This window comes from Saccopteryx leptura, chromosome 1, assembly GCF_036850995.1.
Source record: "Saccopteryx leptura isolate mSacLep1 chromosome 1, mSacLep1_pri_phased_curated, whole genome shotgun sequence".
Classification (NCBI taxonomy): domain Eukaryota; kingdom Metazoa; phylum Chordata; class Mammalia; order Chiroptera; family Emballonuridae; genus Saccopteryx; species Saccopteryx leptura.
The window spans coordinates 78,984,236-79,128,414 of NC_089503.1; the positions used below are offsets into that span (position 1 = coordinate 78,984,236).

The 144,179-nt window shown below is 45.5% G+C and overlaps 1 protein-coding gene and 1 long non-coding RNA gene across 4 annotated transcripts; both read right to left on the reverse strand.

The window, feature by feature from the left end:
* Positions 1-6,348: 6,348 nt before the first annotated feature.
* On the reverse strand, positions 6,349-87,726 carry SMCO4 (single-pass membrane protein with coiled-coil domains 4). Of its 3 annotated transcripts, none has more exons than XM_066370609.1 (3): positions 87,511-87,726; positions 40,403-40,479; positions 6,349-7,113 (listed from the first exon to the last, which is right to left on the reverse strand). In XM_066370609.1, the coding sequence occupies exon 3, from the start codon at positions 7,028-7,030 to the stop codon at positions 6,851-6,853; it is 180 nt and encodes a 59-aa protein (XP_066226706.1). In that variant the 5' UTR covers positions 7,031-7,113; positions 40,403-40,479; positions 87,511-87,726; the 3' UTR covers positions 6,349-6,850. The 3 variants fall into 3 exon arrangements, with proteins under 3 accessions (XP_066226706.1, XP_066226717.1, XP_066226727.1); XM_066370620.1 differs by having other exon boundaries at positions 6,349-7,111; positions 40,400-40,479; XM_066370630.1 differs by lacking the exon at positions 87,511-87,726 and adding an exon at positions 85,657-85,794 and having other exon boundaries at positions 6,349-7,111; positions 40,400-40,479.
* A 51,850-nt stretch (positions 87,727-139,576) lies between these two features.
* LOC136395637 (uncharacterized) lies at positions 139,577-144,175 on the reverse strand. Its single transcript, XR_010749366.1, has 3 exons — positions 144,050-144,175; positions 143,536-143,726; positions 139,577-140,068 (listed from the first exon to the last, which is right to left on the reverse strand). It is a non-coding gene; the product is annotated as an uncharacterized lncRNA (long non-coding RNA).
* Between the last annotated feature and the right edge of the window lie 4 nt (positions 144,176-144,179).

The following is a 144,179-nucleotide window of genomic DNA, read 5'->3' on the forward strand; positions in this document are numbered from 1 at the left end:
ATGAACTTGACTTGATGGATGTGGGGCAGCTGCTGCTCAGATTCTGGAGCTTGACTGAGGTCATCTGGCTAGAAAGTGGCTGAGTTAGGATTCCCCTGTGTCTTTGATTCCCAAAGTTCATGCTCTTCTCACACCATGCCCAAAATGTCCTGTGCATGCCTACCAGGGGGGAATGCTCTGCCCATTTGGGGTGTTGCTCTGTTGCAACCAGAGCCATTCTAGCACCTGAGGCAGAGGCCATGGGGCCATCCTTATTGCCCGGGGTGGCTTTGCTCCGGTGGAGCCTTGGCTGCAGGAGGGGAAGAGAGAGAAAGAGAGGAAGAAGAGGGGGAGGGGAGAAGTAGATGGGCGCTTCTTCTGTGTGCTCTGACTGGGAATCGAACCCGGGAATCCTGCACACCAGGCCAATGCTCTACCACTGAGCCAACCGGCCAGGGCCTAGGAATGCCCTTGTTGATCAAGCTACCCAAAAGAAAATTATATGAAGCAACCATGACAGACCGAGCAAGTCAGTCTCATACTATTCATCACCAGAACGCTGCAGCCCGGTGTAAAACAGTACGGCAGATTAGGAAATCCTGTCCAAGGGGTCCTATACTGCCCCTTCCTTTGGAGTTAACCCTCAAGGACCCCTACCAGGACAACTTTGGCAGATGGATGTTACTCATATACCTTCATTTGGCAAACAGTCATATGTCCACATTACAGTGGATACATATTCCGGATCTATAGTAACCTCTGTCAGAACAGGAGAGGCTGCTAAGCATGCTATAGCTCAGGGGTCCCCAAACTTTTTTCACAGGGGGCCAGTTCACTGTGCCTCAGACCATTGGAGGGCCGGACTATAAAAAAAACTATGAACAAATCCCTATGCACACTGCACATATCTTATTTTAAAGTAAAAAGACAAAACTGAAATAAATACAATATTTAAAATAAAGAACAAGTAAATTTAAATCAACAAACTGACCAGTATTTCAATGGGAACTATGCTCCTCTCACTGACCACCAATGAAAGAGGTGCCCCTTCCAGAAGTGCGGTGGGGGCCGGATAAATGGACTCAGGGGGCCGCATGCAGCCCGTGGGCCGTAGTTTGGAGACCCCTGCTATAGCTCATTGTCTGTATGCACTGTTCTATTATTGGATTTCCTAAACTGGCTAAAATGAAAATGCTCCTGCATATGGAGCAAAAGCATTTACTGTATTTTGTCATGCTTACAATCTTTAAAGTTAAGGTATTATTAAAGTGTACTCAGCAAACATTTTAAGGTCAATTAAAAAAAAAATTTAAGAGGGGGTAGTCATATCCTGGAACTCCTACGGGTCTACCATATTATGTTTTTTACTTAAAAAATTTTTTTTTACATTTCTTTGGAATGCTGATGAACAGGAGACGCTAAATCTTTTTCGCCTGCAAACTACTACCTTCTTTATTTGATCCAGCTAATAACACTGTTTTGTCTTTTTCCACATAGTTCCAGATATATGGAAAAGATTTATATAGGCAGATGGGGATCCTCAAACCCCTCAGCGAGATCTTCTGAGCATGGCTTTTAAGATACCTAGAGGCAGAAAAAGCCCAATAGAGATCAGGGGAACTACCAGCTTTTAGGATACACCCTTAAAGGCTTCAACGCCCCAAAAGGGTCTCATAGGATGCCATCTGGGTCCTGCTTCAATAGTGGAAAGGAAGGTCATTGAGCTAAAGCCTGCCAGACTTACATGCCTCTGCTGTGAGGAAACAGGGACACTGGAAGGTAGGGTTCCTCTAAGCGAGGCTCCTCTAAGGGAGGGTTCAGTCTCTTCCAGCCCTGCTCCAGCCACCTATGACCTAACCTTGCCCAGAATGCTGAGGTTTGCCACTGAAGGCTGAAGGTGCCCAGGGCCGTCGGCCCCATCTACGACACAGTGGAAGAGCCTAGGGTATTTCTTCCAAGAAGCAGGTAAACTGATCTCATTTGCACGAGGGCCACTTAACTATGTTTTGCCTGAATAGTCAGGTTTTTTATTCTTCCCTCAAAGATCTCTGTTGTGGGTGTTGATAGTCCTATTTGCTGCTGCTTTCCTTAATATATAGTGTTTCCTTTATCCCTCCTACCTCAATGCCCCGCTCATATTTCAGGCTGGGACCTATTCCTAATTTAGAGCTCTCTTTCCCCCTTTTGCCAACTTCTATTATGAATCTACTTTTGCCACCCAGCTTAGTGTATCCCAAGGTTCTCTTTACCATGCTACAGTTGCAGAGCTCCAGGGAAAAGCAACCTGGTCTCATCTCTCCAGGCAGAGGAGAACAGAAACTCCGTATCCACGCATGCTGCAAATGGCTTTTCCAGTCTACCTGAACCATTACCAGCTAGAAGCAGCGGTCATTGGGACTTGGACATGAGCTGCAAAGTATAGAATGGTGACAACAATTCCAGTGCCATGCGGACTTTTCCTGGATGTGGACGTTTCCTGGACTCCTGCTCCCTGTGACAGCTCCTAACGGACTGAACTGTGGTTGGGTTGCATTTTTCAGGAATTTTGCATGGTGATGGGGCCAACTTGGACTTGGTGAACATGTTAAGGACACTACTCTTTTATGGATTCTTGCTGTATTGGCCAAGAGTTTGCTTAAAGGCTCTTAATCGCTGTAAAAAAAAAAAATAGAAGACTGGATAAAGAAGATGGGACACATATACACCATGGTATACTATTCAGCTAGAAGAAATGATGACATCGGATCACTTACAGGAGAATGGTGGAATCTTGATAACATTATGCAGAGTGAAACAAGTGAATCAGAAAAAAACAAGAACTGCAGGATTCCATACATTGGTGGGACATAAAAGCAAGACTAAGAGACATGGACAGGAGTGTGGTGGATAAAAGGGGTGGGCGTATGGAAGGAGGGAGAGGGGGAGGGGTACAAAGAAAACTGGAGAGAGGGTGATGGAGGATGATCTCTCTTTGGGTGATGGGTATGCAACAGAACTAAATGACAAGATAACCTGGAAATGTTTTCTTTGAATATATGTACCCTGATTTATTGATGTCACCCCATTAAAATAAAAATTTATTTATATATAAAAAAAAAAGAATACCCAAATGTTACCTTCAGTAGCCAGGGGGAACAGATCCTCCTCCATGATGGCTGTAAGGCTGTGGCTCCTCTCCTACAGAGCGAGCATCAGAGTGGGCAGGATGTTAAGATAGTGGGGGACAGGGGTAAACCTGTAGTCACAGTCTGTTTGGCAAAAGATGGAGTCTAAGGTTGTTTATATCCACTGTTAGCAGGTGGGGGCTGTTCACTCACCCCTATGGTGGGCCTTAGGGAAGCAACCAAACAGCTTCGTGGTTGGCCCACCATGAAAACTGGAATGGCCCACTATTGGGCTGGAGGGACCAGGTTGACCAGCACTGCAAAAGTGGGTGGTTTTTATAAATAGGTTCGTCATCACGGTTCTAGGAGGAGCCCATGAGAGAGGAGAGCAGAGTAAGGCCATGTGGAGGAGAGAAGCAGCGGCCAAGATGGCGGAGTGCTGAAAGAGAAGCGAGTTTGTGCAGAGAGACGGAGATGGGAAACAGAGGTAAATAAGGCTAGTGAGCTAGAAACCTTTGATTCTAAGAAAACTCAGATAAGTCAGTAGCTTTGTGAGCACTGAATGAGTGGGTTTTGGAGCCCAGTGTGTGCTTTTACTTGCCCGTCGGGTGCAAGCTAGGATTAAAGATGATGGCCCACCAGTTCTTGGCTCCGTTGTTTCTTTACCTACTGTCCAAATCTAATACGAATCTGCATGGGCCAGGCGGCTGTGATGGTGGCTGTACCTACTGGCTTTACAATAGGTGATTTAAATGACCCAGGGCAGGGGTCCCTGCGGCACCGAGGCCATTTATCGGCCCCCACTGCACTTCCGGAAGGGGCACCTTTCATTGGTGGTCAGTGAGAGGAGTACTGTATGTGGTGGCGCCACAAAGCGTGGCATCGCTCATGTTACAGTACTACTTCCAGTGATGCGGGATGCATGCCTCACGGCTCTGGAAGTGCGTCATATCACTTGTTACGGCTAGCAGTGACAAAAATGGAACCAGACATTGACCATCTCATTAGCCAAAGCAGGCCCATAGTTCCCATTGAAATACTGGTCAGTTTGTTGATTTAAATTTCCTTGTTCTTTATTTTAAATATTGTATTTGTTCCCGTTTTGTTTTTTACTTTAAAATAAGATATGTGGCCTGACCTGCGGTGGCGCAGTGGGTAAAAACGTCTACCTGGAACACTGAGGTCGCTGGTTCAAAACCCCAGGTTTCCCTGGTCAAGGCACGTATGGGAGTTGATGCTTTCTGCTCCTCCCTCCCTTCTCTCTCTGTCTCCTCTCTCTAAATGAATAAATAAAATCTTTAAAAAAATAGATAAAATAAGATATGTGCAGTGTGCATAGGGATTTGTTCATAGTTTTTTGTTTTTTGTTTTTTTGGGTTTTTTTTTCTGAAGCTGGAAACGGGAGAGACAGTCAGACAGACTCCTGCATGCACCCGACTGGGATCCACCCGGCACGCCCACCAGGGGGTGACGCTCTGCCCACCAGGGGGTGATGCTCTGCCCCTCCGGGGCATCGCTCTGTCGCGACCAGAGCCACTCTAGCGCCTGGAGCAGAGGCCAAGGAGCCATCCCCAGCGCCCAGGCCATCCTTGCTCCAATGGAGCCTCCCTGCGGGAGGGGAAGAGAGAGACAGAGAGGAAGGAGAGGGGGAGGGGTGGAGAAGCAGATGGGCGCTTCTCCTGTGTGCCCTGGCCGGGAATCGAACCCGGGACTTCTGCACGCCAGGCCGACGCTCTACCACTGAGCCAACTGGCCAGGGCTGTTCATAGTTTTTTTTATAGTCCAGCCCTCCAACGGTCTGAGGGACAGTGAACTGACCCCCTGTGTAAAAAGTTTGGGGACCCCTGATCAAGGGCATGAACTCAGAAGCCCAATGGTCGGAGTTATAGCCCATCTCCCGTTGTGCTACAGCATACCCCAGTGTGCTGCGCACGTGACAGTATCTGTTGGTCAAATAAGTTTGTAAAAATATGATTTTTATGTTTGCTCGCTTATAGTTTGCATTGGGGGCTGGGCAGTGCCAGGTATTTGTGTGTCTGTGAAATTGCAAATTACCTTCCTGCTTGGGAAGAACCATTGCTTTGCTAATGTTTGCTGGAAAAGAGGTTTTCATGCCAGAGAGTTTTGAAAAGAGAGAGCTGAAGGAGTAGAGAGATTCTTCCCCCACCACTAAGGGGTGCGGTACGATTTCCTTTTTCCTCTCTGATTCCTTGCCCTCCACAGAAAAAGCAGGTTTCTGCTTTCCCCTTGGCTTTTCTTGTGGCTTGCCTGTCTTGGTGAGACACCAATAAACAGAATGGCCCACCATCCTGACTTCACTGTTTCTTTACCGTCTGCCCACATTCAATGAGAACCTGCATGTGAATGGCCATGATGGCAGCGGCCCCTGGCCTTAAAGTATCTAAGAGAACCAAGTAGAGGGGAGGAAAATAGATATCTGAGAAGAACTTTATGTGAGGAGCCTCCACATTTGATAAATATTTTAGGAAATCTCCTTCCTGGGCCACGGGCCCTTGGGTGAGAGTAAGGGGGCACGCTATCTCCCACCGAGCCGGCGCTAGCAGAGGCCCAGAGCCCTGTCAGCCCTTCTGGCCCCAGCATCTCCGAGCATCAGCTGGAGTCCTTCCTTTCCACAGCTGCTTGTCTTCCTCAGAGACTCTGTCCAAGAGACCCAAGTCCTCAGGAACAGCCTGGCCAGCCTCTGAGGTTAGAGTAGCTCTCCCCCCCCCCCCCACTTCCCTGTAATCAGCAATGACAGAAGGACACAGTCAGAGCACTCATCATAAATCTAACTTCAAAAAGGGCTGCTCAGTCAGAACAGGAACAGGGCTAACAATGTCTTTAGAACACAATAAAGCAACCCTGCCGGCATGGACAATCGGCATCAAAAACTCAGCTGGACTGCCAACAATCTGCATCCTTTCTGCAGGAACAGCACCGAACCTGACCCCTCCCTCCAGGACCACTTCTTTGTTGCTGTTTGCTCAGTGGTATAAAAAGTGCTTGCTTTCACATGCCAATTAGAACTCTTATTTTGCTAAAACAGACCAATTAACACACCCTTTCTGCCCCTCTCAAGAGTCTTCAAATCTAAAAATGATCCAGTAAAAAGCACCATCTTCCTGGAAGTGATTCTCCCGGGGGAGCGAGGAGGGTGCAGGACGCTTCCCGGGAGGTGTGAAGGGAAGGGGGACAGGCCCTGAGAGGGAGTTCCCTTCTGGAGAGCAAGGCTGCCTGCTGGCAAAACAAGATAAACATCCAATAGTTAAGGCTATTATCTCCTTTATTCAAAAAATAAATATTTCCCTTTTGAATCGACATATTTAAAATCACATTAAGCACAGAGAAGAATACAGTCCCTTTGGAAATTGTGAACACATGTAGGAAGAGAGTCATGTTCAAAACAATGGGGATGGGTGAGCACTGATTCCAACTCATTCATGACCGAGAGAGGCCTCCTCTCACCAGGCAGAGCTCCGTGTGGACCTTGGGGAGAAACAGGAACGCACGCACACGCACACGCGCACGCGCACACGCACACGCGCACACGCACGGCTTTGAGTCTGAAAGGCACATGAAGTGGACTGACCGTAAGGTGTATGGCACACTCACTGATAAAACGCTCCCTCTCCCCTCCCAAGAAAAGTGGAAAAACTTTAATCAAGTCATAGACCAGAGAAGATGGGTGCTCCTGCGTGGAGCTCAGCATCAGGAAAACCTCTGACAATGGAAGCCATTTCTCTTCTGCTTTCCCGCTCCCTCCGCGCTCACTCGGTGATGGCGGGGCGCGTGGCCACGTACACGAACACCACGATCAGGAGCACGACCACGGCCAGCGTGGGCAGCACCACGGTGGTGATCTGCTGCCGGGCCTCCTGCATGGCCTGCTTCCGCTCCTTCTTGTCCTTGGACGTCTCCTTCTTGGGCTTCCCTTTGAGCTGCCGCATCTTCCCGAGGGGGTGCTAGGAGGGCGCGTCCACAGAGGGTTTTGAAGACAGGGCCACACTCCTCTGGTCAGGGTGAAGAACCTGATCAAGAATGAATAGAGTGAAAAGAAAAAGAAATAATGAAGTTAAAGGTAAATGTTAAACTAGGAAAAATATTTGCAACTTATACGGGGTTGAGAACAGTAGAGGTCACACAGCAGAGTTCAGTCCCGCTAGGTGGTGGGCGGGGAGGGGGGTAAGCTGGCTATGCCCCAGGGTGACACCTCCAGCAGCGTGTCCCAGCGGCATGCACAGGTATACCAGGGACAGGTCACTGCTGTGTGGTGACAGCACCCTCAGCTCCACAGGCAGCTGGGCAAAGGCCCTGAGACCATATAGGCATGACTGCTTTCTGCGTGGGCCCTGATACCAAAGCACTAACTTTACTGCCTCTGCTCAGAGGAAAGGGGGCACATTTCTCCTTTCCAAGGCTCTATTTACCCACTCTGCTGCTCTAAATTCCATCATCTCCCCAGCCACACTCCAGTATTGAGTGGTAGACAACCTGCAGGTTTCAGGCATGTGGCTGACCTCCTGCCCAGATGCCCGATCTCAGGCCAGGGCAGCCTCTCCGGGACTGAAGAGGCCCAGAGGCACCCATTTCTCTTGTCTTCTGTTGGTTCCTTTGCGCATCCGTGCCACCCTTCCTGAGCACCCACTGCGCGGGACACTGCTGGAGGAGCTGAGGAAGACGTGGAAGACCGTCTGTCCTCACAAACCCACAGTCTAGGGGTGCGCTATGGCGGGCCGAGTGTCTAGGGGTGCGCTACGGCGGGCCGAGTGTCTAGGGATGCGCTACGGCGGGCCGAGTGTCTAGGGGTGCGCTACGGCGGGCCGAGTGTCTAGGGGTGCGCTACGGCGGGCCGAGTGTCTAGGGGTGCGCTACGGCGGGCCGAGTGTCTAGGGGTGCGCTACGGCGGGCCGAGTGTCTAGGGGTGCGCTACGGCGGGCCGAGTGTCTAGGGGTGCGCTACGGCGGGCCGAGTGTCTAGGGGTACGCTACGGCGGGCCGAGTGTCTAGGGGTGCGCTATGGCAGGCCGAGTGTCTAGGGGTGCACTATGGCAGGCTGAGTGGAATCTGATGAGAATGAATGGAGACAGCTGAGCCTGCGGCCCTGCCACCCACCCCACCTGTCAATCGAGGTTTCTCGTAAGTTCTGTGGCCCTGGGTGGGTGCTCAGGTGGGGGAAGCGGTCTGTCAGGGACCCAGGGATGAATAAAACCTGTGAATAACTACAGAGCAGCAGCTCAAAACAAGCCTGATTCTTAGCTCTAAAGCAGCAAAATTACACTCTGGCCGATTTAAACTGATTTTACTGAAAGGTGTCTGGCACATCACGGGATCCCCAGAAATGCTACAGCACCAGATTCAGGAAATGAGCAAGATCGGAGCCCAACTTGCACCACAGGCCGCAGGATGCCACAGGTGGTACCACCACCTGGCCTCTGGAAGCGCAGGCCCTGAGGCCACCACCACTACCCTTCACGCAGATGCTGTCACTGCCTCCAGGATGCATTCTCTAGTTCCTGTGTGCATGTGACCAGCCAAGCTGAGGTGCACAGTATGCCCACAGCCCAGCCTTCCCACCTCCATAGTAGATGGGGTGTTTTCCAAATACAGTGAGGAGTGGGCCTTGGATATGGGCAGGAAAATAAGACAAGTGTCTATCGTTAATACCCTGGGAGAGTAGTGTGGAGCTAGGTGCTCTCAGAAGCAGAAGAGCAGTGTGTGCCGATATTCCTCAACAAAGAGGCTTTTTGTAACAAGATACTGTGTGCCCAGTTTTGTCCTAGGGCAGTGGGTGGCCTGTGCCATCCTAATGAGGAAGGTGGCATTTACGCCTGAGAGACCATGTGAAATAGAAGAATGTGGAATGTGGATTCTGCACTGGGAAAGGTCTGTATGTCACCTTCCTACTGGTAGAAAGATCCTACTCTCTTGCCACTTCTCTCATCCCACATGGCCCCCAAAACTTCTGTTGTACTATCCACAAGCAGAGATTCTTATGATACAAGATGACTCATATTATTACACTGGGATGATGTAATGCTTACCAAAAACCATTAAAGTTCAAGGCAGTCCCATTTCGGCAATTTCACAGTTTCCATTAGGGTTTAAAAATACCCACTGTTACTTTTCTTAAGACCTGACTGGCCCTGGCCAGTTGGCTCAGTGGACAGAGCATCGGCCTGGCGTGCAGACGTCCTGGGCTCGGTCCTCAGTCAGGGCACACACACATGATCACCGCCCACCAGTTGCTCCCGCTCTGAACCTTAGCTCCAGCAGTAACGCCCCCCTTTCCCTCATGGGCCATGTCTGATTTGTCAGGAGGTCCTGTTAGTTATACCCCAAAATATGACCTGACTTCTTCCTCTCCATCAACACCCCCCAAGCCACCCCCCCCTCCCTGGCCTACTCCAAGAGCCTCCCTTTTTATCCCACGTGCCCCACTGGGCAGTGACTGGACTGGTCCAACCACAGAGAACTCTTTTAAAACATGCACCTCCGGCACTGGCCCACTGGCTCCGTGGTAGACTGTTGGCCCACCGTATGCATGTTCTAGGTTCAATTCCCAGTCAGGGCACACAGGAGAAACAACCATCTGCTTCTCCACACTTCCCTCTCCCCTTCTCTCTCTCTCTTCCCCCTGCTTCCCCCCTCTTCCTCTTCTTTCCCCCTCTCCCTCATCACTTTCTTCCCTACTCTCCTCCTTTCTCCCCAACTTTCCCCTATTCCCCTACTGCAGCCATGGCTCAGCTGGTTTGAGTGCATTGGCCTTGGGTGCTGAGGATGGCTCCTTGGAGCCTCAGACACTAAAAATAGCCTGGTTGTGAGCCTGGCCCTAGATGGGCAGAGCATTAGCCCCAGACAGGTTGCCGGGTGGATCCTGGTTGGGATGCATACGGGTGTCTGTTTCTCTATCTCCCCTCATCTCATTTGGAAAAGTAGGTAGATAGATAGATAGATAGATAGATGATAGGTAGGTAGGTAGATAGATAGATAGATAGATAGATAGATAGATAGAACGTACTTTCCAGTGTGAAGCCCTTCTGTGCCTCATGCTGCTCTTGGAATGAAACCCGGCTCCTTACATGGTCTTTGAGGCCCTGGCCTCTGCTACTGTCTGCGGGTTCACCTCCTGTCATTCTCCTGAATCCTTCACTCCCCCTGCCTGCTGCTCATCTCCACTTTTGTCCTGGCTGGTCCCTTTCCCTCTCACTTGTCACATCAGAGTGGCTTTGCCTGACTTCCACTCCAGGGAGAGCACCAGGCTGCGGCCCACATCACAGGTGACTGAGACAAGAGAGGCTGCCCACACTAGCCTAATGAGGAACCCGCACTCAGACCAGGGAGTCTGTCTTTTAAATCCTAACCAAACCTGCACTGTTGCCAACAACTCAAGGCTTTTGTCCAAGCCTCCAGGAACTTCTTGACATATTACAGATGTCAAGAGCTGGTCATCATGGAGGCTGCTGCCTTTGGATGTCACCTGCACCTACGTGAGAAGATGCAGACAGCACTAGAGGAGCAGGATGGAAGCCAGGGCCTGTGCTGTTAGCCAGAGCGCGAGGCCCTTCTTAACTCGGGTCCTCGGTGCTGCCCACCTGTGGCCAGTCCTTTGAGGGGCCCTTTGAAGGGGCCATGATGGGCTCCTCTTTTTTTCACAGGCCTGACAAACCATTAACTTCAAGGGAAAATGGCTATAAATCAGAGTACTGCTAATAATGGTTTGTGTCTTTTAAAACAATTTTATGAGGATGTACCAGGGAAAAAATGGACCGTGGCTTATTGCTATGGACGAGGGATACTGTGCATTGCTCTGTTAGGAGCCATTGATAGTATTAACAGACTGGTTGACCACTGACAAGACATTTTTCCTCTTGCTCCTTGGTTTTCTCATCTCTGAAGTGGGGTAAGGAGCCTGCTCTGTCTGACTCACAGGTTTCTGGGGAAAGTTCCAGCAGCGTCAGCCACTGTGGGTTAAGTGCTTCTCTGTGCAAGACTGTGCTGCCAGATTCTTGTCTCATCCTCACCCTGGTCCTGTGAGGAGCATGGGGCGCTGTCATCACCTCCTTCCAGGTGGCAGGAAAGGCTCAGAGAAGCTGCGAGCTCTGCCCAGGGTTGCAAAGCAGGAGTGGTGGGGAGGGAAGTCGGCTGTGTGGTCAGCCAACCTGGACTGCTTTGCTGAGGGAGGGTAGAGCGCCACATACATGTAATCCTTTGTGAGAGAAGTTGTTCTCATAGTTTGGATGATGACATTGAGGCCTAGAGAAGTTAGGTGACTTGTCCAAGTCATTCAGCCAGTAAGGGGTACGCCCTAAATTTGAACCCAGGTCTGTCTGAAGTTTTTTGAAAGGTCTAAAAAGGAGAATTGGTAAAACCAGGGGTTTCTACACCAATCAGGTCTTTTTAAGTGAGAGGAAGGGAGACAGACTCCTACATGCGCCCTGACCAGAATCCACCTGGCAACCTCTGTCTGGGGCTGATGCTTGAATCAACAGAGCCTGAGACCAGTGTTCAAACCAGCCGAGCCACCGGCTGCGGGAGGGGGAAGAGAGAGAAGGGGAAGAAGGAGGGAGAGATCATGAGCTGAAGGAGAATGGGGGGGTGGACCTGAGAAAGATCATGAAGTGCTCTGTTCACACCTATCCATGTGTGAGGGTGCCTATTAGCCATCGCCATGGAAATATCAAGGAGGCAGATGAGGAAATGAGTCAGGAGCTCAGTATGGGCTGAAGACCTATATTAGGAAGTCATCAGGGGTGACCTCAGTAAGGGCAAGGCCATGGAGAAAAGGACCCATGAGGGCCCTACAGCACCGACAGGCAGAGGACAGGCAGAGGACAGGCAGAGGGCAGGCAGAGGACAGGCAGAGGGCAGGCAGAGGACAGGGAGAGGGCAGGCAGAGGACAGGCAGAGGGCAGGCAGAGGACAGGCAGAGGACAGGGAGAGGACAGGCAGAGGGCAGGTAGAGGACAGGCAGAGGGCAGGCAGAGGGCAGGGAGAGGACAGGCAGAGGACAGGGAGAGGGCAGGCAGAGGACAGGCAGAGGGCAGGCAGAGGGCAGGCAGAGGGCAGGCAGAGGACAGGCAGAGGACAGGTAGAGGACAGGCAGAGGACAGGCAGAGGACAGGCAGAGGACAGGGAGAGGGCAGGCAGAGGGCAGGTAGAGGACAGGCAGAGGGCAGGCAGAGGGCAGACAGAGGACAGGGAGAGGGCAGGCAGAGGGCAGGTAGAGGACAGGCAGAGAGGGCAGGCAGAGGACAGGCAGAGGACAGGTAGAGGACAGGCAGAGGACAGGCAGAGGGCAGGCAGAGGGCAGGCAGAGGACAGGCAGAGGACAGATAGAGGACAGGCAGAGGACAGATAGAGGGCAGGTAGAGGACAGGCAGAGGACAGGCAGAGGACAGGTAGAGGACAGGCAGAGGACAGGCAGAGGGCAGGTAGAGGACAGGCAGAGGACAGGCAGAGGACAGATAGAGGACAGACAGAGGACAGGTAGAGGGCAGGCAGAGGGCAGGCAGAGGACAGGCAGAGGACAGACAGAGGAAAGCAAGCGACGGAGCCCAGGGCGAAGGGCCAAGTGAAGGAGAATAGGATGAGGAGACCTGGGGCTCCGGAGAGGCACAAAGAGCACCGCTTCAAAACTGCTGAGATAAGGGGAGGCTGAAGCAGCAGCACTGGATTCTGCCTTGTGGGGACCTGCCACAAGTCACTGCACGGAGTGAGAGGCGGGGGCTCCCATGGGCTCCCACACGGGCCTCTGAAAGCCGCTGTCTGAGGAGAGAGAAGCCTGTGCCAGAATGTAAATGAACACACGGCTTCCTCCACTGAAAACATTTTGCCATGAAAAAAATAAAATGTCAGCTGGACTCCACGAAGCGCAGTATACGGCGGGTCTGCACTCTGGGCCAGCGCCCCGGTTCTGTAACGCCTTGTGGGAAACGGTTCGCACGCCAACGCTGGGACGAGCACTCCGACAACCGGCCTGAAGCTCTCCTGGGAGAGCAGGTGGGGCTGACAGAAACTAGAGGGTGTTTGAGGGTCCCGGGGATGGAAGAAAACCCTGCTGCTGAACGAAAGAGGGGACACCTGTAGGAGCAAGCTGAGGGCACAGAAGTGCGAGGCTTTGAGAGAAACCAAGGCACAACGCTGCACCCAACGGGAGGCGAGTGGAGCAGGGTACAGGGAGGCCGGACAAGAGGCCCTGTCTTCCCAGGGAAACAGGAAAGGGCTTCTGCAACTCTGGGGAGCTGGGAAGCGGGAGTAGAGAAGTCTTGAAACGGCCATCTTGGAGGGTGAGAAAGCAAACATAGCCGGGAAACATCAGCCCTGATGGCTGATGTTCTCAGATGCTTAATATCCAGATCCCACCTCCACCTAAAGGGGCTGAGGACCACCTACCGAGTGGTCTGGCCTCAGCCCACTGGGCTGGGGGTGGTTCATCCAGGCTCTGCCAGGACCTTTAAAATGTGTGGCTGGATCAAGAGTCTCTATCTCAGAAATCTAAACTAAGAAACATGAAGGGACACTGGAGTTGGACAGTCACCCAGATGGAGGCACCGTGGAAGCCACCTGATGCCATGTGCACTAAAGGAAGCCTCGGAGGGGAGAGGAGACAGGAGCAGAGGGCAGGACCCCTCAGACTGAGAGGGGTCTTTCTAGTGCAGCCCCTAAGGCCCACGTTACGCTGATGTGTTTCTGTATCTTATGATGAACGCCACGTTTAACTGGCGCTGGCTCCAGTGGGTCTTCCAATGGAAGGAGCCCAGGCTAAGGTGAACTCCAGTGCTACAGATGGGAAATCCGAAGCCCTGCCACTGTCCCACAATGATGGCGTACAGAGGCAAAGGTCCAGCCCACGTCTGCCTGATCCCAAAGCCTAAACAGTCCCCTCCTTCTGTGTCTACCCACTCATCTTCCCAGCCCTTCACCCACGCTGGGGCCACATCACTGCAAACCAGCCCCGGCAGAGAGGAAACCAGAGATGGAGCTCGCATGACTCAGTCTGGCTTCTTTCCCCGCCACCCCGGCCCCACCCCGCGAGCGGCCCAGGCAGGTTGGAGAAAACGCTAGATGAGTCCCAGCTTCACAGCGGCCACTGCTGTTCGGCCACCCCACTGCCTCTAGCCTCCCAACTAGAAGAACAGAAGACTTCACGAACACTGGAGTTCCACACGATTCTAATGCAACTCCAGGGCTCTGCCTCTCCTCCATCAACACTCACAGAAACAGACAGCACTGGGACAGTCCAACGGACCCCCGCATGTGTGGGCAGGGGGCAGGGGGCAGACAGAAAGGGAGGTGGAAACACATCCTTTCAGACAGAACCATTTTAAATTTATAATTTTTCTCTGATGATAGCTTTCCAGTCTTTTTCTATATAGATGTACATACATATATATACACAAATATTAAATTCTTTATGTGTATTTTTTCCAACTTGGAAACCATTATGTACATGCAGTGTTGGACTCCAGGGAAGCAGCAGGAGCAGAGGTAAGAACAAGGGTGTGACATCAGGTCTGAGCGGCAGCTCTGCCAGGTCTAGTTGTATGACCTTGGGCAAGGCACTTAATTCTCATGTCCTGACTTTTCTCCTTTGTAAAATGGGATAAGAAAACCTACTTTGTAGACTAACTGAAAAAAAAATTAGAAAAAGTGTATGCTCTGAAGTATCTAGGACATTGGTGGAACAGGCCACACCAGGCGCTCAGTGGACAGCATACAGACGGTGTCAGACTTACCAGTGTGATCACTCCGTAAGCTACATAAATGTCTAATCATTCTGCACACCTGAAACTAATACAATATCGTATGCCAATGGTAATTGAAAAACAATTCCTAACTTTTTAAAATAATAAACAAGTAAATGGCACACCGCCCCTTGCTGTCCAGGCAGGCCCATCCAGTGGAGATGCAGGTGATGAAGTCCCTGCTCTCTCTCTTCCCTGCGGAGAACCACCAGAGTCACCAACCTGCTGCTGGGCAGGTTTGTTCAAGGGTTTGATGGGAAAAGGAGGTTGGCTGCAGCTATGGAGGACAGGTTTAGGATTAGACAGATCACACCGGATTCCATACCCCAGACCTGCTAGACCAGCACAGTCCGGTAGCCACCAGCCATAAGCCACGTGTGGCATTTATCATGTGGCCGTGGTCCATACTCGGCTGTTTCTCAGGGAAAAATACACACCAGATTTTGAAGACTTAGTGCAAAAGAAAGAATGTAAAATGTCTCATTAGATTTTTTTATACTGATTACATGTTAAAATAATATTTTAGATTTATACTGGGTGAGAGAAAATAACATATAAAATTTCACCTGTTTTATTTTTACTTTATTTCCCCACTTTGTGCACAAGGGAAAGTGAGGCACAATCAAGTCTAGGTAACTTCCAAAGCCACCAGGCTAGCAAATAACGGAGGTGAGATGAAAATCTAGAAAATCTCATTCCAAAACTTGTTCCCCGCTTTTTAAAGTGGGTGCACGTCTTATGGAAACCCTGCTTTCTCCTCTTTGGGGTGTATACCCAAAAGTGAGGTTGCTGGATCACTAGGTAATTCTAATTTTTTAAAATTCTCATCCCCCGAGCTCCTCCCCTTTGGTAACATCACCTTGTTCTCTGTAGCTGTAGACCTATTTCCGTTTTGTTTTGTTTATTCATTTATTTTGTTTATTTAGATTCCACACATAAGTTAGATCATATGGCACTTGACTTTCTGTCTGACTTGTATCACTCAGCATAATGCCCTCCAGGTCCATGCATGTGTCACAAATAACAAGATTTCATCCTTTTTACTGCTGAATAATATTCCGTTGTATATATAATATGCACCGTATCTTCTCCATCCATTCATCTGCTGATGGACACTTAGGCTACTTCAATATCTTGGCTATTACTAGTTATGCTGCAATAAACACAGAGCTGCACTTACCTTTCTGAATAGTTTAAGGAAAGCAATTCATCTTATGTATTAACTATAGAGTTAGTAAAAATTCTATAATAGAGTAGGTAGTTATAGTAGAAAAAATAAACTAGCCAGCTACCACTTATAAATGCTCATTTCACTCTCAACACAGTCGTGCAAGAACAGTATTTTCACCTGTATTTTGCATAAAGAAACTGAGATTCAAAAAAGTATGGTGACTTGCCTGTGAACAAAGACTAGTAGGAAACCAGCCCAGTACCAACCCCTATGTAAAATCCTTAATAAGCACTCACTAAATATTTAACGAATGAACAGGATGAGAATTTGAGCTCAAACCCACTTCCAAAGCCCAGCATTCCTGTGTGACCCCACTGTACCTCCCAGTCACCCTACAATTAAGAACAGCAGCTGTCACTTCCTGCAGGCTCACTACTTATCAGGCTTCCGTGCAAAGCACTCTACAAACACGGAAACCTGACCGCCTTTATCCCAGTTCACAGACAAGGGGACTGAGGCTTACAGAATGCCTCAGGTGGCAAGTCAGCAGTGCAGCTGGGATTCAAACCTAGCTCAGAAACTGCTGCCCCCACCCCAGACAGTGTCTCCTGGTGGCCGGGCAGGCCCATGGAAACACATCCCCTGGAAATGGAATGCAGAATCAAGAGTCCATGTTGGTTCCAGCCCATCAGCTCTGGAAGCTGAGGACACAGGGCTGTGTGAGAGGAAGCAGGGACCTCCTGGGCAGGTCTCCCCTCGCAGCAGATTAAGCCTGGCCCTCACATCCACAGCTGCCCAGATTCCTGGGAGGTATCTCTGCATGCCCACTCCAGGCTGTGCATTTGCCCTGGCCTGAAGATGCCCCCACATCCAGCTTGAGTCCACAGGGGGCCAGGCTGCCGCCAGAGGCACCAGGATGTCACAGGCTGTTGACGAAATGCCCACTGAGCAGAGTGCGACCTGACCTGGTGACACTGTTAAGCGGCTGTGGACTGTGTCAACTGCATCCACACAATCAGTCTGAGTACAGACACGGAGCTCAGGTGGCGGCCCCGCCAGAAGACCGCCCCCAGGGATGAAGGCCAAAGGCTGCCCTCAGACTCTCACTGCCACCCACTTCTCCGGAAGTGCCCCAGCTCTCCTGTCTTCAGAAAAGGCAGTTTAAGGTGCTCCAAGAAAATGGCTGCATTTCTCTACCTCAAAATCAGCAACTCAAACAAATAACACACACAACTGTGTGGGAGGACATTTACCCCCTCTTCTTGTAGCTGTGTCATTATTTTCACCTGAGCATCATAAGGGCTGAACTGCTCCACACCCTGTGCCATTGAGCCCAGGAAGCTGCCCTGGGTCCAGGCACATAAATCGTGTGGTAGAGAGCGAGCAGCAGCTCTGTGGTGCATCAGTGTGCTGGCTTCATTTTATGTCCCTGGTAGAGAGCCGTAATGGGCCTGGGATCGCTTCGCTCCAGCCTGCCGCAGGGAGTGGGGGCGGGGGGCCGGCAGGCTGCCAGGAGAATTGTATAGGATGGGACTCCTGACACCCGCTAAGCACCTGCTGATAACAGGAGCATCCTCCCGGGAACACAGACATGAACAAACACTGACAGCCACACACAGGAGCTCCAGAGCTCCCGCTGCTGCTGACCGACCACAGACGTCGGGAGAGCTCTCGACTGACGGCTAGCTAGCAGGGGGATCAGAGCTCCGGAGAGACAGAAGCCAACAGACAAATAAACACACATGCACTCCCTTCTCTCACCAAGGGCAGAACGAAGAGGAAAACAGGTGATTTGCTGGCAGCAGTATCAGCTATTCCTAACTAAAAGCCCAAGAACATGAAAGAGCCTTTGGGGGGCTGCTGAATAACACTTAAAAAGCCAGGGCTCTCAGTAGATTAGACACCACTCCTTGGGCACACGGGGTTTATCAAGTGCTTTCCTGGGCACCCATTTCGTCTTCACAGCAACTCTGCATGTTACGTGCTACTGTCCTTATTTAACAGGAAAAAGGAGAAGACAGAGCAATTAAGCCCAAGTCCGGGCTTCAGTCCCCTCCTGGCACTACTAGAATCTGTGGGCCTGAGCAAGTTACTTAACCTGTCACACCTTTGAATACTCTCTGTAAAAATACCTATCCTTCACATACTGTGTGAGCATCTATTGAATATCAGGGGACATACACTGGGGACACAGCTCTGAGCAAGACAGGCAAAATGCTGCCTTCATGCAGTTTATGGGGAATGGGGGAGACAGACAACTAACAAATGAATAGGACACGTGTCAGATGAAACTATGTACTATAGAGAAAATAAAGGGAGGGGGGTTACAGAGGCTGTCAATTTAGATAATCAATTAAGGAAGGCTTCATGAGAAAGTGACATTGGACCAGAGACTTGAAGAAGTGACAGGTACAGATTCCTGGAAAGAACTTCCAGGAGGGCATGGCATACGCAAAGGCCCTGAGGTAGCCATCTGAGAAGCAGCACTGCAGAGGGCAGGCAGAGGGCAGAGGGCAGGGGGCAGAAGGGAGCAGTCAGAGGATAAATCAAGGTGGGAGGAGGCAGAGGGTAAGATGGTGGCCACCAGGGGTCTCTGCTTGTGTTTAAAAAGAGCACTGCCACACAAGAGAGGGCAAGGGGCAAGGGCTGAGGCGAGAAATCAGTGAAGATGCTAATCAACTATTCAGGTGAGACACGGGACCTTGGTCCAGGGTGGGGCAGATGTGGTGCAGAGTGGTCAGACACTGAGTGCACTTTGAAGGGAGTAGGGTCAACATGATTCACCAGCAGACTGGAACTGGAGTGTGAAAAAAGAAAACAGACTAAAGGCTCTGTGTCCTGAGCAAGTGGAAGCAGGGAGGTGCCATACAGGGAGGCGGGGAAGGTGCAGGGTTGGGAGAGGGGGAGCTTGGACACACCAAGTTTGAGATGCTGCTGGATATCCATAGCAGAGCAGCCAACACTGAGCAGGCAGTGGGGGAATGCGTCTGGTTCAGGGGGAGAGCTGGGCTGTGGATGGAACGCAGGCACTGTGGACAACACGAGCCTTGAGGCCGGGCAGTGAGCACAGACAGAGCAGGGGCTGAGCCTGGTGCAAGCTCATGTTCAGATCTTGGGAAGCAAAGAGGAGTCAGCAAAGAGACTAAAAAGATATGAAAGGAAGAAAACCAGGGAGAGTACACTCACTGTCTTAGAAGGCAAGTGCAGAAAGGATTGTAAGGAAGGAGCCGACCGTGTGTGGGTGATCAGTGGCTTAGAGAACAGTTTTGGTGGAGAGGGAGGAGGGTCAAAGATCTGAACTGGTCTTGGGGTGGAAAGGAGCAGAGACGAGACCACAAGCAGGCAGCTCCTCTCAAGGCAGGACTCGAGGGCCAACAGTCCACGCCAAAATCCCACTTCTGCCATCTACCAGCCTGTGACCTTGGGCAAGTCACTTCATCTTTCTGTGCCTCAGATTTCTCATCTGAAAAATGGGGACAATAATCATACCTAACGAACATGAGAATAATGCCTGGTACATACTAAATACCATGTGAGTGCTAGCTGGCATCACCATCCATCATTACCATCATTACTGTATGTGTCACGTAATGATGGGAGTATGTTCTGAGATATGTGTCACTAAGTGATCTTGTCATTGTGAGAATACTACAGAGTGCACTTACACACACCCAGACGGTGTATAGTGTAGCCCATTGCTCCGAGGCTACAAACCTGTGCAGCATGTTACTGCGCTGAACACTGCCGGCAATTGTAATGTACTGCACTACGACATTACAATGGCTATGACATCACTAGGCAATAGAAATTTTTCAGCTCCATTATAATCTTATGGGCTCACTATTGTATATGTAGTCTGCCAAAGACAGAAAACACTGTCAGCTAGCACATGACTATAATAAAAATAGGATCAGTCACATCAGAGAAATGGCGCCGTGAGGAGCGCTCCCAATACCTCTCCCCAAAATTCCAACAAGTTCTTCAACCAGAGACAGAAAAAAACGATCCCAGTGTGTAAGTCCCACACACTGAACAAAAAGGTATGATTGGGTGAAAAGGTGGCTAAATATATAATCAACCCTGAAGGAAATAAGATGGAGAACAGAACACTCAGCCTTCCTCACTGACCTGAGCAAGGGCTGCTTTCACTTGGAACAGAGAGAGTGAGGGCTGGTGGCATGGAAAGAGCTGGGCTGGGGCACAGACGTTTAAGCCGAAGAAAGAGTGTGCTCACAGAGACTCAGCCCATGCGAGCTAACTCTGATGCCAGACCGGCAAAGGCAGGAGAGCGGTGGCCTCCATTACCCCTGATATCCTGGTCCGCAAGTGTGGACAGTGTGCGAGTGGTTCCTCCTAGCGCCCCGGGCAAGGGCGCTTGCGTTCGGAACAGAGGGGCAGGGTCAGAGACTTCTGCGTGGGCTGCGACCACAGTCTCAGTGTAATCCCTGCTCCCCAAACAACAGCTGCGCGGGGAGTACGTGAAAGCGAACTTCCCTACACCCAGAACTCCCTGAATGGGCGGGCGGGGCACCTCCACCAGCCATTCAGGCTAAAAAAGAACATTCCCAGGGAAGAAAAAATACGGAAGTGCTAGGGGGAGGGGCATGCAGGAAGCTTGCAGACAGTCTCTGGAGCAGATCCACGGATCCAATCGCTGAAATTAACTTAACCCATAGTCTGCTCACTGCCCAACTGGCTTACGGGGCTCTGGCTGACAAGGTCTTCTTTCTCAGGTCAGCAATCTAAGACAAGAGACGTGGTATTTTTAGAGCCTCTTGCTCTGCACGTAGTGGCGGGGGCAACTTCCTGCCAGCCAGTACAGGGTGAAAAAAACACATTCCTATGGAACAGACCTCAGAGAATACTGCAGAAGTTAGACAGGCTAGGCTGTAGGCTTTTTAACAAGGAAGAAGCCTGCAGAAAGCAATCCCATGGAATGCTAAGGCAGATTTAACTAGACATACCTGGGGAACTGAACATAAGTCAACACGCCCCCCCTACCTGCTTAAGCTGGTGGCTCTGATTGGCAGAGCTTTCATACTCAGGGCTGTGCGCTTTTAGAGTCCCTCTAAAAAGAGGGACTTGGCAGCTTTTAAGACCTCCTGTTCTTGCAGGCAGCGACTAGGGCATCTTCTTCCCAGCCAAAACAGGTTACAAAGTGCAAAAAGCCTGGGGAGAGTGGTCCCACAGAGTGCTGAGGCATACTGGACACACCTGGAGGCTCATAGAGAGACACCTTGAGAACAATTGGCTCCCAGCCCTGCCTGATTACGTTGGCGGCTCTGACTGACAGAGCCTTACCCAGAACCCTGTGCTGAGTAGGGATAGAGTGGGGATTTTCCAGCTCCTTGAGCCTCTTAATCTCCAGGCAGTGGCAGTGGCAATCTCATAGCTGGATCATCAGGTTGCTGGTTCAGGAAGGAGAGACTTGGAGAGGCTCCGGGAAAATGGACTCTCCCATTGTTGGAGCCTGCAAATGCTAACAAGCCCCGACTACCAATGAGACTGAGGCCTAGTATATGACATCGCCGTAGCAACACATCAACTGCAAATCTCTACCTAAGCGTGACACAGGGGTAGAACCTGGGGTACAGTGCCACCGACTAGGAACAGGGAGAAGAAAGAAAAAGGAAAATAATCTCTCAAAATCAAGAATAATCCAGTCTTTATAACTTTTTCCACTTTTTTTTTTTGTTTCTTTCATTTTCTTTGTTTTTTTTTTTTTTCTTCTTCCACCTTGGTCCTTTTATCCTCTGCTCATCTTATTCTTTTCTCTTCATCTTGAACTACATTACCTATAAGTGTTCCATTTCCCATTCATTTTCTTTTCATTTTTCTTTCTCTCTATGAGGGTTACACTCCAAAACCCTTAATTGTCTCCTTTTTTTCTTCTCTTCTTTTTTTTTCTTTTTCTTTTTTCTCCCTCCCTCTCAGTTTCTTCTTTTCTCTTTGACTTTTCCTCTCATTCAATCCTCACTCAAGAACAAATTATTTTGGATTCAAATTTTTTCTTTGTGGCATTTTGTGTGCTTTTTACTTCACTTTTTAACTCATTAGCATTCTCCCCAACCCCGGCTCTCCATTCTATGTAGTTTTTGTTCCATGTAATACAATAGTATTTTTTTTCTTTTTCTTGTTTCCTTCCTATCTCTTTCACTATATCTCTCATTCGACCATCATTTACAAGCAAATTATTTTATTCTTGATCCAAATTTTTTCCTTTTTTGCATTTTGTGGGTCCCTATCTCGTTTTTTGCCCCTTAGTTACTTCTCCCCAACTCAGGCCCTCCACTATAGGTAGTTTTTGTTCCATTTGGCACAATATAATTCTCAGTTTTTCATGGTATTTTCTCAAAGAAAAATAATAATAATTTTTTTAGTTATTTTTTATTGTCTATTTTTTAACTTTTTATTCTATATTAATTCTCATTAGTGTTATTAAAAAAATCACCCTCAGATGCCATTAAGGAAAAAGAAATCAAATATCATGCATACAAAAGACAGAGATGTAGCACAGCTAGATGAAAAAAAACTATAGAAAAAAATTTTAATGGATTAAAAACCTTGGAGTTAAATGACAGAGAATTTAAAATACAAATCCTAAAAATACTCAAGAGATATACAAGAAAACACAGAAAGGCAACTTAGGGAGCTCAAAAAACAACTCAACAAACACAAAGAATATATTACCAAGGAAATTGAAACTATGAAAACAAATCAAACAGAGATGAAAGACTCAATTCATGAACTGAAAAACGAGGTAACAAGCTTAGCTAACAGAATAGGCCAGATAGAAGAGAGGATTAGTGACACAGAAGACAGGCAACTTGAGGCACAACAGAGAGAAGAGAGAGACTCACGAATTAAAACAAATAAAGCCCTACAGGAATTGTCTCACTCCATCAAAAAGAGTAACATAAGAATAACAGGTATATCAGAAGGAGAAGAGAGAGAAAATGGAATGGAGAACATATTCAAACAAATAATAAACGAGAACTTCCCAAGCCTGTGGAAAGAACTAAAGCCTCAAATTCAAGAAGCAAACAGAATACCGAGTTATCTTAACCCCAACAAACCTACTCCAAGGCACATCATAATGAAATTGGCACAAACCAACAACAAAGAAAAAATTCTCAAGGCAGCCAGGGAAAAGAAGAATATAATATATAAAGGAAGGCCTATTAGATTATCATCAGATTTCTCAGCAGAAACTCTACAAGCAAGAAGAGAGTGGACCCCAATATTTAAAGTTCTGAAAGAGAGGAACTTCCAGCCAAGAATACTATACCCATCAAAGCTATCCTTCATATACGAAAAAAACATTCACAGATACAAAAAAGATGAGGGACTTTATCATCAGAAAACCCCCACTTCGGGAAATACTAAAGGGGGTTTTTCAACCAGATACAAAGAACAAAACCAAACCAAACCACAAGTAAAAGCTCCACCAAGAACACAATAAAACCAAATTTAAACTGTTACAACAAAAACAAAAAAGGGGAGAGGACGAAGATTAAAAGTAGCAAAGAACAATGGAGTGCAGAAGCACTCATAAGATAGTGTACTACAATGAACATGGTAGGTACCCTTTCCATTACTTAATGGTAACCACCCTTGAAAAAAAACACTACAGAAGCACATGATTTGAAAAAGGAAGTAACAGAGGAAAGAAGTATGGATTACAACCAAACAAAAACAAATGATAGAAAAACAAAAGAGAAGAATCAAACAAGATACAAAACTAACAGAAAGCAATATATAAAATGGCAATAGGAAACCCTCAAGTGTCAATAATTACACTAAATGTAAATGGATTGAACTCACCAATAAAAAGACACAGAGTAGCAGAATGGATTAAAAAAGAAAATCCAACTGTATGCTTCCTACAAGAAACATATCTAAGCAACAAGGATAAAAACAAATTCAAAGTGAAAGGCTGGAAAACAATACTCCAAGCAAATAACATCCAAAAAAAAGCAGGTGTAGCAATACTCATATCTAACAATGTTGACTATAAGACAGCAAAAGTAATCAGAGACAAAAATGGTCATTTCATAATGATTAAGGGGGCACTGAATCAAGAAGACATAACATTTCTTAATATATATGCACCAAACCAAGGAGCACCAAAATATATAAGACAGCTACTGACTGACCTTAAAACAAAAACTGACAAAAATACAATCATACTTGGAGACCTCAATACACCGCTGATGGCTCTAGATCATTCATACAAACAGAAATCAATAAAGAAATATTGGCCTTAAACGAAACACTAGAGCAATTGGATATGACAGACATCTACAGGGCATTTAATCCCAAAATAACAGAGTACACATTTTTCTCTGATGTACATGGAACATTCTCAGGAATTGACCATATGTTGGGCCACAAAAATAACATCAGCAAATTCAGAAAAATTGAAATTGGACCAAGCATATTTTCTGATCATAAAGCCTTGAAACTAGAATTCAACTGCAAAAAAGAGGTAAAAAAAAAACCACAAAAATATGGAAACTAAACAACATACTTTTCAAAAATGAGTGGGTCAAAGGAGAAATAAGTGCAGAGATCAAAAGATACATACAGACAAATGAAAATAACAATACTACATATCAGAATCTCTGGGATGCAGCAAAAGCAGTAATAAGAGGGAAGTTTATATCACTTCAGGCCTATATGAACAAACAAGAGAGAGCCCAAGTAAACCACTTAACTTCACACTTTAAGGAACTAGAAAAAGAAGAACAAAGACAAACCAAAATCAGCCTAGGAAAGGAAATAATAAAAATCAGAGCAGAAATAAATGAAATAGAGAACAGAAAAACTATAGAAAAAATTAATAAAACAAGGAGCTGGTTCCTTGAAAAGATCAACAAAATTGACAAACACTTAGCAAGACTCACCAAGGAAAAAAGAGAAAGGACTCATATAAAGAAAATCCAAAATGAAAGAGGAGAAATCATCACAGACATCATATACAAAGAATTATTGTAGAATATTATGAAAAACTATATGCCACCAAATTCACAATCTAGAAGAAATGGATAAATTCCTAGAACAATACAATCTTCCTAGACTGAGTCATGAAGAACCAGAAAGCCTAAACAGACCAATAAGCAGGGAGGAAATAGAAAAAACTATTAAAAACCTCCCCAAGGCCCTGGCCGGTTGGCTCAGTGGTGGAGCGTCGGCCTGGCATGCAGGGGTCCCGGGTTCGATTCCCGGCCAGGGCACACAGGAGAAGCGCCCATCTGCTTCTCCACCCCTCCCCCTCTCCTTCCACTCTGTCTCTCTCTTCCCCTCCCGCAGCCAAGGCTCCATTGGAGCAAAGATGACCTGGGCGCTGGGGATGGCTCCTTGGCCTCTGCCCCAGGTGCTAGAGTGGCTCTGGTCACAACAGAGCGGCGCCCCAGAGGGGCAGAGCATTGCCCCCTAGTGGGTAGAGCGTCGCCCCTGGTGGGCATGCCAGGTGGATCCTGGTCAGGCGCATGCGGGAGTCTGTCTGACTGTCTCTCCCCGTTTCCAGCTTCAGAAAAATGCAAAAAAAAAAAAAAAAAACCTCCCCAAAAATAAAAGTCCAGGCCCAGACAGCGATACTAGTGAATTCTATCAAACATTCAAAGAAGACTTGGTTCCTATTCTACTCAAAGTCTTCTAAAAAATTGAAGAATAAGCAATACTTCCAAACACATTTTATGAGGCCAACATAAGCCTCATACCAAAACCAGGCAAGGATGGCACAAAAAAAGAAAACTACAAAGCAATATCTCTAATGAATACAGATGCTAAAATACTAAACAAAATACTAGCAAATCGAATACAACAACATATTTAAAAAATAATACATCATGATCAAGAGGGATTCATCCCAGAATCTCAAGGATAGTTCAATATATGTAAAACAGTTAACATAATACACCATATCAACAAAACAAAGAACAAAAACCACATGATCTTATCAATAGATGCAGAAAAGGCATTCGATAAAAAACAACACAATTTTATGTGAAAACACTCAACAAAATGAGTATAAAAGGAAAATATCTCAACATGATAAAGGCCATTTATGTAAGCCATCAGCTAACATCATATTAAATGGCATAAAACTGAGGACTTTCCCCCTTAAATGAGGAACAAGACAGGGTTATCCTCTCTCTCCACTCTTATTTAACGTGGTGCTAGAAGTTCTAGCCAGAGCAATCAAACAAGATAAAGAAAAGGCATTCATATTGGAAAAGAAGAAGTAAAGGTTTCACTTTTTGCAGATGATATGATCCTATACATCGAAAACCCCAAAGACTCCACAAAAATACTACTAGAAACAATAAGCCAATACAGTAAGGTCGCAGGATACAATATTAACATACAAAAGTCCATAGCCTTTCTACATGCCAACAACGAAACATTAGAAAACAAACTCAAAAAAATAATCCGTTTCACGGTTGCAACAACAACAACAAAATACCTAGGAATAAACATAACAAAGAATGTAAAGGACTATATCATGAAAACTACAAAGCATTTTAAAGGAAACTGAAAAAGATACAATGAAATGAAAAAATATTCCTTGTTCTTGGATAGGAAGAATAAATATAATCAAAATGACCATATTACCCAAAGCAATATACAGATTTAATGCAATTCCCATCAAAATTCCAATGACATTTTTTAAAGAAATGGAACAAAAAATCATCAGATTTATATGGAACTATAAAAAACCCCGAATAGCCAAAGCAATCCTAAGGAAAAAGAACGAAGCTGGGGGCATTACAATACCTGACTTCAAACTATAATATATAATATTATAGAGCCACAACAATCAAAACAGCATGGTATTGGCAGAAAAACAGACACTCAGACCAATGGAACAGAATAGAAAGTCCAGAAATAAAACCATATACATATGGTCAAATAATTTTCAATAAAGGGGCCAACAACACACAAAGAAGAAAAGAAAGTCTCTTCAATAAATGGGAAAACTGGAAAGCCACATGCAAAAGAATGAACCTCGAATATAGTTTGTCCCCTTGTACTAAAATTAATTCAAAATGGATCAAAGACCTAAATATAAGACCTGAAACAATAAAGTACATAGAAGCAAACATAGGTACTAAACTCATGGACCTTGGTTTTAAAGAGCATCTTATGAATTTGACTCCAAAGGCAAGGGAAGTAAAGGCAAAGATAAATGAATGGGACCACATCAGACTAAGAAGTTTTTGCACAGCAAGAGAAACTGACAACAAAATAAACAGACAGCCAACTAAATGGGAGACGATATTTTCAAACAACAGCTCAGATAAGGGCCTAATATACAAAATATACAAAGAAGTCATAAAACTCAACAACAAACAAACAATCCAATAAAAAATGGGAAGAGGACATGAACAGACACTTCTCCCAGGAAGAAATACAAATGGCCAACAGATATATGAAAAGATGCTCATCTTCATTAGCTATTAGAGAAATGCAAATCAAAACTACAATGAGATACCACCTCACACCTGTTAGATTAGCTATTATCAACAAGACAAGTAATAACAAGTGTTGGAGAGGCTGTGGAGAAAAAGGGACCCTCATCCACTGTTGGTGGGAATGTAAAGTAATACAACCATTATGGAGGAAAGTTATGGTGGTTCCTCAAAAAATTGAAAATAGAACTACCATATGACTCAGCAATCCCTCTATTGGGAATATACCCACATAACTCAAAAACACTGGTAGGTAAAGACACATGCAGCCCTATGTTCACTGCAGCATTGTTCACAGTGGCCAAGACATGGAAACAATCAAAAAGTCCTTCAATAGAAGATTGGATAAAGAAGATGTGGTACGTATATACTATGGCAGGGGTCCCCAAACTACGGCCCGCGGGCCACATGCAGCCCCCTGAGGCCATTTATCCGACCCCCACCGCACTTCTGGAAGGGGCACCTCTTTCATTGGTGGTCAGTGAGAGGAGCATAATTCCCATTGAAATACTAGTCAGTTTGTTGATTTAAATTTACTTGTTCTTTATTTTAAATATTGCGTTTGTTCCCATTTTGTTTTTTTACTTTAAAATAAGATGTGTGCAGTGTGCATAGGGATTTGTTCATAGTTTTTTTTTAGTCCAACCCTCCAACGGTCTGAGGGACAGTGAACTGCCCCCTGTGTAAAAAGTTTGGGGACCCCTGTACTATGGAATACTACTCAGCCATAAGAAATGATGAAATAGGATCATTTACAACAAAATGGATGGATCTTGATAACATTATACGGAGTAAAATAAGTAAATCAGAAAAAACTAAGAACTGCATGATTCCATACTTAGGTGGGACATAAAAACGAGACTGAGAGTCATAGACAAGAGTGTGGTGGTTATGGGGGGAGGGGAGGGAGGGAGGGAGGGAGGGGCACAAAGAAAACGAGATAGAAGGTGACAGAGGACAATATGACTTTGTGTGACGGGTATGCAACATAATTAAATGACAAGATAACCTGGAGATGTTTTCTTTGAACATATGTACCCTAATTTATTAATGTCACCCCATTAAAATTAATTTTAAAAAAATTTTAAAAAATAAAAATAGGATCATAATTAAAATGAGGACAAGTGTTTTCTTTGTTTAGGTGGTCACAGACTATGTGCATTATCAGGGAAAATGGGCCAGGAGAAGAAAGGGAGAGGAACTGATAGGGAAAAGGCAGGGGCTGGCCCTGGACTGGGTCCCAATGTGGAGGTAGGAGTTTGTGCAAGTTGTCAGTGAAATGGAAAGAAAGTCACCAGCTAAGGAGGCAGAACAAGGGAGATGCTGGAAGTCAACAGAGAGAAGCTATGACAGCTGTCCAGGAAGGGAGAACAAATTCATCAGAGGACTGCTGTGTCACCACAGCAGCACAGGGCCCCTGTCTCAAGAGGTCACAGATCTCACAGGGAGGTGAGTGTGCAGGTGCAGGGGTGGACTGGGGGATGCTGATGTAAGTGGTGCAGGGGCGGACTGGGGGATGCTGGATGTAAGTGGTGCAGGGACAGACTGGGGGACGCTGGATGTAAGAGGTGCAGGGGCGGACTGGGGGACGCTGGATGTAAGAGGTGCAGGGGCGGACTGGGGGACGCTGGATGTAAGAGGTGCAGGGGTGGACTGGGGGATGCTGATGTAAGAGGCGCAGGGGCGGACTGGGGGATGCTGATGTAAGAGGTGCAGGGGTGGACTGGGGGACGCTGGATGTAAGAGGTGCAGGGGTGGACTGAGGGATGCTGATGTAAGAGGTGCAGGGGCGGACTGGGGGACGCTGGATGTAAGAGGTGCAGGGGCGGACTGGGGGACGCTGGATGTAAGAGGTGCAGGAACGACTGGGGGACGCTGGATGTAAGAGGTGCAGGAACGACTGGGGGACGCTGGATGTAAGAGGTGCAGGGGCGGACTGGGGGACGCTGGATGTAAGAGGTGCAGGAACGACTGGGGGACGCTGGATGTAAGAGGTGCAGGGGCGGACTGGGGGATGCTGATGTAAGAGGTGCAGGGGCGGACTGGGGGACGCTGGATGTAAGAGGTGCAGGAATGACTGGGGGACGCTGGATGTAAGAGGTGCAGGGGCGGACTGGGGGACGCTGGATGTAAGAGGTGCAGGAATGACTGGGGGACGCTGGATGTAAGAGGTGCAGGGGCGGACTGGGGGACGCTGGATGTAAGAGGTGCAGGAATGACTGGGGGACGCTGGATGTAAGAGGTGCAGGGGCGGACTGGGGGACGCTGGATGTAAGAGGTGCAGGGGCGGACTGGGGGAGGCCAGAGCGCAGGCGACCTGCCCAAGGGGTCCAGCCCCACAGGCACCCCCTCCCACCCACAGTGCACACACAGACTTCAGGATCCACAAACTCAGCCAGACTCTCAAGTCTGCTCTTTCCACCAAGACACACCTCTCCCTTTTCAAAGTTCCAGTTACTGTCACATTTGTCAGGCCAAGATGATACCTCTGCTGCTTGCCTCAGAGAACAAAGAAACCCGTGTGAGAGCAAGCTGGTGCTCACACCTCGCTCCTTCCTAGAACCAGGGTCAAGGAGGCTCTTCCAGCCTTGAGGAAATACTGGCTTTCCAGGACCCGCCCTACAATTACATAAAGCTCCTGGGGTGCTCACCACCCACTCTGCTCATAAAAGAATAGTGGAGAAAGAGGCAGAAGCAGGGCCTTTGATGGATCTTGTTATTTAACCCCAACAGCCCACTGCCATTCTTTGTAGAGGATTTTTTAGAGTTAAATTAATAGTGAGTCACCCTGGTCAAGTAGCTCAGCTTGTTGGAGCATCGTCCCAATAGGCTAAGGTTGCAGGTTTGATCCCCAGACAGGGCACATACAAGAATCAATCAGTGAATGCATAAATAAGTGAAACAACAAACTGATCTCTCTCTCTCTCTCTCCCCCTTCCTCTCTAAAATCAATAAATATTTTAAAAATTAATAGTGATCCAACCTCCAGCACAGCTACTTTACTTTTTAACTAGCTGACCTAAAGCAAATTCAACCACAGAAAGTACAAAGATGATGCCTAAATAGAAATGAAGTAACTTGAAATTCCTGTAAGAAGGTCCAGAACAATGGCTTTAAAAATGGTTATAATGCAGATATGGTTAACACATAGCAGCACATACCACACAAACTGAAACCAAAGTTTTACAAGGTAATATGTAGCTTACTACGTGCAATACACTCTGATAATCTTTTCTATTTTATTTCATTGGGATAAAACTGCCAGTGGCAATCCACTTGGAGATTTCACAATCAGTTCATGGGCTTGGCCTGTAGTTGATAAACACAGTAGATTAAGAAGAACTTCCATGGGCTACTAAGTGGTTAAATCATGTTCCCAGGAAAAGCAGTGGAAAAACTAGGTGGAGAGGTCTGTATACCCTAAAGAACATAAATCATATGTTGAAGAAGTGCCCGGATTAGTTATGCTCTGGAAGACAGAACCTGAACCAGCGGGTAGAAGTTCCAGGGAGCCAGACTGGACTGCTTTGGGGTAGGAAGCTTTCTATCTCCAGGAGAACCCAAGAGACTAATGGGATGCTGTAAAAGGGATTCTGGAATCAGATGACAGAGATGGACACGGAGTCATTGAGGTCTCCTTCCACTCGGACAGTCCTTTCTGCCTTGATAATTAACAGGTGATTGCGAGAATGAAACGGAAAGACTGTGTGTGACTTTCCCTCAGGAAAGACTGTTATTCCTTAACTGGCAATTCTTTGCCCACACTGTAGGCTCCCTCAGTGCCGCCTGCGATTCAGTTAGATACTTTAAGACAGCGGGACTGAAAGTAAGCATCTTGAATGTATCACATTGTTAGTAACAGCTCAACTCTGTGACAGCTCAAGCCAAGGCTGGGGGGAAATTCTGTAAAAACATGCACACTAGCCAATCGTATGTGTTGGTTGTTTTTACAGCGGTGCTTTGCTCATTTTTCCATCTCAAATATGGCAGAAGTGAGTGAACATTCATTCCCGGAGGCCAGGTCTGAGGCAGATTCACTGCAAGAATACAATTTCATTTGCTTCCTCTTTTATCTTAAAATGTCAAGCCATGGTATATAACATTAGCCCCTGTTTACTTCTGATATGACTGGCACTGTGATAAAGCCTGCAGCGACTCCCAGTGAAAGCTGACAACATCCCCATGCCGCAGGCCCCAAGGCAGACTCCCCTCTTAGACGCAAAAAAAACAAGAAACGAGGCGTTAAGAGGCTGTGTAACTTGCCCAGGACCACGAAACAAGAAAGCGGTAGGACAGATTCAAACCCAGACAGTCTGGTTCCAGAGCCCTGCTCTTAGCCACTAAGCTCTGTTTAATTCTTCTCTAACAAACATCCATATTGTTTTAATATTCTCTAAATGTTATCTTCCCCCCACTGCCCTGATCTCTGGGTGAAACGTGACCCCCAAGGAGGGTGCCCCAAGGATCTGCCTGCACACTGGGGAGCACCCGGGGAGCAGAGGATCACAGCCCTGCAGACTCCTCAGCCTATCCACGCACTTCCACAGCCAGGTGAGCTTCTGCGGCCAGGTGAGCTTCTGTGGCCAGGTGAGCTTCTGCGGCCAGGTGAGCTTCTGCAGCCAGGTGAGCTACCGCGGCCAGGTGAGCTTCTGCAGCCAGGTGAGCTACCGCGGCTAGGTGAGCTTCTACAGCCAGGTGAGCTTCTGCGGCCAGGTGAGCTTCTGCAGCCAGGCACGAGCTTCTGCGGCCTGGCGAGCTTCTGCAGCCAGGTGAGCTACCGCGGCCAGGTGAGCTTCTGCAGCCAGGTGAGCTACAGCGGCCAGGTGAGCTTCTGCAGCCAGGTGAGCTTCTGCAGCCAGGTGAGCTTCTGCAGCCAGGTGAGCTACAGCGGCCAGGTGAGCTTCCGCGGCCAGGTGAGCTTCCGCGGCCAGGTGAGCTTCCGCGGCCAGGTGAGCTTCTGCGGTCAGGTGAGCTTCTGCGGCCAGGCACGAGCTTCCGCGGCCTGGCGAGCTTCCGTGGCCTGGCGCGAGCTAACCACCCTTTCTCTCCTCCACACATAACACAGTTCTCATGTTCTGTTTGGCATGCTCTCCAGGCTATCACAAGCAGCAGTTGTTTGTGGCACCTTTAAAATGAAAAATTCATCTCTAAGCTAAATTACAGCAAGTTAATTACAGAGCCTGGCTGATGGCAGTCACACTGAGATAGAAAGAGTGAGGGAATGACTGAATTATCAAATACACGCAACCTCACTCACCCAGGAAGGTACATCTGGGCCTTCTCAAACAAGGATGCTGGGGGCTCTCCATGGAGAGGGTCAGTCTCAGACAGAGGTGGGCAAGCTCGCTCAGCCACTCCTTTATTCTCCAGCGCTGCAGACTGACTAGCGAATCGCAGTCCTTCACTCACCGATTCATTCATTCTGTCAGGGGCTGAGCAGGCGCCTACCACATGCCAGGCACAGAGGAGCTGCTGTGAGTATGCAGCTGATTAACAGAAGGCGCCATCTGTCAGTCACTAGTTCATCAAATGCAGGACAACCGCAGCGTGCTAGGCACAGTCCTGGCAGTGGGGACGGAGTGATGAATGAACAATACAAAGTTCCTGCTCCAAAGGAACAACCAGGCTAGTAGAGGGAGGGACACAGACAGACGAACACATATGTACTGCGTCAAGCAGTCAAGTGCTATGAAGAAAGACAAAGCAGCACAAGGTGGCAGAGATAGGGGACATGTGCTAATACAGAAAAGTGTCACAAGGAACCGCATCAGAGGCCTGAAGGAAAAGCAGGAGCCAGCCTGGCGCTGACTGGGGGAAGGTGGCCCTGGCAGGGAAGGGGAGGGCAGGGCCCTGCGGCAGGAGCGGGCAGGAAAGGTTTCCAGTGAGTGTCTGGTGTGTGAGCGGAAAAGCAGAGGAGGCCAGAAGATCAATCCAAAAAGGACTCTATAGCCATGCCGGTGGGCGTCTCAGAGCCTCTCACCTGTGCTTCACTGTAGGCCTTGATTGCTGCCAAAATTAAAATACTCTGCAAAAAGCCGGCAGTAAACTGAGCTGCTATGGAACATTTACAGAGCAGCTTGTCTATGCTCTCAAGAGTCTCCACAGGGTGGGACTTGGGGGAGGGGAGGAGAATGACCCCATCAGATAATGAAGTCGGCTGTTGAAGTTGAGTCTGTCACTAAGTGATAAATATGTGAGCTTTAATTTAAATGCCACTTTTTTTTTTTTTTTTTTTGCCAAATCTTAAGTTGGTTTACCAAATACGAATACAAATGGTTTGGGCAAAGGGCACAAAACAAGAAGGCTTTCAACCACTGAAGATGAGATTTACTGAGTTTGCCAGTAGTCCGTTCTGCAGGCTCATGGAGTGCCCAGAGGTCCCCAAAGACCACTGCTGCTAAGGCAAACCAGGTCACCTAAGCTAGGGAGGGGGGGTCTCCAAGACACCTTCAACTCCACCTTCCCTCACTCCCTCACCACATTCCCGTGTAATAGCTTCTAGGGGCTGATTAATCTCCCTCCAACTGACTCCAGAGTCCATATCCCACCCCACTTACAAATGAAATAAACGCTAAAGACATACACACACCCCAAAGCCAAGCCTGCGTGTTCTGCCTGCTGTCACTGAGGTCCTCGATTTCTCTCACCCACGTATCTCCAGCCTCTGGATTCCTTAGTCTTCAGACAGAACGGCTTCACTTGAACCAAGCTTTGATCTTAGTCCTCTAACCAAACACCTTCAGTAGCCCCAGAGCCCACAGATACAGTGCAAACGTGGGCTGGCCTCCTAAGCCCTGTGTGCCAAGCCCTTCCCTGTCCCTGCGTCACGTCAAGCAGTCGTACCCTGTCCATCTGCATGTAGCAGTACAAGACAGTGATTGCCTGTGACCATCTCTTTTCATCTCGGCTGGCCTTATACACTCTGGCACTGAGAAAACTCCCCTGATCTCCTTAGTCAAAATGAATTGTTTTTTGCCAACACTTATGCCTCTAAAATAGCCCTTCTTCTGTTCTTCCTGTTTAAAGAGTGAATCATCTTTTGTCTACCTCCCCTACCAGGGGTTCAGTATTTACTGAATGAGAAAAGTCTGTTACTCTTACTAATGTCTGGGGGTTTCCTGGACACCTCCCCTCTCCCCTATTTCCTACATCAAACGGTTCCTTCCTCAAGTCCTCCCAGTCCCTTATCCTAAATATCTCCCAAACATATCCCCCCAGCCCCAGCCCCACCACCACTAGGTCAGGCCCTCATCTTCATTCAAGAGGATTATGTAACGACCTCCTAACTTGTGCTTCACCACCTTACCTTACCGCTTTCTTGTGCCCTAAAAGGTGCAAATACTCTAAATCCTTCTAAAATCACTGCCCATGATGGTAGGACAAAGGATGCCACAACCTCCCCATCTCACACCCTTTCCCCTTACCAGCAAAATAGAACGTAGTAATGATCATGAAGAGTCATTGTAGACGTGAACGTAGGAGAGGTACACTTCTTCTTTAACAGAGGAGTGACTCATTTAAATCTCATACATGTTTAAAGCCTAGCTGATAGAAATTCTTCACCCAAAACACACCCCTGCTATACTATGCATCATTTCACACTTCAAGGTTACCAACCGATCAAATCAGCTAAACTAACAATTAGAAAGCCATGCTATGGATAATTAAATATCCAGAATCCTATCCAAAAAAATGTCACCAATTCAAGATGGCATTGTAGTACCGTTTCCAAGATCTCCGGGAACTACAACGGCCTGTAAGTCCATGCTCCACAGGAGCCTGAACACACCCCGGGCTGTGGTGAGGTAGCTGAACTCAGAGTGAAATATGAAACAGAGTCATCTGTACACTCCAGGAGGGCAGTCATTTAACAGCCATCACATTTCATGGACTTTTAGTAACGTCTTTGTGATTACTGGGAGGTGGTCTGTTGTCACACCTTCAACTTGGAAGTCTATGGAATTTGGAGTCCTACCCCTGCAGAGACTGATAAAAGGACTTGTGTGTCTGAATCGGACCACCATTCTCCTGGTCCTAGGGAGAAGCCTTGGAAGTGGAGACCGAGCCAACAGAAACGCTGCTGTAAAGATGATGGAGCCAGTGAGGACCCAGGGTAAAATTCCTGAGGGGTGTCTCACTGCACAAGCCGGCCCCGCCTGCCTTTCAGCCTCACCCTACCCCAGGCCCTCCGTGATGCAGCCATAGCAGTCCTCCAGGCGGTGACCTGGGCACGTCATCCTCCTGCTGACCCCCAGCCTCTATCCATGCAGCCGTCTAAAATGCCTTTTGCCACCTCTTTCTCCTTCTACTTGGCAAGCACTTCTTTCAAGATCTATCTCAAAGGTCACATACTCTTGAAAGCATTTCATGACTTTCTAGTCCCCAAAGTGAGTGAGGCCCCCCTCTTGTGCTCCATGACACCTGATAACCACTGCACCACGGTGCGCACCATGCTCCCTGATTCCTGCTAACCACTGTACCACAGTGCGCACCATGCTCCCTGATTCCTGCTAACCACTGCACCACGGTGTGCACCATGCTCCCTGACTCCTGCTAACCACTGCACCACGGTGTGCACCATGCTCCCTGACTCCTGCTAACCACTGCACCACGGTGCGCACCATGCTCCCTGACTCCTGCTAACCACTGCACCACGGTGCGCACCATGCTCCCTGATTCCTGCTAACCACTGTACCACGGTGCGCACCATGCTCCCTGACTCCTAACCAGCTCCACCAAGGTGCACACCATGCTCCCTGACTCCTGCTAACCAATGCACCACAGTGCGCATCATGCTCCCTGACTCCTGCTAACCACTGCACCACGGTGCGCACCATGCTCCCTGATTCCTGCTAACCACTGTACCACAGTACACACCATGCTCCCTGACTCCTAACCAACTCCACCACGGTGCACACCATGTTCCCTGACTCCTGCTAACCACTGCACCACAGTACACACCATGCTCCCTGACTCCTAACCAACTCCACCACGGTGCACACCATGTTCCCTGGCTCCTGCTAACCACTCCACCACGGTGCACACCATGCTGAATTGGTTAATTCTACCATGGTGCGCACCATACTGTGTTAAGGTGTAGTGCCTGGTATTCCCACTACAATCTTTGCTTGTAACTTGTCAGTGACCCACCAAACAGGTACCATCAGAGGTGGATTAAGGTCTATTGAGGCCCTGGAAGCAGAAGAAAATATTGGGCCCCTTGAAAAAAAGAGAGAGACAGGTAAAATAAAAATACATGTTAACCATATGTTTAAATAAATAAAAAATATTATGTACTATTAATGTTAAAATTGCACACATGAAACCAAACTTGGTGTCATTAGAAAAAAGTGTAAAGTTGGAGTTTTGTGGGGCCCTTCAGAAGTTGGGGCCCAGGGCACATGTCCAGTGAGCCCGCCCTTAAATCGCCTCTGGGTAACATAAAAAATTTCAAATTCAAGATCATAGAAAAGTTTGTCTTAATGTGAGACCATAGTGCATCTGAAATTTCAGTTTTCCTATTCATTCATTACCTTAAATAAATGGCCTGAAGAGAATGGAGAGGATCACTCAACTAAGTCAGGATTTCCATTGCAGGTATGTGTTTGTGTATACATGGTTTCACAAACAAACCCACGAAAGCATAGCTCAAGGATAAGGTAAGGCAAGCAAGAAGGTTTCAGGATAGGAGATATGTGTTTAAAAAGGAAAGCTGTGTACTAATATTTAGTGTTTTTCTTTCTTCCTCTGTAGAAAGTCAGTCTTTTCTTCCACCCATCTGGAACCAAGTTTCATTCATGATTTACTAAGCTAAAATGTTGCACACACTTTTATATCATATTGGTTATTAACTTATTCATGTTCTAAATGAAACAGTGATCCATCTCTGTGTTGTAAGAGTTGATATTCTGGGGCTTGTACGATTTCTGAGAACATAATATCCATTCTAAGTATATCTTTGTGAGCTGAACAGTTCTTTTGCTACATTTGGAAAATCAAAGTTATTGCAATCTGGCAAGGAAGTCAACAGTGAAAGGGAGAACTGTCTTATAAGCCACTTCCATGTCATGTCAACAGTGCTGTGAGAGCTCTAGCCAGGTCCGGGGCCCAGATCGTGCAGTCTCTCCACGGGCCGTGCTGGGGGTACAGGGCTCATCCAAGCACAGGAGGTGGCAATTCACAGGTTTAATAGAGGAAATGATATGCTACACCAAGTATTTTTAAAGATCTCTCTGCGTCCAAAACGAGGAACAGAATGGAGTGAAAGTGGAAAGGGCAGCCAGTTCAAAGGCCTCTGCAGTAACTGAGGCAAATGACAATGTCACTGGACTTGGGAGGTAGATGTGGAGGGTGGCAGATGAATTTAAGAAGCATTGCTAGGATTCGACGATTTGAAGGAATAGAAAGGTCCCCGCTTCTGGTTTGAAAAAGCATGTTAATAGCCATGCACCTTAATGAGATGAGGGAAGGGAGGTCTGGGAAGGGGCTGTGGCAGAAGGAGACCAAGAGTCAGCATTTGGGCTCGTTAAGTTTGAGGTGCGCAAGTTCGCTGACTGCTGTAAAAGCGCTGTAATGCCCAGAGACAACATGTGAAGTGATGAACGCCCGGGGCCATTCTCACTGGTGACCCTTCCTGACCTCCTCTCAGGATGCTCCGATGTCCAGCCAAGGTGCCAAACGTGGCCAGGACATATGCAGGCTGCCTGTATTATGACCCTCAGTAACAACACAAATACCAGCTTTGGGGCTACGAAAACAGTGACTTTTAATAGGAAAATGGTATTTGCATCACACCACAAAGGGAAATAATAAATGCAGCCAATTCTCTCAATTACAAGCATCATAACAGGTGTGCTGATGTCTTGATACTGACATTCTCAAGCAGTATCAGTAGAAGGCTCTTGGTATCTAGACCTGCAGATGAGGGTCCCCTCTCTTTAAACAAAAAGACCAGAGAAGATGGCCTATTTTAAGAAAACAATGACTCACTGAAATCGCATCTTGCTCTTACGCTAATGCCTCCTTCTGTACTAGAACTTGCTTTCCTATCATGATGAGTCTATTTTCCAATTCCCCCATCAAAGGACAAATCAAAATGTCATTCGACAATCTGCTCTCTAATTAAAAGTTGAGCCATTAAAAAAAAATCACAGTTAACTAAACAATTCCACATAGCAATAAAGCACTGTGCACCGCTGCCTTGCTTGATAGAACCATTAGCAATTATTTAAAGAAGGGAAGGAAAGAGCATCATTGCATACAGCTAGATTAAGCTGATCAAATCTCTGTGAGTGTATTCCCATTTACTCATAGAATAAGACAGGGCAGCATTATTATAAATTAATTCTATTTCCTGCGTTTAAATAAGCCCTAACAAAAATAAAACTTACAGAACTGACTGGAAGGAAGCTCTCTGCAGATAGCTACTTTTTCAAGAAAGCATCCTGGCTGAGGGTGGGGGGAACACCAGGGTCAGACTGCATCTCCCAACAGAAGACAGACTCCCCTACCTAAAAGGGACCTGTAAGAAACAGGTGAGAGACAGAGTCCCCAGGTTTTGCGATGGCAGCAATGACGTTCCAGGGCAAAGACCAAGATGGTTGCAGGGGAGAGAAAACCCCAGCTCCATTCACACTGACGACATGACCTCATGCAGGACACCTAGCTGCTGACCGTTTCTTGACTGAAAACGAGCAGCTACCATTTGCCCTGCCTGTCTGCCAGGACCGGCAGGAGAAGACTGTCTGGTGGGGGGTGTAGGGGCGCCCTGTGAAAGGAAAGAACTCCACAGCCAAACAAGAAAACTGCTGGTTACTGCTAGGTAGGAAAGGCTGGGACAAGTCCTCTTATAGGATAAGGGCCAAGAAAACTGGTAGAATTAGGAAGGAATGTCTTTGGGATACTTAACAAGTAAACAGTTTGAAAAAAGAAAACTACAGATTCATTCATTTAAAACAAAATGGTTTAGAGCAAGGAGGTGGGTTAACATGCAACTGTCCATTGATTGAAGCAACTTGAAAGGTCATACGAATGGATGCCGGCAGATAGGAGGGGCCACAACCCAGCATGACCAAAACTGGACCTTGCATAATCCCCATTCAACACCAGCCACAGGGAGGTGGAGGCCGGCTGGAAGCCATGCTCCCACGGTCACTGGTTTCCTGACCTGCCTGTCACCTCCGTTCCCTTCCGACTTCTGGATTATCGCTCTTAACATGGGCCCAAACTGACCACGAGAAAGAAAAATCAGATACAAAAGCTTTGCCATTAGCTGCATTTCACTAACACTCAAAACAGAAGGACAACTATAGAAGATCAGCAACTTCTGGTGAATGCTCAAAGAACAAAGCCACTCTGAGAATGAGGGAGTGGCAGAGGTACAAAGGGGACCCGCACAGGAGCTGATGGTCCATCGGGGAGGCTGACTCACTGCTCACTCCATACTCGTTTATGGAGCATCTACTGTGTCCCAGGCACAGTTCAGGTGCGCCCTCGAGGAGCTTATGGGGAAAGCACACAAACAGGCAACTATAATCAAGCATAGAGATGCCAGGATGGGGAGTCACAGAAGGGAAGCCCCCAGACTCAGTGCAGCCATGGGAGAAGAGCAGTCAGAGGCGGGGGGTGGGGGGCAAATGAAACGTAAGCCCATTACAATACACATCAGTAAGACAGAGACAGTATTATGGGGTTTCAAAAGCAGGAGAAATCACTAGCAGCTGGAGGGAATCAAAAAGGCTTCATTTCCAGGGAGGCAGCATTGGAGAGAGGCCCTGCAGGCTGAGGAGGACCATGGTTAGGTGGAGGGGAGAGCAAACTATTACACACAGACCTAGGCGGGTCTGGGGAACCAGGGATAGTCATCTCTCCCCACAGTGGGGTCCCTTATAAGAGAACTTCAGTAGATACAAAGTTACTTCCACAATACTTACCTTTTTTTCACTTCAAGAGCTGCTGTTTCAATAGTTTCAGCAAACCAATTTCCAGAAGAGGTGACTTGAGTTATTCCTGTTGAGAAATCAGAAGTATAATAGGTTTGGGGGGTTAACCCTCAACACATCCCTTTTTGGGGCACTCCCCAACTCCATGCTGAGAAGGCCTCACACAGGTCCCCTCCCCCAACTGGCTGCTTTGGGGAGGGACACTGACCATCACCGGTCGCACTGCTGCCCTCCCTTCTCCCCTCATTTGAGAATAAAGACGTGCAAACTTAGGCAGAGAGTGGTGAGCACTAACTCAAACACACACACACACACACACACACACACACACACACACACACACACACACACACACACGCAGGACTGCTCAGCCCTGAGTAAGAAGGCCTCCCTGCTCCAGTTCCCAGCAGGTTGGTCAAGCTTTGCTCACTGAAATTCCTGAGATTCCTGGCCCTAGCCGGTTGGCTCAGCGGTAGAGCGTCAGCCTGGCGTGCGGGGGGGACCCGGGTTCGATTTCCGGCCAGGGCACATAGGAGAAGCGCCCATTTGCTTCTCTACCCCCCCCCTCCTTCCTCTCTCTCTCTCTCTCTCTCTTCCCCTCCCGCTGCCAAGGCTCCATTGGAGCAAAGATGGCCCGGGCGCTGGGGATGGCTCCTTGGCCTCTGCCCCAGGCGCTAGAGTGGCTCTGTTCTCGGCAGAGTGATGCCCCGGAGGGACAGAGCATCGCCCCCTGATGGGCAGAGCGTCGCCCCTGGTGGGCATGCCGGGTGGATTCTGGTCAGGCGCATGCGGGAGTCTGTCTGACTGTCTCTCCCCGTTTCCAGCTTCAGAAAAATACAAAAAAAAAAAAAAAAGAAAAATTCCTGAGATTCCTACCACAAATTGTCTATTAACTTCAGTTGGCATGAGGGCATTTCTGTTTCCTGCAACTGAAAATCACTGATTTAAGAATAAGAGATGCAGGGTTGGGACTAAGAAAAAAAAGGGTAGAGGGGGAAGAAAGAGATTTCTGAAACAAAGCCTTCCAAAAAATAAACGATGAGAGAACATGACCTGGGCCTCTGAACTACTGCCTCATAATATCTGAGATGTGTGAGACCCGAAGAACAGACCCAGTAAATAAATAACTCATAAAATTCCAGTGGTATTAAATATTAAGATGGAAGCCCAGATACTGAAGAAAAGGGGCTCCTAATATGAGTATAAGTATCTACAGCAAGCAAGAAATAATCAACTTTACAATGAGCATTGTTACTAAAATAAGAAGTGAAATAACTCAGTCTTGATGCATTGTACTGCCTTTTTTGGTTTTAAACAATGTATATTTTATTTCCTCATGGTTAAGTGGTTAAGTAGTTTGGTAATCAGTGCTGGGCTCAGCTGGTTGGTTTTTATTTTGGTCTTGCCTGGCTAGACCTAGCGGTTCAGCTGAGCTGGACAGTAGGCCAGATGCTCATGTCTCGTACTAGCTGTTTGTGTTGTCTTTATAGACTATTTTGGTTTCTTTCCTTCGCTCTTCAAAGATTTAGGCCCACTATCACCTTGCCACGTTTTCATTGGTGCTTGAGTTGGTCAACCAGGAACTGCCCTACTGTAGAGCTTCGAGAAACTAACCACTTCTAGTCCCCTCTTCCAGGGAGTGATGATTCTGGTCAAGTTCAGAGGTGAAGGTGTGTGAAAGGCAGGGCTGGAAAGGGGAAGGTTCTTCCGGGGCCATAAATACCAAGTTAAGTTGGATGAACTTTATTCAAGCAGCATAAGAGTCAAGATGATTATAGTCTAATCCCATATTCGCTAAGATAATTACCATTCAGAAAATGTAGAAAGTTAAAATTGAGTTGCAGACAGAAAAAATAACACCCAAACCACAAGGACTGAAGCAGTCAGATGAAAATGAAGTTGACGGCAAGCTGACCTTTACCCTTGACAGGGTCCTTTGCCTGCTGCTGCCGGCTCATCCGCTGCGGCAAAGGCTCTGCGAGTTTCCCCCGGTTTCTGGGCCTTCTAAGAGCTCAGTGCTCTGGGGCTCACAGGAGCTTCACCTTGCGCTCAGTGGGTGCAGAACAGTGATGGGGACATCAGCTGGCCTACAGCACAGGCTGCAGGGTGGCTCCTGCCTGCTCACCTCAGACTTGGCCCCGGGAGGCTGGCACCACATCCTGTCCGTCCATCCCAAGCTGCAGAGGCACTCATGCTCCAATCGTAGCCCTATCGCTTCCTCTCTGGGCCTCAGTCTCCTCATTTACAAAACAAGGGAGGGAGACCAGTGGTACTCGAAGGGTGGTCTGCAAACCAGCATCATCTACCAACTCCACTGCCGGTTCATGATAAGTATAGAAACTGAGAACCTTTGAAGCTTTTACATATATGATATTGCCACCCAGCCAGAACACGATCACGGAACTGTCTTATTAAATGGAGCACAGACTGGTATGAGTTCACTGCAGCTGATGTAGAAACTTACCACAAACTGGGAGGTGCAAAACATTAGAAACATATTCTCTCACAGTTCTGGTTCTGGGGCCAGAAGCCCAAAATCAAGGTATCGGCAGGGTCACACTCCCTACAGAGGCTCTGGGGAGGAGCTGTTTCTGGTCTCTTCCAGCTTCAGGTGGCTGGTGCACTTCTTGGCTTGTAGCCACATTGCTTCTTCATCACTACAGTGTGAGAGCGTGCATGCGTGCATGCGTGTGTGTGTGTGTGTGTGTGTGTGTGAGAGAGAGAGAGAGAGAGAGAGATCTCCCTCTTTCTTGTAAGGACACTTGTGATGACATTTGGGCCTACCTAGACAATCCACGTTGATCTCATCTCAAAATCCTTATCTTGATTACATCTACAAAGACCCTTTTATCGACTAAGTTAACATTATCTGGACACATCTTTTTTTTTTTTTTTTTTTTTTTTCATTTTTCTGAAGCTGGAAACAGGGAGAGACAGTCAGACTCCCGCATGCGCCCGACCAGGATCCACCCGGCACGCCCACCATGGGGCGATGCTCTGCCCATCCTGGGCGTCGCCATGTTGCGACCAGAGCCACTCTAGCGCCTGGGGCAGAGGCCAAGGAGCCATCCCCAGCGCCTGGGCCATCTTTGCTCCAATGGAACCTTGGCTTCGGGAGGGGAAGAGAGAGACAAAGAGGAAGGTGCGGCGGAGGGGTGGAGAAGCAAATGGGCGCTTTTCCTGTGTGCCCTGGCCAGGAATCGAACCCGGGTCCTCCGCACGCTAGGCCGACGCTCTACCACTGAGCCAACCGGCCAGGGCCTGGACACATCTTTAGACCTACCATTTAGTCCATCATATCTGGTTTGGATACTGTTGAACTCGCGTGTGACCAGTTGTACGTGGTGCACCCCATACACTTATATCAGGTCACCACTGAGGAAAAAAATACCATCCTGTCTTCCACTCAGCTTGCACCCTGCTCTAACTCTGCAACTCAGAGGCCAGGGCTGGACAAGGCCACATGGCAATGGCAGGAAAGAAGAGGAGGCTAACAGATGCAGGGGCACAAAGAGCAGGCGCAGACTGTTCCCTCAGCCCTTCCCAAGGCTGCTCTCCCACCCTATCTGGCAGGCAGTGCCGAGCTGTCCCCACACCGACCCCTTATTCCTGTCCCTCACATGGCATTTAGTTGTGACTGAATTTCTGTTTTCTGGTCAAGTGTGTCTCCTTCATCCCTCAAAATGCTCAGAGTTTCCAATGTTCGAGTTCAAAAACAGACACAAAACTTTTTAATTAAAATCACTGGGTACCACCTAGCACTGTCCCCCTACTAACATATCCTCTCCCCTGACATCCCTCCTTGTATCCTCAAGAACATTCAGGAGTTTCCAGGCTTCATAACAGAATGGAGGAAACACTTGGAGACTTAACAAAGCAAGGATTTAATTTCTCATGAGAAGTTTTCTTGCCTGGCATGAATCGTCCTTGCCTGAAGAACCACTATGCTGAGTTCCTCTGCTGTTACACTGCAGCCTTAAAGGGCAGGTCATGTCAAATACCTGAGGAGTGTTTAAAATGATAACACTTGATACAGGAGTAGCCACAGTGAAATGGGCATTCTCATCATTCAACTACTTGTAGGAGTAAAACAGGCACAATCTTTCTGGAAAGCAATTTGGCAAATCCTTTTAAGTGGCTTAACACTGTACACCCCCTCTGGCGTGTAATTCCATCTTCAGAACTCTTCCCTAGGGAATAATCTGACATGGAGACAAGACTGAACGCTCAAACACATCCGCAGCAGTGTTCTATGTGAGATTAAAAAAATAAAACTGGAAATAAACGTAAAAGACATAATTACATAAATTATGGTAGACCCATAAAGTTTTATGCAGCCATTAAAATGACATTTAAAAAAATTTTTTTAATTAAAATAACAACTATAATAATAACAGCTAATCTTTACATGGGCCAGGTACTATCCTAAGCTTATTAGATGCTTTGCATGTTATTAACCCTTAATCCTTGTATCAACAAGGTGGTAGGTATTGTTATTACCCCCACTTTTCAGATTAGAAAATGGAGGAACCCACCAAGTGTTAAGACACTTGCGCAAGGCCATTCTGCTACTAAGAGACAGCACTGGGATTTAAGCCCACCCAAAGTCCAAGCTCTTGGACCCTACTACTAGCTGAATAGTCACAGAGATATCAGGCCCTAACTCCTGGAACCTGAAAATGTTACAGGATCATGGCAGATGTGACTCACAATCTTAAGATGAAGAGGTATCTTTTTCTGAATGGGCACTAGATGCCACCATAAGTGTCCTCACAATAGAGGGAGAGGGCGACTGCATGCGTCCCACAGGCATACACACAAGAAGGGCATGTGAAAACAGAGGCAAATATTCGAGATGGGGCTACGTGCCAAGGAATGCCAGCAGCCACCAGAAGCTAGGAGGGGCCAAGAATGGATCCCCCGAGGGCCTCCAGAAGGAGCACAGTCTTGCCTGCACCTTGATTCAGATTCCTGGCCTTTCAGACCTGTGAGAGAATCAATTTCTGTTGTTTTAAGTCACCCAATTTGGGAACTTTATTACAGCAGCCACAAAAAAAACTAATACAAGCTCTAACAGTGCACTGTTCTCAATGCAAGAGAAAATATTCATGTGTTAAATGGAGAAAAAGTACAAATCAAAACTTATGCACAGTGATTTTAATTATGCATATAAAAATACATGCAAATACAACAAAATGTTTTATAAGTGATTATCTCTGAATACTAGAATTATGAGTAATTTTCAACATTATGGCTTTTGATATTTTTCCAAATGTCTACAATCAGTGTGAAATACTTATACAAAGAAAAGAAAATTATTTATTTAAATTAGCAACTCATGATATTTCTGTGACTCTAACTCAATCACAAAAAATTAGAAATCAAGGGGACCAAAACTCCCTGAGAATTTTCTTAATTCAATCTCAGAGCAACACCTGAAAAATCAGCAACCCAGATGCGTGCTGTTCTCTAAGCGACTCCACTCAACCCCTGGCCTCTATCAAGACTGTTAGTTTTCAGACTCTGGCAGGAACATGATGTGGCGGAAGAATTTTCAGGCTCTGAAACAAGAGGGTAATCTGGGCCGGTAAATGTTTTCCTGTCCCTGTCTCTATGCGTGGTGGTGGGGAAAGGCGCAAGGGCAGGTGTTTCTGGATTCCCAAAACTCCTCCAGCCCAGGGTTAGTGGTGCAGGCCACAAGCCAAGAACCAGAGCCCTGGTTTATGAAAATGTTTGATTTCTCTGTAGGTGACTTCACGGAATGAAACATCAAATTAAACAATGACTAATCTTCTTACCGAGTCCTGACTCCAAAGCTCTTCTGCTGCAAAACCCTCCGACCATCATCTATCCAGGCAGGCAGAAGACCAAAGGCCAATTGTGTCCACATCATGTTCTTTGATGAAGCATATTCATGTGAAAAGTGCATTAACATTTTCCCACAATGTATGGGCAGCACTGGATCAAAACAGAAAGTAGTGTGTATTTTGTGTTTTGTGTTGTATGGAGGAAAAGAAATCAATGGTTTCCTCCAAAACCAGCCAGGTCAGAGTAGTAGAGCATGAAATCATGTTACATGGTTTTATTCAGCTCACTCTATACAGTGTGAATTTGGACACTGGGGTGGTAAGACCACAGTGTGGCGTTTGTCCTTCAATCTCAGATTTTTCTGAGCAGGTTTATTTATTCTTTGTTCAGCCAGTCAACATATACAAAGCACCTACTATGGGCCAGGCACTAAGGGAGGTTGGCTCAGATTTTAAAAGGTCCTATCTCTAATATAAAATACTCTTGGACAATGTCAATAGGAAGATGGCCCACATCATCACTGATCTTTGTTAGCTGTTTGGACCACAGGAATGCCAGCAGTGGCCAAGTACTGAGAAGAATACCTAAACACTTGGTAGAGCTTTGAAATGAAAGAAACAAAAAGTAAGTGCATTAGCACGGTGTTCCTTCCCACATCCCACTGACACAACACCTGTTATTTCAGGTGAGCAGTTTATGAATATTTGCATCTCCCATTTTAGCCATCTACTCCCTACAAAATTACATTTCTTTTCCTCACCATTCTATCATTGTGTGCCTAAATCTACCAGAGTCTAAATTTAAAAGGTACTCATTAAATATTTGAGGAATAAATTAATGCATGAATGAACACAGGTAATCCATTTTCTCACCTACAAGAATGAAGAAGCCAGGCTAAATGATTTTTTTCTCAAAGAAAATTCCAAGGAACCTATGAGCCATACCAAGAAAAGAAGGTTCAAGTGTATGTCAATTTGGGAAATACAGTGTGTCCATAAAGTCATGGTGCACTTTTGACCGGTCACAGGAAAGCAACAAAAGATGATAGAAATGTGAAATCTGCACCAAATAAAAGGAAAACCCTCTCAGTTTCTGTAGGATGATGTGGCAGCATGTGCGCATGCGCAGATGATGACGTAACACCATTTATACAGTGGAGCAGCCCATGGCCATACCAGTCGAGATGTGGATGGTACAGAGGAAAGTTCAGTGTGTTCTGTGACTCACTAAATTCGAATCCGTGACCAAAGTGCAACATGAATATCGGTGCATTTATAACGAAGTGCCACCACACAGGAATAACATTACTCGGTGGGATAAGCAGTTGAAGGAAACCGGCAGTTTGGTGGAGAAACCCCGTTCTGGTAGGCCATCAGTCAGTGATGAGTCTGTAGAGGCTATACAGGATAGCTACCTAAGGAGCCCTAAAAATCTGTGCATGAGCCCACATCGAACTGCACTGAATAGGTATGAAACTGGGAGAGTTTTCCTTGTATTTGGTGCAGATTTCACATTTCTATCGTCTTTTGTTGCTTTCCTGTGACCGGTCAAAAGTGCACCATGACTTTATAGACACACTGTACATACTACATTCTGTAGCCTTCCATAAAGATTCACAGTATATATTATAAAATAAAGGAGCTGGGAAGCACTTCAATTAAAAAGCTGTTTGAACATCCCCAATCCAGTGAAGCACAGGCACCCTTTCATGCTCAATGCTTACTAGCATCATAGAGAACAAATGTTCTAAGGAAACCCAGGAAAATACTAACCCAAACTCTTCATTTGTTCAATAAACATTAATTAAGCCCTTCCAATAGTGATATAATGATGATGAAGATAACCAACATTTAACAAGTTAACATTTAGTAGGCATGATATTTAGGACTCTGACACCAAGATAAATGTGAAACCTGGCTTACAGTCCAGTCTGCCAGAAGAGACCCCTGTGATCAGCACAACTGGCATTAACTGAAGTGACAGACACAAACACAGGATATACTTGTATATATACACAGACGCATGCATGCATGCCTATACATGTATGTGTATACATGGTCACTCGCACACAAGGATGGAGAGGTAGTGAAGATGAGTGTTTGGCAGATGGGAGTCAAGGGAATCAAGTGTATATTGATGAACAAAGACAGTTTAGTCTTATCCAGTGGTTTCCAGAGTAGGGTCCAAGACCCTCTCTGGGGGTCAAAACTATCTTCAACTGTGTTGAGATTTGCACTGATGGTGCAGAGGCAACAGTGGGTAAACTGCTGGCACCTTAGCGAGAACCAAGGCATCTGATTGTATTAGTAGTCACTGTGTTCTCCATCGTCGCATATCACAGTTAAAAAGAAAGTCACTCTGGCCGGATACCTCAAATGGTTAGAGTGTTGTCCTGGAGTGCAGAGGTGGGAGGTTCGATCTGCGGCCAGGGCACATCCAGGAACAGATCAATGTCGTCATCGTCCCCCCCCCCCCGCCCTTTCATCTCTCACTAAAACCAATAAGTAATGAAACAATATTTTTAAAAAGTCGACTTCACCTAAGAATGTCCTTGATGAAGCAATAAAAAATTATTGATTTTATTAAATAGAGTAGACATCTTTTTAATGTCCCCCATGAAGAACGGGAAGCACTCTGAGGGCTTCTGCTACAAGTGGAGCCTGAGGGTTGCTGGGAGAAAGGACGCGTGCGCGATGGAGCTGCGGGCAGACTCGGCCGCTCTTCTTCACAGAACGCAACTTTCACTGGAGAGATGACAGACAGAAAAGCTATGGCTGTTCGGATCTGGGTATTCATAGATAGTTTCTCAAAAATTCATAATGAAAGCTTGTTATTTCAAGGAAAATTGATGGTATTTGCTGCTAAAGAAAAAAAATTGAGCTTTCAAACAAAAGTTAAAATTTTGAAAAACTTAGATTGGCCACTGTGAGCTTCCTAATACTTAACAACTTCTGATGAGCATGATAGTGACATTAATAAATGTGATATTTCCCAAATGACTAATGCATGATGATACAAAATGTGTACAAGAGCCTTTCAAAGTGCAAGATAGACTACAGATTTTAATGTGACAAAGCATCAAAAGTCTGTTGATATGATTTCAGATTCTATGCTACAACAAACCTTTAGGAAACTAGTACTTGTTAGGCTCTGATGTAGTAGTTTCAAAGACTATCCATAATGAATTGAAAGGTTAGCAAAATACTACCATTTTCCAATTACATGTCTCTATAAGGCTGTATTTTCTTCATATATATTGCTCACAGAAATTAGGGAATATTTCAAAATGAATATGAAGCTATAAAATAGCCCCTAATTGTTGTGAGCAGTATAGTTCGACCAACACAACATACTGCAACGAAATGAATGCAAAAGGATTTAGGAGAATCCAGCTGTCTTCATTAAGGCAGACATTAAAGAGATCTGGAAAATAGTAGAACAATGTCACTCTTCTCATTAGATGTTTTTGTTTTGGAAATATATAGTTATTTTTATTTAAAATGTTATTTGTTATTATGTATAATGGGTTTTGATAATTTTTATCTAATTGAATAAATATTTTTAAATCTTTTCAATCTCAACTTCTAATATAGTAAATATTGCTAGATATCCACACAATCACAAGTCCTTGGAGACCTTATCAATTTTTAAAGGAGTCTTGAAATGAAAAATGTGAGAACTGCTGGTCTAAGTATATGAGGACAGGGAGTCGTGGCAGAAGTGAGTTGATGAGGCAGCAGGAAGAGGGCGCCAGTGTCTCCCACACTGAGATGAGATGCTCAAACCCAACCTTACAAGAGCCAACGGAGGGTGTAGCAGGGGTCCCCAAACTTTTTACACAGGGGGCCAGTTCACTGTCCCTCAGACCATTGGAGGACTCCCACATACAGTGCTCCTCTCACTGACCACCAATGAGAGAGTTGCCCCTTCTGGAAGTGCGGCGGGAGCTGGATAAATGGCCTTAGGGGGCCAAATTGAGGCCCGCGGGCCATAGTTTGGGGACGCCTGGTAGAGCATCAAAATGGTACAGTCTTGCCTTTCAAAAAGAGCATGGACACATAAAGGCACTCTCTACTCCATGAACACAGTTGGAAATCAAACTGTCGGGTACTGAAGGTCCACTATTACAATTCAAAAGATGGAATATAAATTTCTATAAAAGAGCAGGGCCAGCCTGACCAGTGGTGGCGCAGTGGATAGAGTACAGAACTGGAATGCTGAGGAACCAGGTTCAAAACCGTGAGGTCAGCAGCTTGAGCCTGGGTTCATATGGCTTGAATGTGGAGTCGCTGGCTTGAGCTTGGAACCAGAGATATGCTCCCATGGTCACTGGCTGAGCCCAAATATCACTGGCTTGAAGCCCAAGGTTGCTGGCTTGAGCAAGGGGTCACTGGCTCAGCTGAAGCCCCTCAGTCAACGCATGAATGAGAAACAATCAGTGAACGCAACTATGAGTTAATGCTTCTCCTCTCTCTCCCTTCCTGTTTGTCTGTCTCTCACAAAATATATTAATTTAAAAATAAAAATAAATAACTAAATAAGAGCAGGGCCAGAAAAATATTAAAATTTAATGATGGAAGGGAAAAAAGCAGGGTCTTGCAAAATAGACTCGCAACCAAATGGAATTCTACAAAATCAGGGAAGTCATCAGTAACAAAGTATGGGGCTTTAAACATCTAAAGATGCCAAAATCAAGAGCATATCGGGCAAGTGTGGAACACAAAAATAGAAGGAGCCAGCAAAGAGCAATAAACTGCAGCAGTACAGAGAAAAACCCAATGAAGCCCAGAGAAGACAAACAGGAGCATTTAGAAGTAAAAGAAGTAGAGAGAAGAGGAAATCAGCTCCTATTTCTAAAGCGTGCACTCCATCCAATCAGTATGCACTCCACCATTGGGGGTGGGAACAGGTGGGCAGGAAGCACCTGGGGACCCCTATCGAGTCCACTATGGGAACAGGAACTCCTGACCTGGGCACACAGACCTCCTCAGCAAGTATCTCACCCAGGAGAACTGGATTACACCAATCAAGAACACAGACCACACAGCACAGACAAAAGGACAACTATTACAACTTGTTCTCAAGGAGCTTACAGTAATTTTCTAAGTAAAAAACAAACAAAAAGACAGGACAGTAAGGGTAAGTGTAATTAAACTGACAAAGGTGTCCTACAAAGATCACCAACTAAAAGACCATGGCAAGTTTTCCCGGCCCCAGTCTCCTCTTCTATAAAACGTGGAGTCCACTACCTACTTCACAAAGTTGGCAGGAGAAGAGATCGTGTATCACAGACACTCTGAACACATGTCTGGCAAATGGCAGATGCCCAAAAAACAAAAGCTGTAAGTATTATCAGTGTACTCATAATTTCAGGGCCAAAGTACAATACAGAGTTGTCACCAGAAAGTTCCCCAAGGTCAAATATCAAGGTTTTGAAAATTACCAACATGTGAACTTAGATAAGGAATTCACATGGCTTTGCCCCAGGACTACAGACACTCAACAGATGAGAGAAGTGCCCTTGACTTTGGTTGGGCCTGATAGCACAGGGTCTATGGGGACCTTGTCATGCACAAGGAGACCCAAAAAAAGAAAAAAAGAAAACACAAAACCACTACCTTTCTGAATACCCAACTGCTATGTCATATACTTTTCACATAATTTATCTCCTCTGACTATAGTGATCAGCCCGGAGGTAGGTGGGTACACAATCATCACCCTCATTTTATGAACCAGGAAGCTGTCTCATGGTTAAATTGCAAAGAAGTGGTATAGTCAGGGCCTTTATCTCTCGACCTGGGGTCAAGGGTTCTCACTGGACCACAGTGCCCCCCACAGGGAGTTGAGGGCCCGCCCAACAGATGTAGGCCAGCAGCTCTTCATCAGTTAGAACAGTACCTTGGGAACCCAGTAGATTAAAAGATAACCACACTCACATAAACACACACACACTCAAAAGGATTTTGACTCATTTATAAAAATAAACATGGCTAATTAAAGAACTGCTTTCTAGAAAGGTCAGATAGGAAGAAGAGTAAGGAATATTCTGATAGAATCAATTTGGCCAAAAATGAGACTCCTGCCTTTTTTCACCATCCATAGTATATTCACAAACAAACTTCATTTCTTTAATGTAATTTTCTCTTTTCTTTCCTTTTCATTCAGACTGGCCTCATCTAGCACCTGACTCACTTGCCTCCCTCTCCCTTGCATATCCACTCACTCCCTTATCATTAAACCCTCAGGACAATGAGGTTCTGATCCACATCAAATAATCTTACAAAGAAAGCCTCGGGTTTGTGGACCACAGAGACAGAATTTCAAACTAAAGATAACATCTAGGCCTCCGCTGAGATTCAACTCCAGACCTAGAAAAGCAGCAAAACCAGACGAAGAGATGCCACGGCTGCCATCAGAACCAGATGCAAAGAGCAATGACGCCCTACCCTAGCACCGACCAATCAGTACAGAGCACGATCCCTAACTCCCTTTAGTCACCATGATTGGCTTTTTTTCCCTATATAACCCATCCCCTGAAAGCCATCTAAGAGCTAGGTCTTTGAGCATTAGCTCACCTGTGACTCTGAGTGTGAGCCACTGCCTAAAAATAAACCCTTTCTTTCCTGTAAGCTCTTATTCATGTCTTATTGGGCTTTGATGTGCACAGGCAAATGGACCCCTTTAGTCCAGCAGCAATAGCTAATGGAATACCCAGTAAGCATTCACTGACTGACACGCCAGACACTGCCCTCGGGGCTGGGGTTTAAGCTAGCCTGTATGCTCCTACCCGACAGACATAACTGAACAAGGAACTACTACTTTATGGATATAGGGCATGCTGTGAAATGTAGTCCAGGGCACCATGGGAGCAGGTCACGAAGGGCCTGAGTCTGAGGTCACAGAAGCACACTCAGAGGACTCGAGGGGTCTCAGAGCCTGTGAGACAGGGTGAGCTGCGAGGCTCAAGGGGCCAGCAGGGCCAGCAGGGGCCAGCAGGGACCAGGCTCCGCAAGCCTGTCACCACACAGACTGCACACTCTCCTGAGAGTGCTCCCGCTACAGAGAAGCACCATCTAATTGGCATTGTGAAAGGTTACTGTGGCTGCAGCTCAGAGCTTTGGAGGGGTAAGAGTAAAGGTACAGATGTCTGTCAAAGAAACTTTCAACTTCTTTTTTTACCACAACTTGCAGAATAAGAAACATTTTACCTTGCAACCCAGTACATATATTCCCACACACACATACACACACACACACAGTCTATGAGAGGCAGGCTACCAGCCTGGGCTGGTGGTGGGCTGGAGCACTGGCATTCTCTGTGACCTTGGGCCAGTTTCTCAACTACCCTGAGCCTCAGTTTCCTCATCAGTAAAGTAGGGATAACTAATGATCCTACTGCCTAGGTTCTTGTGGAAGATAAAAAAGTCAACATATGTAAAACCCTTAGCAATAACCTTTTTCTGTACAACTATTAGTATACACAAATACAAATTTCATAAAATAAAATTCAACCTTACTACATGTATTCCACTCTGTTTTTTATTCTAGTTATTTCTTTTTCTTTTTTAATGCTGGTAAAAATCCTCTAAATTAATTTCAGAACCCAGTAATCTGGGTCATGACCTACAGCTGGAGATGACAACTTAGACCTGGGAGAGGGCAATGAGGAGACAGAACTGACAGGACGTGGTGAATACTGATAATGGGGTGAGGGGGTGGTGTGGAGGTACACGTAATGATGATGGGGTGAGGGGAATGGTGTGGAGGTACACGTAATGATGATGGGGTGAGGGGGTGGTGTGGAGGTACACGTAATGATGATGGGGTGAGGGGGTGGTGTGGAGGTACACGTAATGATGATGGGGTGAGGGGAATGGTGTGGAGGTACACGTAATGATGATGGGGTGAGGGGGTGGTGTGGAGGTACACGTAATGATGACGGGGGTGAGGGGGTGGTGTGGAGGTACACCTAATGATGACGGGGTGAGGGGGTGGTGTGGAGGTACACGTAATGATGACGGGGTGAGGGGGTGGTATGGAGGTACACATAATGATAATGGGGTGAGGGAGTGGTGTGGAGGTACACGTAATGATGATGGGGTGAGGGGGTGGTGTGGAGGTACACGTAATGATGATGAGGGGTGGTGTGGAGGTACACGTAATGATGATGGGGGGTGGTGTGGAGGTACACGTAATGATGATGGGGTGAGGGGGTGGTGTGGAGGTACACGTAATGATGATGGGGGGTGGTGTGGAGGTACACGTAATGATGATGGGGGTGAGGGGGTGGTGTGGAGGTACACGTAATGATGATGAGGGGTGGTGTGGAGGTACACGTAATGATGATGGGGGTGAGGGGGTGGTGTGGAGGTACACGTAATGATGATGGGGTGAGGGGGTGGTGTGGAGGTACACTAATGATGATGGGGTGAGGGGTGGTGTGGAGGTACACGTAATGATGATGAGGGGTGGTGTGGAGGTACACGTAATGATGATGGGGGTGAGGGGGTGGTGTGGAGGTACACTAATGATGATGGGGTGAGGGGTGGTGTGGAGGTACACGTAATGATGATGGGGGGTGGTGTGGAGGTACACGTAATGATGATGGGGTGAGGGGGTGGTGTGGAGGTACACGTAATGATGATGGGGTGAAGGGTGGTGTGGAGGTACACTAATGATGATGGGGGTGGTGTGGAGGTACACGTAATGATGATGGGGTGAGGGGTGGTGTGGAGGTACACGTAATGATGATGGGGGGTGGTGTGGAGGTACACGTAATGATGATGGGGTGAGGGGGTGGTGTGGAGGTACACGTAATGATGATGGGGTGAAGGGTGGTGTGGAGGTACACTAATGATGATGGGGTGAGGGGGTGGTGTGGAGGTACACGTAATGATGATGAGGGGTGGTGTGGAGGTACAGTAATGATGATGGGGGTGGTGTGGAGGTACAGTAATGATGATGGGGTGAGGGGGTGGTGTGGAGGTACACGTAATGATGATGGGGTGAGGGGGTGGTGTGGAGGTACACTAATGATAATGGGGTGAGGGGTGGTGTGGAGGTACACATAATGATGATGGGGTGAGGGGGTGGTGTGGAGGTACAGTAATGATGATGGGGTGAGGGGGTGGTGTGGAGGTACACGTAATGATGATGGGGTGAGGGGGTGGTGTGGAGGTACACGTAATGATGATGGGGTGAGGGGGTGGTGTGGAGGTACACATAATGATGACGGGGTGAGGGGTGGTGTGGAGGTACACGCCAGCCTCGTGGTTGATGAGATGGATAACCTAGGGGAGGAGCAGGTTTAAGTCTGTGAGAAGACAGGAACAGATCAAACTTTGAGATCTAGACTTTCCACCCAGACTTTTTGCCGGGAGGAGGATTTGGGTGGGGGGTGACAAAAGAAACTTAAGCACTTCACCATCAGGGAACCATCACATCAGAACAGTAGCGACTGATAAAGAATGTGTGTTTGCAGACGACTCAGGGAGGCGGACAGCTTCTGGGAACCAAACACAGCAGCAAGGCTGATGGCGGGCTCGAGGATTTGGGGCTCCCGCCAAATGTCTTTCTTTGTCGAACTAAAATAAAGCACTAGACACATTTAATTAGAATCTGTCTGCCCATCTGTTTCCTCTACTAAGCAAGTGGCTTCAAGGCAGGGAGCACCCATCTTATTAATCCTACTCCTTGGGCCTCCTGAGCCCACTGCCCTACCAGCTGCCTGTAGTAGGTGCTCAACAAACATCTGCTAAATTGACAGCCAACATTCAACGTGATAAAACTTCAAAAAGGCCACTTACAGGGCAGGAAACCAAGATAAGACAGAGCAAATGGGATGGGAGGCTAAATCTGCTAGAAGAATTCTGGTGATTTAAGGGTGTAGGCCAACAAAAGCCAACTATTCACAGGAAAAAATAAGTCTGCAAAACAGTGTTAAACTCTGAAATACATGAAGGATATGAATCTCCACCATAATGATCAGAAGCACTAAGCAGGTCTAGGATGGAATCAGAAAGACAGAGGGAAAAGAAAACAGGAAAATGAGGCATAATGTGTATATATCATTTGGCCTCTTCCAAATGTTTCATTCTCTACACCTTTCTCCTTCCCTTTTACATTTTCCATCACTGAGGCCTTCTCTGGGACTCTGGGACGCCTCCTCCTTTCCAACCCTCTGTCATCATCCAAAGCCCAGCTCCTTCTATGTTACTTGCTTTTTCTATGTACATATGACTTCTTCCTCCATTAGTCAGAAATGGTGTTATACACCTCCTTATCCACTCTACCCCACCCCCTTACACAGAGAAGGAACCCAGTAGTAGTTAATTAACTGATTTTTATACAGGTTAATTGATTTTGACATTAGATACTGAGTCCAGATTCATATTTTCTACTCTTACTCCCTTTAGTTGCAACTGTTACTAAAGCTATCACTTTTTTGTTAAATTTATTGGGGTGTCATTGGTTGATAAGATCATATAGGTTTCAAGGGCACGTTTCTAGGATACATGATCTGTATCTTGCATCAAAACTATCATCTTTAATAGTAGCAGCTACATTTATTTAGCACATACCATATACAAGACATAGTTGGGACTTAAAATACATCATATAATCCTCAATCTGCAGGGGTAAGGCTATTATTCCCACTTTTCAGATAAGAAAACAACAGCTCAAAGATGACACAGGATAATAAGCCACAGCATGAGGAATACTCAAACCTAAGGCTAATTAACTCCAAATCCAAATAAATGTGCAATCACTCTAGAATTTTAACACCATTTTCCCTGGCACAGAGGCCTGGAGAACAGCCCATCTGATATGAAATCTGCATTCGATGTTCAGCAAGACATAATCAGAGTTCAACTCAGAGAAAACCTTTTTAGGCTTGAAAAAAGCCATAATTTATCAAATCCCATTCATTCATTTCCTACAAATACTTAGATCAGGTCCAACTTATTTTAACTCTTAAAAAATGGAATGTGCTAAAAATATCATCTGTTTCTGTAAGAACGTTTAACTAAAACTAAGAAACCAACAATGCTCAGAACAATCCTATCAGGTCAGGTAGTTAGCAAAATAACCAAGCTGGTAACAGCTCCCCATCTCCTACGTTCCAGTCCCCCGAAAACTTTCACGTAGGATTACTTCATCTGAACATCTCAGTACTGTGAAGGGAATAGTGGTACCCCATTGTACACATGGGAAAAAACAAACAAGACTAAGAGAAGTCAGTGAGTCTCTGAAGGTCACACATGGATTATTTAGGACCCTCGGCTCTAAGGGACCAAACAAAGCTCCCCGGATTAGCCTAGGCAAAGAGAAACCCCCACAAGGAAGGGCAGTGGGCAGCGGAGGACCCCCTGATGATCACATTCTGAGCTCCTCTCTGCCTGCGCTTCCTCTGACCTCAGGGCAGCCCAGCTCCCCCCTCCAGAAAGGAAACCAGGGCCACCTGAGATCCAGACCCCCACTTCCTCAGCTCCACCGCCTCAGAGGAAAAGGCTCCTGGGCTTGAAGTTCAAAACTTCAGGGAGATGGGCTGGAAATGAGGTCGGCTGTGCTCTCTCCCACCCCCAGCCCTCTGCTGAGTAAGAGGATGGTGGTAACGTGGGGACAGAAGCAGTTTCTCCAAGGACATGTCCTCATTAAGTGCTCTCCTCCCTCCACAGTCTAACCCCTCCCGGACCCCCTTTAATATCTCTAATATGGCTGAGGGGGTCCCAAAGTGGTAAAGCAGGTCTGGGCTCTTGCTCTTAATTTCCACAGAGGAGGCTGCCTCACATCCGCATTGGCACAGACAGGAGGCCCTGCGCCGGTGGCTCTGCAGAAACAGGGGCAGGAAAAGCCCCACCTGACACCCTATTACAGGGCAGCAATTACTGCTGTGGCATCTGAGATACTGGGGCCTCAATGAATTCTTCCCTTTCACAAAAATAAAAAATAAAAAAATCAAGGAGGGCCCTGGCTAACAGTCAGGTCACAGGTCCACCTTTGGCGCAGGGGCCAGTCAGGAAGCACACCTGGCAGGGCCCAAGACTTGTCGGAGGAGCAGTTCCCCACAAGGGGGTTGGGGGGCAGCTCCAAAAGGAAGAGGGCAGGCAGATAAGTAGCAAAAGCAAGTAGAAATTGTGTACCCACTAGTGCTAAGCCACTGCTCTTCATCTCACAGCACAGCCGACATTACTCGGACTCTACATTGTGAAGTAACAATAGTAAAGAACTGCCAGAATGTAATAAGGTGCTAACTAGGCAGTAAAGATGTTGAGTGCAAAATAGAATTAGAAAAGGGAGAGATCAATGTACCCATTTTTATCCCAGTGATATCCTAAAATTAGATCTCTTCACACTACGATTCTGTGCTAAGAAATAAAAACGGTTATTTCCTCATCAATGAAAGCGTTTTCAGCCTCCCTGCCTCCCCATACCCCCTCTGCCCTCACAGCTGAGTGAGGGGCCTCTCCTTAGGCCCCAATCTTCTTATTCCTCTATTCTGCCAGAGGGCTTATCCGGGCCCAGGTGAGGACTAAAGTCCCTTCCTCCGAGGACAGCAGGATCAGAAGCACAAAACCAGTCTAAAAAGACAAACCCAGCAGCTCTGCTCCCTGCAAAGACTGGAAGGCTGACGAGACACAGGCACACCTCAGGTATGAGGACAGGCGAAGACAGGACACAGAGGGCGAGAAGGGACGCGGGCGGGACACCTGCCCATCACTGCCTCACAGCGCATCACTCCCACAGGCCTCCCGGCCGGGCACTGCTATGGGTGATCCACAAATACTGCTGGCCTCAGCTGGCGGGAGCTGGCTTCTACTAGCTGCAAGGGCTACACATGCTTATGGTTACTTCTGAAAGGAATCTAGGAAACAGGATCTTTTCATCCTTTTCTCAAAGGTCCAACCTAAACCTGGGTGGCTGAAATCAACCCCATTTCTCTATTTCTAGTATTCTGCTGCTCTCCCAGAGCCCGTTTCACTCTCTCCTTCCAGAGACCAGAGATAAAGGTTAATATTTATTTAACACTTACAGTGTGCAAGCACTTTCTAACGAGGAGCCCACCTCACGCTCAGAGAAACCCAGTAAGGCCTACTTAAACCCCCACACGGAAGAAAGAACAGCTGAGCGAGGGCAGTCCTCTGGGGCAGAGGTGTGGCCTCCGCCAGGGCCTGGGAGGGCTGGGTGGCCGGGCTGGCTCCCAGCCCCGCAAGGGCTTCCCACGCTCCCTGATGCACCCACATTCAAGTGCCACTCTGGAGAGGAACTCTCATACTGTTTCCCTGGCAAAAGCACAGTGGCGCTACCTCTTCCAAACATGTTTGTAACTGAGGTCAAGTTCACATAACGTAAGTTAACCATTTGTCAAGTATTCAGATCAGTGGCACTTGGGATATTCACAACATTTGTACAAATACTGTCTCTATCTAGTTCCAAAATATTTTCATCACCCCCAAAAAACTCATACCATTAAGTGGTCCACCGCTGTGCTCCCTGCCCCCAGCCTCTATAGGAAACAGCTGCTCATTTGTTTTCTGTCTCTACAGATTAACCTACACTGGATATTTCATTTAAGTGCAATCATCTATGTGCCCTTCTGTGTTTGGCTTTCACCTGTTGTGCAGTGTTTTCCAGGTTTATCCAGCTTGCAGCATATTTCCGTACTTCATTTCTTTTTATGACTGAACAATATTTTATTGTATGAGTATATCACGTTTTGTGTATCCATTCATCCACTGATGGGCAGTTTGGGTTGTTTCCATTTAGAACTGTGAACAGTGCTGCTATGACCATCTGTACACAGAGACCAGAGTCCCTGTTTTCAACTCCTTCACAAATACACCTAGGGCGCAACCACTAGCTCCTATGGTAGTTCTGTGTTTCACTTTTTGACGAACCCTTTAAAATACTTTTAAAATATGAGAGTCTATAAAGAAAATCCAAAAGGAAACTGATAGCAAAATATAAAACCAAAGTAAGCTCAAAGAAGTTGAAAATTTTTTTCGCCTGAGGTAGCACAGTGGATAGACCGTCAGACTGGTATGTGGAGGACCCAGGTTCGAGACCCGGAGGTCACCAGCTTGAGTGCAGGCTCATCTGGATTGAGCAAGGCTCACCAGCTTGAGCCCAAGGTCGCTGGCTTGAACAAAGGGTCACTCAGTCTGCTATAGCCCCCTGGTCAAGGCACATATGAAAAATCAATCAATGAACAACTAAGGAACCACAAAGAAGAATTGATGTTTCTCATCTCTCTCCCTTCCTGTTTGTCTGTCCCTCTCTCTCTGACTCTGCCAATAAATAAATAAATAAATAATTAAAAATTTTTTTTCTAGTCACAGCTAATTTTTGAATAAATTCAAATCTAGGCAGAAAGAACCCAAACAGGATAGTTCTTTTTGAAAGGCCAAGAACCCTTGGAAAAGAAAATTAAGATATGCAATTCTACCAAATAATTAACAAGGAGTTTTGTGTCTCTACAACATTTTTAATAACAAAACAGGGCTCTACTAAAAACTGCATGATTGTCTACGAGACTTGTGAACCAAAGAAAACAGCTGAGAAGTCCCAACAAAGGTCCTGAACCAATACAGCTGTTATCAGAGAAGGCTGCATTCTCTGCTCTGGCTCTCATTTCTAGTAAAACCATTTTTCTCTCTGGAAAGACATACGTCCCCAGCATCAAAAATAAGCTAGTACTCTCTAAAAAACAATCTTGAATCTTGCCACATGTCATATGTCATCAGAAAAATGCAAATTAAAAGGAAATACCACTCCACACCTATGAGAATTGCCACAATCCAGAACCCTGACAACACCAAATGCCGGTGAGGATGTGGAACAACAGGAACTCTCATTCTTCACTGGGGGGAATGCAGAATGGTACAACCACTCTGGAAGACAATCAGACTGTTTCGTACAAAACAAAGCATACTCTTACCACATGACCCACCAATCGTGCTTCTTGGTATGCACCCAAAAGATCTGAAAGCTTCTGTCCACACAAAAAACCGCACATGGATGTTTATAGCAGCTTTTTTCATAACTGCCAAAACTTGGAAGCAATTAAGATGTCCTTCAGTAGGTGAGTGGATAAAGAAAGGTGAGTGGTACATCTAGACAGTGGAGTATTATTCTGCACTAAATAGAAATAAGCTATCAAGCCATAAAAATACATGGAGGAACCTTAAACATATAATATGTGAAAGAAGCCAATCTCAGAAGGCTACATACTGTGTGATTCTAACTACAAGACACTGTGGGGAAGACAAAACTATGGAGACAGTAAAATATCTGAGGTTGCCAGGCACTGGGGGTGGGAGGGATAAATGGGCAGAGCACCGAGGATGCTCAGGGCAGTGAAAGTACTCTGTATGATAGTGTGCTGATGGATACATGTCACATTTGTCCAAACCTATAGGAACCCTAATGTAAACTATGGACTCTGGATGATTTTGATGTATTAACCGTCATCAACAGGTTCATCAATTTTCACAACTGTGCCATTGGGGTGGGGGATGTTGATAACGGGGAAGGCTATGCATGTGGTGGTGGGAGGGAGGCGACAAGGGATACGTAGAAAATCTCCGTACCCTTTCACTCAGTATTGCTCTGAACCTAAAATTATTTGGAATAAGCAAGGTCTTACTAAAACAAACAGACAATTTTATGTCCCATCCCTTAAATGAATATTTCTACTCAGCTCTAAACCATGAGTATTACTTTTAGAATGAGTTGCCAGAAACTCAGTCTGGCCCAAGGGAGAGCGAGGCACACATGAGAACCAATCCAGGGTGCACACACCCCCTCTCTCTGCACCTGGCGTTTCCGCAGCGTTTAGGAGGCTGCCAAGCACCGGTGATGGACTGGGAGGACCCTGACAAGATGGAAACGCAGAGGGACTGAACCAAAATAGGACACATCAGCACCTTTAAATTAAGTGAGGAATAAAAGAGTTCTCTGAAAGACACAGTAAGCCAACTACAATGACAAAACTGACTCTTCCGATACAAGCAAGACACCAACATGACAAGGACGGCTGGCAAATCAGGTAACAGGCAGGTGCGCTGGCAGCACTCACTGGGCAGGTGTTCAATGAGGCAGGAAGTGGGCTGAAAACAACTCAATTAATTCATCCCGCATGCCTGTCCCAGTGAACAAGATGATAACCTGAAATATCAGCAGCAGGCCTGAGATGAGCTCGTACCTCACTCTTTCGGAAGTGGCAGCTACTCAAGATGCACACGCAAAACGCAGAACTACACCGAGGTGAACTCTGGCACGCCCTTCAAAGTTCAAACTGAAGCCGAAGGCCAGAAAGGAAACAAAGTGAGAAGGTAGCATGTTATGAGTCAAAAAAGTCATTCCCTCCTCCTGAGTGACTGTCCCTGGTCAGTCTCAGATACAGGCAGCCCTCTGTGCTTGGGCTGAATGTGCTAAGGACAAACACAGACATGACTTAAAAACCAACAGCCAAGTGATGTGGTCTCCCTAAGTAACATCCCCCAGGTGCAAGGCTCTGTCAAACTGAGACTTACGGCCAGCCCACCAGGCACACCTGTGGCTTGAATATATTAGAAAAAACACACAGAAGCATGAAGAGTCATTTGGAAGAAGCTAGATAAAGGGAGAAATGCTGAGAATATAAAATCAAGGAAAGGAAAACAAAGGTTATCAGGATCAACATCCAGCAGAGGGCTACAGCTCCTGAACAGAAAGCAGACGCCCCCTCCTGGCAGCCAGCATCGCATCCCTGGGCCTGGCAAGAAACCTAACACTCAGCACACGAAGCAGTGTTCAAACCAGGAGGCTGAAGCGTCGGGGAGACTTCTGTGTTGTGAAGAAATAATACTGAGGTTCAGAGGGGTTCAGCAATATATCCAGGACCAACTGTTAATGGCAAGGCCAGGTCTATAATCCTGGTCTCCTGGAAAGCCTTCCACTAATAACACTGATGACGATGATGATGGCTTCCATGTGCTGAAGAGCTTATGAGCAGACTTGACGATGAGGGCTTTACATGTATTATTCTATTTAAGCCTCAATAAACTATAAGGTAGTAGTACTACTACTAGCCCATTTCACAGAATGGGGTGCAGAAAGGTTAAGCAACTTGCCCAGGGAAACATAGCTTGTTATAAGCACAGACAGATTTGCAACACGGATGGACCTAGAGAGCACTATGCTAAGTGAAATAAGCCAGATACAGGAAAAAAAAAGCTGTATGATCTCCATAATAGATGAAATCTACAAAAGTCTAATCCACAGAAGCAGAGAATAAAATTATCTCATGATAGGTTTTGCCAGGGGCTCAGGGTAGAGAACAGTAAGATGATGGAAAAAAGTACAAACTTCCAGATATAAAGTGAATAAGTTCTCAGTTATAAGATGAGTAAGCTCTGGGAGGTACTGTACAACATGGTGACTATAATTAATAAGACTGCATTGTACACTTGGAATTTTCTAGCACAGTAGATCTTAAATGTTCTTACCACACACACACGTACACCAAGTGGTAACTAAGTGATGCACGTGTTAATTAACTTGATTGTGGTAATCATTTCATAATGTATACCTGTACAAATCATCATGTTGTAGTCTTTAAATACATACAATTTTTATTTGATAATTATACAGCAATAAAGCTGAGAAAATAAACAAAAGGAGGAAACACGCAGCATGAGCAGAAGGAAGCCTTGTTCTAGCTAATTCTATGCTCTGAACTTGCCCACTTCCAAACGAGAGAAAGTCACAGGTTCAACTAAAGTATAAACCAGAAACTCTATCATGAGATAATTTTTAGTGTCTACGACCTTTCCTTTCCAAGATACAAAAAACAATCAGCACTAAGGTATATAAACAACACACACAAAAAACTTTTGTTAACTGGGGAAAAAGAAGGCTCAAAACTCCTGAGTGGAGACAACAGGACTGAGCAGACTCAGACTTGAAAACATTAGGCGCTAAGGCCAAAGCCAGTCCCTCAGATCCCGTCCAGTGTCCAGTGTCCAGAGTCTCGCACCTTCAAGTGTCACATCCTTATTTTCATTTAACTGACTGACTGGACAGTGGTGCTGCTAGGCCCAGCTGGTGATTTCAGAACTCAGTATTGACCAGATCTTGGAGCTTCCACTGAAAATATTACTGTGCTGGACCAAAAAAAGAAAAAAAAATCACCAGTTTAATCATATTCCTGGTTATGTTCTGTTTCGAGAAACAGTTGTGCTTTTTTAAAAAATGGTGGTTAAAAAAACAACAACACAAAACCTTAACATTAAATTGAAACTGTTTTCTGATTAAATAAAAAGCCCCTGGCTTTTCTAAGAAATGACGTGCATATTCCAGATTCCACCACGACAGTCCTACCTCTCCGTGTCTGTGGGAGACGCTGTTTCTCTAACCTGCAGAACCAGATCGTCTTCCTGAGCCCACCGACACCTGCTCCACTGCAGCATCCACTTCCTTGCACTGCACAACCTAACCACACGGTCACGCTTCTAGTTCAGCAAGAGCTACCACCATCACAGCACCGGAGCTCTAGAAGGTGCCTCCCACAGTGGACCTGCCATGAGTCTCTTGATTGCTCTTAACAGTAAAAACAAGAGCAGCAGCTAACGCTTCCTGGCTGCTTATCAGATGCCAGGCACTGTGCTAAACACACTTCACTGGAATTATCTCTTCTAATCCTCACAGTAGCCCTGAGGCAGGTGCCCTCCTTACTCCCAGCTTAAAGGTGGAGAAAGTGAAGCTTAGTAGGGTTAAGGCAGTTACACACCTGGATATTGCACAGAGAATTCAAACCCGGGTGCCTCAGACTTCAAAGCCCAAACTCCTAACGATCACGGACTGGCTGTCTCTCTGCTTTCCTCACAAAACATGGGAAAGACTGCCACTGTCACTTCTTTGTGAGGACAATGCAGAATGCATTCTGACTTCTTCCAGACTGAAGTTCTCCCAGACCCACAGACCAACTATAACACTCAGCACTAGATTAAGGATGGAAGGAATATAAAAAGGGAGAGAAAGCAGATCCCTGCCTCCAAGGACTTTATAATCTAACCTATATTGAGCGAAACCATGATCTCTTTCTCTCGAAGACTTTTACCATGACCCACAGTCAGAAATATATATCCATCATGATGAGGACACAGTCATACACACACACACTTACCATGTGTGATACACTAGTATTTTTTGTTCTGTCCCTTTTTTCTTTTTTTTAATGTGTCAACCCATTAAATAAATTCTGTAACTACAGACTATGAATGGCAGCTTGAAGAGCCCTACTCTAGAATACCCAGTTTTAGCTTTAATTTTTAAAGAAAATGTCAGGAAGTTCACCCTTATATCTAATTTAAGTTTCTTGGGCTGTCAGGTTAATTAAATTTGTATGGCTGGGTATGTGTCAGGACAGAGGCCCCAGGACCTGGAATCCGCACACCCGTGTTCCAGGGCTGACTGGCTCACCTGCAGGTTAGCTGGTGACATTTCCAGGTGCTGGCCTATAAAACAGGAGTAATACCACTCAACCCCTGTGCTAGTTACAGAGCACCTACCTGGTACCTGTTTGTTTTCTTCAACAGAGGCACTATGGGCATGGGGCAGGAAAGGGAACGAGGCCTGGTGTGTGGAACAGGCCTGCAGGGAGGGGACTGTCAGCCCCACTTGGCACACACACAACTCCCAACTAACACCCCATGGTAGTTGAAAGCCAATTCTTTAATAATAATAAAAATAATAAAGACAAAAAGCTACAGTTGGCATTACAATCCACCCCACAGCCTTCTTTCTACCATGTAAGTGATACCGATGCCTTCAAATTTTTGATGTAGGAATCAGCTGTGTTCTACATACAAGAACAAATGAGATGCCTATTCTAATAACAGGGCAAAGGCCAAGCCCCTGGCCCCGCAGAGCTTGCCGTCAAGCTGGGCAGATGGACAGGCAAACAGGTACCTGTAACTCACTGTACTCGACGGTATAATGAATGCTGGGAGCCCAAGGGCAGAGCAGCTCATGCTGGAAAGTCTAGTCCTTAATCCTATTTGCAATCCTTTTAATAGGAGAAAGCACAGCTTGCCACTTTCTAATTCCTAATTCCTAATGCATTAAGGTTTAGAGATCACCCCAGGCCAAGCCTCAAGCCCAGGAGAAAAGCGTCCTTGTCTGCACCCACATCAATATGAGGACTCTCGTGACTCCAGGCCGACCTCCCTGACAGGACGGCATGTTCCCTGAGGCCAGAAGAAAAGCTAATTGCTCGAGATCACATAGCAAATACATACAAATCCGGAACCCCTAAATCACTGGTTACTTTCCTGGTTCTTGTGGAAGTTGTCCCATGTCTATCTAGTCTCAAACTTACAAGGCAGGAGGCAGGGTGGGATGGAAGGCTATTAGGTAGTCAGAAACGTAAGATGGAATCTGCTGCATGCTTAAGTAGCCCTCTGAGAGGCAAGGCCAAAAGGCCTGAAATTTAGACTTTAAAGTTCTCTCAAGATAATTCTATAGTAACTGTACACGCATGTGCTAATAAATGTATTGATGTGTCTGTGGATGGAGTGCAGAGCGCATTCCTAGCAGCTGTGGCTGATGCAATGCTGTGAGAATACTCCAGCTCCCAGAACCCTCCTGGGCACACCCAGGAAGGAAGCTCGCCGGCTACAAGGAAGTGACTTAGCGCCAACCACACAGCTCCCTGATCTTTTCAGCCATTGGCTACAAAGGACACGCTGTAACACCCTATAGGCTGAACCCATGTATATAAGCTAGCTTACTTCCTGAATAAAGTGGATCTGCGTCACTGAACCTGGTCCCTGGAGTCGGATCGTTGCGTCTCTGTCATCCTCACCACCAGCAGGACTTGTCCACAACTGGCGCCCAACGTCCAGCAGGGACCTAACCGGTACCCAAGGGACAGGTGAGTGACCCTCTGCAATGGGAAACCTCCCCTACTCTTGAGCCCCACAGGCTCGAGCCCCGCACGCCCTATTGCAGAGTAGGTGAGTCGAAGTTTGTGAAGAGGATCTCTGTACTTACTGGGAGATTCTCTCTAGTCTCAGTCCCTGGACTGAGGACGCACTGCTCTGGGACCCGGATACTTGGGCCCGCACTTTCCGGCACATCCGTTCGGCCAAAGTACATGGGGGGCAAACCTTCCCTCTCAGCCTCATTCCTGCCCTGCTAGCAATACCCACCTGCTTGACCGGTGCTCCTGCTGGGGACCCTCCACCGGTCCCTGGGGTCCTACAGGCTACTCCTCTTTCAGAGGAACCCCTACCTCCATATTCACCTCCCCCTGTAGAGGAAGAAAAGGGTTGGGCCACCAAGTTTGATGGACTTGCAGCCAAGCAAGCAGAAACGAAACGAGATACATTAGAAACCGCGCCAACAGCTCCGCCACCCGAAGAAGCGGAAGTCACTACTTCCACATTTCCTGCCGGGGCTCAGTGTCCCACCCCAGCCTCTCAGACGCCATTTTCTACCCCAGCTTTAACTCCAACACGTGTTCCTGCTGCAGACCCACGGGCCAGCCTATACACCCCCATGTGTCTTTTTTCTTCTGTCTTGTATCTTTCGCTCGCTCTCTCCCTCACCCCTCTCTCTGAAATGATGCTGGAAGGACCCAGCCACGGCACAGTGGTGGGGATCACACCCTCTTCTAACGCAAGGGAGAGGTTATGCTTGTGTTTTTCAGCCAATTTAGATCCCAGGAACCCCCCAACCTGCTTGACAGGGTTTCTTGGGCACCCACTAAATGGTTCAGTCTTCACCCGTCCAAAGCCACAGCCCTGGCCTTCTCCATACCAACTATGCCTGAGGGGAGGAGGTCCTCAGCGCTCCAGAAGAAGACCTCTCGCAGCTTGGTGGGGCGGGCCCAGAGAATTGCTCCTGATGGGCCCCAGGCTCTGGTGCTCTGTTCTTGCTTGTGTGTGCTATAGTCACCGCTGACTCCCAGACAGAGGCAACGGCCCAGGGCTGGAACCCGGCAGCGCGAGCTGGTGTTTTCAGTTCATCTTTAGAGGATGAGGAGAATTGGGCTGGAGTTGCGATTCGCAGACTCCAGAAAAACAACGGCGGCGGCTGTGCCGGGAGAATGACCGGAAGCCAGGCTTGTATCTGCGAGTGGCTGCTGGAATGGCAGGGAGTGCCTGCTAAGCCGCTGGAGGGTTTGCTGAAATTTTGGGACATGGGGTGGGTGCCATCATGCTCTCCAGAGCAGAGATGGAAATGCTGACTGCCATTGCCACGTGCTCCTCTTTGGGACAGTGTAAGACCTGCCAGGGCAGCAGGAATGAGGGGGGTGGCTGACACCTCATGTGCATGGACTGATTTCCTGGACTAGGACCTGAGTGAGCACTGGCTCCTTTGTTGGATGGACTTAGGGATTTTGGACAATATGAAATACCCTGATGGGGATGGGGGGCGGCTTTGCTGGAGGCCCTGCCCTTGCCCCGGAAAGCTTTTCCCATGGCTAGAAAGAAGGCCAAGGACATTTTGTGCTTTTGGCAAAGTGCTCAGAGACTGGTGAAATGTACCTTTGTAATTGTTGAAACTATATGATTTGTGCTGTTGTAATTTGTGTAACGTGCCTTGCAACCATATGCAGTACGCAGCCCACAGCAAGCCATTGTTCTGTGTTTGGACGCTGGAACCTTTGTGGGAAGGGGGCGTGCATTGACCTATGTCCATTTTTTACAATCAAAATGGAACTGTGTTTAACAGCATCTTGAAGGTCTCTAACACAATGGAAGGGAAATGACATCCTGATCCCTAGGAGGAATCCCCTGTTTAAGACCCCCATTTTATTTCCTAACTAGTCAAACATTACAGAAGCTTGCCTCATTGTTTAATCCTGCTAATCTAATAGCATATAGTATAATAGGTATTACAGTTGTTTTAGTTCTACTAGGGTTCCGTTGCATAATGCGTAGCATTCAGAGGCTACAACAGCAAGCTGTCATTCATTAAGTCCAATTGGCCTTAATTAAAAGAGAAGAGGGAGTTGTGGGTGGAGCACAGAGCACATTCCCAGAAGCTGTGGCTGATGCAGTGCTGTGAGAATACTCCAACTCCCAGAAGCTTCCTGGGCATACCCAGGAAGGAAGCTCGCCCGCTATAAGGAAGTAACTTAGCACCAACCACGCAGCTCCCTGATCTTTTCAGCCATTGGCTATGAAGGATATGTTGTGACACCCTATTGGCTAAACCCATATATATAAGCTAGTTTACTTCCTGAATAAAGTGGATCTGCGTCACTGAACCTGGTCCCCAGAGTCAGGTCTTTGCATCTCCGTCATCCTCACCCCCAGCAGGACTTGTCCACACGTGTCCAATATGCACATTTAAAATAATCTTTGTTTCTCAAATTCTGTTTTAGTATTTCCTCATTTTTTAAAAAATACTGGGCCTGGACGCTTGAGAGTAGCCACACGGTTAACACAGACTTCCCAGAGCTCTGGTTCCCAGCAAAGGAAATACATGCTGCTCCACCCCCAAACCAAAAAGAGTGGGAACCCTTGGGAAGGCTCTAACTAACGTAAGGGTTCTTTCCGGTGCTTTGTGCGTTGTCCTAGTCCTCTCCTCTTGCTTTGGCAGGGGCATTTGCAGGAGAGGTCAGTTGCTATGACCCATGGGGAGGAAGGAGTTTCTCAGGCCTCTGCTTCTGCAGCTGGGACCCTTGACCTCCAAGTCACAGTGTTTTAAGATAAAGACAGAAAGTAATAACCCATATACATTGTCTCATTCACATCTTACCACAGCTCTTTTAGATATTATGGTTACCCCCTGCTTTATAGAGGCAGACTCAGAGAGGAGACAGCTGGGAGGGAGCCCGGGCTGGGCCCGCCCGCCTGACCACAAACCCCACTGCGGGGCAGCCGGAAAAGACGGCGACCGGCGAGGGCGTTCTTTCACTTTCAGAATACAGCTGATTTTAAAGAAACACCTCCTCCAGTGTTTTTTATGAAACTTTCAGAGGAACCGAAGTCTCAGGTCTGTGATGTTCCTTAAGAAGCCCAACCTGGAAGACAGGTGCCCGTGGCTGCTGGGAGGGCTGGGTGAGACAGGCCCGTGCGAAGCGCCTGAGAGAGGCACAGCAGCGACCACAGGACCGTGGCAGCAGCACTGCCGCCAGCGCTCCGGGAGGAGCTGAGGTGAGGACTGCAGAGAAAGACACAGCAAACACCCACCTAAAGCTGTGTTTACTCCTCAAAAATGCGGGGCAAGCATGGCGTACTACAGGGGGGACATTTGGGTCAATAGCTGGTGCAAACAGAGGAGGTGCCTAAAATGACTCACCATCCACTAGCTGTGGATCTCACCATCTCACCGCACTCACCCAAGGACGTAGGCAAGAACACCTAGAGAAAAACAGCGAAATGGGAAAATCCAACAACACGTGAAAACTGAGAATTCTGTGACCGAGTTATATCAGGGTCGGAGCCTAAAGCACAACTCCAGTTCTACAGAGAGGCCCCTGTGAGTTGGGGACCTGCATTGCCAACACCCACACAGGGCCCCTCAGAGAGGAAGGTCACGTCACCTCAGACCAGGGCCAGGAGCAGCCAGCCAGGGGTCCTAACACCCGCATGATGTGGTGCACAGGCAGTCTGGTCATAAGGATCTGGGTTCAAATCTCTGCCCCTGGCACACTTGGTCTGTGGGCAAATTACTGCACCATTCTGACTCTGTTTCTTCACCTATAAAATGCCAACCATAATCCCCATTTCCAAGGTCGTGAGCTTTAAATGAGAAAATGGACGTAAAACTCACAGTAATTCAGCAACTGGCAGCTATTATTAATGAAAGCAGTAGCCAACTACTGATGGGTAAAAATCAAATTTGGTTCCTTAAAAGAAAAAGGTTTCATGAAGTTAGTGAGGAAGAACCATTTTCAGAAAATTCAAGGAAGCAAGGTAAACAAACTAGAGTCCCCACTTGCCGATGGCTCCCGAGAGCACGCCACCACCAGCTCTCCTACAGACAGAGAACGGGGGTGGCCTGCCCCGTTACCCCCACACTCCTCACACTTTATAAATACACCACACGACCCAGGAGAGAGCACTGCTGCCAACCCTCTGGGCAAACAAGTCCAACAGGACTTGATCCGGAAATTAAGTGTCCATGCAGCCCAGCCACACTCAGTCAGAAGAGACATCCATGACCTACTTAGTCTTCGAGCACTGTTCTCAAAGCCAGAAACAAGTGGATGGTGAGACGGGCCGCTGACGTCAGCAGGGCCCTGCACAGAACCCCTGGCGTCCTTTCTCAGATGAGGCGTGCACTAAAACACTGATGACAAAAACGATCTTGGCTTTAAAACAGCTGATTCAAGTGGTGTTTTTTAAAAGCAATGAGTCACAGAAGCCACGCTAACAATTCATTACCTCAGCCTAGCACCAAGATGCATTTTCATTCACTTAAAATTGAAGGCCACACCTCTCATGACAGTAACTTGTCAAGCTAACTATCCCTAACCACATAACTGTTTCCTGAGTCTGTGTGTCTTCTCCGTGTAACAGTACAGTGAGTTGAGAGCTGAGACCCTGCCTTTGATTTTGATATTCCAGTGTCTTGGTGCAACGAGAAGCAAACACAATGTCTACTGTGACGAGGTGGGCTGTGCCCTCACCAGTGAATCCTCCGGCTCCCAGCCATTTGCACCCCTGGCTACTCAGATTAGAGAATGGAAACAGAGTGATATCTGCCGTAAAGACAAGGAAGAAAGACAAGACCAGGGGAAAGGCGGTATACTTTCAACCACCACATAGCTACAAAATGATCCCCAACATTACAATTCATTTCACCAGGGAGATGCAGGTCTTAGGGAGGTGAATCCAAGGACCTTGTCAGGGACACATTCCAGTAAATCCCAGAGCATTCCAACAGGTAGACAGTGGACACTACTTTAGCAACGAGGCGATGGTGGAGGGAGCAAGCTGAGGGTGAAACCACAGCCAGGCAAACCTGCTGCTCTTCATACCCTCGTCCATCCTCCTCAGGCCTGGGGCCAGCCCCAGATGCTCCACCCGCCCCTCACCACGGTACACTCAGAGTCCCCATCACAGAGATTTACCTGACAGCCCTGTAGTTTACTTAGCACTTTTCTCCCACATTGTGACATGTAACCATCTACAGTTCTGCAAGGCCAAGTAGAGAAAGCATTTTTATCACCCACTTACAAATGTAGAAATTGAGGCCAAAACATGTTGACCAGGTGGTAAAAATCAGGACTGAAGCACAGACCTCATTCATGTCCTTGCTCTAAAATCACCCAGCCGGGTGCACCCAGACCTGATGTAGCCAGGGTATTCAAGTTCTAGGCCACTGCTCTTCCCACTGCACCACACTACTGAGCACCTTCTAGAGAGAGAATTCTAACACACAACCCTTCCCAACACAGCAGCCCACACACTTGAACCTTCTTAACAAAAACAGGAGCACATAAATCCTTAACCCTGGTGTCAGTCGCATGTACCCTGAGCCACCTACCTCCCTGACAAATACACAAAGCCCAACCCTGGAACTTTCAAAGGACAGTCACATACTAGCAACTGGCTTTCTGCAAGCAAGTGGTAAGCATGAGGCGTGGACAAACCAATGAGCCCAGATCTCCGAGTCTCTACATCCTGGGTTCAAATCCTGTCTCTGGAACTACTTACTTACTCTCTATGACCTGAGGCAAACAACTTTGTTTTTCTAAGTCTCAGCTTCCTCATTTATAAATTAAGGAGTTTTAAAAAATAATTTCACAGTGAATGTAATGGTTAAAATGGTAACTTTTATGTTTGCTTATTTTACCACAATAAAAAAATAAGTTAACAGACCAGGCGGTGGTGCAGTGGATAGAGCGTCAGACTGGGATGTGGAGGACCCAGGTTCGAGACCCCAAGGTCTCCAGCTTGAGCACGGGCTCATCTGGTTTGAGCAAAAGCTCATCAGCTTGAGCCCAAGGTCGCTGGCTCGAGCAAGGGGTTACTCAGTCTGCTGAAGGCCTGCGGTCAAGGCACATATGAGAAAGCAATCAATGAACAATTAAGGTGTTGCAATGCGCAATGAAAAACTGATGATTGATGCTTCTCATCTCTCCATTCCTGTCTGTCTGTCTCTGTCTATCCCTCTCTCTGACTCTCTCTCTGTCTCTGTGTAAAAAAAAAAAAAAAAAGTTAACATTCATATTTTTAAAAAAAAATCTCACAGAGTCATAGTGAGGATTAAATAAGCTATTGTAATGACAAGTTTTCAACATCATCTAGCACATATTAAATCCTGATAAGTAGTTATTTATTTAAAATAAGTTTGTTTTTAATATAAAGATAATACATGATCAATGTAGAAAATGCTGAAAATGATCAAGATAAAAAATCTCCTGTGATATAAATATCCAGAGGTAACCACTGATATTAAATTCTTTAGTATTTTCCCCATGCATAGACATTTCTTAAATTTGGAACATGATTATTATACAATTTTGCAGTCATGATCCATTCTTTTTGCCTTCCCAGTGACTGCAAAGACTATTCTCACAATAACATCCAGAAATAAAAGACTCTGTTAAGGCAAGAATAAAAAGTTGCATGAAAATTGAGGCAGGAACAAGGAGCTCAGGCTGACCAAGTGGAGGCGCCTGCCCTCAGAGCCAGGACGGAGATTTATGCCAAATCCCTGGCACCTGGCATTCCTGTGCCCGCCAGTGTTCACCCAGAAAGCAGGCACTCTGGGCGGTAGGGCCAAGCAGGACAAAGGCCATGGGGGGCGGGGGTTGTGGAGGGCTGCATGTGTCAGGCTCTGCAGGACAAAGAGCTCACGGACCCACTGCCCTCAAGGAGTTTCCACTGTGACCAGGAAAGGGGGTGCAGGGGGAGACAGGGACCATGTCATTTAACTCCCAGGTTAAATATGAGATGACAACTGAAGCCCAGGGAGCCAAATGACTTCCCCAAGGCCATGGCAATGTGACCAGTCCCCACATGGCGCTGGAAGACTGAGCTCTCGGGGCTCTGAGCCAGCTCAGCCTGCAGGGAACCCAGCAAAAAAAACTGTGAGGGCCTCCATCCAGTAGATCCTGCCCATCAACAAGTGTTTATTCATTGAGCACTTGGGATGTGTTAGCACAGAAACAAAGGCCACCTGGGCACAGGAATGGAGGCTGTCTAATGGGAACACGTGGCGCTCCGGCTGGCTCTAACGAGACCCGACTCCTGGGCTTCTGGGGACGCTCCATGTGTCAAAACTTCCCGCGTCAGCTGGCAGGGAAGACTGCACAGGCTGCAGTTTCAAAGGCAGCTTCTCTCAGGAAGTGCTTCTGAATGTTGGGGGAAGCACACCCAGAAATAACTCTGGAGAAGGAATTACAGGCTCACAAAATACATTTTAATGCTCATTTTCTAGCTGGGCACAGTCTTCACAACTTTCACTTTGTATGGCTGTGTGTGTTGTTTGGGGAGGGTGGGGAATCGGTGAGTGGCGCCCAAAGGCAGTTCCTGAAATTCTTCAGAAGAGCAGCTGCTCCCGGCTCCCAGCACTGGGGAATTCTATTTCCATCTCCGCTTACACATAATTATCTTCTACAGTAGTGCTCCCAGAGGGGCGAAGGTGCCAGTGGCCTCCCAGACAGCCTCCCCTGGCGGGCTGCTCCTGGCATGGGGCAGGCAGCAGGCAGGGACGAGAGCCTGAAAGCAGGCCCACCCACGGCCCGCTTCTCATGGCTCTCATCACAAACGTGTCAGGCCCTTTTCCTGTGAGGCCCAAAAAGGAAATTAAATGTCAGCCAGATAAGATTTCCCTTCAGCTCTGACGCCAAGGAATCAGAAATGATGATTTCCACAGCAACCACACAAAGCAAACTGGCACAGGCCTCAGGCCGTCAGAGCAGGCATGCTAAGGGCAAGCTACTGCCTGGAGCTTCTTCTTGTGTTCAGTGACTACTCTGATCGCAGGCCTGTTTTGATGGCAAGAGAACGACACTGCCTAAAACTCTGTGGGTCAAAGCGAGCAGGAACAGGAGCAGGAGCAGGAGGGCTCCGGTCAGCGCTGCCCGCTCTCTCTGCACAGACCCTTTGGACACCCCTGCCCGCCCTGTACTTTCGAGACCAAACGCAGCCTGCTGCCCAAGGGAGCTGACTCGGCTCCCTTCACAGCACAGGAACGTGAAGCACAGGAGGACCCGGAGAGCTGAACGCACCGTGATTGCACACAGGAATTTGCTTAAGCTCCTTCACCACAGGCGCAGTGCTCACCAGGCAGGCCGGGGGCCGGGGGCTGGGGGAGACCACGCAGCTTCCCGCAGGGCTGCCACAGGCCCCGCCTCCTTGCACCTGCCTGCCTACTTTCCCTCCTTCACGCTATGGTTCAGGAGTGGGGAGCAGGAGGGGGCAGTGGAAAGGCATCTAGAAGGAGAGAGAAGGCAGGAGAAGGCGATGGAGCCAGGGCCAACAGAGCACTAACATTTTTTTAAAAAACTGCAGAGAAACAGTTGTTGCAAAATACCTAGGAGGGTATTTTTTTTCTTTTACTAGTAAACGTTATTTACAGTTGAAGGACTTTTAGTATAAGGCTTACCTCCGATAAAACTGAAGAAAAGTGACTGCAGTGTTGGCGCATTAAACGGCAGACACTGCCTTTGTAGTCTTTTCCTAGTTCTTCTAGTTTTTTCTACGTCATCTTCTAGGAGGTCTGTGTTCCCCACATCCTCTCAAGAACTAGCAGAGCCCTACCTGATCCCTGACCCCTGCACAGCTCTGGAACCTCGTGACTCCTTTCTCTCTCTCTCTCTCTCTCTCTCTCTCTCTCTTTCTCTCTCTCTCTCTCACACACACACACACACACACACAGGAGTTGCACACGCCCACTTTCAGGCCTCTGCATTTGCTGTTCCCTCTGCCTACAGTGCTCTCCCCCACACATCGGCTCTGACCCCACTCGCCTCCTTCAGAGGGAAGCTCACCTTCCAACACCTCCCCCCACCTCTGCTCCAGCACGCCCCTGCTTCGCCCCTGCTTCTTAGCAATCACCACCGCATACTATGCTGGGCTGACGGGCTGAACTGTGTCCCCTAAAGAGCTACGTCCACCTGAAACCTAGGAATGTGACCTCATTTAGAAATAGTCTTTGCAGATATAATTACTTAAGATGAGGACCCACTAGAATAGAATGGGCCATAATCCATGGACTGGGGTCCTTATGAGAAGATAGGAGAGAGTGGGAAAAGGTGGTGCGATGACACAGGTGGACACCAGAGCTGGGCTGCCATAAGCTGAGAATGCCAAGGAGGCCATGACCACCAGAGGCCAAGAGACAGGCCGGGAGCACACTCCCTCACAGCCTCCAGAACTGTGAGAGCACAAATTTGTTGTTCAAGCCAGTGGTTTTCAACCACTGATCCACAAAAGAGTTAACTACCTGATGATGTATGAAGATTATAGACCCAATAATCACTCTATAATCTTCACACACCATCAGGGTGGTTAACTCTTTCACAGACCGGCAGTTGAAAACCAATGTTTTAAGCCATTCATTTTGTGGCTCTTTGTTACAGGATGCCCTAGGAAATGAATACACACACCATGACTTTCACTTACTGTCACCCCTTATAGAAAATAAACCCCAGAAGAAACAAGATGTATGTTTCTTCTATATAATTCAAAATGCCCAACACATAGAACTGCATCTGATACCAAGTAGCCACTTACTAAGCACATGCGGAATGAATTCTGAGCGAAGGAAGCCAAGCTGAGGACAGAGGCAGGGTGCCAGACCCGTCCTACTGCGCGCTTCACCTCTCAGGGCCGGCTCAGCCTCCACAAAAACAAAAGGGAGAGGCCCAGGCTGGGGGCCTCTAGCTGTCAGCCTGTCTTCAAAGAGGAAAAAGGCCTCTGCCTTTGGGGCCTTGGTGTCTCACAGCAGGAGGGCTGGTGTGAGAAGGGAACATCAAACCTGCCCTCCTTCCTCCCCTCAAAGGCTCCCTGCCCTCCGCCTTCACTCCCCCAGGCCTGACCCATTCCAGCAGCCTTTCCTCAGCTCCTGGCTCCTCTCTTTAAAGTCACTAGATTACAGGCGGTTTCATATTTAGCAAACGTAATGTGTACTTGTACATTTAACAACATTTATTAAGGAAAAAGGAACACAAATAAGAGTAGTCGTTACTTATAATTACTGAGTCTTATGAGGTAACATGCTGAGAGCTTCATGGATATTACATCCCGAATCCTCACCACAGCCCTGGGAGGTAGGTCCTGATACTATTCCTGGTTTACAGATGAGTAAGCTGGGGCACAGGAGAAAATAACTGCGTAAGTCCCATAGCCACGAGGTGCTCAGTGGAAGCTGGAGCCCCTTGGCCTGACCCTGGAGCCTCCTCAGAACCCCGGGCTGCCTCCTGCACCACTTTTCTAATTTCCTTTGAATGGCAGGCAAAGGACAGTGCTGTCCAGTCGGTCAGAGCTTCCCCAAACCCATTAGGCAGCTCAGCCTGCAGGGACAGCTGGGGCCGGGGAAAGAGGGCATCTATTCATGAGGGCCTCCAGATGCCTTCTCTACCAGGGCAGACCCTTGGAACACCTTCTGAGAAACCATGGCTTCTCCCAAAGCACCCTGGCTAAGGGACAAACCATCACAACATTCTAACAAACCAGGAGAGAGGGGGACCGATCGCCACATCACTGGAAGGAAGGCGTACTGTACCGAGTCCTGCTTCACCCCATCCACGGAAGCTGTACCAGAAACATGGATGTCTAATTTTCGGGCAGGCTGTTTTCAAGCGTTCTCCCACTTCAGCTCCCGGTCTCTGATCCCTGCCTCCGCAGCGTGGAACGTCTCAATGTGTTCACATGTGCTTGCTTCTTCAGGGTGGAGGCTGGCAGAAATACTCTGGCAAGTTATTCCAAAATCAAAGTGCTCTATCAGAGTGCCCAGCCTCTGGGAGAAATGAAGAGAATATGAAACCAGAGCCACATGGCCACCCCTGGCAACATGACACTTGCACCTTGGTCCTCGCAAGCTCAGCTCTCCCATTTTCCACGGTTACTATGGACATGCCCACTACAACCCAGAGGTCAAATAAAGAGTTTCACAGTCTCAGCAGTAATGGGTAAAATCGCCTACTCAATCCAATCCTTTTCTTTCACCTAAAAGAATGGCAGCCCATGAGGAAATGGGCTGCCTCCTACAGTCCTGGTCGTTTGAACCAGTACAGCCCCTGAGAGCACAGTGTGGGTACTGTTATAGCAGCTTAAATGTGTAAGCCTGTGACACACCAGTTCCACTCCTGAGAAACACGTGCCTATGTGCATAACACTGTGCACGTAAGTCATAATGCAAAGCCAGTGAGTTAGCTCAGATGTCTATCAATGGCGACTGCCTCACACATTATGATCTATCTATACTATAAAGTATTTTGTAGACAAAAGACAAGTGAAGGCAGAAGAGCTACATGTATGGAAAGGTCTATAAGACATACTTCGGGAAAGAGACAAACAAAACAAAACTCGATGTACTATGTCTACACAGGCTGGTGGACAATTTTAGGATAAGCATCAAACTGCTAAAACGGGTTACCTCTGAGAGCCCAGCAGGAGGCAGTGCGAGGAGAGGGGAGCCGGATGAAAGGGGACCTCACATGCTGTGCTATGTACGACCACGCACTCTTTAAGCAGAGGTGTGGGGCTTAAGAGCATAGCATATTCATGCACCACCTATATCATTTTTTTTTAAAGCAAGTAAACTGGTTAAACACACCACCACCACCATCACCAAAATAGGGGTCTTGTTCTGGTGTAAAAGTACCACAGCACTCTGAAAAAGTTTGGTGCCACACTCCCAGGTCTTCCCAGAGTTACTGATAAAGTTCAAGTCCAATTTCTAAGCCACTGATGACAGCCAGGCGAGGGATCAACAGGGAAAAAGGAAAATGTGGGATGCAAAGAAAACTTTTGGAAAAGCTCTGTAGAAGTTGCAAACCTGTCCTACCCTGAATCTGCACAGCTCCAAAACTCACTATTCTGAGACTTTCTACCTCTCACCCCGATAGAATGGGGGGGGGGGGGAGAATAACCAGGATTAAGAGAGAAGTTCCTTTCCCACAGCAGAAGGAAAGCCACCTGGTCTCCCCAGCAGAGCTGCTCCCAGCAATCAGTGGAAAGGCCTGGCCAAACTCCACCCTGCTGACAAAGGCACGTGTGCCAGGCTCCTCGGGTGGTGGGTCAGCCAAGTCTGGCAGCCCCAAGCCCACTCAGAGTCCCCCCACCATTTCGGCAGACAGCTGGGGCATCGCTTCTCACTCACTACTGCAATCCGAACTGAAACAGTCTACAAATCAGATGGTTCTGCCAACAAAACAGCAACAATGTGGAAAAAAGAGAGAGAAATCAATGGTATCCTGGCTAAATATATATATATCTATTCTTTCTGCTTGCCAGCAGAACCACTTCTGTGGCTCAAATATGTATCTTTTTTGCTTCCCATTAATAATTAAAACAAACACACACCCACATACACACACACACACACACACACACACACACACACGCACGCAGCTAAACATGAGCAAAAAGGAAAAAACCAACAACAAAAGGGGCTTCACTTAAGAAGCAGGCATGACAGCCAATATCCCCAGTCAAAAATGCTCTCTTCCCATTAAATCAGGTACCGTTAGTGCCAATCTCACCGGGCATTTTAACAGTCTGCAGCTACGGGCTGCCAAGAGGTGCCAGATCTTGGAGGGAAAGAGGCACCACCAAGCAGAGAGTGGGGTAGCTGAGCCTTCCGCAGTGACACCGCAGAGACCGCTCACGACTGCAATGCCAGGAAAAAAGCAATCCAATAAAGGTAACCCTGGGAATAAAGGTGATCCTCCTTGAAATGGCAACACAGCCCAAATAAAGCTGAAACCTGCCCAACTGAACTGAGCCAAGCAAGAACAAGCCATCTGACAGGCATGGGCATCATGCAATCTGGAAAACAGAAGCACCAGCAAGTTTGTTACAAAGTCTGGCCCTGAATAGAGTAGAGGGCATGAGCCCAGCATATTACTGACATGGCAACCGTACATCCTGATGGGGACACTCAGACATTAGCCACCAGGACCAGTTATTTCCCCTTGCTCTGAATCTAGTTCACCCAAGTATGGCCTGGCTCCCCACAAAGACTGCATTCCTCAGGAAAGGGTGGTCCCACCTCCTCCTCACAGGGGGGCCACCACCGTGAACTCCCCCAACATTCCTCCCCTCTCCCAGCCAGCCCGTGCATGCTTGTGAGGACAAGTCAACCCTGCCTAGAGGAAGATTCACTCTTGGGGAACAGGCAAAACTCAGGATCACACCCCTGGGAGGTTCCACTGGGCCCATCAGAAAACAATAGGGTAGAAACTATACCCCAAGGGATCTTCCTTTTGGGGGGGCTTTTTCCTCAGTGCTTTTTGTTTTGCTTGAATGCTATAAAGTCAGTAGCCATGGCCACCATCACAGCCGCCTGGCCCATGCTGGTTCGAATTTGATTCGGACAAACGGTAATGAAACAACAATGAAACAACGGAACCAAGAACTGGTGGGCCATTAGCTTTAATACTAGCTTGCACCCGACGGGCAAAAAATACACACAGTGGGAAAACACTTCCCTTTCCATTCAGGGCTCCCAAAGCCACTGACTTATCCGAGTTTCCTAGAATTAAAGGTTTGTACCTCACCAGCCTTATTCACCTCTTCCCCATCTCCTTCTCTCTGCACAAACTCTGCACTAACTGGCTTCTCCTTTAGCACTCTGCCATCTTGGCTGCTTCTCCTCTCCTCCACTTGGGCTCCTCTACCCCATTTTACAGTGTAGAAATCAAAACCTTTAATCCAATATACAAACAAGGAAGTCTCTGATACAAAGTCACTTATCTGAGGCATAATGGGATTCCTCAAGAGAGTGCACCACCTACATCACGCAACAGTCAAGGGTGTGGGGAAAAGCTTAGTCTTAAAACTAAGCCTTAGACCAGGGGTCCCCAAACTAAGGCCCGCGGGCCACATACGGCCCCCTGAGGCCATTTATCCGGCCCCTGCCGCACTTCCAGAAGGGGCACCTTTTTCATTGGTGGTCAGTGAGAGGAGCACATTGACCATCTCATTAGCTAAAAGCAGGCCCATAGTTCCCATTGACATAATGGTCAGTTTGTTGATTTAAATTTACTTGTTTTTTATCTTAAATATTGTATTTGTTCCCGTTTTGTTTTTATACTTTAAAATAAGATATGTGCAGTGTGCATAGGGATTTGTTCATAGTTTTTTTATAGTTCAGCCCTCCAACGGTCTGAGGGACAGTGACCTGGCCCCTGCGTAAAAAGTTTGGGGACCCCTGCCTTAGACTATAACGACCCTGTCTCCCAATCCAATGCAAACAATAAGCGAGCAAACATATATATCATTATTTACAAACTTATTTGACCAACAAATGCTCAAAGCAGCATGTCCTACCTGGGGGCTGAGGAACCTGAATTTCCTCGGAGATGCTCCCAGAAAGGCAGAAATAAGGCCAGGGAATGGGCAAGGAGAGCGGAAGGCCCTTTCAGGTTTTACTTTTCTACCTGTCAGAAGAAACCAAAGGAGGCAATTTTGGTTTCTGCAGTTATAGCTCTCAGTCCACACAGTTAGCATCTGCAATACCAGGAGATAGCTGGGACACTGAATGCCTTCCACCCTCTCACACCCCCTTTTCTTTTTATTTATTTTTTTTTTTTTGTATTTTTCTGAAGCTGGAAACGGGGAGAGACAGTCAGACTCCCTCATGCGCCCGACCGGGATCCACCCGGCACACCCACCAGGGGCGACGCTCTGCCCACCAGGGGGCGATGCTCTGTCCCTCCGGGGCGTTGCTCTGCCGCGACCAGAGCCACTCTAGCGCCTGGGGCAGAGGCCAAGGAGCCATCCCCAGCACCCGGGCCATCTTTGCTCCAATGGAGCCTTGGCTGCGGGAGGGGAAGAGAGAGACAGAGAGGAAGGAGGGGGGGCGGAGGTGGAGAAGCAAATGGGCGCTTCTCCTATGTGCCCTGGCCGGGAATCGAACCCGGTTCCCCTGCACGCCAGGCCGACGCTCTACCGCTGAGCCAACCGGCCAGGGCCACACCCCCTTTTCTTCATCACCATGGCCACTGTTTTAGTCTTGAGTTCAAGTCCTCACCATCTGTCATGTCAATTACTCTAATGGACTCATTTCTCGAATCCCAATTTCACACTCCACAAGTCCCATGGAGCTACCAATTCTAAAATACAGACTTGACCTCTATACCTTAACAAAAGCCCCAGCCTACAGGGCAGAGTTCAACCCTGGCAGGACATGCGAGGCCTCTGCCTGCACAGGTTCCAGAGTCACACAGAACTCAGCTGACACTCAGACAAACTGAAAGGTTGGCCGAAGGAGGAATACATCCAAGTTCAGGCAAGAAAACTCTATTGGGGTTTATCTGCCAGGCAGACTCCTAAGGCAGAGGTCAGCGCCCGCCTTTCTTTCTTTTTTTGTTTGTTTGTTTGTTTGCTTTGTATTTTTCTGAAGCTGGAAACGGGGAGAGACAGTCAGACAGACTCCTGCATGCGCTGGACTGGGATCCACCCAGCACGCCCACCAGGGGGCGATGCTCTGCCCACCAGGGGGCGATGCTCTGCCCCTCCGGGGCGTCCCTCTGTTGCGACCAGAGCCACTCCAGCACATGGGGCAGAGGCCAAGGAGCCATCCCCAGCACCCGGGCCATCTTTGCTCCAATGGAGCCTGGGCTGCGGGAGGGGAAGAGACAGACAGAGAGGAAGGAGAGGGGGAGGGGTGGAGAAGCAGATGGGTGCTTCTCCTGTGTGCCCTGGCCGGGAATCGAACCCGGGACCTCTGCACGCCAGGCCAACGCTCTACCACTGAGCCAACTGGCCAGGGCCGGCGCCCGCCTTTCTAACAGGCAGGGTTAAATAGGGAGCCTCTGGGTGGGAGCTGGGCAGCCATTAAGGGAAAGGGAAAGAGTGATTTTGGCCCTTGACGTCAGTTTACCCGCAGGGAAGTTCCGGGAAAGCACTGCATCCGGGTTAGTCAACCCGCACTCCAACGGTGATGATCTGGAACATCCCGTTGGTCAGAGTATGCAGGGGAGGAGGAATTCAGAGATTCAGGTGGCAACGCAATCACTAACTACTTGCTCGCTATGTGGGCACACGTGTGTTTATGTGCCCATTTCCTTCTCTGTGTTCTGGGAATAACACGATCAACCTGTGGAGTCATGGGAGTTGAACCCGAGTTGCAGAAAGCCTAGCTCTCCGAGAGCAATCACTACCCTACCCCTAACCTGGCTCTGGAGTCTGTGCTTCCGGCCACCTGGTGGCACTAGGACTACTGCTTCCTAAAGATGTGTATGAATTAATTCAAGAGAAAAAAAGGCACACTCAAGATCTAAAAATTAAGGGTCATAAACATAAAAATTAGGTTTCCAAAATGTGAAAGAAACCAATACTAATTATCAAGATGGTGCAAGAAGAGGAAGGGAAGGGGAAGAGAGGGAAAACATTACTTTGGAAAAAAATATTTTAAAATACAGAGCTCTATGATTATTTTTGGACTTCCTTTGTTCCAAAGATTTAGGAGGATTACATTTCAAAAGCTCACAAAGAACATATTTCTATCTTTTAAAACTATTTTTTAATTAATATCTCCAGAGAACTAAAAAGTGCTTTTATAGACTGACTGTATCTTTAATAAAATTCTCAGAAATGTTGGCATCAGTCACAACAAACACCCTCTTGGAATTTAATTTCCTTTTCAGCATACATCTTACTACGGAAACTCATTTATGACACCATCACGACTAGTCAAAATCTCCTAGAACACAAGAACCTCACAGCCCCACAAGAGAAACTGACAGAACTAGAGTGAAACTGACCCCATATTTAGCCAAATCGTACACCCATCAGATTTCTCTTGCGCCAAATTTTCCAGCTTTTCCTGTCAGATTCAACTCCATCTCCTTCCCAGTCCCTATCTGCCCCGCCCTGCCCACCTACGCTTTAGCTCTTTCAATACCACTTTCCAGCTAGAAACCCCCAAATTCAGTATCTTTTCCTTGTTCATAAAATGAATTAAAAAGAGCCAAGGGCAACTAGCTACATCCATCTTCACCTTCCTATCAAAGGCCTGTTCTTTCCGGCTTCTGGTTTTGTTCACTTCTCTCCTTTTAGATGACGGCAGGACCTGGAATTGTCACTCACTGTGTGTTAGGGGACGGAATGGGGAGGCAAAAGCGGGAAGAATTATTCATAAGTACAAAAGTATACTTTAAAAGCCTTTTTCCCTTGAGGACAATTCCTACTGGAAGACTTAATCAATGCCATTATCCCCAACGCCTGTGGGCAAAGGGAGAGTAAGGGGTCGACATCATCCATTACTGAGCACCTACTGCACTTCACAGGTATATTTCATTTAATATAAGGCAAATAATGACCTAATTTTACATATGCAGAACCCAGGCTCACAGCGGTCAGGCGATGGACTCAGGATGTGCACCAGACACTAAGACTCATGGACTCATAGCTTCCGATGTCCCCAAATGCTTATGTTAAAACACTGCCCTGGTATGGAAGACTCTTGACAGTTACACATTGCCTTCATAATACACATTGCCCCCTATAATACAACAACCCTGTAGGACAGCTGAGAATCCTTTTTCACTATTATAAAAGGCTATTTGGTTTCAAAGATCAACAGTAACTTGTACAAGCCTGCTATAACAGACTTGGCCCTTTCTGAACTGTTTTCTCACCTCGCACTGCCTGATAAATGGTAGGGGCTCAAATGGTAGCTATTATTAGCATCATGACTTTTATTAACTTAATAGCCCTTAAAGCAAAATTTAAACACATACACACACACACACAAATATATTTACACTACACACCAGACACACACATGTACACACACACTACGTATATTTTAAAGATTCAACCTAATTAGTCAAGCCCTTACTTGTTGGAGAGGGTATAATTTTACCACTACCTCAAACCCACAGATGACCACTAACTGCAGCTTCCAGGAAACTGACAAAAAAGGATCACTGAAAATGATGTGGTCAAACCCAATATGGATTTTAAAAACTACTAATGGAAGAAACAGAAGGTTAGGAGCACTCAGTTATAAAATACAAAAAATCCTCCTCTCCTTCTAACATCATGGCTTGATCATTAATATGCTGTTTGACCTGGCCATGTCATTTCAATTCTGTGATGACCCTTAGCATCCAAATCTGACCCAGGAGGTCACCCATATAAGTTCTAGTGAGAGGCTATCCAGGCCTGGGAGTAGGGGTGGAGTAGACAGTTATTACCTTAAACTGTTTTTAATGTCCTGCATCTAAAGCACTGTGTGCCTATTAATTACTCGCTTTCAAAGAAATCTGGGCACTCAGAAATGTCATATGCAACAGGAATCAGCTCACCACTTCTCAAGCCAGAATGAAAAAAGATGACAGAAGTGTGGTGGTCCTAGGATCCCAGCATCAGCCAGACAGAAGGAAATCTACAGTACTATAGCAAAGAGAGATCCAGGGGATGTTCTTCCAGGAAGGCTGCACCACACCAGGCCAACTGAGCACCACTCCAGGCTTGAGGGTTAAAACAAACAAACAAAAAATTCAGATCCACAAGTGAAAAATACATTATTATTTTTCAGCAAACAAACTTTATAGTAAAGATAGCTGGACAGCCATATGTACCAACAGCCAGCATGAGAACAGTATTCATACTTAATCTAGAACCAATTATTATTAGTTTTTTGTCTTACTTTTTGCAATCATTCTTGCTTCCTATCTGTTTTAAGTCCATCCTAATTTCTTTATAAGAATAGGCTGAGGTTGATTTTGTGTGGCTAAGTCTCACATGGAAAAAGACCTGTCTCCCTCAGAAACCTACTCCTACCTCCATCAGACTGGATAGTACTCTCTCTTTGTATCCCATTTCACAGATAAGGAAACAGAGGTCCAGAGAGGGTGAGTGACTCATTCAAGGTCACAGTCCCTGCTAATATATCTAGGACTACAACTAGAGCTCAAAAGGCCTACAGTGTGGGTCTCCAGCTCTATCACTGTTGCAAATGACCTGCTATACTTATGTCTTGAATATAAAATTTATGTGGGAAAGAAAAAATTAAGCCAACATGAGTCATCTCCACTGTCCGGGGGCACCACACAGGTTGTTCTAATTAAGCAGCCAGCATCTCCAGAACTACTTGTTTCTAAAATAACCGACCTCCGACAGAATAAAAGGCCATGTTTTATACGCCCTTCAGGATACTCACACCCCTGTGAGCAGATGTGCTTGCTAGGTTTTGGGACACAGGGAATAGGACCTTGGTGGTACTGAAGAGGGAATTGGGGATGTGGGTGAGAGGGTGGCGGTGGTCAGAGTTGTGTTTTCAGACAGATACCGGCAACGGTTATGATTTTCTGGAGCCTATTCCTATTCACCTTGGAACCCCTAAATATCTCACCCACGCTGGGGGCCCTCCTCAACTTAACCAGGACAAAAGCACTGCAGTCTGGGAGGTAAATGTGGCAGATGGGGAGGGGCGGTACTCAACCTAAGCAGTGGAGGAAGCAATGCTTCGTTCCCTCCCCCACCCCTTACAGGAACTCCCCATCGGGTCTTCAGACGCCAGAGGTGTCCCCAACTCTGAGCCTGACCCTCTCAGGTCTGCCCCGGAAAAGGCAGGAGAGAGGCAAAGCCCACTCCCCAGCGCTCCACCCCGCGGCCCAGGGCTGCACCCCGTGGGGCCTCCCTCCCTCCCTCTCACCCGCAGCGCCCCGGGCCGGACACTTGTCTACTCACGCCCGAGACCCTGAACACACGCACCCCTTTCTCGCCGCTCTCAGAGGACCGCGTCTCCAGCTTTTCCCTCCTGGGCGCTCCCGCACCCGCCTCCGGCCCGGGACTCCTTCTCACCGCGTCCTCCCGACCCCGAGTCCACCGGCACCCGCACTTCCCGCCCGGCCCACGCAGGCTCACGGTGCGCCCCAACTTTTTCCCGGCAGCGGCCGGGGCCCCGCGACGGCGGGGATTCCGAGTCCGGAGCCGCAACGGCCGGGCGGGCTCGCGTCTCCTCGGCCCCTGCCCGCCCAGCCCACACGAGTTGCGCTCGGGACCCGCTCGGCTTTCGGGCCTCGGCGCTCAGCCCGGCGCGGAGGCGGAGCCGGCGTGGCGGGAACCGTGCTGTCCCGGCGCCGGCACTCCGGTCCAGTGCGGGTCCCCGCGCCCGCCCGCTCGCCAGCTCGCCCGCTCCGCCGCGCGCCGCTCACCTCCTCCCGCGCCGCCGCCGCCACTGCCCGGAATACGTGGCAGTGGCCGCCGCCGCTCGCGCCCCGCGCCTCGCCTCGCCTCTCCTCTCGGCGTCCGCGCCTGTGGCTCCGGAGCGCAGGTCCGCAGCGCCAGGCGCCCTCTGCCGCCGGGAAGCCGAATTTTCTCGCCCTAACCCTAATTCTCCCGGCGCCCTCACCGGGCCTCGGCCCCTGCCACGCGGGTCTTTCCTTACCCCCATCCCTCGCCAGCCCCGGCCTTGCCCGGCCCCATCTCTCGCCTTTGAGCAGGGGTCGTAGGGCCGGGAGATTCGTTGTGCCTCTGCCTCCGGGGAGCCCGCCCTGATCAGCTAGCTGCTGGGAGCACTTCCCCTGGCTCCCGCACTGCCGGGGCAGAAGTCATCCCCCGGTCGATACGTTTCCTGCTTCTCTGAGTGCCTCGGGCCCCGAAGCAGTAAAATCGGGAGAGGCTGATGGTTAGAGGAGCATACTTGTTCACCATTCTCTCTCCTAGCGCTCTGCCGGGAATACCGAAGTGCGCAACAAATACTTCTTGAGGACGCAAGAGTGAATGAATGAGTAGAGAATTTTTTGCCCGTCTTCACCCACGTAGGCTTTTAAACCTCAAAATATCCCGACCGACCTGGATTTGTATTTTTGTAAATAACACACACACGCGCGCGTGCGCGCTCGCGCACAGTTTAGCATGAATAAATGAGATTCACAATTACCCACCTCAAACCAACACCAAAGCCACAAGAGGCCCACAGCTAAATGTTATCCAGAGATTTTAGTCAAATAGATTTAGATTTTAGACCCACCACTTAAAAGCTGGACATTTCGGGAAAGCTTATCTCCCTGGGTACTGTTACCTCATCTGTAAATTAAAACTAATAAAATCTACCTCATAGAACTGTTGGGAGGATTAATTGAGATCAGGCATTGAATGTAAAGCGCTTTACACACACATGTATACTGTAGCATGGTAGCTATTGTTCGTATATTACTGATCTAGTAGATAATAACTGTAGGCAAAAATGTAAAATAATGGCTACCTACGGTTTCACCTGAGGACAACCTGGTGTGTGTGGGATTGTCACCCCCCACCCCCAACAGAGCCAGCCCTAGGTGCAAGGCCTCTCTAGTTCTTCCTCTCCCCACCCCCAAGAATCAGCTGTTTTGGGGTTTTGTAAGAGTTATAGAACTGGCTCTTCTGCAGGTTTTTCTCCTGGGTTTCAGTGACCAACCACTCAATTAACAAGTGTTTATTTTATTGAAAAGGCAATGAACAGTTTGAGGCCTCTGCAGGCTGCTGCCTCTGTTTTCTTCTTGCCTTTCTCTCAACACCTAGAAGCTTTTTTTTTTTTTTTTTTTTTTTTTGGTGAGAGAGTGAGAGGGACAGACAGGCAGAAAGGGAGAGAGAGATGAAAAGCATCAATTCTTCGTTGTGGCACCTTAGTTGTTCATTGATTGCTTTCTTATATGTGCCTTGACTGGGGGCTCCAGCAGAGCAAGTGACCACTTGCTCAAGCCAGCAACCTTGGGCTCAAACCAGAGAACATATCTATGATCCCAGGTTCAAGCTGGCGACCTGGGGGTTTCAAACCTGAGTCCTCAGCATCCCAGGCCTACGCTCTATCCACTGCACCACCGCCTGGTCAGGCCAGACCATCCTTTCAATTCTGCCAGTCTCCTTCCTGCTTCACACATAAAACAGCTGCAAAGTGGTATTGGGTGGGCTTGGTAGGAAGCCCAGCCCATCCACCTTGAGCTTTCTGTACCTAACTCCCCTCAGTTGTAAACTGTGGAGAATAACATTTATCTGAGGCATTGATAAAAAAAAAAAGCAGTGATCCAGTTTGTGAGTGAAGTCCCTGGAACATATATGTGTTTAATAAAAGGCAACTACTAATCAGTTTATATAACAAGCGCTTAGGGCACGTCTCCTGAGTGTCGTAGGCACTGTGAGAATGAGGAAAGCAAACCTGAGTAAGACTCCCACCTTCAAAGGAGTTTGCGGTCCAGTGGGGGAAGACAGGCATGCACATACTAGGGCAGAGGGATGAGGGGGGTGCGTGGAAGCTGCTAAATATGAAATTAGCAAGCCTCAGATTCTAAATTGGGGCAGTATTGCAGTATGCATCGCTTTAATTCATTATAATTGTAAATGCTTTTTTCCTCTAACTATTATGTACATAACTTCATCAGGCCACTGCTAAAAATGAATGGACAATTTTAGGAAACAAGCACAACCATTTGATGTAGGATTCAATCCCTTAATAAGGTGACTTCACATGCTTTCTTATACTAGAAGTAACAAGTATATTGTGTCTTTGTGGAAGCACTATCATTTATAAGTTAAAGTTGCATACATATCTTGCAACCCCTACCTCACAGGGAAAGTTCAAACATTGTTACACTAATGGCCCTGAATGAATTAATTATACCTCTGTATAGATGCCCTTAGTGTTAGTTACATTTTTCCATATTGACCCTGGGCTGGTCCATGTAACATACTTTGGCCACTGGGACATTAGCAAATATGGCAAAAGCAGGAACAGTTGATGAGCACTTGTGCAGTCCTCCTTGCTCTCCTGGAACTCTGCAAAGAAAATAAGACAACTTGGTCCAACCTCCTTGAAGATGAAAGACACCAGGCAGAGAGAGGTTTGCAACCCTGATGCGGCCGCCTCCAGCCAACACACTGTTGAATGCGGCCACTTGAGTGAGCCCAGGCAAGAACAGCCGAAAGAGACCCAGCCAACCTAAGAATTGTGTGCAACAAAATGGTTGTTGTTAAGCCATAGTGTTGAGTGGTTTGTTACATAGCAATAGATAACTGAAACATACATCACACAAAGACACTGCAGTTACAAGATTTTAATGAAATTCACCCAAGAGTCAATACACTCATTTGTGTTTTCTGTAAAGAAAGATTCAATTAAAGTCACTATGTCACAGCTTAGCAGATTATCCCACTTTATAGAATGCCTTCTTTCCATGTATTTCATTGAATTGGTTGCTGAGCCTAGTACTGTTAAAAGTCCTTTGCCAGCCAGCATGACAAAGAGCTAGCAAAATCGGCTTGTGAGTGCTTTAAATATTATAACTTCTTGAAACACAACAGGTGTTAGGGAAGTTGGTTGTGTTTATCTCTCCCACTTTTTCATGAACTCCTTAATGATGAATATCTTGTCCAGTTTGACAGTGTTTCACCACAAATATGAAACATCAGTTATCTCTCCCACTTTTTCATGAACTCCTTAATGATGAATATCTTGTCCAGTTTGACAGTGTTTCACCACAAATATGAAACATCAGATAAGCAAGGGAAGTTAGAGATCAGCTAATCCTCCACTTCCCTTGCTTATCAAAATGATCAGCTAATCGGCCCTGGCCGGTTGGCTCAGCGGTAGAGCGTCGGCCTGGCGTGCAGGGGAACCGGGTTCGATTCCCGGCCAGGGCACATAGGAGAAGCGCCCATTTGCTTCTCCACCCCCCCCCCTTCCTCTCTGTCTCTCTCTTCCCCTCCTGCAGCCAAGGCTTCATTGGAACAAAGATGGCCCGGGCACTGGGGATGGCTCCTTGGCCTCTGCCCCAGGCGCTAGAGTGGCTCTGGTCGCGGCAGAGCGACGCCCCGGAGGGGCAGAGCATCGCCCCCTGGTGGGCAGAGCATCGCCCCTGGTGGGCGTGCCGGGTGGATCCCGGTCGGGCGCATGCGGGAGTCTGTCTGACTGTCTCTCCCCGTTTCTGGCTTCAGAAAAATACAAAAAAAAAAAAAAAAGAATGATCAGCTAATCATTTTGTGGATGAGGAAACTGATACTAAGATTAGAAGAGCCTAACAAGTTCCTAGGGCCCTGGAGCCAGCTCAGAGCACAGCTGGGATGACCAATTTAAGGTTCTTCATCCTCCTGTTCATTGAGTTGTTCTACTTTTCCTTTATGACTTTTGTTGCTGCTAAAAGTATCCTCATGCTCAAAATATCTTTACAACTTTCCTTTGCATTTAAGATAAATCCATACTCAATCTGGTCCCAGGAGGCCTGGTGTAACCGGCCCCTCCAGAAGCATTGGTCTCCCCCTACCCCTCACTCAGCACACTGCCCACTCCAGTTTTTTCTGTTCTTGCATCACTCCACCCAAGATTCCCAGTCCTGAAAGAAAGTTGGTTTGACTTAGCTGGTCACATGCCCCAACCTATGAAGAATAAGACCCCTTGAATACAAACCCACAAAAGTAATTATCAGAGCATTGTTCCCAGAAGAGAAAGTGGATCGAAGGTGACAAAATCACTGAATGTCCACTACATTAATCCTCAGGCCTCAGTTTCCCCAACTTTTCTTAACCAAACGTTTCTTAACCACTCCATCTGTTCCACTCTGTCATGATACTCCTGATTTCCCCTGTTCTTATCACATTTTATAATTACATGTTTATTTATTTGTTTCTCTCATTGTTGTTCTTCTGTGAGAGAAGGTAGAGTGTTTGCTTGCCCACTTCTATGTCCTTATCACTTGGCATAGAGACTAGTGTGTAATTAGCTCTCAATAAATATTTATTGAATGAATGAATGAATGAATAACATAGGCTTGGTGGTTCTGACTCATCCATACGATATTAGCTTTGTAGAAATGGACAAGAAAAAATAAAAGAATATGTTGAGTACAGGTTTGTGGAAGACACACCACACTGAGACCCTGTGTGATTCTGTGAAGAGGACAAGGACTCTCAACTCAGGATAAATAGTGAAACACTACCTTGTGCATCAGAGGTGAAGTTGTGCCGTGCTGCGCTGGGCTGGTTTTGAGGGAGATTATATAAACAGTGGAGCAAAGGGAGGGAGGTCTAGAATGGTGAGGGCTGCATGCCTCGGGGCATTTGCAGATGCCAGGAGCAGAGGTCCCCAACGATATTCACAAACCTGCTCCCTCGGCCTGTCTGTGCCTAGCCGTGCAGAGGTCCCAGGCTCATCTGCCAATGGCCACAGGTTCCTGGAGAGGGTTTTGCCGGTCATAGCCAAAATGGGAGGTTATTAGAGCAGTGTGAAGCAATGTATTTCATTTTTGAATCAGTAAATATTATATTATAGCTTGAGTGTTTTGTTTTTGGTCATTTTTTAGCAAAATTAAAAACTGGCAACCTCAGTTTTACCCCTAAATGTTTTTGTAAGGTTACTGGTCTGTGCGATCTGAAAGCCTGGGGAATTACCTGGGGAATCCCTGCGAGGGCTCTTCAGACTCAGTTACCTGTTGCTGGTCTTAGTTACATAGGTATATAGACCTGCCCGCCTCTGCCTCTGGTTCCTTTTCTGCCTCACACCAACTCAGCAGATATATTAGCTCCCCTGGTTAGAAGTGGGGGATGAAGGGGCTTCTCCTAGGACTGCATCTGTGACGGTGAGTCAGGAGAGAGCTGGCCATGGCTCTAGAGATGTCCCCAAATAAAAAACAAGCTCTGTGCTGTGCTTGAGGTCTGGTCAATGACCGTGTGTGTGTGTGTGTGTGTGTGTGTGTGTGTGTGTGTGTGTGTGTGTGTTTTATTCTGGCAGGGCAGATCCTTCTTAAGTCACCAACACTGTTCCGCTATGAGGGTATGAGGGTGGAGGGCTACTTCTCCCTAAGAAGAGAATTGTTTTTAATCCCTGTTTCACAGCAAGGAAACTGAGACCTAGAACGTTTAAGTGATTTACCCAACGCCTGGCTGAATGCAGTGGTCAAACAATGAACTCCTTTGGCAATCTTCTCTCGACAGGTGCTCAACTGGTATTAATCGTAAATAAACCTGAAATGAGTTCCAGAACTCAACATTGTGGAAGGATCCTTCTGGAACTAAGAAAAGGGTGAAATTCACTTTCCCTAAACTGAATGGGAAATATCCAATGTCTTGCATTCGAGAAAGTAGTATAGCATTAAGTCTCATCCACTTACATTCCTACCACAAGCTAGCCTGCCCATTGCCTACACTTAGCTGGGATGTGAATTCCTCAGAGAAAACTGCCTAAGTATCAACTATTATAATACAAATGTCTTTCCTCGCTGGTAGTAGTATCATATATATAGATAAAATATTTTAAACAAAAAGACTGAACCAAATGATAGTACTCAATGCTACAGTATAAGTAGCCTTGCCCAATTTCTTTAAGCTGTAAAATTTCATATAAGAAGATGTTTTAAGATCTCTGCTTTCATTTGCATAATGAAACTGGAGCTCTAATAAAAAATTCAACCAAGATCTTTATGCTCGCTGCCTCTGGTTTGGTGAAATTTAAATCTTCAGTGAAAGAATGGGAAGGAAGTCCTGTTCCACCCCACTGTCAGCACCAAGGCAAACTCTCAAGCCAAGAACACCAGTGGATTCTTAATTTCTTCCCATCTTTCCCCTGGCTGGCAAATGTTAAGTTTCTATTTTAGGAGGAATCACAGCTTCATTAACTTACCTGTCTCCATGCTTCTCTAACTCCTTTCAGAGTTCTGGAGGTGTTTTTGTTGTTGTTGTTGTTTGCTTGAGGAAAAAAACCCACACTAACACTAAAATTCCCCTGGGTCCCTTTAAATGCGGACCAGTCAGCATGCATGGAACAGAGCAGGGGATCTTCACCTTTATTCCATGGGCTGCAAATAGTCCTCTATAGGTTTTAAAATCCAAACCAAAAAGCAGCACATTAATTACCTGATCTCTCAGATCCATACCCTCAAGATCTTCATCGGTGACTCATGTACTAGCTGTCCCTTTCTGTCTGGCATGTTTTTAACATCAAGAGGTGTTTCCTATCAACCGCGTCCTTGTCCGCAACTGAGCGTCATTATCAGAAAACATTGATATGGCTTCTAGCTTGAACTTGACTCTTCAATCACTCCACCCATATTTACTGAGTGCCTCATGTGTGCGGGCACTGTATTGGGTTTTGTGGATACAGAAGCAAGCAAAAAGGACACAGTTCTTTCTCTCCCTGGAGAAGCTCACAGACCAGTGGAGAGAAAAATAAACTGATTTATATTTATGTTTATATATATATATTGTAATTACATATAATACTTAAATTCCATTAAGTATTTTGAAGAAAAGAAAGAAACACAAGGTGCTATTAGGAAGTAGAACTTACTGGAAGTGACTTGAAAGCAGAGACCAGAAAGATGAATGGAAGTTGACCCAGTGAGGAGCCCACTGGCACGTGTCCCTCCTCACACCAGGCTTCTGTGTCTCTTCAATAATGACCAGAAGTGCAACTTCTCAGTGTCTCATTACTTTCAGAGAGGGGTCCTGGGAGCCCTGTCCCCCAACAGGTACAGACACTGGACAGGGGTGCCCCAGGTTCTTCCCTCACCACTCAACTCATATACTCTACTCTCAGAATGCCTGACTCCCGTTGGCTACAGCACTTAGATTAGTCCTACAGGGGAGCATTGTCCCTGGTTCCTGGGTGTATGTAGTCACTACACCTAAGCTGTAAGCTCCTGGAGAGCAGCTGGCTCTGTCTTATTCTGCTTTGGTAAGGCTTACAGTGCCTAGAAAAGAGCTTGACTTGTAGATACTGTTCAGTGAACACCTGCTCGATGGAATTGAATTTCACCACAGCATTTAGAAATGTGTCAAATATCTGATGTGAAATAAGAGCCAAATTAGACAAAGTAAGTATGCTTTAGAAGTGCAGGGATGAAAAGAAAATGCCATGAAGAGCACAGGTGTGGAAGCACTTCCTCAAGCCTCAAGCTTGCACGGCTTTGATTGACTCTGTAAGGCCACAGTTCCTCAGTGTAAGACTCCTCAGCTTGTAGGATACAACAGCTATAACAACTGTTTACTTTCCTGGGAGTGGGGAGAGAGGCGAAGGCTGCTTTTGATGTACACATATGTATCCTGAGAGCCATATCCTGATTTTGGAAATACTAAAATGTTCCCAGAAAGTATGTCCTATAATCAATGAACAACTAAGGTGCTGCGACGCAGAATTGATGCTTCTCATCTCTTCCCCTTCCTGTCTGTCTGTCCCTGTCTGTCCCTCCCTCGTGCGATAAAAAAAAAGGATGTCTTATAACAATAATTTAAAAATCAATCAGCTCTCATTATCACTTTTCATAGGACTTAAACTAAACTTTATTTTCTCTTTTGTCTGTCTCATGTCCACACTAATTTTTTTTATTGCACTAGGAACTCAAATTCCTTCTGTGAAGTTATTCTTTCCCATCAGACACAGCCTATTGTGGAATCCAACCAAGATACCGAGCTTTCCCCCAGTGAAGGGCTGGGCACCGTCCCAAGCTAAGCCATTCAGGTATTAGACAATGATCAGAGGAGAATAAGGCTGCACCAGGTGGAGTTACTCATTCTAGATGTAGGATACAGGTAAGACTGTTCAGAAAATTCTGCTGCAAAGACCCTCTAAAACTGCCTGGTTCCTGAGTTAGTTTTTGTTATTTATAGCCAAAAATGCTAAATAGTACAGTGCCTTTGACTGTTGGTACATCTTGAACTGGAGTTCTTAACCTGGGGTCTGTGGACTTGGAAATGGTTCATGGATGAGCAACAGGGCATCCATAAACATGATATAATTTTTGTATCTGTAGGTAAATGCTTTTTCTTATTATTTACAAGATGGTCTACAAACAGCTTTTATTAGATTCTCATAGGAATTTGTGACTAAAAATAGGTTAGAAACCGTGGATCCCAGAGCAAGGGTTCTTAATCAAGGTGTGCAGGTAAACTAGGCTGAAGGAAAATTATCTTTGTTTTGGCTAACTTCCATTCATGTTCCTTTCCATTATTAATATAATCAACAATCAGTATTATTAGCCATACCCGTGCCTTTGCCATCAATAAAAACCAGATAGCTTCATACCATAATACAGTGTTGTAGACATCTCAAAATACAATTTACTCCTCTCACTGCTATAAAATTACAGTGTTATCAGACCCACAGCTACATCTTGCTATTCGATGAATGAATAAAGAAGTGTATATATTACTTGACCATCAAGTAACTTAATATTTTACAACTGCATCTCAATGTTTTTGGCTCCCTTTGTAATCCTGCATGCTTTATTTTATGCAAATCATTATCCTGAGAAGAGGTTGAAGAGCTGCTTTGTCAGGCTGCCAAAGGGCCTATAACACAAAAAAGTTCCTAGCCCCTTTGGGAAACACTCGGCTTTCCTATACTGGTTCTGCAAAGCTAGGGTTGATCCTGTAGTAACCCTCCTTTCATCAGCTTGACTTGCTGCCTCCCAGCCCTGCAACCTCTGAATTCCTCCAAAGGAGCAGACATTGCCTGTGGTCCAGAGGAACGCACACGTGTCTGTGAATCACAGGAAAGAAACAATAGCAATAAATAAATTTTAAAAACAAAGTGAGAGACTAAGATTCAGAATAGGTAGCACCATGGAGACAGGGAAAGCAGATAAATCAGTGGTTGCCAGGGGCTGGAGGGAGGGGAGACGAGGAGTGACTGCTTAATAGTGGGAATGATTGCTTAATGGATGCAGGTTTCCTTTTGGGGTGAGGAAAGGTTTTGGAAGGAGGTAGAGCTGATGGTTGCACAGCACTGTGAATGCACTAAACGTCACTGAATTATACCCTGTAAAATGCTTAATTTTATGTTATGTGAATTCTATCTCAAAAAAAAACTAACAAAAATAGTAAATAAGTAAGAGGAAACTTCATTATAAATTCGACTGGGAATAAAAAATATATATCTTGAGGTTTTGTGATATTTTGATTCCCTCTCTCCCCATCACCCTTCCCTCCCCTCAAGTTGCTCACGTACACTGCAATTTTAGCTCACTTATGAAATCGCTAATGTGTACTTTAGCCTACACATTAAATTTGGTTTGCACTTACACATATTAAAACACAGCACTAAATACTCATCTGACAAGCTGTATTTTAAACCTGAAACTAGGTTTTATTCTGCCTGGATGCATTTTAATAAACCCACTAAACTTTGGCGGAGTGAGAAATGATGGTTGATAGGGGAAGGTAGAGTCCCTCACGTTCTACCCCCACACCTTGTGCTTCCCCCTGGGGTACTAGGAACTGGCAGCCCCTACTGCCTGGGAGCCCTGGACAGCTTTCCGGAAACGACTTCCAAAAAGATCTGAATGCCTCAAGCAGGGTCTGAGGCATCTCTGAAAGCTTCCCATTCCAGTACCATTCCCAGTACCCAGGACCTCAGTGTGTCCCATTCAGCCCCCAGCAGAGGAGGCTTAGATGATCTTCCACAAGCCCCTCTCACACCTTCATATCCCTCCTCTGCCAGGGCTTTGAAATTCCTTCCCTGCTCACCCACCCCTGCGGCTCCACACAGCCTGCGGTGTGATGGTGCCCAGTCAGCTCAGCCCAAGGAGGGAGAAGCAGGATTGACGCTTTCTGAGGCCCAGCGAGTGCCCAGAACTGGTTAGGGCCGCAGATCAAGTGTCTCACTGAACTCTGTGAACAAACGGCACTACAAGGTCTTATAACAGTCGTCGTGGAATTCAAGAACCTAGGCGCAGGGTCATACAAAGTCCAGCAGCTAGTCAAGCCTTCACCACGTCTCCGGCTCTCCGTCATTTCCAACCTTTTCTGACATCTCTGTACTCTTCTTCAGCCAAGCTTCTCCGCTCTCCATCTCCTGACTTGTCACTAGGGGCCTCCACCTGGAGTGCCTTTCCCCTCCAGTTCTGAATCCCATCCATTCAACTTCTGCTCAAGTTCTCCCTTTTCCAGGAAGCCTTCTCTGACCCCAGTCCTCCCCTTCCTCTGGCTCCCCATTCATTATACCCCTGCTCATCAGCAAGGGATTGATTTTTTTTTTCAAACCAAAGCATTGAGCCTTTTTCCCCACTTCTGCACTTCTCTTTCTCCCTGGAGCAGCCCAAAGGGGCGCTGACTCACCCTTCCCAGCCTGCCCTGCACAGGAGAGCCCGCCTCACCCAGGGCCTCCTCCCTCCTATACCACCTCTCCTGGATTCAGTTTGCTTTCTTTGTAGCTGGAAGAAAAAAAAAAGGCTCTTTTTTCCTCCCTTTACATGTCAAATGACATCATCATTTTCAGGCTGAGACTTTGGGAGAAGTCATGGCAAATGAAATATGGCTGCTTATTCAGAAAATGAACAGGTTCTGCCCTGTCTCCAGGTATCTGAAGGCCCCTGGGGGAGCAGGTGGTATGTTGGCAGGAAAAAGGGGTTCAGTGGCATTAAGCACCCGCAAGAGAGGACGAGGACTTGGGATGGGGGACAGCTCTCCTAGATGTGCAGGCTGGGAAGATTAATTAAAGGTGGGTGGGTAGCCCTGGCCGGTTGGCTCAGCGGTAGAGCGTCGGCCTGGCGTGCGGGGGGCCCGAGTTCGATTCCCGGCCAGGGCACATAGGAGAAGCGCCCATTTGCTTCTCCACCGCCCCCCCCTCCTTCCTCTCTGTCTCTCTCTTCCCCTCCCGCAGCCAAGGCTCCATTGGAGCAAAGATGGCCCGGGCGCTGGGGATGGCTCCTTGGCCTCTGCCCCAGGCGCTAGAGTGGCTCTGGTCGCGGCAGAGCGACGCCCCAGAGGGGCAGAGCATCGCCCCCTGGTGGGCAGAGCGTAGCCCCTGGTGGGCGTGCCGGGTGGATCCCGGTCGGGCGCATGCGGGAGTCTGTCTGACTGTCTCTCACCGTTTCTAGCTGCAGAAAAATACAAAAAAAAAAAAAGGTGGGTGGGTAATGTCCACATGTTTTCTGGGAAGATGGCTCAGCTGGGAAAGGGCAAAGAAGGCTAGAATGAATAGCTTTCAATCAATTTTTGCAGAAGACCAATTGTTACTCTGGGAACACTTTGACAGGTACAGGGAGTCAAAAGAACAGGACAAGTAACTCAGTAGGGTAGAAGAGTAAAGATGTGCCCATGTGGGGAAAGGATTAAAGGTGAGTGGGGAACAGGACATGGCAAGAACTCTACACTGGTCAGCTTAACCAGCTCCCTGAGATGGCAAGCACAAGCTGCCCAGCATCAGGCCAGGGAAATGCAGTGACACATCGAAGATGAGAGTTGAGACAAGCAGCTTGTATCAGTGGAGCCACAGAGAGATGGAACAGCCACCCAAGAGCTACAAACAGCCAGAAATCAGAATAAGTGATACCATAGGTTGTAACCCTAAGAAAAAGCTCCAATCAGCTTTTGCAGGAAGGGAAGAGAAGTGGAGGGGCAGGGCGGGGCTTGAAAAGCAAGCAGCCCCTGCAAGGGGGGGGGGGGGGGGAGGGACTGAGTGACAGAGCTTTCTCCACACAGAGATCCTGCTGTAAGATAGGGACTGAGAATCACAGACACAGTGGAAGCACATCCTGTTGTACAAGAAAAACAAGATCTTCAAAGACAGATTCACCACGTTGTTTTTTGTGTGTGTGGAAAAATACACATAACATGAAATTTACTATAACCAATTCAGAAGTTACTACTCAGTAGCATTAAGTATACTCACAGTGCTATACAACCATCACCACCATCCAGATTCAGAATATTTTCACCATCCCAAATGGAGATCCCATAACCAATAAGCCTCATTTCCACCAGTCCCTGGCAACCACTAATCTGCTTTCTGTTTCTACAGATTTGCCTATTCTGGATACAGTATTTATATAAAGGGAACCATGAAACATGTTACCTTTTGTGTCTGGTTTCTGTCACTTATCATGTTTCTGAAGTTCATCCCTGGGATAGCATGTAATGGTTGATGTTATGTGTCAACTTGACTCAGCCAGGCAGTGCCCAGATATTTGGTCAAACATCATTTATGAGTATTTCTGTGAGAGCGTTTCTGGATGACATTAATATTTGAGTTGACAGACTGAATAAAGTTTATTGCCCTCCCCAGTGTCGGTGGGTCTCATCTCATCTGTCGAAGGGCTGAATAGAACGGAGAGAATGAGTAAGGGAGAATTTGTTCTGACTCTCTCTGGCAGTTTTCAAGCTGGGGCATCAGTCTGTTACTGTCTTTGGACTCAGACTTGGACCAGAACTTACACTATTGGTTCTTTTGGTTCTCAGATTTTTGAACTTGAACTGGGAATATACCATTGGCTCTCCTGAGTCTCCAGCTCACAGAATAAAGATCTTGGAACTTCTCAGTCTCCATAATCATGTGAGCTAATTTCTTATTTTTATATATAATATTTAAATATTAATATACTATATATATCCCATTGGTTCTGGGTCTCTGGAGAATTCTTTTTTTTTTTTTTGGCCTGGAGAATTCTGACTAACTCATAACATATATCAGTAATTTCTTCTTTTTTTTTTTAAGTAATTTCTTCTTTTTAATGACTGAATAATATTTCATTGCGTGGATATAACATATTTTATTTATCTATGCACCATTCAATGGGCATTTGGTTTGTTTCCATCATGCACTGGGTTTTGAATCCTAGTTAGTCAAGTCACTTAACCTCTATGGTGATCTGCTTCATCACATATGAGAGTCTTATGAGGGAGGATTAAACGAGATAAAGCATGCAAGAGCCTGACAGAGAGAGGGAAATCAACAAGCTGGTTCCCATAACAGGAAGCGCAGCCCAGATCAGAGTGGACCCAAAAGCAGAGCAAACTTGCAATGTATGTGGGCCCTTCAAATCCACCCCACGCCCACCCCAAGTCAGAATTTGGCCCAGAGTCAGGGCAGGGTAGACTCCTGCAGGCGGAGGACAAGACCCTAAATTCTGAGAGAGGAAAATTGGAGCCAGCCTACCTTGCCCTCCTGCCTTTCCTTACATCCATTTGGGGAACTGAGGTTGTAAATCAGGGCCCCAAGTCATGAGTATGCCTCTGTTTCACAGTGTCTTTGGCCAAGAAATATCGTGAGGAAATATTTCACATTTGAACTGTTAGAAATACCACACATTTTGTAAATGTTTGAAAGATAAGGCATACTCTGCCATCATGCCTCATCTTTGAAATACATACTCGTCAGGTTTATTTACAACTTTTGTTCACATTATTCCACAGCATGCACTCACATTACATAAAATTTGTGAAAAAATAACACCTATCATTCCCTAAATCACAGTAATTTCAGAAGTTTACACTTACATTTTTTTTTTTTATGTTCTGTAACCGTAAATGTCACTTGTACAATAGATGTCATAAAAGACAACCTGAAAAGTGAGTTTAAATGCACTGGGTCTTCCTTGTTAAAGGCATACATAGAACAGCTTCCTCCACAGGCAGGGGTGAGCAATTCAATGGCCACCCCAAGAGTACTGGCTGGAACTCACAAGGTCCTGGGTTCACGCTCCAGTGAGCACATGGACATGCCCCTTAACTACCCTAAGCCTCCATTTCCTCATTTGTGTAATCTAGTCATTCATTCAATTCAGCATTCTCTGTGGATCCCAGTGGATCAGGCTCTGGGCCAGGCTCTGGGCTTACAGAGAGGAATGAGAGCTATATTTTTTACCCTCAGAAACCCACAATTGAGCAGGAAAATAGCTAATACCCTGAATTTCTTAGTACGTGCCAGGGATTGTTCTTGCATTTCTCATGTATCAGCTCATCAGATCTTTCCAACAACCCTGTGAGATGGAGTGTATTATCAGAGCTACTAGTAATATCTTCATTTTATAGATGAGAAAACTAAAGCCCAAGATGGTTCAGTAACTTATGTGGCCAGTCGAGAACAAATCCAGGCAGTCTGGTTTTAGAGTCTCCCCTATTAATCTTTACACAATTGTGCCCCAATACATATTTACATAATAGACCTCATGAAAATAACACAGGAGTACAGAGTAGAGCAACTGATTTTATCTGAACCAAGTTAAGTAAGGCATCAGACATGACTATGTATCTTGGCTAAGAAAAATGAGTATAATTTCACTGAGGAGGGATGGGAGAGAGAAACAGAGAGCTGAGGACCAGAAAGAGCAAAACTCTGGAGGTGGGAGAGTGTGTGCACAGTCGGGGAATGTGAAGGAGCCCCTGACGAGAAGAGCTGGGCCATACTGGTGAAGGCCCTTCTAGTCCTTAATCTTGTGACCGACCGGTACATCATATCTACAGTCCTTCACGTAAGGACATACAACGCTTGTCTGTCCATTTATAATCACACTGGGGTTGTCAATGTAGAGGATAACTCGCTATCCCATCACTTAAATTCCCTTTAACCAGTTCATATGGTGTGCTGTATATTGCTCTGTGTATGTTCTGAATATCTGCTAATTACCAAGCAAAGATGTTGACCATGAACCGAGTGCACAGCATCCTCTTCGTTGTTGCACCGCTGGAGTAGAGGGAGGGCCTCGTGTCTTACCTGCAGCTCTGTACCCTCTACTGTGTGGCATTAATCTACTCACTCTGATTTCCTATGATCTCTCCCATTGTCAGAGCTGGCAATGGCTTCCAGCACAAAGTCTGTCCTCTTTTATATGGGAGTTAGCACTTTCCTCCATCGTTTATGGTCTAACATTCAAACTCATCTCCTGCCACTCCTCACCCCTCCAGCCTCTCTCCATCTGCCTCAGGCTCCAGCCCACACCTTACCACTCCCCATCCAAAGTGCACATACCTGATGCCCTCTGTGCAGCCCCAGACCACTAGTCGCTCCTTCTTCCCATAGTTCTCTGTTCCTAGCTATGTGAAAGTACACATCTAATTATTCGGTTACATCTGAAACACTTAGGTGTATTTCCCCATGGTGCACCTGACCTGCTTTACATATGATTACTCATGATCACTCAGCCAATAAATGCACACACTTCTAGTTGCCATGTGTGGAAACCAGGCCTGTTAATTTGAAAATGTTGATATGATTTGGTGGTCACTACTTCCAAAAAATATATAGGAATTATTTGGCGTACATTACTTGATAGTCTTAATTAACTTGATATTCTTAAGACATATTTATTAATTCATTAACCAAATACATGTTGATCACCTCCTCTGTTCCTTGCAAACACAAAGCACTGGGGATAGACTCATAAGCAAGACTGGTGAGCAAACCGCCATACAGAGCTCACAGAACACTCGAGGAGAGGAAACAGACAAATATGAGCATAAGGACTCATGAGCAGGAAAAGCTAGCATAACTGGAGAGAGAAGCTTAGATTGGATTGTCAAAGACAGACTCTCTCCAAAGTGGTGACCATTTGCACTGACACCTGATGGACGCATGTGATCCAGTCATGAGAGGAGCTGGAACAAGAGCATCCTGGGCCAAGGACACAGCATGTGCCAAAGGCCCAGAGGTGGGAAAGGGCTTGGTGAGTAAGTGGAACCGAAAGGAGCAGAGCGGCTGCTGTATAAATTAGAGAGCAGGAGAGCTGGTTTTTTTCATAATGATTAAGTGAGAGAAAGCACGTCGAATGCTTAGTGAATACTCAAAACATGAATGGTTCAAGCAGGACAAGAGTGGAAGCAGGGAGATGAGTTAGGAGGCCTTTCTAATAATCTGGGCAGGAACTTAACAACATAAAATGTTTAAGCACCCATCTCTTATGCTGACATTAATATAATTCATACAAATAAAATTGTATGCACTTTTGAGCCTGGTACACACTTTTCTCAGAAGATGTTTGTATCATCTGAGGTCCATGTTTAATAATGGACAAAATTTACGTTACTCTCTTAAGAAAGCAACTGGGGTGTTTTCCAAAACTACTGACAAATTCTCTGATTCCCTAGGCACCAACTGGATGTCCTCCAGTTCAATTCAATTCTGACACTGACTACCTGGAGAGTCAGATGCCATGAGTCAAAAGGGCTCAGTTCCAGAAGACTGCCCCACTTCATATGCAAGTCCCAATGCCCCTGTACGTCTGACTGACTGCTATTAATTGGGAGTTCCCACAACCTCCTCCTTAGGTTTAGTAAGTTGCTAGAATGACTCACAAACTCAAGAAGACATTTACATACTTTCATCGGTTTATTATAAAGGATAGAACTCAGGAACAGCCACATGGAAAAGGTGTCTAGAACAAGAGAGTGGTGGAGTCAGGAAGGATGCGTGGAGTGCCCATGCCCTGTGTGGGCATGCCACCCTCTGGGTACTTCGATGTGTGTGCCAGACCAGAAGTTCTCCAAACCCTGTTGCTTGGGGGGTTTTTATGGAGGTTTCCTCATGTAAGCATGATTAGTTATTAACTGAATGTCCAGCCCCTCCCCACAGAGGTTGGGAGAGGAGATGGAGGGGCTTAAAGTTCCAGACTTCTAATCAAGATTTGGTCTTGCTGGCAATACGCCCCATCCTGAAGCTATCTGGGGGCCCACCCAGAGTATCTCATAGAGACAAAAACATTCCAAGCATTCCTATCACTCAGGAAATTCCAAAGGATGCTGGAGCTCTGTGTCAGGAACCGGGGACAAAGACCAAATAGATATTTCTGATTATGCCACACTCATTGGACTCAGTAAAGTATTTTATCTGAGAATAACATTCTCATTTGTTGCATCTAAAATAAAATGTTAATAGTCTATACATAACTGCTAAGCCCTGCTAGAATGGCATATGTCATGCCAAGCAGACTTGATTATTTTGTAATAACTCATGTACTTCCCTGGGTATTATCCTCATAAGACTATTACTTCCCAAAGAACAGGCCTGATGATTCTTTGTCTTTGTATTAGCAGATGCTTTGCAAAGTCCCTGGCACATAATAAGTGCTCAATAAATGTTTCCCAAATGTATGAAGGAATATTATGTGTTATAGACTGAATGTTTGTGTCCCCTCCCCAATTCCTATGTAGGAATCTGAATGCCCAATGTGGTAGCAGTTATTAAGAGGTGGGATTAAAGAGTGCCCTTAAAGAAGAGGATGACATTCCTCGCTCTATGTACCCACTACAGAAGGCCATGTGAGTACATGAGGACCCTCACCAAGAATCTGACCATGTGGCATCCTGATCTGGGACTTCAGCCTCCAGAACTATGAGAAATAAAGGCTCATTCTTTAAACTCCCAAATCTGTGGTGTTTGTTGTAGCAGCCCGAGCTGACTGAGACACTGTGGAAACACCTTAGTAAGGAATGGTCCTTTCCCTCCAGGAGCTTGTAATCCATTTGGAAAGTAAACAGAGACATTATCACTTAAATAATAATTATTTTTACCACTCTCGTGGGAAAGAGGTATTGATATGTGTGGTTAGAAGTCTTAGCTCTTGGGTTTAACCTGGGCTATCAGCACACTCCCTGTGTGGCCTCTTAACGAGTTACTCCACCTCCCTCTGTCTGCCTGTCATTGCTGCAAAAGGGTGGTTGTGAGAAGTAGATAATCTACAGAAAGCGCTTACAGCAATGCCTGAAACACAGAAAATGCTATCAATTTGAATCCCAAATTGATGGCATGTAGTTTTGTGCCAAGTGGCACTGGAGTCAAGGCAAAGTGTTCATTTGGGTTAATAAGAAACAAGATTAATAATGAGATGATGGAAAGCCTGTGTGAGTTGGCATCTGGTGAACCTTGGAGGCTTAACCTCAACCCAGCAGAGAGGTCTCCGGTCTTCAAAAGAACAACTTGATTTGGCAGCCCCTTCCACAACACTGGGACCTTGGCTGCATCCTCCGCGGGTCCCTGTTGTGGAGTATCAGCTTAGGAACAATCCAAGCATGGCTGACGCCGAATCACCTCCAAGAAGCCAGCTACTCTGCTTTTGGCTGGAGGGAAGTTTGGGTGGTCACTCCTGCCAACTTCAGCTGGTTGCTGGCCAGGTGTTGGCAGTGAAGCTCTGGGAAAATGTGACCTCTTGTTTCATTATGTTCTGCACAGGCCCATGTCCAAGCTGGCTTTTGGCCCCTGCCATGGAGCTGATGCCAAGCAATAAAGCGGCGGCGGCTTCGTGGGGAGACTGAATCATTAAGCTGGGTTCCACGCAAGTGATTTAGTGACAGGCAGGCTATACCATCTGCCTGGTGTCTCCCCTCTAGCCCAGCTGGAACGTGGTGCCCTCCCAGCACTTTCCCCTTGCTGCCCTGGCAATGCCATGGATTGGCAACAAGACTCAGAACCATTCTTCCCCCTCACTCCTTCCAGCCATCACCGTGAAAGGTAAGTCATACTTCAGAAAACCCAACTGGAGAAGCCCAGCAGAAAATAAAGGGGATATGCCGAGCCTTTGACACATCAAATTCATCAGCTGCACTTGAAATGATATCTGACACATTTCTAGAACGTGACATCTTTACATAAAGCCAGATATGATTATGAGACTCTGGGGCTCTTCTTCACTGTCTCATATCTAGTTCAACAACACAGTCTGTTGTCCTTTCTTTCAATTGTCTTGTACTTCTATTTACACAGTATCTTCATTTACATTGGAATTCATTATGTTTTATCTTGATTATGGGAAGGCAGGTGATCATGATGATGGAATCCCAGCCTCACTACATACTAACAGGTGACCTGGAGGAAGTTTCATTACCTCTCTGTGAACCACTTGCCTTATCTATAAAAATGTGTTTCATGGAACACAAATGAGATCACCCATGTAAAATACTTAGAGGAGCAACTGAAATGTAGGAAGCCCTCCGTGAATGTTGGCCAATCGTGTTCTTAGTCCAAAGCCGCTGGTCAGTTACTCATATGATGACCACTTTTCCTTCTTCAGCTTCACCGATTACAAACATAACGATCACTGAGTTCATTCATCAAACCTTTCAATGAAAGTTAAGTACTTTAATTTATGACGGTGATAAAAATAATGTTAAAGAGGCAGCAGTTAATATTTATTTGGAGTTTCCTGTGTGCCAAGCTCTATGCTCCATTGTTTACACACATCATCTCTTTTAATCCTCATAATTAACAGTTTCCAGAGGCTGGACATGGACTAGTGCTGGAGCAAAATAAACTTTCTATCAGTATAAAATAAAAACATTAGAAAGCATTTTTTAAAAAGATATGTTCATTTAAATAAATTAATTGTTCTTACTTTGGGCGTGTTGAAGTACACTTTCTGTACTGACGGTAGATGATAGTTTCTTTTATGGAGCATTCTTACTTGGAAAAATAAAAGATTGGCAACTCTGTATGAGCCACTAGACTTTGTTTAGGTCTTGATCCATTAACTCCAACAGTCTAAAATCTGTTCCTCACCACACTCTGATGGTGTGATATTATAATTTCCGTTTTACAAATGAGAAGCTGGTTCTGGCTGGTTGGCTCAGTGGTATAGCATCAGCCCGGTGTATGGATGTCCTGGGTTCAATTACTGGTCAGGGCACACTGGAGAAGCTACCATCTGATTCTCCACCCTTCCCCCTCTCCCTGCACTCTCTCTCTCTCTCTCTCTCTCTCTCTCTCTCTCCCCTTCCCACAGCCATGGCTTGATTGGTTCAAGCGCATCAGCCCCAGGCACTGAGGATGGCTCAGTGGAGTCTCTGCCTCAAGCACTAAAAATAGCTCGGTTGCAAGCATGGTCCTAGATGGTCAGAGCATTGGCCCAAGATGGGGGTTGCTGGGTGTACCCCAGTCAGGTCACATGCAGGAGTCTGTCTCTTTATCTCCCTTCCTCGCACTTGGAAAAGAAGGGGGAGGAGAGAGACCAAGGCTCAAAGAGGTTATAGGACTTCCCCAAGGTCACACAGCTAGCACAAGGCAGAGCCCAGCTTCCGAGCTCTTAAATCCTTTATAAGAAGTTATTACCATGGAGGCCACACATCTCATTTTCATCTCACAGTTGTTCTCTGTGGATGTGTGACTCCCATCTTGCAGGATGATGGGATTATCTAAATCCTAGAGTCTGAAAACAGGAGAGTAAGATTGGTGCACAGAGTTCTCTGATTCCAATTTCTGTTCTCTCTGCACCAACCATGTGCCAGACACCCTGACAGAAGCCAGATGTGTCAAAAATAGATAAGAGATGTGGTCCAGCCTCAAGGCTCACAATCTCAGCAAAGAGATGCTCAAACAATGTCTCACGATGCCCTGGTAAGCACTACACTGTTGTGTGCATACACTGAGAGCACTAAGGTGGGAGAACTTCATCCTGAGGCCTTTGCAAACACTGCAGACAACACTGTAATATCTTGCTATGCTGTACTTTAAAGAACTCTATATGAAGGTTGGGGTTTCATGTGACTACTTTTTGTGAACACCTGGTAGGACATCTTTTCTGTAAACAGCATATTAAAATACAATGATCTGAGTAATCATTTGGTAAGAATTCTCTGGGATCTTATAAGGTCACACATTTTACTATTAAGGTTGAGAAAAATTTTAATAATAAAAAAGGCGTTAAAAACTTTAAATACTGCAGCCTCTTTTATATTCTAAGGTGATAAAACATTTCTCTTCGTACCTTTAACTGTGCTCGTTTGGAACTTTGTCAAAAGACTAAGAAGAACTTGATTCGGTTCCCCTCCCCCAGCCCCAGCTGCACATTCAGATCTTTATTTAATAGTTTGTAAATAATAAAATAGAAGAACATACAAATGCAATAGAAAATGAAGGTTAAATTACATCAGAGCAAAAAAAAAAAGAAAGAAAGTATAAAGACTAAATTTCACGTTAAAGCCCCAAGCAGGTAGCAGGTGCAATGGCCTCAGGCTGAATCCTCTCCAGATTGCACTGTGGAGGCTGAGTCAGACATGCTGAGCACGAGGAACTCCCACTGACGTCAGTGCACATTTAGAGAAGAGGCTATTAAAGCCGCAGTCAGGCAGACAGCCCTGACAGTGAGGTCGTGTCCTTGGACTTTTCCTTTGAGAGTTAATGTATTACCATGTTTTCAAAAGTGTGGGCAGACACCTGGCTTCCTGCATAGCGTTCGGGAATTGCCAAGTCCTAACCTTTGGGGAGTAATATGCTTCCTGGCCTAACCAGGAGCATGCCTCTACAATGTAATGTTCTTGAGTCCTGTTCATTCAAAGACAATGATTCTCTCACTGAAGACTTAGAGGCTAGGCTGGCATCATCCTTTAGATCTATTTTTTAACCCATTTTCCAGGGGTCCATTTATGCTTTAACACATAATTTTTGAAGGAATGGCTATGAGTAAGGTGCATATATGTGGAAAAGCAAACACAGACTCACATGCTCCATGCCTGCATGAAGTTAGTGTCCAGCTGACAGCCATAAATAAATCAGTCAAATCAATCACACAAATGAATGTCTACTATGGAATAGGGATCAATAGACTCAGGAGGAAAATAAGGTTCTTTAAGAGTGAATATCTTTGACCTGTGGTGGCGCAGTGGATAAAGCGTTGACCTGGAATACTGAAGTCACTGGTTCAAAACCCTGGGCTTGCCTGGTCAAGGCACATATGGGAGTTGATGCTTCCTGATCCTCCCCCTTCTCTCTCTCTTTTTCTCCCCCCCTTCTCTAAAAATGAATAAATAAAATCTAAAAAAAAAGAATGAATAGTAAGGACACCTGACCCAGACTGAGGAGTGAGGAGGGGCAGGAAGAGATGCCCAGGCACAGGCTGGCATGCAGGAGGGACTGCAGAGCAGACGCTGCTCCCGCGACGAGAGGGAAGCTCTCTGGACAAGACCAGACCAGGCAGGGCTTTCAAGGCCTCGTGAGGGATTTAGCCTTATCCCAAGAATGATAGGGGCCTTCAGGGGTTCTAAGATAAGGTTTCTATCTGGTGTGATCAGATAAGCCTTTGGCAAAGATAACCTAATACCTGCGTAGAAAAGAGAAGGAGTTGGGGAGATTGTTGGATAGTGTGTAGGAGACTATTGTGGTGGTCCAGCCAAGACCTGATGGTACTTCTTTTCTTGAAGTGAAAACTACCTTTTCATTCAACTGTTCTCACTACTTTCTTTTGAAAAGCTCCACATTCAGAAACTGACGACTGTGCTCCAGGCAGAGTCCAAGCAGCGCGGGAAGCACACTCCATCACCAAACTTCCTCATCCCAGACTCCGTCGTGGTAGCTCTCCCCGGCATTTCCTTTCACAGTTTCGCTTACTTGTCAACTAAACCATCCTATTTTCTATTTGTGTTCTGCTTCTAGGCCATGTCTCCATATCCTATATTTGTGCCACTGGATTTTATTTTTTACCCCAATGCAGCAATTTATATTTGTCCTTGTTAAGTGTCATATTTGTAGACTTAGTCCATCTCTGTAACTTATGAAAGATGTCTGGTCCTGATTTCATAATGCACTGTCCCTTTAGAGATATCTGTCCTGTGTTATGGTACGGGATCCTGTAATTAGACAAAAAAAGAAAGCGAATCATGGTATGTCATGTATTTTGGCAGGGAAGTTATAAGAATCATGATTGCACAATATAACATCTCCGTTCACACAGAGTTGGCCCACACCCAGTTGAGATTTATGTAGGCATCTATTCTTTAACTTGCTCATTTAGAGTAGCGTGTCAACACAGAGAAAGCTAAAAATATGTTGAGCAAAACAAAAGACAACTTGAATAAGAATATCTGCAGTATTATGTAGTTTGTATAAAGTTTAAATATGTGTAAAACAATACCATAAATTGTTTATGAATTCACACATACACAAATAAACATGAAATTTGACAGTTACTACTGCCTTGAAAAGGGAGGAAATAGAATGAATGGCATTGGGAAGTGGCATTCAGGAGCTTTCAGCTGTATCTATAAATGCTATATTTAATTTTAAAAATATTTGAAGTTAATAAAGCAAAAATGCTAAGATTTGACCAAGATATGGGTACCTGGGGACTTATTTTATTATTCTCTATACTTTTCTAGGTGCTTTAAATATTTCAAAAAAGTTTTAATGTTCACAATCTAGTTGCAGAATAATAAGTGATTACAAAAGAGACATTGATAAAAGATTACGGGAGGATGGGAGAGGAAAAAATTAATTCTAATAGGAAAATTTATGTTAACTTTATCATCAACAGAAACATGGCCAATATATGTGTCTGTTTCTTTTAATTCAATAGACATTTATCAAGCCCCATGACGTTGGCTGTTCGAGACACAAGTATGACTGGCAGAGTCAATACCATCAAATCATACACGTTCTAGAAAGGAGAACAGACTTCACAGACACAATGAAGTGATAACTTGTAAGGGTTAAGTAAAAGGTTTTGGACACTTATGTCTCCCTGGATAAGTGGGGGAAAGCTTCAGAGAGGAGACAATCTTTAAGAAACAGAAATAAATAGGAAGAGAGAGCACGAAGGACAAAACAGGTTCAGGTACAAAATATATAATGGTGTAGAGTTTGTGAAAGTTTAAAGTGACTAATGATGAGCCTTGAGAGAGACCAGTTTGTGAATAGCTCTGTGTGTGTGCTAAATGCCTGCCTTTTCCCAATAAATATTTGTGGAAGGAAAGAAGGAAGGTAGGAAAGGAGAAAGGGAAGAAGGCAGGGAGAGAGGGAGGGAGGGAAGGAGGCAGGGAGGGAGGGAGGGAGGGAGAGAGGGAGGGAGGGAGAGAGGGAGGGAGGGAGAGAGGGAGAGAGGGAGGGAGGGAGAGAGGGAGGGAAGGAGGCAGGGAGGGAGGGAGGGAGGGAGAGAGGGAGGGAGGAAAGGAGGATTTGAGTGAGTGAGGGAGAGAAGAATGAATCTGTACCTCAACCTATAGACAGAGAGCAGCCAGTGGGATTACTCACCCATGGAATGACAGGATATGATTAGGAGCCGGTGAGAAGAAAAACACTGGCTGCAGTTAAGGGGAGTGCAGTGGGGGAAACAGGAGGCTCTCACCTTGGTGCAGGGAAGAGATACTGAGGACCTGAACTAAGATTGGGCAATAGAGACCAAGATAGGGGAGTGTCATTAGAGACATGTTTGAAGTTGGGTCAAGAGAATTGAACAGTTGATTAGTTGTAGGAAATAATAGAAAGAAAGAAAGGAATTAGATAAATACTTTTTAGAAATTCTAATAAGCTAAATTAACTTTACAAATATAAACTTTACATAAAATAAAAATGTATCTATTAGTATTCGGTTTGATAAGTTTTGACAAACATCTATACCAGGGGTCCCCAAACTTTTTACACAGGGGGCCAGTTCACTGTCCCTCAGACCATTGGAGGGCCAGACTATAAAAAAAACTGAACAAATCCCTATGCACACTGCACAGATCTTATTTTAAAGTAAAAAAGACAAAACGGGAACAAATACAATATTTAAAAGAAAGAACAAGTAAATTTAAATCAACCAACTGACCAGTATTTCAATGGGAACTATGCTCCTCTCACTGACCACCAATGAAAGAGGTGCCCCTTCGGGAAGTGCAGCGGGGGCTGTATAAATGGCCTCAGGGGGCCGCATGTGGCTTGGGGACCCCTGATCTATACCATGTAAGCACAACCAAAATCTAGAACATTACCATTTTTCAAACAGTTCTCTTATACCTCCTACAGTCAGTAAACAACTCCCCTGTGGTCCCCAACACAGATCAGATTTCTATGAATTGGTTTTCCATTTTCTAGATTTTTATATAAATACACTCATACAATATACACTCTCTGTGTCTGGCTTCTTTCACTCAGCATAATGTCTGTGCTCTGGGACAAAGTTCCAACCAACTGAGTTATCCAGCCAGGGCTTAATTTCTTTTTTTTTTTTTTTTTAGAGACGGAAATAATAAGTTAGAGAGAGGAAAGGAAGAAGGGAAGCATTCATTTATTGTTCCACTCAGCTCTGCATTCATTGGTTGCTTCCTGCGTGTGTCTTGACTGCGGATCAAACCCACAACCTTGTTTCAGGCCGATGCTTTTAATCAACTGAGCTAACCAGCCAGAGCCTGTCGGTCTTTTTAATTTTAGATATTCTTATGGGTAAATCATAATATTTTATTGTACTTTTAATTTTTGTTTACTTGGTGATACATGGTGTTGAGCATCTTTTCAGGTGCTTGTCCATTTACATATGTCCTTTTTATCTTTTGGTGGTAAAATTCTTCACATATCTTGAGAGATTAGAGAGGTAGAGAGGGCATTACCTGAGACAGGGAGAAGTACAATAGAGAAAGAGAAGCTTTGAAAGAGTGAAGAGGAAGGCTGGAACAGTGAGTTCAGCTTTGAGCCCCTGGATGTTTGAAGCATGTGTAAGACATTTAGGCTGAGACGCAGGAAGAAAGCTGGAAACAGTGTTCTGGAGCCTAAGAGAAACTGATCTGAAAACACATTGAGTTTCAAGAAGTAAAGAGCCATCCAGCAGTGTGTCAAATGTCCCAAAAAGGTTAAGTAACTAACATAAAGGCTGAAAAAAAAATGGATGTCAGCCATGGTTTTCAAACTGTGGGTGATAACTAGTTAGAAATCAATTTTGTGGAGCTTTACCAGTGTTTCCTAAAAAATGAAATAGAAGGAAAAAGTATATTGCAGGTACTAAGGTTAAAGGTGGTTTCATGAAACTTGTTATAGATGTGCACTATGTTCTGGGTCACAGTGTAAAATGTATCCTTTACATTATGGTGTAAAAATAATCTTGAAAGAAGAAAGGAAGCCACGATGTATTTTCCAGTGCTATCCTAGGATAGGGGAGGGTAGTGCTTGAGGATATGGATTCAGTTGGATCTTGGTTCAAGCCCTGGTCTCTTCCTCTTTGCTAGATATATACTCTTGAATAAATTACGATTCTACTTCTCACCACCCTTAAGTATAGATTGGGACAATGATAAAATTTACCTCCAAGTGCTGGTGACAGGGTAGTGCCTGTGCACACTGGAACCTGGTGCCTCTCTCTCAGGACAGACACAGCCAGTGGAGTCTGGGTGTGTCCAGCCTCAGGGCCCTCCACTGGGCTGCCTGCTGTTAAACCAACCTTCCCGCCTTTGCCCCAGGAGGACTAGATAAGGTTATGTTTGTAGACCATGTGCCCAGTTCCTGGGACAGGGCAAGCCTCCATAACCACTGGCTCTTGTCACTATTGGTTGCTATTCTTGTTAGGGCAGGTGCCAGATCCATCAGATTACGGAAGTGGAGATCATGCGCAAAGGGATACCCTTGAAAAAGTTGGTTGATAAAAACAACCCACATGTTTATTAAGTAATGAACTAAGGGTGGTATATCCACACCATGGAATATTATTCAGGCATGAAAAAGAATGAAGTACTGATATGCACTGAAAAGCAATAATCTTAGTTAAGTGAAAGAAGCTGGTCACAAAAAGCCACAGATGAATGTGAAATGCTCAGAATAGGCAAATCCACAGAGATAGTCAGCATATTACTGACTGCCAGGGGCTGCAGGGAAGAGGGAATGAGGAGTGACATGCTTAGTTGATATGGGTTTCCTTTTAGGGTGATAAAAATGTTCTGGAACAATACAGTGGTGGTGGTTGCACACTGTGAACATACTAAATTTCATTAAATTGTACACTTGGAAATGGTTAAAATGGTTGAATTATGTGTATCTTACCACAATTTAAAAAAAAAAGTCTTGGCCCTGGCTGGTTGCTCAGTGGATAGAACATCGGCCTGGAATATGGACGTCCCAGGTTTGATCCCCAGTCAGGGCACACATGAGAAGCGTCCATCTGCTTCTCTCCCTGCCTCCTTTCCCCTGCTCTCCCTCTTCCCCTCCTGCAGCCAGTGGCTCGATTGGTTTGAGCATCAGCCCCAGGTGCTGAGGATATCTCAGTTGATTCAAGCATCTGCCCCAGATGGGTGTTGCTGGGTGGATCCCGGTTGGGGTGCATGCTGGAGTCTATCTCCCATTGTCTCACTTTAAAAATAAATAACCAAGCCTGACCAAGCGGTGGCGCAGTGGATACAGCATCAGACTGGGACACGAAGGACCCAGGTTCAAAACCCCAATGTCACCAACTTGAGTGCAGGCTCATCTGGTTTGAGCAAGGCTCACCAGCTTGAGGCCAATGTCTCTGGCTTGAGCAAGGGGTCAACGGTCTGCTGTAGCCCCCCAGTCAAGGCATACATGAGAAAGCAATCAATGAACAGCTAAGGTGCCGCAACGAAGAATAGATGCTTCTCATATCTCTCCCTTCCTGTCTGTCCCTATCTGTCCCTCTCTCTGTCTCTGTCACACACACACAAATAAATAAATAAAAATTAAAATAAATAATAAATTAAAGCCTTGTTTGACTCAAGGATCCTTCATAGTCCTTTTACCATCTCCACCAAGCTGTTTCAAAGAAAAAGAAAATCTATTTGGTTGAAAGCCACAATAAGAAAGATTAGACCAAGATCTTGGTAGTGCTGAGGGAAGGTTTTTCTGGGTAGTTGGGAAGAGGAAAGCCAGAAGAAGAAAAAGAGACTGAGGAAAAAGAGGACATTTCTCCTGTGTAGAAAACTTGTGTCAGTTTCCTGCTTTGGCACACATTTTTGTGCAGCTCTAAAGGTGTCATAAAGAGCTGTGCTACCAAGCCAGGACAATCTCTCTGTTAGAAGGACCTGAAGTAGTGAGGTAGACATGAGTAAATCCTTCTTTCCCTCATTAATTTTGGAGCATATATTATTGCAGTGCCTAAGGGAGAGAGGAATAATTGGACGGATAGTTAATAATGATTCCCCATGACTGCCTCTCTGGCAGGTTCTTGGCTATAGCCCCAGGAGCTTGGAAGCTGAATAACTCTTTATTATAAACCAATTTCTCAGTGAATGGGACTATTGGAATTAATAACTAGAGTCAATTTACTATTATGTACACTATTGAGTGGGGCAACAATGTGTATAATTTGGATTAGGATTTGATTTTTTTAAATGCTTTACATTGTGTTACAGGTATTTTACTTCCCTTCGATATGTTTACTTTCCTGATTATGTCTGACTTGGGATAATTTGAAAACCATTTTGCATTCCCAAGGTGGACCAGGAAGGTGTCCTACTCTGGGCTTCTTTTTGCTCCCAAACATGCTTGGCCTTCTGTAGTCAAAGAAATTTTGGCCTTAGACTAAAAGCAAAATTTTGAGAATTCTATGAATAAAGACATTGAGCTCAGGATATATTTGAATGATCATGGCAGAATTTGTGAGTCTCAGTCTAATCTGCCATAAAACATTTTGGTTATATCTAGTTAATAGTATTTAAATATCCCTGTTAGTTAATCATTCAGTAAAGGATTTTTGAGGACCATGTAGCAGGTGCAGAAGATGCAGAAATAAACAAGATGCGACCATTGTTCCCTAAGAACCATCGATGTAGTAGAGGGAACAACATAGAAACAAATATTTACTCTCAAATTTAATAGATAAAAGGAAAAAGTAGTCAACTGAGGCTGGGGTCAGTACTTCAATGAAGACATACATGAGAGCAATCTAAAAATATTGCCTCTGTAGCCTTAAGATACGACCTAGCTTTCTTGTGTGTCGACCCAACCCAACCCAATCCAATCAGAGATTATCATTCACCTGGGTACTTCAGTTTCTCTCTGTTTAAACTATTATTGATATTTTAATTTCCACTTAGTATTATTAGTGTTCTGCATCATTATTATTGCTGCTTTTATTGACATATGCCAACATTTTTCCATCAACCTAAAAGAATTACATAAGTTAAAAAGCTTAACTGCTTATGTCATCCTAGCAAGTTTCAGACTCTAAGTTTATGTATAAGAGATTTTTGTCCTTCTTATCTTGAAGACCAAGAAACCTGATGCTCATCCTCAGACTTGGTAGTGGGGCCACGCATATTCATCTGCAGGACTTAAGTCATCATGGGTGAAGTGTGACATTTATTCTTGATTGAGTAACTCTATTTCTGACCTATCTCTGAAAAGTACAGTCCAGGTATTCTAGGTCCAGAGCAGTATTAAGACATTAGTAGGATGATAAGTGAGCATAATTTTCACCTCTGTCAGGTCTCTAGGGAGATATCATTATGGTTAGGTATTCCACATGTTTTATTTATTCTTCTCTGGCTGGGAAGAAGTTTCTTAAACACTTTCCCACTGGAAGAATAAAGAGGGAAAAGGTGATTGAATTCTACAATTGGAAAGGACATTAAAGGTCATTTCAATTCATCTCACTTGCTTAGTCATTTATTCGTGCATCAATATTTGGTGGGTACCTATACTGTGCCAGGCACTATGCTGCTGGGAACAAAATATACTCTGTAGGCTGACTAATCTATGAAATTTACAGTCTAGCAAGGCTGTAAGATGGGAAATAAGGAAACAGATAAATAAATAAGGAAATAAAAATCAGAAATCAGTGTTGGAGGTGGGGTGGCAGGTGGCAGGTGCCGTAGCTAGGGTGGTAATACAAATCAGAGCCAGGAGAAGAAAGCCAGATGTCACCAGACCAGGGTTGGGAACTGTGGCTGGCGAAGTGAATAGACTAGAAAAATAAGAATTTAGCATTCCCACAATAGTTTTATTAAAAGACTCAAAAAGGAGGCTGAGCCTGAAAACAGATATGATCTAGCTCTGATTGGTTGTAAAATTTTAGAGATTGCCTGGTTGTTAGGGGCTGAATTGTGCCCCCAAAATGTACATGTTGAAGTCCTAACCCTTAGTACATCAGAATGTTACTGTATTTAGAGCTAGGGACTTTAAAGATGTGATTAAATTAAAATGAGGTCCATACACTGGGCCCTACTCCAATCTGGCTGGTGTCCTTCTAAGAAGAGGGGACTAGGACACACAGAGACACCAGAGATGAACCCAGGAAAAAGGCCTTGTGAGGACATGGCAAGAAGGCGGCCATCTGCAAGCCAGGGAGAGAGGTCTCAGGAGAAACCAAACCTGCCAACACCTTAGTCTTGGACTTCTCCCTGCAGAACTGTGAGAAAATAAATGTCTGTTGTTTAAGCCACCCGGTCTGGGTTATTTTGTTATGGCAGCCTTGGCAGATTAGAGCACTATCCCAGGATCACTTATATCAGATACTTAATAATAAACAGAATCTTGGATCCTGTACCCCATTCCAGACTAAATAAAAATTATGTGGGGAAGAGGGTAAAAATCTGGATTTTAAATGTGCACCCTCTCCCCTAAAAAAACATTCACTGTAAAGACTGTCATCAACACTGAAGATTGAGAGCCACTAGCATTAAGACCAACGTGCTCATACTACAGATAAAAAGACTGGGGTCCAGAGAAGGAAAGCAACATGTGCAGCAGGACCTGCCAGCTAGGTCTCCTCACTTCGAGCTTGCTGCTCTATCCAGGCCCCCAGAAGCCTGGGAAGTAGGCTGTTAAGAGTCAGATCTAGACTCAGCAGTTTGTCCAGCAATGCTGATTAGGCAGTTGGCAGTGGTAGCTCCATTAACCTGTCTTGCTGGAACTCAGATTGAGGGTATGTGATGTAGTAGGTAATAGCGATCAACAGAAAATAAGCTGAGGAGTATCTTATCTCATAGCCATGACTAGGCCAGGTCTTTTGCTAACACAGCCCAGTCATGTGGACTCCTAATTCTATAATGAGGTTCTAGTATAGCCTCTAAACTCTTCTTGCTGTTGGTGAAACCAATTTTTTCTTATTTTTTTTCTGCCTGGCCAAAAAAAAAAGAAATAATTGACCACTATTATTTATAATAACCCCTCATATAATTAAAGGTATTGGCTAATGAATTTCCAGTTCTCTTCTTAAGCAAACAACCAACTTTCTTTAGCCTTTAGCAAAGTCCATTTCTTTATCCTTTTGTCAAGTTGTTTGTTTTTATAGTTTTCTAAATCTCTTATATTATAGGACCCCAAACTAGCATAATAAAAATTAATGCATAATTATTGAATAATTATATGAATAAAAGAAGGAATGATTCTCTTTGCATTCCTTCGTTCCTTCTGGGCTGTGAGTCCCTGTTGTGGCAGGAGTTAGACAGACATGAGCAAAGCAAGGACAGTGGGCAGTTATACAAGGCCGCTGACGCAAAGACAAGGCCTCAGTCATGTTTCAGCTCCAGGAACAGAAAAGCAGCAAAACAAGACAAGGGATCCTACAGCTGACCTCAGGACCAGCTGCATTGATTAAGGACCCCCTGCCCTGGAACCAACCAATTAGTGGAGACCACAACCCCGAAAGGACATACTTAGAGAGCTGATGAATATTCTAATGAGATCTTCCCGTAGGACCTCCCCTAAAGTCTCTAGCCTTACAAGCCCTTAGGATGGAGGGCCCAGTGGCACTCTCTTCTAGGAGCACACCTGTGCCTTTCCCTTTGCCTACCCTCCCAGGTGTGTTTCTCTTTCTCCCTAAGCCACTCCCTTCTTTTGCCTCTGTAACTTGTTTCCTAAAGCCTATTTCTTCTACCTCTGTGACTTTCTAAATAAACTTTCTCTTGTGTTTTGAGTCTTGGCTCTGAATTCTTTTCTCAAGTATGGAGGTTGCTGAACAATGGTCCAGCCTGACCCTGCCCCAGTCTAACACCTGGTACCATTTTCATTCTCACCACCACCAACACTGTGGTTTTAAAAATATACCTATAAGAACAACAACAAAACAAAACAGAAAAAAACGTATGCATTTACTCACAGCAAATCCACCAACCAAAATGTAAGCTTAGGAGAAGTGTAGCTCTGTCCATTTGTCCTAAAACACAATTACCTGCCTGCACTGACCTGGTCTTTCATGGCTTCTTTGGGTCTTTAGATGCCATGTTCATTGTCTATGCTCTGACTGCCTTGTCTTTTACCTCAATCTTGTTTTTTTCACCTTTCATTTTGAAGCATTTTTTACTTTTCAATAATGAGATGTTGTTGTCATGGAAAAGCTCAGTCTGCTACTTACTTAGCTGTGGCAGGAGCTCTCAGACATAGACCGCAGGTACAGTAAAGAGGCTCTGTAAATCAGCAAGGGCCTAAAGGAGATCATGCCGGACCTATATTTAATAATTTACCAAAACATAACTGGATCCTGTCAGTCTGCTGCTCAAATCTGTGTGTATATATGTATGCGTGTATGCATCTATCTATACGTGTATATACACATATACATGTGTAATTTAACATGGACCTTGGCATAAATAAGTATTAGATACATGGTAGCAATTAACTGTGAGAAGAAGGAGAAGGTGGAGGAGGAGGAGGAGGAGGAGGTAGAGGAGGAGGAAGAGGAAGAGAAGAGCATTTTCCAGGCAGCCAGAGCATGCTTTCAAGGATAATGGAAGAATTTGTTAATGGACATGTCTGTAAGGGAGAAAAATGCTTGATTAGGGGGTGTTTTGATGGGCCCTGAGTTGTATGGAACTTGAGAATGCATTCATCTAAATGCTTAGCCCTTGGGATCAGGAAAGCTGGTAGCTAATGTAATCAAACAGCCCATCAAGCATCTGTTCTTTTCACCAAGGGCTGCTGTCTGGATCTGTTATTAGCATTGCCATCACAGGAGCTGGGTCATAGAATTATGGAGTCGGAAAGGGCTCTAGAAATCACTGCATCCAGTATTCCACCCAGCTACAGTAACAGTACTGCCTCATAAGATTGCCACGAGAATTAATGGGTTAATATCTGCAAAGCACTTGGAGTAGTGTCTGATACATGAGAGGGTCTTTATTAGTGTGAGTTAAATAAATAAACACTATTTGTCAAATGCCCTGTGTGGGCACCAATCAAAATGCTATACACATGTCATATCATTTAACCTTCTCCCCAGCCCTTCTCCATTTCATATGTGACGAAATGCAGCAAGATTAAGGAACTCACCTGATGCACACCATCAGTACAGTGTTGTGGGGCTTCAGACTCTGTTCAATGTCAAAGTCCATGCTGCTCTTACCATGACACTCAGTGCCCTTGAATAGAAGTCCCCCTTCCCGAACACATCCCTCTAAGAGAGTCAACCATTCCATAGATAGAAACAATCTTAATTGCTTTTAAAAAGAAGTCTTCTTTATATTGAACCAAAATTTGCCTCTTGTGGTTTCTTTGCATTTTGCTACACAGAGAAAATAACTTGGGCTTGCCCTCCACAGGCCTTCAAACACTTCAGAACAGCTATCTGGAGATAACAAACCCAGAGCCTGGAAACCCATCAAACCAGTTTCGTTGCGTGTGGGTTGGGTCAGAACTGGGACAGAGGGTCTGACTATCAGGCCACTATGCACTTTAGCTTTTGCTTTCTAAGCACTTGGGAGTCCTTCTGTAGATGGCTAACCTGTGACCGGGACTGGCAATTGTTACTGTGGAGCAATAGCGCAGAGAGAGGAGGCAACCCTGAGGAGGTGGTTTTTGGCAGGTTTCATCTGCCACAGCCACAAGCTTTAATTAAGTGTTCAGAAGGGGCCGGCAGAAAGGACTGTTGACTGTGAGGAGGACAGAAGCCAGGAGGCAAGCATTAGAGAACTCTCAAAGAAAAAAAGAGAAATTCATCTGCACTGGCTGCCAAAGAGATAGTGGTTAGACACCAGCACTCTGGGAACTAACAGACTAGATGCCAAACCCAGCTCTAGCACCTAAGTAACCATTGACCTCAAGCATCTCTCCCTCCCCTGCTCTCATCTTCCATCTCTATAAAAATAGATGATAAGAATGGTTTCTGTTCTATACATTTGTGGGTGTTTTTTTTAAGATTTACTAAGATAAATATATATCATGTATTTAGAAAAGTTCCTGGCATTCCACAAGTGCTCAATAAATATTAGTTATTATTTGAAAGTTTCACATACATGTGATTCTTCCAGAGACATTTGGAGATGTTACTAGAGCCACTTTATAGCTGAAGAAATGGAAGTTTAGGAAATTAGGAAACTTGCCTAGGGTCACTGAATTATAAGACCAAGGAGTACAGGTTCGATGTCTCCAAGGTCCACTTTTCACCTCCACCAGTCATCAGGTCAGCCCACAGCCCAGGGAAATCCATTCCATCAGGCCTGGGGGCTGGTTACAGAGAAGACAGGGGAGACAAAAAGAAAGAGTGTAACACTGAATGGAAGCAGGGAGTTCAGTGAATAGAAGCTCAAATTAAAACCTGATTAAAATAAGAAGACATGTTCATTGGCCTAGGTGAAACCATCAGCAAACCTGGAGAGTGCTGTGCAGATGACCAGTAATTTGTTCCAGGAGGAAATCCCTCCAAGCCTCTACCTCCCTAACTCCTTCATCATCCAGATGAGGAAGTAGTCTACATCTATCTAGTCTCCATGCCCCAAGTATCCTGACCCCAACTATAGTACTTGCTGTCCAAGAGTACTTAATATGGTCCTGAAGTGGATCGGAATTGCCCCCAAATGGCCCTGGCTGTTTGGCTCAGTGGTAGAGCATTGACCCAGCATATGGGTGTCCCAGGTTCTATTCCCAGTCAGGGCACACAGGAGAAGCAACCATTTGCTTCTCCACCTACCACCTCTCTTCCCCCCCTGCAGGCACGGCTCAATTGATTTGAGCACATTGACCCCTGCATTGAGGATGGCTATGCGGAGCCTCAGCTTCAGGTGCTAAAAATAGCTCAGTTGTGAGCAGGGCCGCAGATGGGGGTTGCCGGATGGATCCCAGTCAGGGTGCATGCAGGAGTCCGTCTCTCTATCTCCCTTCCTCTCACTTAATAAAAAAAAAAAGAATCACCCCAAATATGCTACTTTAGCATAAGGATTATTTTGAAGGCAATTAAGAAGCAGCAAACACAGAAAGAGTTTTCTCCCCCTCTACCCCTTTGGCCTATAAGCAGGTTAAAATTTTCCCTTGTGAAGGTGTTCCTCGCTTTTCTACTGTACCAATAAGAGAACAGCCATATCACTGGAGACAGGAAGTCACCACCAAGATGGGTCAGCACGAACAAAACTTACTAGTATAACCCTTATCTTCTATTAGTTTTCTTCACATATTGACCTTCCCTCAACTTACTGCTCTGGAAGCCCCAAACCCTTTTCTGTTGTCTTATCACTTTTCTTTAAATTTATTATCCTTTGTTAAAATGGTTTAAGCCCCCAGATATAACTGCATCTTTGGGCCTTAACTTATTTTCTATGAATGTTTCTGTGCATGTAAAAATTTAAATATTAATATCAAATAAAATGTGGTCTGACCGGTGGTGGCACAATGGATAAAGCATAGACCAAGAATGCTGAGGTCACCATTGGAAAGCACAAGATCGCTGGCTCTGAGTATGGACTGGTAAGCGTGGGGTCACTGGCTTAAACTGGGGAATTGTCTTCATGATCCCAAAAGTCATCAGCTTAAACCCCAAAGTTGCTGGCATGAAAAGCCCAAGGTCGCTGACTTAAGCAAGGGGACAAAAGCATGGCCCCAATTAAGGCATGTATGAGAAACTCAATGCACAACTAACAGTGAAAGCAACTACGAGTTGATGCTTCTCATTCTCTCTCTCTCCATTCCTGTCTTTCTCTCTTTCTCTCTCAATCAATCAAATATGTATATTTCTTGTTAATTTATCTTTTGTCAGTTTAATTCCCTAGTTACATAACAGGAGAATAGAGAAATAGTTCAAAGCATTTTGTTGTGCAATTCAAGAAAATTTAAAAGCAAATCCCCTGCAAAAAGCAATACATTTGACTTAAAGACTATATACCCTTGGGCCTGACCTGTGGTGGTGCAGTGGATAAAGCATGGACCTGGAACGCTGAGGTCGCCCGTTCAAAATACTGCACTTGTCTGGTCAAGGCACATATGGGAGTTGATGCTTCCTGCTCCTTCCCTCTTCCTCTCTCTCTCTCTCTCTCTCTCTCTCCTCTCTGAAATGAATAAATTTAAAAAATCACTGAAAAACTAGGACCTGGCTGGTTGGCTCAGCGGTAGAGCGTCGGCCTGGCATGTGGGGGACCTGGGTTCGATTCCCGGCCAGGGCACATAGGAGAAGCGCCCATTTGCTTCTCCACCCCCTCCCTCCTTCCTCTCTGTCTCTCTCTTCCCCTCCCGCAGCCAAGGCTCCATTGGAGCAAAGATGGCCCGGGCGCTGGGGATGGCTCCTTGGCCTCTGCCCCAGGCGCTAGAGTGGCTCTGGTCACAGCAGAGCGATGCCCTGGAGGGGCAGAGCATCGCCCCCTGGTGGGCAGAGCGTCGCCCCTGGTGGGCGTGCTGGGTGGATCCTAGTCAGGTGCATGCGGGAGTCTGTCTGACTGTCTCTCCCCGTTTCTAGCTTCAGAAAAATACAAAAAAATAAAAAATAAAATAAAATAATTAATTAATTAATTTTAAAAATCACTGAAAAACTATACCCTTGAACTGTAAATATATCTATCTTTTTTATTTAATAAAATACCAGCATCCAGTCTGGCACTTAAATCAATGTATATTTTTATTCATAAATAAATAACTGATACCAAAAATATTGTCTGAAAACACGTTTCCAAGAGTCCAACAAATAGTAAGTGCTCAATAAATGCAATAAATGTGGATATTAAATGGTGTTACAAGAAGGGTACTTCATAAAGGCAAAGAAGAACAGGTTAGCCAATTTCATGATTTTGTTGAACCAGTTTTATTATAATTGCTCTTGCCTTCTCTGGCTTTCAGTATTTAGGAAAAGAAAGAGTAATAAAAATGTGTGCATGTGTGTGTGTATGAGTGTGTGCTTCCAAGGGTTTTTGGAACTAATTATTAAGGTACAGTTTTAATGGGCTGCATAGACTGAGTGGTCTGCCATATTGTAAGGCTCAATAAATGTCTGATAAATTAGCTGAACAAAACCGAATGCATAGTAGAACTGAACTTTAAAAAAGAGTGTTCAAGCAAAATTAAACTTTGCCTATGACATAGTTCAAGCTGGTCTTCTGCACTTCTTAGGCTGGCGCATTATTTTGACACAGTTGAAGAGTTCATTTTATCCTGAGCTTACAAGTAGCTCGATAAGTACTTGCATTGTTTTTGAGTGGTGGCCTCATCCTCCTGTTTTAGTGTTTTCTTCCATTTTCTCTTCTTTGTGTCTCCCGTTTCTTTTTCCTTTCATTCTTTTGACTATATAACTTTGCCTCAATGATTTTTCTCTATTTATATACACAAGATCTACACTAATGACAAGAAGCCTTCATTCACTTACAGACTTCTCAAAAACACTGCCTTAGGTTGTAGTTTGGTTCTCTTTAACACTTCAAAATTAATCATTTCTCTTTCATCAGAGAAACATTTCCTCACATTGTATTTGGATCTTGAGTTTTTCTAGACCTGTATAAGTGATTTCAGGTTAATTGGAAATCGGGCCACCTGAAACTATAGTATTTCCTTATTATCTTAATATCGTAAGACGTAGTAACCCTTTAGCTACATCAGATTTTGTTGGATGTGTAAAAGTAATGAACAAGTAAATGATTGAGGGGAAATAATAAAGAAAAAGAAAACAGTGTTTTTCTGGCTTTGCCACAAATGAAATATTCCTTATCAATAAAATTTAAATGTAGTAGAAACTTTACTCCAAAGCTTTTGATATTTTTTATATTTTTCCCACCTTAACATGAGTCCATTGGACACAGAGGCGGATTAAAGTCGGTTGAGGCCCTGAACCCAGAAGATAATATTGGACCCCTTAAAAAAAAAGAGAGAGCCTGACCAGGTGGTGGCGCAGTGGATAGAGCATCTGACTGGGATGTGGAGGACCCAGGTTCGTGACCCTGAGGTTGCCAGCTTGAGCGCGGGCTCATCTGATTTGAGTAAGGCTCACCAGCTTGAGCCCAAGGTCACTGGCTCGAGCAAGGGGTTACTAGGTATGCTGTAGTCCCCTGGTCAAGGCACATATGAGAAATCAATCAATGAACAACTAAGAAGCCGCAACAAAGAATTGATGTTTCTCATCTCTCTCCCTTCCTGTCTGTCCCTATCTGTTCCTCTCTCTGACTCCCTCTGTCTCTGCCACAAGAAAAAGAGAGAGAGAGAGAGAGAGAGAGAGAGAGAGAGAGAGGGAGACAAGGAAAATAAAAATACATGTTAACCATATTTTTAAATAAATAAAAAATATTATGTACTATTAATGTTAAAATTGCACATATGAAACTAAACTTGGTGTCATTAGAAAAAAGTGTAAAGTTGGGGGTTTGCAGGGCTCTTCAGAAGTTGGGGCCCAGGGCTGCACCCAGTGTGCCTGGCGTTAAATCCACCTCTGATTGGACATAAAACTAATCTTTCTTATCTGCTCAGAGTCACATTTTTCTTCAGTATGTTGTGCTATAGAAACATTCTTAGAGGTTATGGCAGCACTTTATACCAGAGTTTAGATGTCTGCTAGACTAGATTACATCTCCTCCTTCTATTAGCAATCACAGCTGCCACTACCAGCATCCTAATGGAACAGGTGGCTTCTAATCTCCGGCTGGCTAAGAAACCAGTCATTCGAGCCAGTTAAAATTGTGTTCAATGTAAGAATAACTCAATTTTAATTGTAGAATCAAAAAGTTCTGTTATAAGAGAAGTGCATGAGTTTAAGTTTGCTGAGTTGAGGCCATCTGTTTTGCCTGTTCAGTATTTGATTGCAAAGTTTTTCGGTTGCTTTTGTTTTGAAAGGGGCAGATTTTAGTTATTTATGTTTGGCTTTGTTCTGGGTCATCTTCTTTATTTTAGCCAGAAGAGTTTGCTCCCTAAGTGACCCCTGATTACTATTCTATCCCAAGAGCTGGTCCCAAGGCTCTTTGTGTCTTTTGTGGGAGCATATTTTGGTATTTTAAGAATTACATAAGTAGAAGGTTAGATGACAAGAATATCTGGCCTGGGATTTAGAAATCCTGGCTTCTAATACAAAATCGTTTAATTCAGTTTGAGGAACATTGCATATATTTTTAAAAATAGCAGTTCACCTCCCTTGAAATGACGCCTTTGTCCCCATCCCCAGAACTTCCATGACATTGAGGTCTATAACTTGGTGTTTTCTTTTCCACCTTTCTTGGTTAAAAATAAAATGGCTTCAAACACACAACTTCTTTATTGAAGTTCCACTGAATTTGAATTCAGGAAGACAAGGACATACTGAAGTTTATTTCTAAAAGTTTACTAATTAGGGTAAACAAAATTGCACGAATATTGAAGATTGAAAAGTAAAAATAAATTAAAAAGTGCTTACAAACAGTCCCTTCAAAGCATCACTGTGCATAGTCACCATGTTAACTACAAATCATTGTCAGCTCCAGGCCTGAAACCGCCCCTCTCAGAATACCCACCTGGCAAAATTGCTACCTGGTTTGAGCTCCTATGTGTACTTAGGAGTATTAAAATTGCATTTCTTTGAAAACTTCCATAAATCAGACCTTCCCTCTCCCCGGTGAGTCTCAGTGAGCAAGGCTTGGCAGAGCAGCCCAGAGAAAAGAACTGAACCAGAACGATGCCGGCGCACACTTGATTCATCTCTCCTTTTCACCGTACAAAAGGAGAGGGACTCTAATCTTTTGATTTGTCTGATGTATTTTGACAGCATGTACTGCTAGCTGCTTTTACAAAGCTGCTGAATCCCAGGACAGTCCTCCAGTGAAGTCATTAGTCATTTCCCCCTGCTACTTCTAAGCCCGGCATCCTCCACAGATAATTATCCTTATAGAGATAAGGCAGGCTATCTTTTAAAAATTTCTTATGTGGTTCAATCGCCATAATGGGTATACTGCAGGGGAGATGCATTTTAAAGTATTATTACCGGGAGAATATTTCCCAAATCCCACAAGTCATAAGGATAGAGACAGCAATTTAGAAAGAGTAGAGCAGAACTTCTTTATATGTGCATTTCACAAAATGGATTGTACTTCATGAATTTCATTGTGGCAGGATATTCACTCTGCTATCCTGCCATTACCAAGATGCTTGTTATAAGAAAAGAGAGATGCGTGACTGTTGTGGATGTTGGGTTATTGACTGTTCTGTGCTCTGTAAAATACTTCACTGGAATGTTGTCACCTGCATGAAAGATATGTACAAACTTTCTTCCCTAAATTGTCTTGCCAAAGACATTCAGAATATGCTAACTCACAAATCTTCAAATAAAAAGCCAGTTTAACAAGCACCCATGTCCTTAAATTTAATGTAGGAATAAAATTCCAGAACCCTAACATCTATGAATGATCCTTTCCCAGTGAGTTGCAGGGTATTTCTCTTTATTAATTGCTCCATGCAGTTAGTTTTTAATAAGCAAAAGCTATGTAATAAGCCAAGTGACTTATATTTTTTTTAGTTTGTGAATTTATGCTTGGTGTAAGAGGTATTGTTAGCAGTAAAAATGCGTGATGTTAATCAGGACAAGGATAATGTGCACGACCTATAGAAGGGGCCAGGAATTCCTCTCCTGGGTGTGTATTTGTGAAAAAAAATACATGTGTCTTATTTCTAACACTACCACTCCTTCCCCTGAGCTCTTGATTCCACCTCCTCTAGGCTCTTTCAGGATTTTTTGCTTTTTAATATTACCAGTCTCTCCTTATTTTATTGGCTTCTCCTTCTCAGTATATAATTCTGCTCAGAGCTGCTTCCTTGAAAAACTTGATCTTGATGTTGGTCAAACTGCTTGAGTGGCCTACATTATTTTTAACCTGCCACTCATTTCTTAATGCCCTACTATGTCCTTTCACTTCCTCTCCTCACTGGAAATGACCTTGTGCAAAAACACAAATGACCTTTTTTTTTTTTGTATTTTTCTGTAGTGAGAAGTGGAGAGGTGGAAAGACAGACTCCCACATGCATCCAACCAGGATCTACCCGGCATGCCCGCTAGGGGGCGATGCTCTGCCCATCTGGAGTGCTGCTCTGTTGCAACCAGAGCCATTCTAGTGCCTGAGGCGGGGGCCATGGAGCCATCCTCAGTGCCTGGGCCAACTTTGCTCCCATGGAGCCTTGGCTGAGGGAAGGGAAGAGAGAGAGAGAGAAAGGAGAGGGGGAAGGGTGGAGAAGCAGATGGGCGCCTCTCCTGTGTGCTCTGGCCAGGAATAGAACCCGGGACATCTACACACCGGGCCAACACTCTACCATTAAGCCAACCGGCCAGGACCCACTAATGACCTTCTTATCCTTAATCTAATGGCATCTGTGCTGTGTCTTCAATCCCTTGCCTCCTCTGGAGCATTGACCTTGCTGGTGTCTTCCTCCTTAAGATTTTATGGCCTTGGTGGCACTCTGTGATCATGGTTCTCAGATCTCTTTCTATCTCAGAGTGACCCTCCTGTCCCTTTCCTCTCGAGTTCTCCTAGATATGGACATTAGCCTGGATTAATTGTCTTCTCTCTCTACAGTCTCTCAGAACCCATTTATTCTCTTGCCTTTCACGTCCCTGTTCCACTCGCACAGCCATCAAATTTTTCTCCCTGAGCTTCTGCCCAAGAGCCAGTCGCATGTTTCCAGCTTCTTGTTAGAAAGTCCCGTTTGCATGTCCTTCCAGGACCTCAAGTTTAACATGTCTAAAGCTGGATTCATCAGCTTTACTTGAGAACAGCTTTTGCTTCTCACTTCCCTCTTTTTTGTAAGGATATCCAGCAGCCTGGATGAGGTACATTTTAATCTCATTCTTCTATTTTTCTCTTTTATTCATCCAATTGCCAACTCCCATCATTTTCTACCTTCATGAGGCGTTTCCCAAGTGCTCCACTCATCTCCACTATTACCAATGGGGGGTGGGGGGTTTGTACTGTGCCATTCTGGTTAAGTTGGAACTTAATTCATTACCCATATGGTTCTAGGTAAGATTTGATTGAGAGAAGAAGTGGTTGCCTAGAGAATCAGATTCTTAGATTTCTAGCCATAGGAAGTGCAGGAGACTTGCCCCACTACTGCACTCTGAAATCTATCACCACACAAGCACCTAAGTCACACTTGCCATGGATGGCTCTCAGCCAATGACTAAGCGTGCTAAGCGTGGCAGGCATACTAAGGTAGGCTCATACCTAGGAGATGGGACATGCCATTAATGGACATTCCTCTGATTTGGCTTGAGGACTCCCCAGTGGCCCTGCTGACCTCTCCTAAGACTGCACTGATCCACCCAAACTTCCTTTCTTCCCTTTCATCTTCACTCAGGATCAGAGCTGCATCATGGTCTGATGGCTCTTTCAGCCTCTCCTGCCCTGGCTCGCTCTCCATTTTCCTTCTTGGATGTTTCCATTAAAAAGTCTCTCACAGCCTGACCAGGCAGTGGTACAGTGGATAGAGTGTTGGACTGGAACGTGGAGGACCCAGGTTCGAGACCCTGAGGTCACCAGGTTGAGCGCGGGCTCATCTGGTTTGAGCAAGGCTCACCAGCTTAAGCCCAAGATCACTGGCTTGAGCAAGGGGTTACTCAGTCTGCTGTAGCCCCCTGGGTCAGGGCATATACGAGAAAGCAATCAATGAACAACTAACGTGCCGAACTATGAGTTGATGCTTCTCATCTCTCTCCTTTCCTGTCTGTCTGTCCCTATCTGTCCCTCTGTCTCTCTCTGTCTCTGTCGCAAAAAAAATCTCTCACAAAATGAACTTCATTTTTGCTCCTACTTCCCAGACAGCCTAGAGTAACACAAAGAATTTGTGCAACTTTTAGAAGGTGTGGTGAATAAGGAGCCATTCCTCTGTGAACGTGGTTGTTATTAGAAGTAGTGACAGACACGTATTTGATGGTTAGCTCTCCTTCACACTGTTGGCTTTGATGACTAACAGTAGCCCAGACCCACTACTAGATGCCTGGCTGAAGACCAACAGAAACAGTAGCAGCACAGAGATGACAGCTTTCCAAAAATTTTTCTATCCCCTTTCCTTTGTTGACCTACCTTGAAAGCTGCACATATGCATCCCCCAGATTCCCCCAAGTCTCTAACTTTGTCACCTGTGCCAGTGCTTTAGAAGGACTAAGTAGTGACTTTTCTCTGACCTTCCAACTAACTTCCCTTTCTAGACTTACTTCCATAACTTCTCTCACAATAGTTAAGGTCTATTTCTACAATATTCTTACAATAAACCCACATTCCACAGTACTCATAATGGGTCTGCTTCTTTGATTGATCCACCATACCTTTATCAGTGCAGGATGGCTTACTGCTCTCTCTCTCATCAATACATCTTGACCACTGCTGCTAAACTCATCTTCATCATTGTGCTGAAAAGAGGAGAACAGCTCTTCATTGTCTACAAAGTAAAATCTGAAGCATAGTCAGGATCCTCCACAAGTTAACTTTCCAGATTTATGTTTCTCATTCGCTCTACATGAGTTTTCTTCTCTGTCAAATTGATCTACTCACTTCCTCTTGATATTCTTATTCTTACCCACTCTGCCTATTCATTGACAATATGTTTCATCTTTCTGTTTCCCTGAGCCATTTCTGATCTATTTATTCAAATCCAATATATCCTAGAAAAGCCAGCTTAAACTCCATATCCTCTGCAGACTTTTCTATCTCAACTGGAAATTATTGCTATTTTTAACATGCAACATCCTAATTGGGGCCTTCTCTTGACGTTTCTATCATAGGTGCCAGAATGCTGATTCTGAAAACTCTGTCTCCATTTGACATAACGATGAAACTATAATACAGAATTTCATTTTTAATAGACCTTAGTCACCAGTAAAAAGGAAACAAACTTCATATACTGTTGAAATGTACATTCAAACCAAATAATATATATTATTTATATGAAATTTTATAACCTCCTATCTTATAAAATGAATTGAACTTCCTTTCCCCTTGTTTAGTGCTAGGATTCAGCTGACACAGCTGGCAGTGAGGTTGGCAGTGCCAGTGTGGTCTGGATGTCAAGGCTAGAGATGAAGAAATGTTCTGCCTGATCAGGAGATAGCTTACCTGTGGAGCAGATGGAGGAAATAAGTAAATATATTGATGGTTATGGGAAAGGGGCAGACCAGAGTAAGTCCATGGTAATTAGTTGGAATTTGAAATATCAATGCAAAATTATATAGTTATATATATAGAAATGGGAAACAGATGTGTGTGTGTGTGTGTGTGTGTGTGTGTGTGTGTGTTACAGATTGGGTTCTCCAATGAAGCAAATGCTGAGATGAAGTTTGGGGTAAAAGGCATATATTAGGGATCAAAACATGTCAAAGGAAACGAAATGGACAGAAGGAGACACTAAACTATAACCCAGGCCCCAGAAAGTCTTGGTCAACTCCACTCGGGAGCATACATGGCCTATCAGATTCTTCATTGTGCCAATTTGACCAGTCTTTATTCACTTTCCTCAACCAGTCATTGGTGGTGGAATGGATGCCCTAGAAAAGATGTGATAAGAGGCAAGGCAGATCTCTGCAACAAGTCCTTCCTTGAAGGGGAATCTGAGTGGTACAATTTCATGTTCCACCACAATGCATGTGTGAATGAGTGTGTACATGTGTGCATGTGCATACATATGTTTTCTAGCTCTGAGAAGGCCAAGAAGCAATAAAAACCCAGTAGAGGCCCTGGCCAGCTGGCTCAGCAGTAGAGCGTCGGCCTGGCATGTGGAAGTCCCTGGCTCAATTCCTGGCCAAGGCACAAAGGAGAAGCGCCCATCTGCTTCTCCACCCTCCCCCCTCTCCTTTCTCAATCTGTCTCTTCCTATTCCGCAGCCAAGGCTCCATGGGAGCAAAGTTGGCCAGAGCACTGAGGATGGCTCCATGGTCTCGGCCTCAGGCACTAGAATGGCTCCGTCCAAGATGGAGCAATGCCCCAGATGGGCAGAGCATTGGCCCTTGGTGGGCATGATGGGTGGATCCTGGTCGGGTGTATGCGGGAGTCTGTCTGACTGTCTCCCCTCTTCTAATTTCAGAAAAATACCAAAAAAAAAAAAAAAAAGAAAGAAAGAAAGAAAAAGAAAAAAATCCCAGTAGACTGAGCACACATACTCCCCAGATATTTGTGCTAAATACCATTCTCTACTCAAAGGAACCAAGCCTCTCAGAAAATCACCAATTCCAGGGCTGATGCAGGGAAAGTACAGGATGTCATAAAGTATGAACTTGATCCAAGAACAATGAGAATCTGTCAAAAGAACATAGGCACCATCTTGAAGAGGCTCAACCTGGCCAAATCTGCAATGTTTCAGCATCAAGAGAAATAATGATAGCAACAAATTATAACCCAATGAATAAAATAAGGATACATGAGTTCATACAAATATAAGAAAAGAAATTGGGGAAAAGAGAGGGTTCTACCTTGTAGTAGGATAACTAATAATTGTAAAGACTTGATGGAACTAAATAATCACTATTTGGCAACCATAATAAGAATAATTGATTCAAGCAACAATCAGCAATGGCCCTGGCTGGTTGGCTTAGTAGTAGAGCATTGGCCTGGCATGTGGATGTCCCGAGTTCAATTCCCAGTCAAGGCACACAGAAGAAGCACCTATCTGCTTCTCCACCCTTCCCCTTCTCCTTCCTCTCTCTCTCTTTCTCTCTCTCTCTTTCCCTCCCACAGCCAAGGCTCCTTTGGAGCAAAATTGGCCTGGGCACTGAGGATGGCTCCATGGCCTCCACCTCAGGCACTAGAATGGCTCCAGTTGCAATGGGCAACACTCCAAATGGGAAGAACATCATCCCCTGGTGGAAATGCCAGGTGGATCCTGGTCCAGTGCATGCAGGAGTCTGTCTCTCTGCCTCTCCACTTTGCACATAAGGAAAAAAAAAAGAATCAGCAATGGATACTAAAACTAGCAAGTAAAAGTTTAGGGAGGAACTGAATATTTAAGAAGCTTCAAAATATCTCTGTATAAAATGCTTATTAAGGTATAAAATTCTTATAATTTATCTTTACAGCAGAGAAAACTAATTAGACGCTATCTTATGACATAATAAAAGAATGTCACTTCTATTTTATTATCTCTAGTAATGGGACAAATAAGCACCATGTGCTTCCTGATATGATACACTGAGAAGAACACAGCATCACTTCTTGGCATTCCTACCATAAAGTGAATAAACTGAGTTTAAATATGAGAGAATCAATCAACCCCAAAATGAAAAACACCTACAAAGTAACTGGCCTGGACTCCTTTTAAAAAATCATCCTGTGGTCCTGGCCAGCTAACTCAGTTGGTTAGAGCATCATCCTGATATGCAAGGTTCAGATCCAATCCCTGGTCAGGGCACATACAAGAATCAACCAATGAATGTATAAATAAGTGGAAAAACAAATCAATGTCTCTCTCTCCCTCTCTCTAAAATCAATCAATAAAAAAATTTAATTATATTGTGATCATGAAATGCAAGAATAGACAGAGGTAGTCAGTGGCAGCTGGTATTGGCTCACATACTCATGTAAATCAATTATATGCATCTCTTCTTAACTCTGCAGTTCAGTGATAGTGATATCAAGTTGGTACAATAAAATTGGCCAGAATGAAAATATTTACACCATAAAAATTGGCAACTACTACAAATTAGGGCTTTTCTTCCCCTCCTAGTGAGCCAGTTTAATAGCACACTACTGGAACTGTTCCTGATTGAAGGAGACTAAAGAGACACGAGAACTAAATGCAACATGTCATCCTGGGTTTGATTCTAGAATTATAAAGAACATAATTAGGACTATCAGAGAAATCTGAATGGGTTTTCAGGACTAGATGTTAGTATTTTATCAGTCTTCATTTCCTGATTTTGATGGCCATACTCTGGTTATATAGGACAATGTTTTTCCTTTTAGGATATTACATTGAAGTATTAGGGACTGATGAGGCTTCAGATCTGCTACTTATTCTTAAAGTTTCAAAAAAAAATCCTGTATGTATGAATATATATGGAAAAAGAGAGAATGACAAGGCAATTGTGGTAAAATGTTAATACTACATTAGGGAATTAGGGATTAGGGAATGGAGTAAAAGCTATATGGGAGGCCTTTGTACTACCGCTCTTGCCCTTTTTCTGTAAATTTGAAACCATTTTTTTAAAAAAAAAATTAAGGAATTGCATTTTAATCAAATGCTTTTAAGTACATCTGTAGCTATCCTCCTTTTCTGCTGGATCTGCTGGGAGTTCGGCACCTTTCTCATTCAACAGAGTTGGAGAACTACTAAAGGAGAAAACAGTGAATGGACAGTAAGTAGTCCCGACTTCTGCCCAAGGGATAGGTTCCAAGAACACCAACAGATGCCTGAAACCTCAGATAGTACCAAACCCTCTATGTACTATGTTTTTTCCAAAACATACATACCTTTTCACTTAAAGGAAGCACTTTAGAGCTTCTCTTTGACATATCCAAATTGCCAGCACCACTACTCTTGTGCTTTGGGGCCATTCACCATTAGGTAAAATAAGGGTGACTTGAACACAAACACTGTGATACTGCAACAGGGCATCTGATAACAAAGATGGTAGGGTTCGTGTACAGCATGGAGATGCTGGACAAAGGCTGATTCATGTCTTCAGCCAGATGGAGCAAGACACACAAGATTTCATAACGCTACTCAGAATGGCACACAATTTAAAACTTACAAATTGTTTATTTCTGCAATTTTTCATTTAATATTTTTGGACAGCAGGTAACTGAAACTGCAGAGAGTGAAACTACAGACAAGGCACTACTGCAAGAAGTCTCCATTTGTGTTACCGTGTAACTAAATGCAATCTCTACTGAGCTGTTGCCTCCTCCTCCAGGGTCTATAGAGAAGTGGTCTTTTCCATTTCTCTTCTCAGAAACTTAAATGGCCTGACCAGGCAGTGGCACAGTGGATAGAGCGTCAGACTGGGATGCAGAGGACCCAGGTTTGAGACCCCGAGGTCACCAGCTTGAGCACGGGTTCATCTGGTTTGAGCAAAGCTCACCAGCTTGGACCCAAGATCACTGACTAGAGCAAGGGGTCACTTGGTCTGCTGAAGGCCCACAGTCAAGGCACATATGAGAAAGCAATCGCCTGACCAGGCGGTGGCACAGTGGATAGAACGTCGGACTGGGATGTGGAGGACCCAGGTTCGAGACCCCAAGGTTGCCAGCTTGAGCATGGGCTCATCTGGCTTGAGCAAAGCTTGGACCCAAAGTCGCTGGCTTGAGCAAGGGGTTACTCAGTCTGCTGAAGGCCCACGGTCAAGGCACATATGAGAAAGCAATCAATGAGCAACTAAGGCATTGCCATGAAAAACTGATGATTGATGCTTCTCATCTCTCTCCGTTCCTGTCTGTCTGTCCCTATCTATCCCTCTCTCTGACTCTCTCTCTGTCTCTGTAAAAAAAAAAAAAGAGAGAGAGAGAGAGAAAGCAATCAATGAACAACTAAAGTGTCACAACGAAAAACTGATGATTGATGCTTCTCATCTCTCTTCATTCCTGTCTGTCTGTCCCTCTCTCTGACTCTCTCTCTCTCTGTTAAAAAAAAAAAAGAAGAAGAAGAAAAACTCAAATGTTCATGGATACTGCAAGAATGTTACTTCACTGCTATTACAAACAATACAGATGAGAACATGGTTAAAAGTATAGCTTTTTGAGGGAAAAGATTTTTTTTATTTTTTTTTTGCTTATAACAAAAGCTGAGGTTTTTTTAGAAGCAAAATAAGTATGAAGATATTGACAGTGTGAGGTTCTGAACCCTCATTATTATTACATACTGTTTTAAATGGTTTCTTAAAATGCTAAATTGGGTCTTTTTTTTTTTTTTTTTGTCTTTTTTTTTCTGAAGCTGGAAACGGGGAGGCAGTCAGACAGACTCCCGCATGCGCCTGACCGGGATCCACCCGGCACGCCCACCATGGGGCAATGCTCTGCCCATCTGGGGCATCGCTCTATTGAGACCAGAGCCACTCTAATGGAGCCATCCCCAGGGCCCGGGCCATCTTTGCTCCAATGGAGCCTCGGCTGCGGGAGGGGAAGAGAGAGACAGAGAGGAAGGAGAGGGGGAGGGGTGGAGAAGCAGATGGGCGCTTCTCCTGTGTGCCCTGGCTGGGAATCGAACCTGGGACTTCCGCACGCCAGACCGACGCTCTACCACTGAGCCAACCAGCAGGGGCTGGGTCTTTTTTTATTTTTTTGTTTTGGGGGGGTTGGTTTTTGTTTTTGTGTTTGTTAGAGACAGGAAGGGAGACAGAAGAGAAGCATCAACTTGTAGTTGTGGCACTTCGGTTGTTCATTGATTGCTTCTCATATGTGCCTCAACAAGGTGAGGAAGCACTCAAGCTAGCCAATGACCTTAGGCTCAAGCCAGCAACTTTGGGCTTCAAGCCAGAGACCAATGGGGTCATGGCGATGATCCCATACTCAGGCTGGCAAGCGTGTGCTCTAGCCACGTGAGCTTGAGCTCAAGCTGACAACTTTGGGTTTTCAAACCTGGGACCTCAATGTCCCAGAATGATGCTCTATCCACTTGCCACCATTGGTCAGGCACTAAGTTATTAATTTTAAAATAATTGAGCACTGAACCTCCAATAAATTAATCTTAAGTAATTCAACTTCAAAATAACGAATAGAGATCTCATGGAGAGCAATGGGTTTTGTTTCAAAATTAGTCTGCCCTTTTCCCTTCCTACTTTCCTCCCTTCCTCAGTCCTTCCCTCCATCCCTCCCTCCCTCCCTTCTTTCTTTTAGTGGACAATAAGCACTGTGTGTGTCTAATCTTCCCAAGCAGACTCAGTGTTCCTTGAGGTAGGTATTATGTTTTACACATTTATCCCCCATGAGTGATAGGGCTTCTTGAAACAGAGTTTACTGCTAATGCCAAAAAAGACAGCAAGTACCCTGTGGACAGTAATCTGAATCGTCACCACAGTTGAGCTAAGAGTCAGGATGGAATCAGTCCAAACAAAAAGCCCACATTGCTCCAATGGGAATAAAGGTCTTGTCCACATCTTCCACGGTCACAAAGCATTTTACAATAGAAGATACCAATGTGAGGGGCTGGCTGTGAATTCATTTAGCAACGTTTTATCTTTGGTTGTTCAGACTTGTTAAATACTCTCAACCCGACATTTTAAAGGGCCCTGCTGTTTTTCTCTTTAGGGAAAATGAATGTCAATCACAAGTTTCTATGCCTGTTTATTTGTTTTCAGGTAAGTTCCATATCTTCTCTAAGTTCTAACAGAAGCAAAGAAGAAGGCTCAGGGCTGGTTTCATGGATTGCTAGCAGGGTCTGCTGCACGGTAAGTGCAGTTGTGAGGAAACAACCAGTCACCCAAGGGGAGCCGAGAGGACCTGCTAGACTTGCATCCGTGCTCTCTGGTTCCCTCAGAGCTTTTTCCAGTTGGGGGCTTGGATGTAGACAACCAGGCGGCCTTGGGCTTGACCATCAAAGGTAGTGTGTCCAGTTACAACAAATAAAACTCACATTAACAAATTGTGTAAACTATTTTAAACTCACGAATACCTCTATTAAATCAACTTACTTTTTTTTTTTCAATCTTTTAGACAAGCCTTTTTTTCTGCATTTTGGTAGCTCCCTAGTTATACTGCAACTCAAATGGTTTTGCAAATAAATGAGCCTTTACCTAAATGTCACTTAGGGAGCAGAAGGAAATATTTTGTGCTGTCACCTTTCCCCTCTCTTAGGCGCTTCCTCCTCCCCCACCAAAACATTATACTCAAACTGACCAATAAATATCTTGTGTACAATAAAACTAATCATTAAAATGTTTCGTTATTTCAATTACACTAAATAAATACAATAGCTATCTGTGGTGGTGCAGTGGATAAAGCGTCAACCAGGAATGCTGAGGTTGCGGGTTCGAGATCCTGGGTTTGCCCAGTCAAGGCACAGACAGGAAGCAAGCTGATGCTTCCCGCCCCATCTCCTCACCACCATCGTTTCTCTACCTCTCTTTTTTTCTCTCTAAAATAAAATAAATAAAATCTTTAAATAAATAAATACACTAGCAAAAGGGATAAATTCAAGCGTATTGGAATTTAACATCTAAAATATCATCCTTCTATAGTTGCAAAACTTCTCTTTTTCCCTAAAAATTTGTATGCATTAACTGGTCATGTCTTGCAAATACAGTGTACACTGAATTGTTGCTTTATGTAAACAAGAAAGCAAACACTGTGGAGTATAACCCTTTCCGTGCACCCAAGGGACTTCATTTTAAAGGTTTAATCAGGCCTTTTACACATATTCTAAATGTGTCTAACTTTTTAAAATTTCTATATTAAAATTATCCTTCTTTGTCAACTTTTCATAACTGGTTATATTTAGTAACCACTTAAAGCAACTTTTAATTACATACTTTCGATCAAAATATTGGCACTGGGGGCTACTTTAGTCCCAGGGAAGACACCAATCTAATTACCGTTGCTTTGTTTCTGATTCCACTTCCAAAGTACAACCTCGTCTGGAGTGACAAGATGTGAAAGAAAAAAAAAAATTCACATTTTGCACTTCAAGTCTAAACTGCACAAGACATGATGGTAATCAGACTCTATTGTTTCAGTGCTAAACTTAACAGTCGTGGGAGATGGGGCTCCTAACGGAGAGAATTAATCATGGGCCTTTTTGATATTCATGAAAAAGGGAGATAATCTTGCTGCAGAGTGACATTCTTTCCAGGGAGCCCAGCTTCTGGCTGTGAAACCCATTCCCATGTGATTTCTTTCTAACAAGCCAGAAAGCTGCTTTAATCTTTAAACATGAAGCATTGTCTTCCAGTATCAAAGGTAGACAAGTTCTCCTATCGAGGTTCAAAAGCAGAGAATAATAAGAACCTGGTTGTTCCTGTCAGGCTGATGTCAGCTCTGCAATCACTCTTCATTTGATTGAGCCATTTTGTCCTCAGAACCACTCTGCTCTGTTCGGCTGAATTTCCTCCAGCCCCTAACAGTGAGCAGCGTACCCAGAGCTTCCCTGGGGGTTTCTTGTCAGAAGATAGACTCTTGTGCAGTAGATATGTTATTTCGGAGCTCAACTTGAACAGCCTAGGGACAGCCAAGGACTTTCTCTCCATGGAGCTTCCGGTCACTCTTCCGGCTGCCCCACTGGCACTGACACTTCCCAGCCCAATGGGAGGAGTATGTCCACTTCCACGAGGCAAAGTCCCCAGCATACCGGACTTTGATTTTTACCTGAAAAGACCAGAAAGATGCTGGGTTTCATAATTTTTCATAATCAAGTTGCATAATTTAAGGAGTCAGCCCATAAGCAGTCTCCTACCAAAAGGAGAGTTAAGTGAGGCTTCCAGTCAAGATGGTGGGGTAGGTAAATGTGGTACTCACATTCTCCCCCAACCATGTCAAAACTACAACTCAACTACAGAACAGCCAGCACTCAGAACTGCCTGAAATCTAGATGAACAAAAGTCTTACAACTAAGAATATAAAGAAGCCACAGTGAGACTGGTAGGAGGGGTGGAGATGTAGAACAGGCTGGTTCCATACCCATGTGTGGCAGTTTAAAATGAGGAGAGATATCTCAGGTGCATGACCAGTAAAAAGTTCCAGCCCCATGCCAGGCACCCCAGCCCAGGGTTCCAGTGCCAGTCAGAAAAGTCCCTATAATTTTCTGCTATAAAAACCAGCAGGAACTGTGACCGAGGGAGACGGAGGGCTACTGGAGTCCCAGACAGTTCATCTTAAAAGGCCCACACATGGACTCACTCACTCTGAGCTCCAGCACTTGGGCAGCAGCTTGAAAGGTGCCAGGGCATATGGAGAGGAACCAGATTGTCTGGCATCAGAGAGCAGAAGGGGCATCTTCCTCCCAGACAGAAGTGCTGGCAGAGACCACTGTTCCTTTGTTGAACCCTCGCCCCACAGAGCCAGCAGGCAGGTGCCACATCTGAGTCTCCGAGTTTCTAACAACCTGGCTATCACTGTTCCTCAGCCCTGGTGATTCCCTAAGACCTTACCCCACCAACTTTCCAGCCCACCCAAGCTGTTTCCAGTGACTTTTCCATATGAATAGTCTGTCCTGGCTTATGTTCTAGACTATCCTAAAATCTCTCAATCAAGCAGCATCTGGCCTCAGCATGCCCTGTACTGCTCACTAAGTGGCTGCAGGCCTGGCATTGGTGACAGCCAGCCTTGGTTCATAGCTTGGCCACCCCTGAGCACTGCCAAGTCCAGCAAAAGTTAACAGCCATCTGCACATCACTTTTTAACTCATACTGGGGGGGATCCAGGGCAGAATACAGATAGTGGCTGACCTTGGCCTGTACTTCCTAAGAAGCCCCAGAGCCAGTGCACCTGGTGAACAGCTTCAGATGACATCAAAGCATCACCACTCAACCACCTCCATAAGTGACACACTAAAGGGAAGAACTCAGTGGGCACCAGGGCCCCACCAAAGTAAGTCCTGCTCTGTGGGGTGGGCCCCTGAACAGCTGATCCTCCACAGTGGTTTCAGCTAGTTTTTGTAGCCCATTGGTCTCCCACAGATGTGCCAACAGTAATCAAGGCTCAACTACAACAGGAAGGTGTACACGCCCCACATGTAGGGCACACCTGAAGTGGCCAGCTAGGGTGAATGGAGAGGCTGTATCACTGAACCATATAGAACACCTAATAAATAAGTCCACTCTACCAAGCCCAGGAGACAGCAGTTCTACCAAATATATAATGAAACAAATATAGGGAGTCTGCCAAAGTGAGGAGATAAAAAAAATGTCTCAAATAAAAGAATAGAATTAAACTTTAGTAAAAAAACTAAACAAAATGGAGATAATCAACCTACAAGATGCAGAATTCAAAACACTGGTTATAAGGATGCCCAATGAACTTAGGGGAAGAATAAATGAGGGGAAGAACTTAGTGAGGACCTCAACAAAGTGACAGAAAACATAAAAATTAAACTAGAAGACATAAAAAGAACGAGTCAATAATGAAAAATACATGAACTGAAATGAGGAATATATTACAGGGAGTCAATAGTGGAGTAGGTGAAGTACAGGATCAAATCAGAGATTTGAAAGATAAGGAAGCAAAAAATGCCCATTCAGAACAGGAAAAAAAAATGAACTCAACAAAAGTGAAGATAGTATAAGGAGCCTCTGGAACAACATCAAGCATGCCAACATTTGCATCACAGGAGTATCTATGTGAAAAAATAATGATGAAAAACTTCCCTAATCTGGTAAAAGAAATAGTCCAGGAAGTGCAGAGAGACCCACACAAGATGAACCCAAGGAGGCCCACACCAAGACATATCATAATTAAAAATACAAAGGTTAAAGACCAAGAAAGAATTCTGAAAGCAACAAGAGTATAGCAGTTAATTATCTACAAGGGAGCTCCCATAAGACTGTCACCTGATTTCTCAACAGAAACTTTGCAAGCCAGAGGGACTGGCAAGAAATATTTAAAGTGATGAAAAGCAAGGACCTACAACCAAGATTACTCTACCCAGCAAAGCTATCTTTTAGAATCAAAGGACAGATAAAAAGCTTTCCATATTTTAAAAAGCTGAAGGAGTTGATCACTACCAAACCTCTATATCATGAAATGTTAAAGGGAAGAAGAAGAAGAAGAGGAAGAAGAAGAAGAAGAAGAAGAAGAAGAAGAAGAAGAAGAAGAAGAAGAAGAAGAAGAAGAAGAAGAAGAAGAAGAAGGAGAAGGAGAAGAAGGAGGAGAAGAAGAAGCCAACAACCTCTAGAGGAGGAGGAGGAGAAGGAGAAGAAAAGTAACATGGAGAGGCCACCCACAGGTACTTTGGTCAATAATTTCAGTTGAAGTCTGGCCTGTGGTGGCACAGTGGATAAAGCTTTGACCTGGAATGCTGAGGTCACCTGTTCGAAACCGCAGGCTTGCCTGATCAAGGCACATATGGGAGTTGATGCTTCCTGCTCCCTTCCTCCCTTCTCTCTCTTTCTCAATCTTGTCTCTGAAATGAATAAATAAAATCTTTTAAAATAATAATAATTATTATTATTATTATAGCTGAGCTTCAGCTGCTGGCCATGAGAGGGAGCTAGCCTGGACCTTCAGCCCAGACAAAAACCCTGGCTCACATCTTTCTGCAAGCATGTGAGAAACCCAAGCAAGAACCAACTAGCTGGCCCCATTAAAGGACTATACAAGTACTACTATAAAGTACTATAGAAAATAATAATAAATCAGTTTCAGCGACTAAGTTCTGAAATAGTTTATAATCAAGGATGACTAGAAAGCCCCTTTGTCTTGTTTAATATCAATTCCTCAGCTATACATTTTCCCTTTTCTTCTAAGCATTCATTATTCTTTAGCATATTATATGATTTACTAATTTATGATGCTTAGTATTTTTTTGGCTAGTTCTCTACCAGATTAAAAACTCCAAGAAAGTAGCAAAAAACAATCAAACAAAAAACCAGTTAAGTGAAACAGAAAATAACTCAGAATGAAGGTCCATTAGATAAAGGCAAAAAGCAGAGCTAAAGGAAAGCCAAATGGCTCCACAAACCATTAGCAATAACATTTTCACACACACACACACACACACACACACACACACACACACACACACTCCAGCAAACTGGAGAGATTGCACCGGCTACAGTGTGGGCTATATTCCAAGTTTGGAGAAGTCCCAAAACTTCTATCATAAGTCTCAAACTCACCTTAATTTCTTTAGCAATTAACATTATTGGACCCAAACAATCAATCTCGGGCTGTCTTTTGGAGCACAGTTATGGACCATAGCTGCATTCTTGAGACTTCCTAACTTGAAGCAGATCCGGCACAGCTGTCTCTTACAGAGAGGCAGATTAAGGTCGGTTGAGGCCCCGGGCACAGAAGAAAATGTTGGGACCTTTAAAAAAAAAGAGAGAGAGACAAGGAAAATAAAAATACATGCTAACCATATTTTTAAATAAATAAAAAATATTATGTACTGTTCACGTTAAAATTGCACATATGAAACCAACCTTGGTGTCATTAGAAAAAAGTGTAAAGTTGGGATTTTGTGGGGCCCTTCAGAAATTGGGGCCCAGGGCTTGTGCCCCATGTGCCTGCCATCAAATCCGCCTCTACTTTTACATCAATTTATCTCACTGTTTGTTTTTGTTTCCTGGGTCCGCTGTGCCAGGTTACCACAAATTGGTAGCTTAAAGCAGCAGAAATTCATTCTCTTACAGTTCTGGAGTCAAGAAGTCCAAAATCGAGGTGTTGGCAGGGCCATGCTCCCTCCAGGGCTGTCAGGGTTGGGTCTATTTCTTGCCTCTCCAGCATCAGGTGGCTGCTGGCAATCCTTGGCTTGTGGCTG

Excerpts from the sequence above, each read along its gene's own strand:
- SMCO4 (XM_066370609.1), bottom strand. The coding sequence starts at position 7,030 with ATGCGGCAGCTCAAAGGGAAGCCCAAGAAGGAGACGTCCAAGGACAAG.